This window comes from Gopherus flavomarginatus, chromosome 10 (genome assembly GCF_025201925.1).
Source record: "Gopherus flavomarginatus isolate rGopFla2 chromosome 10, rGopFla2.mat.asm, whole genome shotgun sequence".
NCBI lineage: Eukaryota > Metazoa > Chordata > Testudines > Testudinidae > Gopherus > Gopherus flavomarginatus.
This window is the reverse complement of record NC_066626.1, coordinates 67,869,679-68,013,857: the sequence shown is the minus strand read 5'-3', so window position 1 is coordinate 68,013,857 and position 144,179 is coordinate 67,869,679. Positions and strand designations below refer to the sequence as shown.

The following is a 144,179-nucleotide window of genomic DNA, read 5'->3' as shown; positions in this document are numbered from 1 at the left end:
GGGACCCGCCGGACAACACCAGCGGAGGACAGGTACCTAGAGAGGGGGAGACTGGAAGTGGCCTGGGGGTAGCCAACCCCAGTCTGGCTCCAGGGGACCCTGAACCAATGTCAGTGTGTTGCGGCCAGGATTCCCCACTGACTGCAGCGAGCCCTTGCCGCTGCTAGGGCCCCGGGCTGGGACACAGTGGAGTGGGAGGGCCTGCATCCCCCCTTCCACCCTTCCAAGGGTGGCAGACGTCCCCCTCTCCCTGGCCTGAGGAGGCCTTCTGTATAGACTTACAGTTTAAACTGCTGCTCAGCCCCTGCCTAAGAGTCTGAGCCTGAACTGCTTACTGCCCCGCCCTGCCCCAGGGCTGGGGCTATAGACTTTGTGTTTACTCAGCCTGCTGACAGGCCTGAGCTGGAACTGCTTACTGCCCTGCCCTGCCCCAGGGCTGGGCTTATAGACTTTGTGTGTACCCGACCCTGCTGAAGGGCTGGGATTCTGCCTTGTTTACAGACCCTCTATTCCCTCAGCCCCTGCTGAGGGGTTCGGCCTACATGGACTGCTGCCTGTAGGGAGGTGCCCTGGCTCCCCGCCGCGCCTGAGAGGGACGAGCCCCAGCACCGGACTCTTACACTGCCCTGTGATGGACATATATCCAAATCAGTAAGCCACCCCACTATGTGTGATATCAGAGACTCAGTACCAGATTACTGCATGTCAGGCTTGAAGTTCATTGGTAGAAATGTGTGGGAAAACTTGTACAGGACTGTTCCTGCTGATCTGGGGAAAGGGGTAAACAGTGAGGTGGCAAAGTTTGCAGAGGATACAAAATTACTCAGGGCAGTTAAGTCCAAAGCAGACTCCAAAGAGGTACAAAGCGGTCTTACAAAACTGGGCAACCAAATGGCAGATGAAATTCAGTGCTCATAAACGCGAATTAATACACATTGGAAAACATAATCCCAACTGTATATACAAACTGATAGGATTTAAATTAGTGATTACCATTCAAGAAACAAATGTTGGAGTAATTGTGGATAATTCTCTGAAAACATCTGCTCAATGTGCAGCAACAAAGCTGACAAAATGTTAGGAATCATTAGGACTGGAATAGATAATAAGACAGAAAATATCATATTGCCTCTATATAAATCAATGGCACCTCCACACCTTGAGTACTGCATTCAATTCTAGTTGCCTCATCTCAAAAAAGATATATTAGAATTGGAAAATGTACAGAGAAGGGAAACACAGATGATTAGGGATATGGAACAGCTTTCACATGAGGAGAGATTAAAAAGATTGGGAGTGTTCATCTTGGAAAGAGATTGGTTTGGAATTATATAATGCTATAGTGAATAAATCCTTTACATTTTAAATGGTGTCTTATGTACAACTTTAGAAACCACAGTTCTTCAGTTCAGAAAGATGATGTGTGTGCTTTTCGGGGCAGGGACCATATTTTTGGTGTGTGTGTGTGTGTGTGTGTGTATATAGGGTCTATGGGGATCTTTAATTGCTACTACTATTTCTATGGGACCAGATTGTGAACGCTTAGTCGCTTTAGTGAACTGTTACTTATATGAGTAGTCCCAGTGAAGCCAGTGTCACCAACAGGAGTCAGGGGCTTACCATCTGGCTCCTAATAATTAATAATAATATAGTAATAAATTCTTGCTATATTTAGTTTTTCTAATACTTGTAATGTGCTCAGATACTATGGTGATCTGTGGTATGAAATACAGATATGTTAGATTTTAAAATTAGATAATAATAGTATCAACTATTTAACTATTAATTATTACCCAACTATTCTGAGGAATTCATGCTTTGAATGATCCACCTCTCCATCCTTTAAAATTGCATATGCCTTTTATAATCTCTGTTGGTCAAGCCATTTCATTTGTTGTATATGCAGCTAAATATTAAAGGCGACATCATCCAACATTGCTCCATCACTGGTTGAGAACCCAGGCAGAAAGACAGATGAGACTTTCCTCTGTGACATTCCCATCTACGGATAGGTATGAATAGGTAGAACTAACCTTTTGTAATACCCACAATTTTCTGTAGTTCTAATTTTTATTGTGCCTGCTGCATGAAAGATGATAAGACTTATTCATAGAATTCACACTCCAGTGGTTTGATAAATATATAACAGGCTGAAAAGGTGTTTTTTGGTGCAGTGCCAGTTATTCATCAGGTCTCGGTTTTCCTTGCATTTGGTTCTGAGGGTTTTTATTATTATTATTATTAGACATTTTTGGCTGACTTCTTTGATCCTTTCCCTACCAATATTCACAAAGAAAAATAGTGCTTGGGACAAGTAAAACTAAACGTGGCATGACAAAAAATATGTTTATATACTTTTATATTATCTCTTATTCCCTATCTGACAAATGAGAAGGAGAGAATACTGTAAAGTGATATTCTATACCAAGCGCAATGCTTATCAGTTATTTTCCTTTGACCTTCTGCCTTAGAAAATTCATTCACTTGAGCTGTTCACATAGAGAACATTAGGGAAAAAAATAATGTTAGCACTAGTGAATATAATCTCTGCTGGAAAGCTGGGCAATTATTCAAAGGTCTAATCTCATCTCTTCTTTCATTTTTATATGGCAAGCCTACATTTAAAAGCACTAGATATACCATGCTACTGCCGTGCACTTTCAAGCCACAGTAAATAAATGAGGCTAAGTGCCACCAAGAGTGAAAGAGCTTATAATGAGAAGTGTGAGTCGACATGTGCCCCATTCATCATTCTGTTCAGTCCTATATTGGGGCTCTTTTTATCAGCAGTATTCGTAGCAATGTCATCACCTCTGGTATAAATCTTCTGTCAGTGTCTGTCGTCCTGATGCCCTATTAAACTCATGCTCTCACATAATCACTGAATGACCTTTGGATGTCTTTCATTAACCTCTGACCTGAACCCCGCTGGCAGCTTGTTGCCAGGTAAATCTGTAACATGACATTTGCTTATGTATCTACATTTATCCTTGCTTAATATTTAGGCCTTTCGCATTTTTGTTCTGAAGCTAAGATATAGCTGGGACTGCAGAGAATGGTGGGTGTTTTTCTCAAATCTAAAGCTTTGAAACAAAATATGTTCAGTTACAACATGACCTAAGTGTCCACTAATAGCTTTCTTGACATTTTCTACTGGTGGTTACTGAATCTTATTAATTCTATTAATTGTAAATTGAAGCAATTTAGTCTCACAAATATGCTCTTTTCTGACAAAAATTCATTTTCTTTCAAATATTTTTCTCTTGCTGCGTTCTGCTAATGAGACTCGGAACTGATTAATTAAAACTAAATTGTGCAGTTGTGACACAGCTCAGCCTAAATGTTCTGGCTTTGGAGAGCATGCCGTTTGCACAGTTCAGTGATTTTAAAGGAGAAAAGTTTTGATCTACTAAACTCAGCATGGACTTGGAACCAGGAACTCCTGAGTGCTCATCTTGACTCTTCCTTTTTTTTTCTTCTGCAAAGCCCTGGAAAGTTGTTTGCTTTTTCTAACAGACGTTTTGGAGCATGAGCTTTCGTGGGTGAATACCCACTTCTTCAGATGCATGTGGTGGAAATTTCCAGGGGCAGGTATATATATGCTAGCAAGCAAGCTAGAGATAATGAGGTCAGTTCAATCAGGGAGGATGAGGCCCTGTTCTAGCAGTTGAGGTGTGAAAACCAAGAGAGGAGAAACTGGTTCTGTAGTTGGCAAGCCATTCACAGTCTTTGTTCAATCCTGAGCTGATGGTGTCAAATTTGCAGATGAACTGAAGCTCAGCAGTTTCTCTTTGAAGTCTGGTCCTGAAGTTTTTTTGCTGCAGGATGGCCACCTTAAAGTCTGCAATAGTGTGGCCAGGGAGGTTGAAGTGCTCTCCTACAGGTTTTTGTATATTGCCATTCCTAATGTCTGATTTGTGTCCATTTATCCTTTTCCGTAGAGACTGTCCAGTTTGGCCGATGTACATAGCAGAGGGGCATTGCTGGCATATGATGGCGTATATTACATTGGTGGATGTGCAGGTAAATGAACCAGTGATGGTGTGGCTGATCTGGTTAGGTCCTGTGATGGTGTCGCTGGTGTAGATATGTGGGCAGAGTTGGCATCGAGGTTTGTTGCATGGATTGGTTCCTGAGCTAGAGTTATTATGGTGCGGTGTGCGGTTACTGGTGAGAATATGTTTCAGGTTGGCAGGTTGTCTGTGGGCAGGGACTGGCCTGCCACCCAAGGCCTGTGAAAGTGTGGGATCATTGTCCAGGATGGGTTGTAGATCCTTGATGATGCGTTGGAGGGGTTTTAGCTGGGGGCTGTATGTGATGGCCAGTGGAGTCCTGTTGGTTTCTTTCTTGGGTTTGTCTTGCAGTAGGAGGCTTCTGGGTACACGTCTGGCTCTGTTGATCTGTTTCCTTATTTCCTTGTGCGGGTATTGTAGTTTTGAGAATGCTTGGTGGAGATTTTGTAGGTGTTGGTCTCTGTCTGAGGGGTTAGAGCAGATGCGGTTGTACCTCAGTGCTTGGCTGTAGACAATGGATCGTGTGATGTGTCCGGGATGGAAGCTGGAGGCATGAAGGTAGGCATAGCGGTCGGTAGGTTTTCGATATAGGGTGGTGTTAATGTGACCATCACTTATTTGCACCGTGGTGTCAAGAAAATGGACCTCCTGTGTAGATTGTTCCAGGCTGAGGTTGATGGTGGGGTGGAAGCTGTTGAAATCGTGGTGGAATTTTTCCAGAGTCTCCTTCCCATGGGTCCAGATGATGAAGATGTCATCAATGTAGCGTAGGTAGAGAAGGGGCGTGAGTGGACAAGAGCTGAGGAAGCGTTGTTCCAGGTCGGCCATAAAGATATTGGCATATTGTGGGGCCATGCGGGTGCCCATAGCAGTGCCACTGATCTGGAGATATATATTGTCATCAAATTTGAAATAGTTGTGTGTAAGTATAAAGGCACAGAGCTCAGCAGCCAGTTGTGCTGTGGCATCATCAGGGATAGTGTTCCTTACAGCTTGTATTCCATCGGTGTGTGGGATGTTTGTGTAGAGAGCCTCTACATCCATGGTGGCTAGGATGGTGTTTTCTGGGAGGTGACCAATGCATTGTAGTTTCCTCAGGAAATCAGTGGTGTCACGGAGATAGCTGGGAGTGCTGGTGGCATAGGGTCTGAGTAGAGAGTCCACGTATCCAGACAGTCCTTCAGTGAGAGTGCCAATGCCCGAGATGATGGGGCGTCCAGGATTTCCGGGTTTGTGGATCTTGGGTAGTAGATAGAATAACCCTGGTCGGGGCTCTAGGGGTATGTTGATTTCTTCTGGTGTTAGTGTAGGGAGTGTCCTGAGTAGATGCTGTAGTTTCTTAGTGTATTCCTCAGTGGGATCTGAGGGAAGTGGCCTGTAGGATTTGGTATTGGAGAGTTGTCTGGCTGCCTCCTTTTGATAGTCAGACCTGTTCATGATGACAACGGCACCTCCTTTATCAGCCTCTTTGATGATAATGTCAGGGTGGTTTCTGAGGCTGTGGATGGCATTGCGTTCTGCACGACTTAGGTTGTGAGGCAAGCGATGTTGTTGTTCCACGATTTCTGCCTGTGCACACCGGTGGAAGCATTCAATGTATAGGTCCAGACTGTCATTTCGACCCTCAGGAGGAGTCCATGTGGAGTTCTTCTTCTTGTGCTGTTGGTGGGAGGGCACCTGTGCATCAGTGCACTGTTCAGTGTTGTCCTGGAAGTATTCTTTGAGTCGGAGACGGCGAAAGTAGGCTTCCAGATCGCCACAGAACTGTATCATGTTGGTGTGGGTGGCAGGGCAGAAAGAGAGTCCCCGAGATAGGACAGACTTTTCTTCTGGGCTGAGTGTGTAGTTGGATAGATTGACGATATTGCTGGGTGGGTTAGGGGTTCCACGGTTGTGGCCCCATGTGGCAGGTAGGAGTTTAGACAGCTTACAGTCCTTTTTCCTTTGTAGAGAGGTGAAATGAGTAATGTAGATCTCCTGTCTTATTCTAGTGAAGTCCGTTTGTATAGAAATTTGGTTATTAATGAGAGTATCCAGGTTGGAGAGCTCTTTTTTGATGTTTTCCTGTTTGCTGTATAGGATGCTGATCAGGTGGTTCCTCAGTTTCTTTGACAGAGTATGGCATAATCTCTCACTGTGGTCTGTGTAGTATGTAGATAGCAGTGGATTTTTTATTACCGACCTTGGCACAAAAAGCGGGAATGTGCTAATAAAGTTCGCGGATGACACGAAGCTGGGGAGTATTGCTAACACGGAGAAGGACTGGGATATCATACAGGAAGATCTGGACGACCTTGTAAACTGGAGTAATAGTAATAGAATGAAATTTAATAGTAAAAAGTGCAAGATCATGCACTTAAGGATTAATAATAAGAACTTTAGATATAGATTGGGGATGCATCAGTTGGAAGCAACAGAGGAGAAGGACCTTGGGGTATTGGTAGATCATAGGATGACTATGAGCCGCCAATGTGATATGGCCGTTAAAAAAGCTAATGCGGTTTTAGGATGCTTAGGCGAGGTATTTCCAGCAAAGATAAGGAGGTGTTAGTACCGTTATATAAGGCGCTGGTGAGACCCCACCTGGAATACTGTGTGCAGTTCTGGTCTCCCATGTTTAAGAAGGATTAATTCAAACTGGAACAGGTTCAGAGACGGGTTACTAGGATGATCCGAGGAATGGAAAACCTGTCATATGAAAGGAGACTCAAAGAGCTTGGCTTGTTTAGTCTAGCCAAAAGAAGGCTGAGGGGGATATGCTTGCTCTTTATAAATATATCAGAGGGATTAATATTAGGGAGGGAGAGGAATTATTTAAGTTTAGTACCAATGTAGACACAAGAACAAATGGGTATAAACTGGACACTAGGAAGTTTAGACTTGAAATTAGACGAAGGTTTCTAACCATTAGAGGAGTGAAGTTCTGGAACAGCCTTCCAAGGGGAGTAGTGGGAGCAAAAGACATATCTGGCTTTAAGATTAAGCTTGATAAGTTTATGGAAGGGATGGTATGATGGGAGAGCCTAATTTTGGCAATTGATCTTTGATTATCGCCAGATAAGTATGCCCAGTGGTTGGTGATGGGATGGGATCTGAGTTACTGCAGAGAATTCTTTCCTGAGTGCTGGCTGGTGAATCTTGCCCACATGCTCAGGGTTTAGCTGATACCCATATTTGGGGTCGGGAAGGAATTTTCCTCCAGGGCAGATTGGCAGAGGCCCTGAAGGTTTTTTGCCTTCCCCTGCAGTGTGGGGCATGGATCACTTGCTGGTGGATTCTCTGCAGCTTGAGGTCTTCAGACCACAATTTGAAGGCTTCAATAACTCAGGCATAGGTTAGGGGTTTGTTATAGAAGTGGATGGGTAGGGTTCTGTGGCCTGCTTTGTGCAGGGGGTCGGACTAGATGATCACATTGGTCCCTTCTGACCCTAGAATCTATGAATCTATGAACTGAGAGTGGTATTGGGGAACGTTTTTAGCTGCAGTGTTTTTGTGGGGATATGGAAGAGAGGGACTGCCTATTGTAGCAGAATCAATGGAAACAGAAGACATGGAGAATGGGGAAAGTGAGAGAAGTCATATGTGGGGAAAGGCAGTTTTGCTTGAGGGCCCATCCATAAGTCATTCTACTCCTGATATAATCTTTTGAAAGTCGATGGAACAAAAACAGGGCGCATAACTGGCCAAAGCAAATTCATTTAAAAATCGGATTGAATATTCTTAGAATGTCTTTTGTATTTTCTGCTGAGGATATAAGGCTGTGAATCATCCTTTGAGGAACAACAGCACAACAAAATAAGGAGACTACCAACACTATAAGGTTATAGTAATTTTCTCCCTCCCCCCACAGCTTTAAAAGGCATCTCTCACCATGAGAGCCTAGCAGGTTTCAATGGTTATAGTTATTTATTATTAATTAGTTTACTGCCAGCAATGTGCCCTGAACTATGTAAAAGCAGCAAAGAGTCCTTTGGCACCTTATAGACTAACAGACATATTGGAGCATGAGCTTTCGTGGGTGATGAATACCCACTTCATCGACATGCAGCAGACTAACAACAGCAAAAAGCCTAGTTCCCTAACAATCAGCTAAAGGAACAACTCTGTTAATGCTCTGTTATGTAAGAGCCTCTTAATGCTAACTGGCAAGAAAGTGAAGAGGGGTTAAAGGAATCTCCTGAGTCTGGCACGTATACTCTAGTTCACCAAATAATGGTCATGTTAGATCTCCAATGAAAGCTGGCATCACACTGGTCATCAATATCATTGTGAAATGTATGCATAGATACAGTGTAAGGAGTTATGTACATATTATTGAAAATATATACTTCAAGTCTGTGTCTGGGGGGTTCATGACCTGCAAAGGTAAATAAAAACAGGTTTTCTATCAGACGAGATGTTTATTCCTCTATCTGTTTACATGTAAATTGAATATTGTCTTGTTCACCGTGGGTCACCTATCACCAATCTGAAGTGAATGAAAATGAAGGATTATGAGGACTTCAAGAAAAAAAAATTACAGGAAGAGAAAAACTGGGGGAATCCTATCTGGCTGTACACGTCAAAGGTTTCAATGATCTAATTTGTATATCCCCATCTGAGATCTTATACAAGTACTCAGGTAGTTAACCTGAGTCAGCGCCCATACCTCCATGGCCACATTAGTTTTAGTGGGCTAGTTCATACACAGTTAGCCTATGTACACTTACCAGAGCTGAGAATTTCAGCTCCCAGCTGCAGTGTAGAGGTACCTGGAGTGGAGCAGAAAGGCCTTTTGGAAGAAGCATATTTTAAGGAGGAACTTGAAAGGTGGTGGATGCATGGCTCTGGGGAGGCCTGATCCCTTTGAGGTCAATGGAAAGACACCTATTGACTTTAATGGGCATTTGATCAAACTCTGGAGGACTGAACATGTCCCAGAGATCTGGGGTGACTGAGAAGAAGGCTTGGAGAGGAGAGCAGCAGAAAGACACAAAAGGATGGTTTGTAATGAGGTGCACAGTGAGCAGCTGAGGACATTAATGGGAATAAAGAATTCATATTTCCATACATGACTGTTAGTTTTCTGCAAATGTTTTTTGAAATGTAAAGAGTGATTTTCACCCTCCAAAATCATCTTGGAAATCCTCCTGTGTATAATCTTGCAAATGCTGGAGACAACCCACTGTCAACAAATGTTGTCAAATGGCCAAAGTGGCAGAGAAACATGCTGTCTCAAATTATTTTGGGGGCACCAACCGGAGGGCAAGCCAAAAACACTGCACCGACATTGTAGCTTTTCTAGGAGAGGTGTTGCCAGCCTCAGTAGGGAGAGCTGGATAATTTATAGGTTAACATTTTATGTGAATAGCATTTTTCTCATTTATAGTTAATTAGGTTAAGCATGCATTGGGAGCAAGGGAGGAAAGACTTTCAAAGACGATCTAAATGATTACTAATTTGAATAAAGCAAAAGAAAATTCTAAAAGATGTAGCTCTGTCATATATTAAATATGTGCTTGTGTCACAGGGCACATCACTCACCACTGGACTGGTGCCTCCTCCTGGTTACTCTGAGGATTAGCTCAAGCCAACACCCCGTTCATAGCTTGCACACCATCACTCCAGCTCTGCATCTGCCTGCTGCCTCAGGAACTGCCACACCCTGTTCATGACTCAGGCCTCAAACTGTGTCATCATCCGTGTTCCCCCCTTCTTGGGGGTTAGCATCTCAGTCCAATAATCTTGCCACTTCCCCAGTGGTGCATGGGACCTGGGCCTGCCCCCTACTCCAGGTCCCAACCCAGGGACCCTACAGTTAGCAACCTCTTGCTGCAACTCTTTAACTTCTCCCAATGCTGCTATATTTTCCTGGGCCAATTCTCTATGGCTCCAGCACCTTTTTCAAGGCATGCAACTACCCAATCCCAGCAGCCGGCCATAAACTCCGTCTTGCTTCCCCTGTCCCTGTGAACAATTTCTCTGTCTAAGGTGCCACAAGACTCTCAGCCTGCTAGAAACACAGTCTTCAAGCAACAGCTGATTCTGTGCTGCCTTGCAGCTTTTTTTATGTAAGCCTGCTGGGCCCTGATTGGCTGCTTCTTGCAGCCTCTCTCCTATTAGCTGTGTCCCATACAACCTCTCTAGGCCACTTCGAGGACTCACGTTGACTGCCCCCTGCTGAGGTTAACTCTTTTTACACTTGTGTGGGGCCCATGCCCCATCATACCCTGTGACAAGTGTATGTATCGATAGGAGTTTTAAAGGATCTTACATTAATTATAGCACGAACACAAAAAGATGTAGAGCATATTTACTGATTTAGCCTGTTTGTTCTTTTAACAAATAGCTATTAGACTTTATTAGACAGTGGAGAGTTTTTTCTCCATTTCTTAGGTTTATGTATTTTGCACATATTTCCAGTCCCAGGCATTGTAGCTCACACACAGGATTAGTTAAGGTGAATTGCAAAGCAAAGATGAACAATGAGTAAACCACTAACTTTTTTAATACCTTTTTTTTCTTTTCCCCTCTTTGAAATCCTCTTGACACTTCCTGGTTTGCTGAACATATTTCAGACTGATTCTGTTGCTCAGTCTACACGCAAAAGTTGCGCTGGTTTTACTCAACTCGGTTTAAAAAGCAATGTATTTAAACAAGAGCCTAGTCCTTTGTGGACGCTCTTATATCAGTTTATACCTGGCTTATAGCAGTTTAGTTTGTGTTGATAAATGTAAATCGATTTGCCTTAAATCAGTATAACTTGAGTGTGCAGTCAAGGCCTATGATATTAAAAATGCCATGGATGGCATGGGTTACAATGAGATGCTGGTATTTGTGATGGCATATTCTGGGATGTCTGCAGTCAGGTAGGAAGCACCAAGAAAACTTCAGAGAGGGAAGTGGGGGACTCTTTTTTTAAAAGCTAATTAAAACATATTTCTGTGCCAAATGTCCTCCAGAGCCTGATTTGTGGGGACACTCAAAACAGAAATCTAGTTTTTAATTCTATTTTCATTTTACTCTGCAATTCACCTTTAAGCCACAGCAAGAGCAGCAGCCTGAGGAACCTTGGTGCAGGCCTCCTTTCCCAGTATTTAAAGCTGAAATCACCCCATCTGGATCAGGTGGTACAGCCCCCAGAGCCGCTCAGGCATCCTGGGCCTTCTCCAACCCCAGATAACTAACTGTGAGTTGGAATCTGGGGAGGAGGCAAGTGGCTGGAATGCATGAGCTACTCACAATTGCCAGGAAAACTGAGGGCTGGGACTAGGGTTAAGGCACCTGGTGGGGGAAGGGGAGGAGTTTTACCTCATAGAATTTGTAGATTTATTAATTGCTAGTTTTCTCAATTTCATTCTGTTGTGTCCCCCTATCATCTTCCCCCCCAAATAAAGTTCTCTCTTTTTTTTTTTTTTTTTTCCACTGAGTGCTTGCAAGTGGGGAAGTATTGCCTATCAAGGTGGTGTATACAGTTCCCCAGGCTTCTTGCTGGGGGCTTGAGTCGGCATTAGTTAAATCTTTATAGAACCCCCTAGAAAATTGAACCCAGTCCTTTTTGCTGCCATCAGCACCTGGCAGAAGGGTTACGCGGAGGCAAGTAAGAATGATTGTCTCCATTTTACTGATGGGGACAATAAGGGACAGAGAGTTCCAATGATTTGCTCAATATCATACTATAGTCAGTGGCAGAGGTGAGAATAGAACAGATGTCTTCTGACTCATAGCCAGATCAAACTGCTTCCCTCGTAAATCAAATATCTCATAAACTAAGCCAAAGAGATATTTTCACCACAGTTGTTAAGGAGGAAAAAAGGTGGATACAAAGGAACCTGTTCACAGCAAGCTTGGATAAATATGTTGGGCTCTAGTAGCCTGAATGTAGGCCCAGAAGCCAAGACTTTCTGAATTCTATTTCTGGCTATTTTCCTAACTTCATTTATGGCCTTTGACAAATAATTTAATTTTCTATCTCAGCTTCCTTACCTGTAAAATAGGGATGATAATAATAGGGCTGAGAGGTTTAATTGTTTAATGTTTGACAAGAGCATTGACAAGGAAGGCTGCTATGTATTTAGTGAGGTAGAATGTGACACATTGTCTATCAGGAAGCTATAGCCTGCCCTTGCAGGGGGTGCCATTAGTAACACAACAGCACTTTTCTCTCTCTGCTATGGTCCTTGGGTGGTGTTTTAACCCATGCTACAGCCACTGTACTTGGAGAACTCACACTCCTAAAACTCTGATGCAGGTGGCATGCCAGAGGTGAGACTAGAGCCAGGAAGGGGGCAAGTGCATTACTACAGACATCCTCTGTACCACCAGCACCCATAGGGAAGCCAAAGGAGGCAGTCGTAACTAGGCAGTCCAGCTTAAGTTACACTGAGAGTCATTTCAGCTCCCAGAGCACCCTGGAACCAGGAAGGTGCAAAGTTCCTAGAAGGGGAACGTTGCTGCTGTGTAATCCTTCTCCTTTACCTGGCAACCCTTTACTGTGATGCAATCCTGAAGAGAACTAGACCAGTTCACAAGAGAGGGTGCCTCTACCATTGGATGCAAATGAGCTTTTCCCAAGCATCTGTCTGCAGGCTTGGGTCTCTTTCCCCCCTGCTGCAGCTTTGGGGTGGGGACAGAGGTTCACAGCAGTTTTTTGGGCTGGTGTGACAGAGAGGTGAACAGGCATGGCCGCCCTCATTGGTAAAAACAACAAGCTCTTGGCGTAGGAGGCAGTGGGGGTTGTACTCAGTCTCTCTCTCCTGCATCTCATCCCCATGGCTGAAGACTCAATTTCCAAGCTGTTGGATGGAACATCTCTCTTTGGGACACTCAGCCCAATTGGTTTCCCTGGCTGTCATTCAGCTGGGAAAAGTCCCCACGCCCTAGACTTGGACTTTGTCTCCTAACCACATCCCCAGCACCCTCAGTGCCATGGCAGCTGAAAGTGTGGGGGTGGAGTCTGCCCACAATGATTGGCACTACCAGGCTACCACAAAGGGCAGCTCCTCATAGTACCATTCCCCAAATGGATCTTGCAGGTCCAGTGGAATCCATGCCAATGGATGCACCCAGACTTGGCTCATGGTGATATTTTTCTGTGAAAATAGTGATTTCACTGTAGGAGGGTGCCAGCATATTAAAAAAGTAAGAGGGAAAGCATTTTTCATGGTGAACACTTGCTGTCAATATGGATAATGAGTTACTTGATGCTAGTTCCTTTCTTTCCTAGGACTAAATGGCCATGGATGTTTGTGAAAAGCAGATATTATTCAGCTATTTGTGAGCAGCTTGCAGACACTGGTAGTGCAGGGTCATTGCATCTCTAATTTTTTTTTCCTTTGCGCAGGTGGCCTAGCAGCATAGCAGCTGAGCCTCTTTTTTAAAAATTTAATTTTAATTGAATGCACTGCTAGAGATGCCTTAAATTGACTCTTTTTGTTTAAATTTCCTAGGAGAGTTTGCCCCAAGACCTCTATTCTAGTGATAACTTATTCTGGCCAATGGAGCCAGTGTATATTTATTGTATATCTCTTTGCTCCTTCTCTGGCTTCTGCTACTATGAGCTCTGCAGTTGCTCATGACTAGAAAATTACTCAAGTGTGAACTGTTTCACTGTCTGTCACTTTCCTCATTAGGCTAGTGAGAAAATGTATCTATGACTCTGTCACACAGTCCTCATTAGGTTAGCAGCATATTGGGCTCATTTCGTCTTTTAAAGAGGGCTGCAGGAAAATGGTTGTTTAGTTGATGCCCCTCAGTAATAATTGTAAATAGCAAAAGCAGGGCTCAACTTATTCCCCTCTGAAATAATTGGGATGTTTGCACTGTCTGACTCATAGAATTGTCACTGTTAGAGGTTTGCAGGAAGATGTATAATCTCATTTCTTATTCTGAGAGGATGTAGAGGCAGGAGCGGTGCCAGGGTTTTTGGCACCCTAGGCGGGGGTCCTTCCGCACTCCCAGTCTTTGGCGGCAATTCTGCGGCGGGGAGGGTCCTTCCGCGCTCCCTGTCTTTGGGGCACTTCGGCAGCGGGTCCCGGAGTGAGTGAAGGACCCGCCGCAGAATTGCCACCGCCGACCCAGAGCGCGGAAGGACCCCGCCCCCCGCCGCCGAATTGCCACCAATGGCGGCAAAATGCCACCCTCCGAAATCCTGGCGCCCTAGGCAACTGCCTAGGTCACCTAAATGGAAGCGCCGGCCCTGTGTAGAGGTAGATGCTTGAGGTAATAAGTATTAACTGTGCAACGGGGTGGCAGATACAGGACCGGGGCAGTACCATATTTGGTATCTGCTTCTCCTTCTTGCTTATACCAGAATAAATCTGGAGTAACTCCACTGAAGTCAATGCATTTTCACCTGTGTTAGACTGATATGAGTGAGATGAGAATCAGACCTAGTGGGCATAGGTCTAGTGGAGCCAGGAACTGCTGAGTTCTAAGCACCTGTTTCACTTTGGGACAGATTCAGCCAAAAAGGTGCAGTCACATATAATGTACAACTCTCTGCATCAATTGTGTCCCAGAGGGAATTCTCCCCAAGAGAGGGCTGGATGGAAATGGTACTGCTGCCAAACATCCCACTGGATTTATGCTGGGAGATGTGGTGTGATGAATTAGCACATGCCTTCTCTCTGACTAATGTTCCTTACATATGTTGGCTCCCTGGTCCTTCTTCAAAATAAAGGTAAGCTTTCACTTTCCACATTGGGGAAACCTGAGCTGAAATGGCCCCAATGACTCCTATGTGCTTTCGAAAGGCATTTAACTATTGCTGTGTCTGAATTTCCTTATTTAAAAGGAGCAATGCTAAGGACTTGTTTACAATGGAGCATTTTAGCCTTCAGAGTAGCTACACCAATTTATCTCTATCTATGCAGACCCCTACGGCGGACATGCTGCACTGGTGTCAACTGTGACTTGTACCACTTAAGATGTACATGTTGGACTGGTGTACCATCTCTATGCTGTGTGTTTGCACTGAGGCAATTACACCAGTGGCTAAAAACACCAGTACAAAGAAGACCTATCTTACCAAATTCCTGGCTATTGTTAGGATTAATAAGTGAAGGTTTTGTAAAGCGCTTTGAATATAAAGAGTGCTAAACTGCCATTAGAAAACTTGTTTAGCAGGGACACTGTTTTTGTGATTTCCTTTTGATGGTCTATGTAGGATTTCTCACATTTTCTCATTTTTTATTCATGGGGACAAAGAACTGTAATCTAGATTGCACAATGCCACATGCAGGCTTGACACATTGAATCTTGGTAGAAACATGTAGGGTAATTTCTAGGTGTAACATCAGACTTGCAGTGTTTATGATCCATTTTCGTTCTACCATATAAACTTTCTTTCATTGGCATTTGTGTAGAGCATGGTGACGCATTGTGGCTGATTAGGTTCATAGCAGATATGTATCCCCCATTTTATCAAAATCTTATGGCCTCTTTCCTTATTTAAAGTTGATATTAGACTCAACATTAAATTGGTTATCAAGTGCTTGACTTGTTCTGCATATATTCTAATACTTTATACATATGATTCTTCTAATTATCTGCAGATTCAGAGGCAGTTAGCCCTGAAATTGCAAGAAAGTTAGAAGATCCTATTTCCTTCTTAGTTTGAGTTTAACTCTGTGTTTTGAAGGCCAAGGTAAATAGAATAGTGGGATCAGATGGCTCAGGGTACTATTATTGGGAAATAGAATATTTACCTCCTAGACTCATGGGTCAAAGATCCGATTGGTAAGTGGTTGCTTTGTATTGGTGGTCCAGCTGAAATGAGTTTCAGTGCAGATCAGAGGGAATGGATATCCACATTACAAGAAACACCACCATTTGAAGAAGTGGTGATCTCAGCAGAAGCCATTTCCTGAATAGATAGAGAATGCAAACTACCTTCTTAACTAGAGTGTTCCTTTATGTCCCAGATGGGGTATGTTGGTGAATATGGAAGCTTGCATTGCCACTGCCTGCTCTGTACCTGTAATATACATAGCTGAGGTGGCTTGTCTCCTTCAGCTTTCACCAGCACTAAATTCACTGAAGACTGGTCTATGAACCCACACTGGTGAGTTGATTCTCACAAAAGTAGTCCTATTGCTGGTTCAGGTTCAGAATTGCTTGAAATCAAACTTTAGTTGTTACTTTTCCTGTAGGTATAATTCTGCTTCAGACAACCAAACTTTCGAGGAAAATAATTCACTTATAACAGCATTATTTCCCCCTCCCCCCGCCTCCCCTCTTTCTAAATTATTCTTTCTTAATGCCTAGGTACAGGAAATTGAGTTTTCTTCATTCTGACTGCTAGTAAGGGGATTCTGAGAGTCTCTATGAGCAATAAGCATGAAAAGAGCCTGAAAAGAGTCCAGGGGGTGACAGCATTAACACAAAACAAAAAGTACAAATCTTCAAAATGCTTGGAAGGTTACATGCTTTAAATTATTCATTAAACAATGCATTATAACCATCTTCCCAAAAGTACACAGTTGTTGTTTAAAAAAAGACCGAATCACTTTTCCTTAAAGGCTTATACAAGTTAATTTTGATCATTTTCATGTAATTAAAAGCAACCTTGACATATGATGGAAGATCAAAGAATGTTTTCTGTCTCACAGAATGATGCCTCTTGAGCTAATTTTTCTGTAAAGCAACATTCTCACAAAGAGATATAGGTTTCCCGGTCATAATTACCTTTGGACTCTACATATGGACCATTCAAAGGACTGTGGACAGTACCAATCCCTTGTTATTTTTATTTTTATTACAGCCAGGAGAAGCCGACAATAGATTATTTGGCTTGTTAGCATGCATAAGCAATCAAAAGCCTTCTGCAATCAGAAAAGTAAATAAGTAACTATACAGCATGAAGACAGTATGCATAAAATGTCTTGAACGGGGGTCCCACTAATATTATATGACCTGCTTTATAGAACCATATCTTTAGCAGACTAAGTGGTTAATTGTTATTGATTAGCTCTGCCCACTGTTCCAATATCAGACATTATTGAAATAATCACCATATCCTTCATTAAACATGCATCTGTTTTCATGGGAATGCATTTTTAAATAAGAAGCGTTATTTGAATATTATTGGTTTCACTGGTTGTTCAGGCACTTAGTACTGTGGTTGCCCAATCTGTCATAGTTAATCAACTCTCATCTCTTAACACTGGCTGCAGTTATCAATGAGGTGAGGATTAATATTCTGGGCGAAACAGATGATAAATCATTTGTATATAATTAGTGTACAGCAAGGTTACAGCTGACATGAATTTTTATCTTAATTATGAGAGAAATTTGTTCCATTAATTTAATTTAGTTTGCATGAGTGGCTAGACACCTAACAAAGTTAATCTTACACCTGTCATTACAACATTAAGGAGAGTCTCATTTTCAAGCTGTAGACACAGATATTCTAAGTATATAAGGATAATATTGCTCATTCTGATTCAAAAGTAGATGATTGTAGACAGAAGATGTAGAGGCTACTCTTTTTAAAGTCATCCCAAAGGATTTATGTGAGAATATAGAGGAGATTCAAATCATGTTGCCAGTGTATTCAATATTACTTCTATTATTCCTTCTAAGCTAGGTACAAACACTTACATGCAAGAGGAGAAGGGCTTTTTGTTTTTAAATTACCTATAAATAAATAAACTGGAGGATATCTGACATTGTGAAATACCATTTGTATGACATGATATGTAAACTGATAATTGTATTAAAGGCAATGGATGAAGAAATATGTACTGCTTAGGTTCTAACCTTGATGTTTATCTGGAAAAGAGTAATTTATAACTTGATCCACTGGTAAATGGCAATTATGCAGGCATTCCTGAGGTTTCAGCACACTAAATAAACCTAAATCCTGTACTAATTATCCAAGCAACTATTAAGTCTGATAAATCATACATGATTGATAGATAAGCTGGGGCTGTTTGGGTAGCAGGATATGGTGTTAGTTATTTTGCTAATAATTAACCAAGAATATAAATGAAAAAAGCCTAGTTGTGGCATCCTTTCTAAAAATGTTTATGTTTATAGATTTGTTGATTATAGTTATTTTGTCCTGGCTATATGACTTTTTGCAAAAAAGAATACCCTATACCTTGTTTTTTTTTTTATACTAATGAAATGAGACTGAATACAGTAGATGCTCCAATGTAACTGAAAATGGCATTCTGCACCAGCACAAGTACAAAATACATATTTGTAATACAAGCCACAATCTCCTTCACATTTGCAGTATAAAAATAACCCTTGAACAGAAACATTAATTGAACAGTAACTCAGATTAATGTTTTGTAATATTAGTTCACAATTACTACTCTCAGATAGGGTCAAGAAGTATATAGTTGGATATTCACAAAGAAATGACTGATTTAAAAACAAAGAGCGCTAATGGAATTCAATAGTGCTTTTCAGTCATTCTACTTGGCATCTCTATTACCTGAAATGATTCAAAGTCCATTATGGGAGCTTCCATGCTAATAGAATGTCTATCTTCTGTAATACAGACACATCAGGGCACTAACTGAGAATCTGTCACAATGAATTTCATCTAGATTTCACTTCATCTCTTCATGGACTGTAAAATTTGCTCTTGTACAATGCCTAAATTTACTGTGGGTAATTGAGAGAGATCTATAGATGCAGCACTCGGTATAAAGCAGTTTTCCAAAGATCTATTGTAAATTGTGTAGATTTGGTTCAGTTGGGAAAAGATTATGAAGTGCTGAACATCAGTCTTCGTTAATTAAATGTTTTGGTGAGCTCTGAAAATATTTTGAATGGATCCTGGTGGATAGAAAGTGAAAATGTATCTTTCATAGCTGAGAAGGCAATACAGAGAGTTTTTTGAATTTAAGAAACCTTAAAGGGACCAACAAATGAGTTTGAACACAGGCTTCATTACCTTTTGTAAGACTTATGGATCATATCAAGCAGACATATGATTTCTTTTATCTGTCTTGCGTTTACATAGTGCAATGTGGGATATCACCCACAAAATCTGGCCTCCTGTAGTTCTTCGGAAAATCTTTCATCAAAATCGCAGGTAACTCAATTTTGCTTCTGCAGTTGAGCTTAATATCCCTAACTAAAGATGCTGCTATTAAGTTATGTGCATGGATTGTTGATAAAGAATTAAAATAATATTTAATGCATGGCTCATTTTTCCCAATGAATACTTAATACACTGCTCATAAAGTATATATACTGAGCATTTTCAAACCATTTTTTAAAATTTTACTTGTTCCCATCAAAAACTAAACCAAATTATTGGCTGCCCTTAACAATCATAGTCTTTAATATTTGTTAGCCAATTAGAATTGTGATATATTCTATAGCTTTTTTCCTAAGCCACAAACTGAATAATAGCATCATGCTTCAGTGCAAGTGAAGTGATCTCAGCCTTTACATTAGGAGAAAATCAGAATGGTATGACTGCAGTTCATTACTGAAATAGGTAACTGATGAACTGAAAAGACAAAGGGCATTGTTAAATGAAATGTCATTATTAGAGCTGCTCATGTTTAACAAATGTACTGCAAGTTAATTCAGTGGTGTTTTCTACAAAGTTCTCTGCAGAATGTTCACCATTCATTATTTTTACATTCTTTACATGCCCAACATAGTTTTTAGTTTAAGGAAAGTGTCAACTAAATCCTAACTAAAGAGCGACTAAACCAAAGCAAGGAATGTGAAATCTAGTCAAACACAAGGTTTAACTCCTGCACTTATGTTACTTTCACTCCATAGGCCCCAAAACATGTGTCCGGTTTTTTACTGTATTTATTTAAGGATTCAATAAACAGAAATGTTTTCAGGCCCAGTCCCATCTGAATGAAATGAAAATGTTACCACTGACTTTAATGGGATCAGGATCCAGCCTTTACGCTGCAGTTCAACAATCCATCCCTGTTCAGCAAAGCACTTAAGGGGCTTAACCTTAAGCAAGTACTTAAGTGCTTTGCTAAACTGGGGCCTTAATGTCTAAGTATAAACTTTTACCTTATATTTGGAAGTGTACAAATGTGATATTTTGATATTCAATAAAAATTCTATCACTGTCAGCATCTGTGGGAAACTGTTTGCATTGCTCTGGAGGTGATAAAAATAATTTATGGACCTCAATATTTTTCGCAATAAGGAATGAACTCAGCTTTTGGCAATCTCAGGTAGTTAGTGAAGCTTTTCTACTACATTTATGGATTTATTTGAGCTACATATTCTTTGACCTGGATTTTAGATTTATTGGCAGATACAAAAGTCACAGTAAATAACCTAAAATGCAATTGATGCTCTGCACATTTTGTGCATGGACTGATTGACAGATTAAGAAGAGCCGCTCCTTCACAAATGATTGAAACTGGATGTGCTGCTTGTTATAAATATGTCTAGCAGCATGTCATGCACATTTTTAAAGCAAAATTCTAATATTACAGCAAGATTAAAAGCATATTCAAAACATGATGTGTATAGATACGAACTTGAAAAGAAAATATGTAGTTATGCATGCTACGATAAGGGCAATCAAATCTTGAGAGTGATGCTGAAGCTTTTGCAAGCAGTCCCATTGGCCTGGGACTTCACTCAGGAGTAATGCTACAGAATCCACCCCTCAGACTTCAGGGAATAAACTGATTCACAGATGGGTCAAGAAGGAATTTTTCTGTCCACTCTAGGAATTTACACTATTTTCATCACCATAATATCGGAGGCCCTGATCATAGCCCATTGAAGTTAATGGGAGTCTTTTCATTGACTTCAATGGGCTTTTGAAAGAGGTCCTCAGTGCCCGATCTCCAGAGTATCTGAGTCTCTCTGCTGCAGTACTGCATAATTAGCTAGGTGCATTGAGGGGTAGGATAGTGTTCACTTTCCTCTTAATTATTAAGTACTGGACATGAACATATACAGGATGCTGAACTTGATGGGCCAGTGTTCTGATCTAAAATGGTGCTTTATACATATGACTATGCTGAAAGCCTGCTTGATTGCATTAGTGTGTTAGTTACAAATTGCGGGCAGGGGACTGTGCACTCTGTGGAGCAAAGCAAGTTCAATATAACACGGTTTCACTTATAACACAGTAAGATTTTTTGGCTCCCAAGGACAGCGTTATGTCAAGGTAGAGGTGTGTGTGTGTGTATGTGTGTATATGTGTGTATATATAAATTGTACCAATTTGTAACTAACATGCTAAGAAAATCAAGCAGGCTTTCAGCATAGTGATCAATCAAACAAACTACATTAAAGGGAAGACAATCTGACTTTCAGTTTTCCCTTCACCCTGTTCTTCTTCTCAGGGAAGGAATATCAAAGGTGAAGATAAATTTCTGTGTTGACATCTTGATCCTTTTCCCCCTTTGGAAGTTAAAAAAAAAAACCTCATCAGGTGTGAGATGAAGTTAAAGTGTCAGTTTGGATTTTAAAAGATTAAGAATAATATTGTTGCGCTTGTTGTTTGAAATCAACTTGTTAGTACCACTCTCATGCAGCTTTTTTGGCTTTACCTCCATTCTTATCTGGCATTTTAAAATAGTTTTAAAGCATCCCAGGCCAATAAACTTATATTTTTAAATACTCTGATAGTGCACATTATTTGAAAAAATGAATTGAAAATGCACTGACTTGAAATTGAGTTTCAGCCTCACATGGTCAGATATGGGTTTAAAATGGAAATATTGACAGACCATTAACAGCATCCCAGTCAGAAATGTTCTGACATTTCATTAGCAGCATAATATGACTTTGACTTTCCATTAAGCAATACCTGCTGATACTAAAACATGCCTAGTTCATCCCAGTGATGATCAATACACCGGACACACACTTTTTACTTTATGAATATGCATCAAGATCTGTTCAGAGTAGGCAGCAGTCCAATTTAGAAGGAGAAATAAATTTGCTTTTTATTTTCATCCATTTGCTTAACTGTGGCGCCATCTGTTGTTGACACAGAGAAATGATTCTGCAGAATCTTAGAAAAAGCCATGGCATACATACACAAGATATTACTAAATTATTTTGAAGCTTCCCATATTTAAAGTCGTTGTAAGAGATGGGATGGAATCTCTCTCTCCATAGGCATTTGTCCCAAGGTGCACTGTGCAACTGCAACCATTATTAGATATTTTTAAAATAGCTCCAGAGACATTAAGAAATTGGTCCAGCTCCCATTGAAATCAGTGGTAAAACGCCCACTGATTTCAATGGCAGCAAGACTGGGCCCTTAATAAAGACTACTGCCTTATTACATGCAGTCCTGTGCATGTTAACTCCTAACCCAATCACATCCTCACCAATCCACCAGTGATGCTAACCTTAATAACCCCATTGTTCCCTTCACGCACTCCTATCTCTCACATAGTTCCCCTATAGATGGAATGCCCTCCCCAAGCCTGTTGGCTGAACCACTTCTCTTGCTTCTTTCAAATCCCTCCTAAAACCCCTCTTCTTCCATCTCACTTAGGAGCACTGAAAGGGAAGAGGAAGAGTTGGAAGTGGGAGGAGAAGGAATGTAACTGGAGTTTAAGGAAATTATCAGGAATCATGAAGATGTGCACACACCTTGTAGAGTAGCCATGTGATCTTATGTCTCTAATCCTTGTGCTTTCTCTCCTCTTCCCTGACATGGCCCTGATTCAGGAAATAATTTAAACATCTGTGTAAGTCCGTTTTTATTTAGGACACCACTTGAGCCCATGCTTAACTTTAAGCATGTTTTTATATTCCAGTGAAATCAAGGAGATTTACTCAGGTGCTTCAATTTATGCACATACTAAAATATTGTTCTGAAATCATATCCTTAGTTCATTTGTTCATGGTCCTTGCTTGCTGACTTTGACTGTATGTTATGTGGGGCTTGGTCTGCTCCAAATTGCTGATAGTGTCACTGAGACTATGTGTCTACTGTTTTTATTTTATTTATTTATTTATTTTGAGGCATCCAAGTAAATTTCATTGTCTTGAAAAATAAAAAATATATTATTATTTCCATTGCCTCAAACAAGTAGAAGGATATGCAGTATGGACAACAGCTTAGGTTAAATGAGAAACCTTGCTGCATCTAAACAGAAATTCAAACAATCTGATTTGCAACCAAGAATATGAAAGAGGCTCTAAAGGTTAAAAGTATCCTGTCACCTTCAGATGCCATTAGAGACAGGAAAGAGGCTATAAAAGTGACCCTGCTTCATGTGTACATTCACCAGTCTCATCTGATATGTTTATATATTCTTTGACCATATTAAGGGCCTGATCCAAAACCCACTGAAGTCAATAGAACTGTTTCCACTGAGTTCAATAGGCTTTGGATCACACCCAAAGAACTATTGTTGATGTGCTAGCTGAAATAATGCTATAAGACTAACCAAGTTTCAAGCTTGGGGGATTAATCTGCAAGGTACTGAAGGTTTCCCACCCCCTCTCCCTTAAATGATAGCATTACACAATTATTTACAGTCCTTATGGACATTTTAGTCTTCCTCTGAAGCACCAGGTGTGGGATGCTACCAGAAGCAAGTTACTAGACTAAATGATCCAAACTGAACTCATGTGGTAACTCCTATTGTCTGTTTAGTTTACTGAGAAATTTTAGATTCTGAAAAGATTAATAGTCAATAACGTTGCAAAAAAAGCAAGATATACTCTATCCTGCCTCATGCACCAGCAACAAAATTACCAGCTCATTCCTGATATCAGAATCTGTATCACCATTGATGGTAAGTAATGAGCTATGAGGTGGAAAGAACATAGCTTGATTTTCAGATACTATGTGAGCCACAGTGCTGGTAGGAAAAATTGTTTTGCCTTGTAAATGGTGAAAATTTTATATGGAAGTCAGCAAAGACATCTAACGTCATATATCCTAGTAGAGTGACCTTTTAAGAGCAAGCAGCCATTTATGGGAAATTAAAACATGATTTTGGTTCCTCCTTTGCCCTAAGTTATGTTCTGATTGGCTAGCTTCAAGAGGTTTATTAGAGATCATACTCCTGTTTGGATCCCCTAAAAACACCTTTACACCATGATACAGGTAATTTACAGAACCAAATACATATCTTAGATATGTTAAATGAGAAAGGTTTGCCCTAGAGGTGCGAGCATAAGTCTTTTCCGTTTCTCTCCCCGTCCCATCCCCGCCTTCTTATTTTCTAATTTGGTTTACAATTTAGAATTGTAGTTCCAGTTCCACTTCCTCCAGGACATTGGGCAAGTCAGTTAATTTCTTCTTTGCCCAGAGTTTCTTGTGAGTGCATGTCTAGAAATCCACCTCTTCTGGGGTATCTGCCCAGCATTTATGCAGGCAGTCTACACAGCAGTGACCAGTCTGGTACCTGACCCCAGAAGTTCTGCCTCTGCTGACAAGTTTATGGGTAGCCCCAAAGCTTCTTCTTCCCTTCCTGACATAACAGTCTTTATCCCTACCTACTTATGCCTGTACTGGCCTCTTCATTTTGGAGCCTTCTAGTCCTCTTCATTTGCCCCACTGCTGTAGGCAGATGCTATCTTTCTCTCTTGTACATGGCACAGGCCTCTTCTCACTGAACAACTGAGATCTTTGACTTCTTACTCTCGGTATAGCTGCATCAGTTTTCCCCCACTACACATACCTCCATGCCTTCTCAGGCTTCCTTCTGGCTTTTAGGTTTGCTCTTCTCCCTCACTTCCCATACATCTCGTAAAATGGTTCCTGGGCCAGATTCTCAGCCCTCCTGACACACCCACTGGCAGCATCAGGTACAGCCTGCTCTGTCTTGCTTCCCAAATGCAAAGCCAGTGTAGATGGCCCTGCCCAGGCATTCTCTTACCAGTCCTGGGAGAAGCACATCAGGAAAAGGACATACCTGTGAGAATATATGCACTGTTTCTTTAAACTTGTAGCAGGAAGGGGTCAGAGCAAGGTTGTAGCCAGAATCTCTACAGAGGAGCAGAGAGAGAGCAAGAGTATCTTTAAACTTGATAGAGTAGTAAGGAGGACAAAAGCATATTTATCTCACGGTGAAAGGTATAACCTGCAAATTAACTAGCATAACTCACTATATTTTCCTCACTAGAAGAAAATACTGGATTCTAGCTAGTTCTACTCCATGCTGACTGTGCCAAGCTGACAATTTATATAATACCATTGGAGGACATTATTTCCTTGCCTATCCTCTGGCTTCCCAAACCCACCAGAATCCTTCAAAATGAAAAGGAGTGAAATTCTGCTAAGCATCCTTGCAGGCAGCAGAAGTTGATATGGATGGCATTTTCCTTTATGGACAATCTGATGAAGAAAAGCAACATATGTATATGGTAGCTGTCAAGCTGTCTGGAGTAGCTCGAGAGATTGAGTACCTCAGGGCAGACTATTACAAACCAGGGTACAAACCCCAAAGTGGTTTTGAGTTCTATAATTAGATTTCACCAACCCAACGTGAAGTGTGAACTCTTTAGGTACTATACCAGCCTTAACATGGAGTCACAGACAGTCCCCTTGGATATTCCGGTTTATCTTGCCACCTAGACAAGCTTGCCTTTGAGACAGATGGTCCCTTACACCAAAAATCACAACATTCAGGTTACTCCTCATCCCAAAGGACCAGTCACTTACCCTAGGTCAGTTCCACCTTAGATCCTACATCAGAGACATAGCTTGTAGCCAGTGCTACAATGAATTAACTGAAGATTTAGTAACTAAGAAAAAGAAATAGTTATTTACAGGGTTAAAGCAGGCAAACATTTACACACAAATGAGTCACAGTCTAAGGTTCCAAAAGGTAATAGAAGCTTCTGTAATAAGCAAGCTCTATATGTCCTTTAGGGCTAATCCAGGCTTAGCACTAGGGACCTTTTGTTCATGCTTAGGGCTTGGCTACACTGGAGAGTTGCAGCGCTGGTGGTGGGTTTACAGTGCTGCAACTTACTCACCATCCACACATGCAAGGCACGTACAGCGCTGCATCTCCCTGGCTGCAGCGCTGGCTGTACTCCTGCTCTGCCTGGGGTATAACAATTGCAGCGCTGGTGATGCAGCACTGCTCCTCAGTGTGGCCACCAAAAGCGCTGTAATTAGCCTCCAGAGGTATTCGGAGGTATCCCAGAATGCCTGTTCAGCCACTCCCAACAGCACTGCAAATGCTGCAAATGTGGCCACACTGCAGTGCTGGTAGCTGTCAGTGTGGCCACACTGCAGCGCTTTCCCTACACAGCTGTACGAAGACAGCTGTAACTCCCAGCACTGTACAGCTGCAAGTGTAGCCGTACCCTTAGTAATCCTTGCCTCTCGGAGTCCAAGCAGCATAAAGATGCAGGTTCTTTCATAGTTCAAGCTGATAGGATGAGTCCCCTTAAATGTCTCCTCTTCACGGATGTGGACAGTGCTTAAATTGTAATGAAAGAAGTGCTGGGGCTTAGCCCTGGCAAGCCCTGGCACAAATTAAGCATGATGCAACCCCTATCCCACATACCCCATTCACCCCAACCTGCTTCTCTCATCCCGCACACACACCCATCACAGTCTGTCCCCTATGGGCCCCCCAAACTACACCTCATTACAAACACCCACCGCAAATATACCCCCCCGCCCTGCATGTTTGTCCTGGAGCGATGGTACTTTGATTTCCAAATGGGGCAGGGGTCATAGGAGAGCAGCACTGGCCCTCCAACTATCCCCATTCTCATGGTTCTCTCAATGTGGGCGTATTATTTTTCCACCCCATCCATCACTCCTATACAATGGGGCTGTGGTTCTCATTACCTGAACCTAGATTGCCCTGCTCTCGGCCTGGATCGGGGCACCTGCCCAGCTGGAATCCCCTGGAAGGGGAAGAGCACCCTGCACCTCACATAAGGGAGTCCAGGGTCGGGCCCAGCTCTCACCTCCTCCTGGTAAGGGTCCCCTGTAGGGGGGTTCGGGAGGGAGGGAACCGGTAGAGCAGCATCCTGCTACTAGGGGCTGCAGCAGCTAGGATCGTAGGCACCATGGGGTCAGTGCACTCTGGCTGGAGTGCAAAACCTCCTCCTGGCCTCATGCATCTTGTGCACCCCCACTCCAACTTCTCTGGGTGCCTGCTCTGCCTCCGCTGGTGGGGCCCTGCCAACATTGGCAGGGCCGCCTCCAGGAGTTTCCCTGCTGCCCAGCTCCCCCTGCCCTGCACTGTGCCCCAGCTGCATGGTCACTTCAACAGTTAGTTCCTGACACCTCGCCTTTTTCCTTTCTGCCAGCCCTGGGGAATCTCTGCCTCTCCTGGGCCTCCCAGGGGGCAGTGGTCTCCTTGCAGGAGCCTCAGCCCTAGGAAGCTTGAAGGAGGTGCTGGTGGAAGCGCTGCTGGGGACTGGCATCTGCAGTCCCAAAAGAATCGCTGCCCAGGACATGGGAGCTCAGCTTACGCCAATTTAGCTGCACCTGCACCTGCGAAGCATTAGGCTGGCTCAACGTGCTGCTGGTCTTGTGCTGGGGTGCACGCAACATGGCAGTGCTGGAGCCTGTTGGCAATGTAGCTGCTGCTCCAACACAGAAAGTGTGCTCTGTGGCCAACATGAGCCTCCTGCTACCCGTGCCAGGACCAGTAACTGCTGGCGCGAGCCTAGAGATGCCATGGCTCAGCCCCAGCAAGCCCTGGAACAAATTAAGCATTTCCAGGTGCTGCTGAGCCCAAAGATGCTGGGACTCAGCCCTGGAAAGCCTCAGGTCAAGGGGCAGCCCTCTGACCCTTTGGGGCGGCACTCTGGCCCTTTTTTTTTTATTTCGGCAGCGGCACTTCAGCCTTTTTTGTTTTTTTTCACTTGGGGCAGCAAAAACTCTGGAGCCGGCCCTGCCCCAGGTACAAATTAAGCCCTGAACATGAGGGGAGCAATCAACAAAGTCTTTTGTCCTCTGATGTTATGCAATAGTTTGTCTGGTTCTACGGACCTTCTTTTGTTAGGTGGGAGACAACTCCTGTGGTAAACTAGTATTTCACATTTAGTAATGCTTCTCTCCTGACTGTGGGGGTTTACAGTTTCAGAGCAAACACCTAAATATTACCTTAGAACATGGGATATAGATATTATAAGTGAGTTGATCTCTTGAGGCTTGTGCAAAAAGGGCAATGATCAGGACATGCTGCAGTGCAGAATGAAGTTAAAGGAGCTGAGGCAGGCATACCATAAGGCGAGGGAGGCAACTGTCACTCCCACCAACCACAAAGCTCCTGGGTAAAGGAAACATCCAGCATCTCTGACTGGCTCACTATTTAAGCCAGAAGGAGGCATGGGAAATTGTATGAGCAACTACGTGAATCCTTGTCTGGTTGCTACATCGGACCCTGTTTCTTGACTGACTCCTGAGCCTGTCTTGTTCCCAATCCTTGTTTCTACATCCCACTCCAGATCTGAAGCTTGGCTTGATTCCTCACTCTGATTCTGACCAATAGGCCTGATCACCACTGCTCTGACCATTAGGTTAGCCCACCTACTTCACAGTCTATGACACCTTAATCTCTTTCCTTTCAGAGTCCTCCAGGTACTCAGGTCCCTCAGGCTGGTGCTCTCTGAATCCCCAAGGCAGGTCTCCAGAAGAGCTTCCCCAACTGCTTCCCTCAGGAATCCTATCAAGAGCTTGCCCTCAGCTGCTCCTCTCTTGCCTCCAGCAGCCCTCTAGTGCAGATTCTGAAAGGAAACTCTCTACTTCTCTCTCTTTCCTAGTTCCTCTTCCCTGACTTATAAAGTCCTCTTCCCTGACTTTTCTTTCAACCAGTCAGCAGTAGCCAATTAGACACTGGTGCCTTCCCTTTCAGCCAGTTGGGTAGCAAACAATCACTTACAGCTGCCTTCCCTTTTACTGTAAGACAGGGACAGAACCACATCAGAGTATTTCTCCTTCCAGCTGAGGGATGGTTGTTCCAAGCTTCAGAGAGCCACCCAGCTCAAATCCCTGGATGGGCCAGCACCTGCAATGCAATGTGCCTGGGTGGGTTGTCACCAACAGGGATCGAACCAGGACCTCTGGATCAAAAACTACGAGCCTTTTACACTAGCTCTTAGGTTACAGGCATTTGATAAGCCAGTTGTGGCTTTTTGCCACCAAAGGAAGTGTGGGAGATAAGCTGGGGATGGAAAGATACATCTCCTCTCTCCCTCCATTTTGGACAAAGATAGAGGTGACCTCAAATTTGGAGGTTGGAGTAGATGGTTGAACTCTTGTCTGTTCCATCTTTCCCCCTGCAGCCTTCCCCACTACCTATCGCTACATTAAACAATAATAAGCAAACATATTGCTTGGCTATTTGTGCTAAAATAATCAGCAGTGAAATAGTTGATGATATTTTAATTGACGTCACTTGGCCTCTCATTTATTGCCCACTGAGAAGAAGAAGAGCAGTTCACACCTCTTTCAGCGCAATGGTTTTATATTTTCTGTAGACTCAGACATCACGACACAGTCTTAGACTAGGTGACAATCATGTGGAGTATTGACTTATTTTATTAAATTAAAATTTACATTCTGGACCAATATCACGTGGTAACGTTAAAAAAACCCTAGAAATTATGGGGCAATTTTTATGCATGTTTGGTCACATTATACATGGAGCTCTGGTTAACATCCAGATAAGGAACTTTCTCTGTCCACCTATTCCTAATTTGTACCCGATTTTTGGCTGGATTTACTGAGGTCAAAAGACTTGACAAAGCTTTCAAAGTGAGCCAATTACTCCCCACAAATGAGAACCCATGATCATTGTGAAAAGCATTCCTTTGCATGAACCAAAATTCCACGAAATATTTTCTTAACTAATAAGAATAGTTAGATAACTCTTCCATTGATTCTCAATTAAACTCAAGTTAGTTTGGTGTTGAACATTAATGGAATGGGCTGTAGTGTCATAGTGAAACAAGAACCTTTTCAGGAAAGTAATGTAGTTTATTTGTCATCGATACTCAGGTTCAATTCATGCTGAAATTAACTGACTATGATTTGCAAATAATTGTCAGTTCAGCATCTGTCCTTATTTCCAAAGTCTGAATAGACAGAGTGATGAAAGTTAATTTGTTTTTCTTAGTAATTGCTTCTGGGGAATATGAGAATCTTTGCAAAGAACATTATGTTAAGCTTTTCAAAAATCAAAGGAAAGGCTTGGATCACAGACAGAAAATTCTTGATATGTCCAATATAATAAAACCTGGACTTCATTTCATGGAGACCATAAAATCTGTTCCATTGTCTCCAAAAAAATGGTCTACAACAGTTCAGAGAACATTTGAATCAAAATGATAAGAAGCATTGTCCAGGATTTCCCCAGTGATTACAGGGAAGGGATGAGGTAAAGCCAACCTCAATTTAGATATTTTAGGGCTGTCAATTAATCTCAGTTAACTCACGCGATTAACTCAAAAAATTAATTGTGTTTAATTGCACTGTTAAACAATAGAATAACAACTGAAATGTATTAAATATTTTTGGGTGTTTTCTACATTTTCAAATATATTGATTTCAATTTCAACACAAAATACGAAATATACAGTGCTCACTTTATATTTATTTTGATTACAAATATTTGCACTGTAAAAAACAAAAGAAATAGTATTTTTCATTCCACCTCATACAAGTACTGTAATGCAATCTCTTTATCATGAACGTTGAACTTATAAATGTAGAAGTATGTATAAAAATATAACTGCATTCAAAAATAAAACAGTGTAAAACTTTAGAGCCTACAGGTCCATTCAATCCTAATTCAGCCAATCGCTCAGACAAACAAGATTGGTTAAAATTTGCAAGAGATAATGTTGCCCACTCCTTGTTTACAATGGCACCTGAAAGAGAGAACAGGCGTTCGCATGGCACTTTTGTAGCCAGCATTGCAAGGTATTTCATGTCAGATATGCTAAACATTTGCATGCCCATTCATTCTTCGGCATGAACAAAAATTCCACAATGCTCCTTCATTGAGAAGCCAACCTTCAAGGCCCTAGGTGCTCTGGAGGAGTGACACTGGTGTCAGAATATAGGACTGGAGTCAGACAAACAATATATAAATGTTAATATTATCTTCAAAGAAATTAAAACATGAGTGAGTGAAGGAAAGGATGAACCTAGGTACAGTCTGAACCTAGGTACAGTCTGAACCTAGGTACAGTCTGAACCCAGGTCTGTTATTTAAAAAGGTGAAAATATACATCTGAGCAGATACAACAATTTGGATCCGCATCTGATCCCCATCTGTATTCTTTACCATCTTTGCAACCCGGGGATCAGATGCAGATCCAAATGTTTGTATCTGCACAGGGCTCTAACAGTGAGATAGGGTGCTGGTGCGGATGTGGATACATAGAGAAGGTGGAGTGCATATCATGGGTCAGATACAAGTTAATTATCATGGATACTGTCAAGGCCGATTCCCCACTCTGGGACTTCGAATGCAGAAGGTGGGTGCCTGAAAGGACTCTAAAAATTAATACTGGCCACTCCAGGCTTGTATTAAACTCCTACGGTTACAGCTTTTTTCTCACCTTGGATTGGTAGATACTGCCACCACCCAAGTGCAAAACCCCTTTGAGAACCCATGAAGGAGCACTTGGAAATTCCTTCCTGTGGGATACCCTCAAGCCCTTTCACCTCACCTCCAAGGAAGAGCTGAGAAAGAAAAAAAAGGAAATCAGCTGTTGCTACCAGCTAATTAAATAACATGTGCACAAACCTCTTAAGACATAAAAATCCCATTCTGTTCTTAAAAAAGGTAAATTTTATTAATTAAAAAAAGAAGAAAATACATCTGGGAATTTAGGCTTTTGCTAGATTAAAAAAAACAACCACAAGGATTAAACATCAAGAATAGCTCTCAGGGGTCCAGCTTAAAGGTTATAAGCACAGAGGAGTCCACAAGCCATAAAGAAATAAAAAGAGAGAAACCTAATCATGCCTTCCTAGAGATTTCCTGATCTACTTACATAACTGGGGTTTCAAATGAGTAGTTTATAGGTATGATACCAATGAGCCCCAAACTTTTTTCAGCATAAAAGTATCAGAGGGGTAGCTGTATTAGTCTGTATTCACAAAAACAATGAGAGATGCACTTCTGAAGAAGTGGGGTTTTTTTACCCACGAAAGCTTATGCCCAAATAAATCTGTTAGTCTTTAAGGTGCCACTGGACTCCTGGTTGTTTTTACAGTATAATTGCAGCCCTGTCTGTCTCTCCCCAGAGAACAACCCCAGACAGACAAAAGGGGGATCTTGTTTCAATTTTAAAAAGTTCTAGCCTTCCCATTTGCTCTTTTGACCAGGTGCCCACTTACTTCCTTTTACCTCTGCATAGCAGTGAGACTTTTTAACCCTTTACTGGTAGAGCAATTAAAGAACAGCTACTAAGAGGGCCTTCATTTATCACAGATGAAGATCCACATTTTTGTATCCGCACAGAAGGACTCTATAGACTCACAGATTCATAGACTCTAGGACTGGAAGGGACCTCGAGAGGTCATCGAGTCCAGTCCCCTGCCCTCATGGCAGGACCAAATACTGTCTAGACCATCCCTGATAGACATTTATCTAACCTACTCTTAAATATCTCCAGAGATGGAGATTCCACAACCTCCCTAGGCAATTTATTCCAGTGTTTAACTACCCTGACAGTTAGGAACTTTTTACTAATGTCCAACCTAAATCTCCTTGCTGCAGTTTAAGCCCATTGCTTCTTGTTCTATCATTAGAGGCTAAAGTGAACAAGTTTTCTCCCTCCTCCTGATGACATCCTTTTAGATACCTGAAAACTGCTATCATGTCCCCTCTCAGTCTTCTCTTTTCCAAACTAAATAAACCCAATTCTTTCAGCCTTCCTTCATAGGTCATGTTCTCAAGACCTTTAATCATTCTTGATGCTCTTCTCTGGACCCTCTCCCAATTTCTCCACATCTTTCTTGAAATGCGGTGCCCAGAACTGGACACAATACTCCAGCTGAAGCCTAACCAGCGCAGAGTAAAGCGGAAGAATGACTTCTCATGTCTTGTTTACAACACACCTGCTAATGCATCCCAGAATAACTGTTTTTTTTGCAACAGTATCACACTGTTGACTCATATTTAGCTTGTGGTCCACTATGACCCCTAGATCTCTTTCTGCCATACTCCTTCCTAGACAGTCTGTTCCCATTCTGTATATGTGAAACTGATTGTTCCTTCCTAAGTGGAGCACTTTGCATTTGTCTTTACTGAACTTCATCCGGTGTACCTCAGACCATTTCTCCATTTTGTCCAGATCATTTTGAATTTTGACCCTGTCCTCCAAAGCAGTTGCAATCCCTCCCAGTTTGGTATCGTCTGCAAACTTAATAAACGTACTTTCTATGCTAACATCTAGGTCATTGATGAAGATATTGAATAGATCCGGTCCCAAAACAGACCCCTGCGGAACCCCACTTGTTATACCTTTCCAGCAGGATTGGGAGCCATTAATAACTACTCCCTGAGTACGGTTATCCAGCCAGTTATACACCCACCTTATAGTAGCCCCATCTAAATTGTATTTGCCTAGTTTATTGATAAGGATATCACGCGAGACCGTATCAAATGCCTCACTAAAGTCTAGGTATACCACATCCACCACTTCTCCCTTATCCACAAGACTCGTTATCCTATCAAAGAACGCTATCAGATTGGTTTGACATGATTTGTTCTTTACAAATCCATGCTGGCTCTTCCCTATCACCTTATGAATAAGTGTTTGCAGGATCAGACTCTAAGGCTCTTATTCAGCATAGCACTCAAAAGTAAATTTAAGCACGAGTAGCCCCATCCCTTTTTAAAAAATCACCTAAACCTGTGTTAACTTCAGTGGGTTTGAAGCATGTGCTTAAGTGCTTTGTTGAATAGAATTGGACTTAAACAAGTACTTTGCTGCATCTGGACCAGAAGTCCCAACCTGCAATGAATCTAATAGTGTTTCCGTGGCTGCATGGGGCCACCAGGGGCTTTTCTTGAGGCCACAGCCTCCTGAGTGGTGTTACTGCACAGGGAGGGGGTGCAGCAGTGGCCCCTCCTCCTCCCTGTTGCTCCTGGATGCACTGCCTTGGTGTTGGTTGCTGGAGCCACCAGCAGGGGTTGGGCCCTGCCTGCCTGCCTCTGGGGACACCTTAGGCACAACATTGGAGGAGCAGGGAGCCAGTGAGTTCCCCACTTTCCCAAGGGCGATGAGGCTCAGGCTTTAGGCTGCAGCTCTGAGGTGGCAGGGTGGCTGACTCCGGCAGTGGGGCGTTGGGCTCCAGCACCACGTTCCAGCTGTTAAGGCTGGGCCCTAGGCTCCAGCCATGCAGCTTCAGACTCCAGTCTTGGGTCCCATCCTCCTGCCCAGGGGCACCAGGATCTGGCCACCTGCTGCCTCCCCCAACACCCTATCCAGCTGCTTAATTTGTCCCCAGGTTTGCTGAGGCTGAGTAAGTCTGCTGTGAAAAGTGATAGTTGTACATTTATTAACATCACTTTTCACAACAGACTTACTAGCTAGCAATAAATACATGGACGTGCATATTTATTTTTCTTAAAGCTAATCAAGAAGTATTTTAAGGAAATGTGTGAGAGCAGCCACTAGCAAGAGTTGGTGGCCGCACTCTGAGGCCACCAAATAATTTGTCCTGAGAACCCTTGATCTACCAGGTGCAGTGGGTTTGCTAGCATGGCGCTTACATTTGGGGGAGACAATTAGGGGCATGCTTTTAAACTCCCACTGATAGTTTAGCAACTAACAAGCCTACAGTACTCGCAAGGAATACTACTGCATAGCACTAGCAGCAACGGCGAGACACCCATAGGGGATCCAGGAAACTTTCGCAATAGAGAGAAAAAAATCGGGATAAGTAGTTGCGTTTACAAAAGACGCATTTGGCAGGGCTTACGCACGTGCCCACAAACGCTTTTAAACCGCCTCGCAACCCCCCGCGAAACGCAGAGCGGAGGGAAATCCCGGATTCCCTGGATGCTGGGGGCTAACGCACGCAAAGAGGCTGTGGACAAATGCCCTGGCCTGGCAGGGAGGCTGCCCCGGCCCTCCCTCTGCCTGCTGCCAGCGGACACCTGCAGCCCCACCGCCAAGGGCAGACCTCGAACCAGCTACCCCAGCCCCGGCGCTCTGCGTTCCAAGAGGTCACGTGACCCGCCTGTCACTCTTCAACGCCCGCCCCCTTTCGCAGCGAATGGCGCGGCTCGAATGTGCTTACGCGCACGGAGGGCGGGGGCGCAGGCGCAGGGACATAGCGGAGCCGGGCGCGCGTCGGGGGTGACGCCCCCATGGCCGTTGGTGGGCGGGGGCAGCGCGGGTGACAGCGGCGGCCGCGCGGCGCAGGCAGGCTGGAGAGCGGGGGCGATGGGCGCCCCCAAGGGACACGGGTACCAGGCTCCGCAGGAGGTACGGCCCCGCCTGGGGACACCGAGCTGCCCCGTGCGCTGACTCCCTCCGTCCCTGCCCCAGCGCCCCGGGCCGTCCCCGTGCCTTGCCCCCCGGGGTACAGCGGGACCCCTGGCCCAGCCCCCGCCTTGCGCCCGGCTGCGGGGCCGGGTCCTTACGGGCGACAGGCGCAGGGCACCGCCCCCCGCTGTGTGCTGCTCGCCCCTCCGAGGGCGGCTTCTGCCTCTCCCGTATCCCGGGGGCTGCCAGGCCTGGCGGCTCCCCCGGCTGAAGGGTCTGAGCCCGGCGTGGCCTGCCCGGTGACGGGCCTTGGGCTTTGGCATCAGGCCCAGATCCTGGGGCGTTCGGGGTGAGGGGCTCGGCTCCCTGGGGGAAGGGGGCTGCCCGGGCCAGGGGGTTGCGGTTGTCGCCCTGGCTGCAGCCCCCTGCTCATCTCAGCAGTGTTGTACGTGTGAGTGGTGGGTCCCTTCCCAGTGTGAACGCTCCCACATCAACGTCAGATACGAGGAGACTCCCAGATTGTGAAAAGGTTGGACCCTCACGTTTCTACGAACGTAAACAGCGAAGACAGTTTGGGCTGGGGGTTGTCTTACTTTATTAATCCTGCAAAGGCAGCAACTTCCCAGCCTTGCTTCCTTTTTCCTGCATTGACTTTGGGGTTAAAAGAGACAGGCTGTTTCTAGCCGATTGAGCATTCGGCCTGGAGCCCGGAACTTGTGAATTTTATTCCTAGCTCTACAGCTGACTCTTCTTCAAGGGTTTGGAGTGTCATGGAAATTCTCCTTTCCCCACATTTCCTACCTGTAAAATGGGGGTAACAACACTTATTACACAGGAGTGTTGTGTGAATTAATTAGTTGATGTTTGCACAATACTTTAGCAATAGTAAGAAAAAAAGCTTCGTATAGGTGCTCAATATTAGGGCTGCTGAAAATGATTTGTTTGGTTTAAAGGAAACAGTTGAATCCCACAACAATTTCTCTTACTATCTTCATACAACGTTTGTGAAAACATTGCATTTAAGATGTAGTATTGTATAAGCCCTACAGAGTTGACAGAAAACTGCAGAATCACAAGTATGTTACCTGTGCTGTGGCAGTTGGTGCCCAGATTGTTTGGATTTACTTGAAGAACACTTGGGACAGGGAGATCTAATGAGAAGGAACTGACATGGATTCAATTTGAATGCAACAGCTGAATTGTTTATTTACCAGAGGGAGAAAACACCACATTTAGAGAAGAGATGCAGACTGATTGAAATAGAAGGGCAAGAGTGATTGGTCAATAATGCATAGGTTTTCTCAAACAGGACAAAACATTTCATGTTAAAGCCACCTAGAAACAAATACTTGCCTGATGTTTTTCCATGTGTGCAATTGTTGTAATTGCCATAAAGATGTTATCAGATTGCAAATGGAAGGGAAGTGTGTGAGGAAAATCTCTATTAACATACATCTGGTCTATATTAAGGAAAAATTGGGAAAATTAATTTTGAGTCGTAATATTGGGTTGTTGGAGGAGTAGAGTGAATACACTGTTTTAAAATTAAGGTTAATTTTATGTTTGTTAGATTGAAACCAGAGAAGATGAAGAACAAAACATCAAATTGACTGAAATTTTGGAGTTGCTGGTGGCAGCTGGGTATTTCAGGGCAAGAATCAAAGGGTTATCACCCTTTGACAAGGTGAGATTATAATCCAGGATGATTAATTAGATACAGTTTACTGTATTTACTAAATATGGTTTTCAAATGCCGCTTAATAGTTCCAGATAGAAAGGAGGAGGGGAGATGAGCAGTAAATAAAGTTATTTTTATTATTTATATAGTGCCTCTAATGTAGTGAAGATATGCACAAAACTGTGTCCCTGTCTCGGGGAACTAAGGCACCCATTCTGCAGTTACTCTTATGAGTGGTCCTCTTGATTTTTCAATGGGACTATTCACATGCATAAAGCTAAGCACATACATATCTATTTGCAGAATCAGGACCTAAAATTCTGAAGTGGGTGTTTGGGGAATTTAGCTGGAACTAGTTTCATGGCTAAACAAACAAGGACCTAAATTTGTTGAATATGAAAACTTGTTTGCATTGTGGCATGGTCATTCTAAAAGCTACTAGTCATACTGAAAATGAGGAGTAGTAGGGGCAAGTTGAAAGAAGGTTAAGGAAGTTATTAGGTGTGGAATTTCATGGAAGAATGGAACAACTTACCTAGTGAAGCTGTTTTTGGACTGTTGCTGGAAATCTTTTGGGAGGGGTTGGGTAATTCTGTGGAAAGGCAGTTACAGGGACCTTCATTCTCAAATACAGGAAGTAAGTCATGCTGTACAGAGTATATGCTTAGAGGGGTACCTTTGTTGGTTTAACATTTGACTTGATGATAAATCCCTGAACCTTGTTTTGAAAATACATCCCTTGTAGCTATGGCAGAGCCTCTTTCATTTCTTTCAATAGTTTGCTTGTACATAGAATAGTCGTGCTGTCCTATAAAATTTTTGCTTGTTAAAACTGCAAGCTATTATATTTATAGAGCCATAGGCAGTCACAGCACTTTACAAGCACAAATATAAGTATGCCTAAGGAAGACTATCTAAGGCCCTGATTCTGTAACTGGATCTGTGGAAATGAACACTTCAGTGGTACTCACACACATCCAGTTGTGGAACTGGTGCCTTGTATCCTGATCCTGCTATGGCATTATTTACATAAAGTATTTGTAGTGAAACTCTGAAGGCTGTTATGGTATAGAATTATAGGACTTTCGTTAATTGTTTGATTAACAAATATTGTTATAATAAAAATACCTCCCCTTCTACGACTGTCTCACTAGATAGTCAAGTATGAGAAACAAACTAGACACTAATATACAAGGATTATTTTATAACTATGCTGAGTGTTTTATATTGGAAAGGCAGTGTGGTGTAGTGGAAAGGGTACTGGACTGAAAGTCAGGAAACTTGGGTTCTATTTAGATTCTGCCACAGACCTGCTGTGAGAGCTTGGGTAAGTCACTTCACCCCTCTGTGCCTGTTACCTCTTCTGTTATTTGTCTGTTGTGTATTTAGGTTTTGCAAATATGTACACATGGTTAACTGAGTGAGTAGACCCTTTGAAATCAATGAGACTGCTCTGGTGTTTTGAATTGAGCATGTTAATAAATATTTGAAGGGTTGGGGCCTAAGATAGAGACCTCTTAAGGTCAGGGGCTTTCCGTCACTGTTTGTATAATGCCTAACATTTTGTGGGGGGTTTGTGTGCTACTTCTAATGCAAATAATAACTGTGGAAAAACTTCGATTAGGTAAATGAGAACACATGTTCCAATAGTTGTTTATTGAGTTTGTATAGCTCACGATCTGTAAAACAGTCACTTCATCACTTTTTAAAAATCTTTATTCCATTCTTCATGTTTGACGGTGTACTTGGATTTTCATCTACTTGCATGTCAGAGAACTCAGTGTCTCCAGAAGACTAGGAAATCAAGTTTAAAAAAAAAAAAAAAGAAACATCACAAATGGTGGCCCTCTATTTCTCTTCTCTTCACTTATATTTTGATGAGATATTAGATGGCATTTTAATCATGCTGTATTGGAGGTGGGGAAGGAGACTAAAAATGTGAACCATATTGGTTGGGTTTAAATCATATTTGTTTCAAAATTTCCCGTCGAACATATTTTTGTTCATTTTTAGGTAGTTGGTGGCATGACCTGGTGCATCACTACTTGCAGCTTTGACATTGATGTTGATCTATTGTTTCAGGAAAACTCTACAATTGGTCAGAAAATGTAAGTTGATGAGGTGGGAACTATGGTTTGGCTTTTCATATTGTAAAAAATGTGATACAAATCACCATCATGTTTATACATGTGAAACCTGTACAGGGGATCAGTTTTACTGAGAAATTTTCTGTTTTGGCCTGGAGCAGCGAACCGCGGCCAGTGGGAGCCGCAATGGGCCAAACCTGCAGACGCAGCAGGTAAACAACCTGGCCCGGCTGGCCAGGGGCTTTCCCATAACAGGTGGCAAACCGGCTTTGAGAACCACTGTTGTAGACCACAATTAAATTTGCCTGGCACTGTCCTTCCTTAGTTACTTCCTGCAAGTTGCATTAAAAGCCCATTTTTCCACTTCAGATAAGTGAAATATAGTTTCAGCTACTATATCTGCATCTGTGTTCCCCTCTTGATTTTCAGTGATGTTTACAATCATGTTATTTTTGAAAAGTTCTATTTTTCTCCTCTGTTGCTTTGAGAGACATCCACATCACCAGAGGAAATGAGCTGTACGCAAAGTACTCTAAATGCACAAAGAAACAGAAAACAGAGATGAATGTATTTTTATCTCTTATAAAAATCTTAGGTGTTAGTTTTAATCGTAGCAGGACAAAAAAATCAGTTTGTCCTTAAAAAAAGAGTCACCCTTGATACTGTTACTTTAATGAGAACATTTTCGTTGGTTTTTTTGTTTGTTTGTTAATACAGGGAAATTTGAATTTAAACATTCCCATGGATTATTTGGAACTCAAAAAATAAAGGACAGTGTTAGTCTACAAGAATCAAAGTGGAACTTTATAGTCTCTTTTAATTGTTCTAGCTGAAGAAAATGCAAAATGTAAACAGTGAGAAAATAGCAGAAATTGTTATAACGGAATACTATTTGGATGTTTAATAATCTAAGTGTTAGTAGTATAAATAAGGATATTTTGTTTTTTAAAATATATAACTGTTAGTGTCTCAATGTTTCCATGCAGCTCTCAAGGTGGTGATAATAGAGATTATTTAGCAAATATTCTGTTGATGTTGTCAGTGCACATTTTGCTAGCTCTTATTAGACAATGTTCTAATAATAAAAATATTGGGTCAGCTATTATAAATGTAATCAAAAGAAGTATGGAAGCATAAATTATGTTTGTTACATGATTTCTTGTCCCTTTGGGACAAAAATATTTTAAACGGATTGCATGTACTCTTGGTTGTACAAAGAAAGAACACTATTGCATCTCATTAACACATTGACATAGTGGAAATTACATCACAAGGTGAGTCATCTATAAGATGAATTACAAAATTCGCATTCAGCTATTTCTCTTCTAATCAACATTGGCTCTTCAGGCACTATCCCCAGTTTCTGGATCTTTTCTCTTTTCCATCCCACTCTCTCCTATCCTTCTGGGCAATTTTCCTTCAAAACATCAGCAGCTCTTTAGGATGATAGTCTCTGCCATTGATGTCAGTATCTGGACACCTTTTTTTTTTTTTTTTTTCTTCTTTTTTTTTTCTCCTTTGTGGAAAATATCACATCAGTGACTCTTAAGTTGTTGTTTATAAAGATTGACTTCCTGAGTATGAGCACCAATTCGTTGTATGTCAGCTTAATTCTTTGTGGTCAGGAAAGAATGCTTTACTCTGAAATCCGTGACAGAACTGTTAATTCATTGGTGCAAGATTGAACCCCAGTAGAGTTACCCCCTGTTAAGCTACCTTTCACTTTAATAGCACTTTTATGAGCTGCAGAAAGACACTTTTTTTCCTCAGCAAACTGGATTATATATACTCCATCTGATTGGACTTTATACATGTAAGCAGCATTCTTGGTAGCTATTTCACTTTTACAATATTCTAGCTATTTCATGTAAAAGCAGCAAAGAATCCTGTGGCACCGTATAGACTATGTTAGTCTATAAGATGCCACAGGATTCTTTGCTGCTTTTACAGATCCAGACTAACACGGCTACCCCTCTGATACTTAGCTATTTCATGGTTTTTGTAGGAGAGGGTGCTTAATTAGTAACAACAGCAGAGATCCACTCAGTTTTAAATTCCAGATTTTCATCCTGAAATTGAACTTTCTTTGATTAAAATATATAATGTTTTAAAATTACTCTCTATCTTTGAGCAGTTAAATGCATGTGCATGGTAACAGAAACATATGTATAAAATAGATCATGCATGCATTGCATCTGATCAGCCTAAGATACTTTAAATTTGTTGTTGAGTAATGTAAATTAAGAAACAAGCAATAGGCTTATTAATTTTAAAAAATACGACTTCACAACTGTGTTCATAAAACAAGAGCTTTTTTTCCAGATTGTATTATCCAGTTTCAGCCAATAGAGGGCCCTTTCAAACTACTCCGTAATTTGGAAATCAGTATCCTAGGACCGACATGGCTACAACAACATTGCATATTTTGGAAAGGTCATTCTTTAAAATTTAAACAATATTATTGTATACACTTTGATATTTTTCTTTTAAAATAGTGCCTTAACAGAGAAAATTGTGTCTGTCTTACCAAAAATGAAGTGCCCCCATCGTTTGGAGCCGCATCAGATCCAGGGACTGGATTTCATTCACATATTCCCTGTTGTACAGGTAATAGCTTTGTTGTGCATCACACTTTTTTTAAAGAAAGCAAAAGCCTTAAAACTTAATCTAGGACTTTTAATTCCAGTGTGACTGCTGAACTTTATATCTTCTGCAAGTTTGATCTGCTTTGAAATGAAATATCAGGTTAAAAACTTTTTAAGGGTAAATATTTTAAAACACTGGGATGTCTTTATATAAAATGGAATTCTGAAGCACACTCTGACCCACATAAAAAACAAAACTGTCTGGATTACCTACAACATTGGGCTGGATTCTGCATGCAGTAATGCCTGCGAGTTGGAAGAAATCTTGCTTTGGGATCTGCTGGTGTGAGGTGTTTTTTTTTTTTTGAGCCCATGTAGGGTCCTGGTTCACTAAGATATTCTATATGTCTATTACACTTTGCAGGGAGTAAGTTACAAGGAAAGTGGCTCAAAACACAGGGTATAAAAGAGATTAAAAGACACTCAGGTTTTTTTTTTGAGTGGTGGGTATCAGAGGAGTGTAAAGAGAAAGAAAGGAAAGAATTAAAAATGGAGGGATGGGAAGAGTCAGCTTGCTTCTACTCAGAAATTCTTTAAAGATGAACAGCAAGGGAAAAAGCTAAAACATTCCAGTCACTAGCTTGATGCTTTCTGGTTAAACTGTCCCGCATCGTTTTCTTAGGTTTTATTGTGTATTTTGCTTTTTGGACGGAGATTGAGTGAAATCTAAATCTTTGGATTAAAATCAGTCAATCCAGGCAAAATTCCAATGAATATTCCTAGTAATTGTGACTTCCTTGGCTCTTTCGAAATCAACTTTGACAATTGGTTTTTCAACTTGGGTGGGAGAGGCAATGGGAATTTGATGTGGAACTCAGCATTTTTCAGTAATTGTCACTGATTTGGAAAATCCATGAGAATAAATTTACAGAATTTAAAAAGTTCTTAATAAAATAGGAGACATGAATATATGGGACAAACCATATGTGAATATATCTAGTTCTGAAATGCATTGTTCTAGAACAATGCAACTTAGAATGTGCTCGGTGACTCAAAAAAACCTAGAAAGAGACAGTCCTTGCCTAAAGGAACTTACAAACTAAGACTCTGGTTCTGCATTGTGATTTATCTGGTGGACTACTGCACCTACACAGAGACCTGTTAAAGTCAATGACCCATGTGGTTCACAGTGTAGGATTAGGACACTCACTCTGTCCCTACTCCTTCAGTCATGCTTGTCTGTAGGGAGTGCATGTGACTGCTATTAGCAAATATTTCCAACAGCCAGAAATGGGACACTGGATGGGGAAGGCTCTGTGTTACTACAGAGAATTCTTTCTCAGGTGGGTCTTGCCCACATATCAGAGTCTATCTGATCACCATATTTGGGGTTGGGAAGGAGTTTTCTCCCAGATCAGATTTGCAGAGATGGGGAGAGTGGGGGTGTTCTACCTTCCTGTGTAGTGTAGGGAACAGGTCACTTGCTGGTTTGAGCTAGAGTAAATGGAGAATTTTCTGTAGCTTGAAGTCTTTGAATCAGTATTTGAGGACTTCAGTGACTCAGACAGAGGTTATGGACCTATTACAGGAGTGGGTGACTGAGGTTCTGTGGCCTGCGATGTGCAGGAGGTCAGACTAGATGATCATGATGGTCCCTTCTAGCCTTTAAGTCTGACTCTGTGATGTATGGGAAGGCCTGGGTTACAGACACAGTATGTATGCTACTTAGTTTATGACCTCTTTTTTTTGGTTCTGTTGGTACGTACAAAAATAGGGAAGATGAAGATAATAAAATAGCTAGTGTTATAGAGCTATTTATGGAGTAAATCACTGAGGTGTGTCACATCCATAAAAACTTTGGGTTTTGAAATATTTGTTTTTTTTTTTCTTTTTTTGCATACAAAATACTTAGAAATAAGTTGTTGCATAATAGTATCAATGTCCTCTTTAGTGGCTGGTGAAACGTGCAATAGAAACTAGAGAAGAAATGGGAGACTATATCCGCTCCTACTCCATATCCCAGTTTCAGAAAACTCGTAGTCTACCAGAGGTAAGACCTAGCTTAAATCTTTTTGTTTTCTCTCAAAATATGTCTATACATACATGGGGCTGTCTCCTCAGTTGCTGTAAATCTGTGTAACTGCATTGGAGTTGATAATACTGTGCTGATTTAGCTGAGGATCTGGCCATGATTTTTTTTTTAGTCTATAACTGGATGGGTCTAACTATAAGGATTACTGTTAGAAAAGCAAGTAAACACCAGAATCCTAATTGAAGGTCCATCTGCATATATCGGGGAAATGAATTCTTGCTGACCTCAAATAGTTCATAAGTATGATATTATCAGCCTTTGCTTAGAGCAGGCCTGCACAACTCGTAAAGCCACATTACTCCAAATAAAATAGCTGAGGGCCAACCCCCCCCCTCAACAGAAACACCCCCCCCCCAGCACCTCCCGGCCCACGGAAACACCCCACCCCAGTGTCGCCCAGCCCTGCAGAAACAAACTCTCCTTTCCCAGCCCTGCCCCACCAAAACAGCTGTGGGCCAAATGGGAAGGTTGGGGGTGGGGAGGTGATACTTTATTTTAAATCAGCCAGGGGCTCCGAGCTGAAGAGGTGGCTGGGAGAACCTCAGGGGCAAATTAAAGGGCCCGGCCGGGGGAACCGGGAGTTTTGCGGGGCTGGGGTAGGGATTTAAAGGGCCCAGAGCTCCTGCCGCTGAGGGGAGCCTGAGCCCTTTAAATCCTGGCCCCAGCCCGGCTGCCAGAGCCGCGGCCGGGATTCAAAGGGCTCTGGGATGCCCGCAGAGTGTGGTGTTTCCCCCCACAGGCCGCACAGTGAGCCTCTGCGGGCTGCATGCAGCCCGCAGGCCATATGTTGTGCAGGCCTGGCTTAGACCCCCTGTTTCAGCTCAGAAAGTGACAATAACAAATTGTTAACAGTTGCAACAGCTGTGGGCAAAGTATCTCTGATAACACTAGTCATATTAGCCTGAAGGTTGAGATATGTAATATGTCCTTTTCTGAACAAATCCATTGGGACTAGTTCTCTGTAGGTACATTAGTTATCTTCACAATGGCTTATAGAAATGAAATATCTAAGGAGTTTACAGTTGTGTAGCAGACTACTTTTGCTTAAACTGTGTGGAGCAGAATTCTAGTGTGATGGGCTGATTTGCTGTGCAATCCTTTTTAATTTTTTTTATTTTCCCCTTGAGGTTGTGAAACTACATCTCTGAATATGTAACTGAAAACATTATACCCTCTTGCCCATCTTCCCCCATTCTTCAGCTGAAATTGTGGTATTCAATTGCATTGTCTTTAAGGAAGTATGAGTTTACAAACATCTAGGTTCATCTTTCACTTGCTCATTGTAATTGATTGTCTGAGGTTACTGTTTGTGTTGTCTTTCCATGGACCATTTGTGCTAGGAATACTATGGACATCTAGAGTTAGACCTCTTTTTCCATTTTGGGGAGGTGCAGTTGCTATTTCAGGTTTGGTTTGGTTAACCAGTGAGATTGCTGATGCAGACTGGTGTATGTCTGATATTTTCAAATGCCACTAAGGGAGTTAGGTGCACAGATCCCCTTGATGATCATTCAGAGTTGGACTCCTAAACCCCATAGGTCCCTTTGATAATGCTGGATGAGTGGTACCAAAAGAGAGATTTAAAAATCTCAAATGTCTAAACTATAATAATACAGCTTTTTTAGGAAGTGGATCTATTTTGAATACAGAATTGTGAGAGGAAGGATGGCCCAGTGGCTAGGGTGATAGGCCGCAACTGGGGGCACCTGGTTTCAATTCCCCACTCTGTAACAGATACAGACTTCCTATGTGACGCTGGGCAAGTCATTGAGCCTCTCTCTGCCTCAGTATCCTCATTAAAATGGAAATAATAATGCTAACAATCGTCCTACCCAAACTGAAATCTAAGTAACCATTACAGTAACTGCTCGCTTAACATCCTCCTGCTTAACATTGTTTCAAAGTTACGTTGCTGCTCAATTAGAGAACATGCTCGTGCAATGCTCCCTTATAATGTCATTTGGCTGCCTGCTCTGTCCACTGCTTGTAAGATTCTGTAGAAGAGCAGTGATTTTACAAGGGAACATTGCACAAGTTCCTCTTCTCCACCTCCTCCCCCTCCCTCACAGTGCTTCCGCCACTGCCAAACAGCTGTTTGGCGGCGCTTAGGACTTTGGTGGGGGAAAAGGAGCGTGGATGCAGCTGCCTCGGAGAGGAGGTGGAGGGAGGGTGGGAAGAGGTGGGCCTAGAGTGGAGCGGGGACAGGAAGAGGTGGGCCTGGAGCATCCCCTGGCAAAGTCAGTGCCTGTTCTTCTCTGGGGAAGCTGCTACTGTGAAGGTGCTTCCTAGCATCCTTGCCTGCAGCGGGCTGTGCCTGTGTGGGGTAAGCCAGGGGCACTTCCAAACCACAGTACAGTGCAGTACTGTACAGTGCATAATACCTTTTGTCTGCCCCCCCAATTGTCTTGAAACATAATCCCCCGCATTGACATAATTTTATGGGAAAACTGTATTCGTTTAACATCGTTTCCCTTAAAGTTGCATTTTTCAGGAACATAACTACAATATTAAGTGAGGAGTTACTGTACACTGAGACACTTATTTTCCTCTGCAATAAGTCCATTTTAATTTGCTTTGCGATTTCACCAAGGATCCTCAGTCTTGAGTACGGCACTATTGTACAGTGCTGTACAAACAGAGAACAGACAGACTGTTGATGCAGTTGTAGAGTTAAGTGTGCTTAACTGAATAATTGAACAGCTCATTTAGGAACCAGTTGACAAATCTGCTTGCTAAATGCATTAGTAGTGTTGAGGCTTAAGCTCAATTTTCTTGGTTTTTAATTGTGTCAATTAATTGTCTTGCAGGATGATGAGTTTATGCAAAGGAAAGAGAAGGCTATCAAAACAGTTACCAATATCTTTGTAAGTACAATATATTGAGCTTTTATGATCAAACTTCAAAACCTAGATGTTTAAAGACCTTTTTGTAAGTAATAAAATGTGATATTTAATTTTAATTAGTGCAACTGCTACTGAGTGTTCTCATGAGGAGGTCCCAATTAGGTGCTGCATGTCAATCCCTTTCTCAGAAAGGGTCATAGATGCCACCACTTCCCATTACAAACCTTTAGGTGTATTATGCACCGCCGGCATAGAGCTCGTCAGTTGCCATTGCAGGGAGTGTCTCTTTCCATGCCATCAAACAAAAGTCACAAGATGGTGCATACATCATTAAAACTCTAGGAGACTAAAACATTCATTTGAAACTGTCAGAAACAGGAATAATTTACCCTTAAAATTTATTAAAATGGAAACAAGGCCTGGAAATTAAATGTATTTAAATCTCAAAACTTGTTTTCATTGTAACTACTTGCTATAACTAATAACCAAAATATGAGCGCTCCTTGCTAGTTATGCCTACTTGGCAATGTTTTTTTCTCAAGGCATTCAAACTCTGGAGAGTTAGTCTTTTATTTTTCTCCTTCTTTAAACATATAGCTTCTAACCCTTCAAATGTCAAAACTGAAAAAGAAGCTGCTGCTGTCAGAAACCATGTTATTGCAAATAATGTTATGAATCAGATAATGCCACCAAGGGTTAGTATATCATGTGTACTTTAACTGTCATTCTGTCTTACCTGAATTAAAATGTCTAGATAGCAGGTAGACATCTCTGTGCTCTTGTTTAGAGATACAAATTGTTCAGCAATCTGACTATCCATTTACTTTCAACATCAGCAATTTGCTTCACTTGTCCTTGATGCTCTCTGTACATTCAAAGGCCAAACTTTGAAAAGTGACTAGTGATTTTGGTGGCCTCAATTTTGGGGTATTCAAATAAACCCTGCAGAGAGGCCTGATCTTCAGAAAATGGTAAGTACCTGCCCTCTGGGGGGGGGAAAATATTCCCAATTAATGTGGGTGAAGCTGGGTACCCAGAAATTTATGCCCCCCAAAATGACAGTCAGCCTTGAAATTCTTGTCTGTCGATTTTAAGGCCACTGTGAACATCTGGTTGACTGCCTAAATAAAACAGACCAAAGAACTTCACACAGTAATTCCTGCTGCATTGATGGGAATTATTCTTCCATGCTTCATAAGTCAACGTTTTTGAGGAAAATAAGACTGAGGTTAAACTAGAGCATATATTTTAGGGAGCGATCCAATCTAGATTAAGAGTCTTAGAGTGACGGTCAGTGTATCACTTCCCTTGACAGTCTGTTCCATCTTTAATTACCCTCCCTGTTAAAAATGTTAATTACATTCTGCTGTAATTGACCCCCTCATCTTTCTTTGAACTACTGGCTGTTATGATGACCCTTTGAGTAACTCCACTCCAATAGTCCATATTTCATGTGAAGCTGGAAATTAACTATCTTCCCATTCTAGGTTTGCCCTTTTCCATTCGCATACTCTGATAACATTGCTTCTGTTGCATAAGGAATGCAATCCTGTTGTTTATCAGCCGCATCATGTAAATTAAAGAGGTGCTGTCATGCTGAGAGGCAAACTCCTAATGTGTCACACATCACTTACCCCTCTAAATCCATTGAACTTTCACCTGTTTTTCAAAGTTGTTCTAAGTTAAAAATACTTATTAGAAGATTTTGTCCAATCTCAGCCATAGTTTGCTCTTGTTTATGATTTCATTGAAGACTGCTGGATGTATGATTTTGGTCACCAGTACAAAGAAGTGGTGATCTTAAAAAAACAAAATAAACAAAAAAAAACGGATTGATGCTGATGAAGCAGCTGGGTTTTAGTGGTTACATTGCCTGCTGTTCAGTCTCCTCAGAGAAGCTTCCTGCTTTTATATATGCCCATCAGCAACAGAGGCACAGCTGCATGGGCATAGTCCAGGCCATGAATACCTATGTTCAGGTGAAATAACAGCCAGACATCATCCCTTATACTTTTTCTCCCTTCTGGTCATCCTAATTTATCACAGAAGATCAACAGAACACCCCTCATGAGGTTGATATTGAGGTTCCCACTCATACTACCTTGATTTCATTGTCATACATCTACATAGTACATCAGGTTCAGGATCCTCCATCCCAACAAATTCCATTCCTTTCCCCCTCCACATTCGGACTGAAGACTAGACTCTTGCCTGAACTGAAATCCCAGCAACTGGGATTGCAGAATGAGTTTTTTGCCCCAAAACTTGGAATGTCCTCAGTGGTCATAGGATACCTTGATGTGATGGCAGCAACTGTGGTGGTGATGCACACTTTGTCCCACTTCTCCTTCTCAGTCTGCAGAATTCACAGGCAGGATGGAACTTGACCATGCGTCTCTGTTTTTTGTAGATTTCAGGGAATGTTGATTTGTGGAAAGAGGCAAATCCAAGTCATCCCCCCCCCTTTCTCCTGAGGCTGGGTATTCCTAATATATAGGCTTGGAAGGAATAGATTTTTTATTTTCAAATGTCAATAAACGTTGACTTCACCCAATACACACACACACACGAAAAAATATTTCCATCAATGATGATAGAAACAAATAGACAAAGTAAGAAAAATGCTACTTTAGAACTTAATAGTTTGATTTAAGGATTTTTTTTTTGTGGTTTTTGACATGATGCTAAAACACAACCGTCAACAGTTGTAAAGCTTTAACTTTTGACTCTCAATATGTACTATCATTCCATAATTATTGTTTGACCTCACATCATATCCTGCAACTCTGAAAATTTAAATCAATAAAAATCTTAAAGCATAAAAATAAACATTGATATCCATCAAAATTATTAAAAAGAACAAAAATCAAATTCTGCCAAGCCTTATTTATGTAGATAAAATTCAATTGTTAGATCTTGTATTGGTTCTCCACTTTCTCACACTAACTTGAATAAGTTGGAAGACTTTAATTTCTTCTTATCTAAAAATATTCAAGAACAGGAGGAGGAAGGGGTCTTAGTCAACCATGTATTATAATTGCTGAAACATTTATTAAAAAAAATATAGTCGGACAAATGTTTTTTATGTAGATGGCCTGTATTACTTTCCCCCCTCCCCCCCATTTTTGTTCCAGGATGAATCTTCCTACAGATATCATGGACACATGTTAAGGAAGCTTATGATCTTGTTAATAGCTTTAGAAAAGACCCAAATGAAGTGCTGAAGCTGCTCAACTTGAGCATCTTCTCAAAAGGAAGATATGGCTTGCCTTGTTTGTTTGGTTTGTTTTTGTTTTTGTTTTTTCTCCCCTCTTTTTTTTTTCTCTCCTGCTCCCAGCCTCCACCAATACCGTTTACCCAGTATAAATACATCAGACCACCTCTGGTACCTGTCCTGCACTTGTTGACTGCCCATCAGCGTTTTCTGACTTTCTTAGCTTGCCCAAGGTTTATGCCACCCAACTGGTGGTCAGATTGCACACAGAAAGTTTAATTCTCTTACTGGGAATGTTGAAATCAGTCTTGGCTCAAACATAGGTGGACTTTGGATTTCAAACTAGTCTCTAAGGAAAAAACCTGCATGTTTCCATAGGCTTTACCTTGGATGCAATATGGCTTCTTACTAGTAGAACATAAGACAATACTGGTTTATAGGAGTTGTGGGTCCATAATGCTGAATACCTAGCAGAAATCCTTCGGAGGAAAGAAATCACCAGTTTACTTTGGCATTAGAATTTATAATGCTGTATCTCTGCGTAGGGAGAACTTCAAACAAAAAAACCTTGGTGATATTTAACAAAACCTCAGATCACCAGGTAAGAGCCATTAAGAATATATTCTATGCATTTGACTCTCAGCTCCATATTTATCTTTAAATTTGCATAATTTTTAATCAGAGTAGACCAAGGTGAGCTGCAGCTAGAAGAAAAAATTAGACTTCAGATTATCCTAAAGTAAACACTTCTTTGTTTAATCTTAAAATAATGTAGCATATATCAGTCATCTCATAATTATCTGAACTATTATTTCAATTCCTTGTATAACATGAGCTAGAAAATCTACCTGCTCCTGAGACTCTGATTTACATAGTAGCTGATCTGAAGCCCTTGGGCTCATTTTATATCTTGGTTTTCTGTTGCTCTTATCATTGTGTAGTATTCAAGTGCATTGCAGAAATTTTATTAGGACTAGGTATACAGTGCTGTTTTCCTCTAGGATTTCCAGTCATGCCTTTTCCTCTGCTTCTTGCCACCTGTGACAGTGATGCTGAAAGGCCCCTTTATCTTTACAGGTCTGTGTTCTTTTTTCTGTTGTCAAACTGACCATGTCTGACATAGATGGTTCAAAGAGCTCTCCTCTTTTTCACCTGCTCTGTGTAGGACTCTTCCAACGCATTGTTAGACTTAGTTTTTTAAAGTCCTTGTCTGAGAGTCAAGGCAGTTATGATCCTATTGAAGTAATTGCTGCTTTTGGACACCTAAAGAACCACAGTGTAGAGAAATGCCTTCTTCCAAATTTCGAAGCCCCATAATCTCTGAGACAAAGTAGGCTGATCCATGCTTTAGTCATTCTCAGACTCGACTCCTGCAATATGCTTACCTGTGGCTGACTGTATAGGCCACATGGAGCTACAGTGGGCCACTCTGCCCCTTAAATGGAATGAACTTAGATGGAGAGAGTACATCATACTGGTACTTCAGTCTGCACTGACTACCTCTACAGTTCCAGACCCAGCCTGAGATGCTGCTCTTGATTCCCAAATCCCTTCACTTGGACCCATCTCAGTGACCGCCTCTCCTACTGCCCTCCATGGCAGCTGTGATTTAACAAGGTCACTGCATCTGCCCTTCCCCTCCCTGTTCTCCAGGGTGAAATTTCTGGGTATCATGGGCAGAGAGCTCTCAGTGGAAAGTCCTAGAGTGTGGAACTCCTTACCACCAGAGAGCAGGAAGACCTCAAGTCTTCATGAGCTTGGAAAGTATCGGCAGAGATGTGTTTGTAGTTGGAGGTGGGTGATATTGGAAGAAGGGGAGGCTTTGAAGAGCTCAAGGGCCCTTTGCAGTAGAACTTGTAGTTATTTTGTATATGTAGATGCTATGACTATAGTGTGTCTGTGTGTATTTCTAACTCACAGATATGTGAAAAGAACTGTCAGGTGAAAAAGGGTTTCGTGCTGGCGCGGGTGTAGTGAGAGGTTTCATGGGCCATAGATACTTTTTGTACTGATGGTGTGTGATGTGCTGAGGTTGCTATGGTAAGTTCTTGAGAATTAAATAGGAGAATGTTGATTTTTAGCATTCTTATTAGTAAGGAAGTTAGCTCTAGACTATGCACAATAGCTGTTCTTTGAACCTCCGTATCTGCTTTGTTTAAACCAGGGGATAAAGTGTTTAAAACACACACTACTATTATCGTCCTGTCGACACATTTGTCCTTCCTTCTCTTCCATATGTAAAATACTGTTGTTTTGAGATTAGACCCTGACTGTGTTTTTATTATGTATATTTTTCCTGTGACGTATAGCTGTAAAGTGGATTTCTGAGTTATAACCTCTCATCTTGAGATCTAAATATTGACATTTCAATGCTTTTTGGCACTAAAACAAGGACATTTGGCTGCATTAACTAATACCCAAGTAATTTTTGCAGTCTCTTAATGTTAAAGCAGGAGACATAGTGGCTAGGTGGGTGGCAGGGGAATTGGAATACAGTTGCATTGGGAGATGGCTAATTTACATTTTTACTTCAGCTCTTTTTTTTTAAGATATGTGTGTGTGTATATATGTAAGCCAGTTAAAAATCGTAAAGAACAATATTATACTTCTGCATTTGGACAACTGGCATGAATTTAAATGGCTTCTATGGCACTTGCATTGATACCCAGTAGCTTCAATAAAAAAAAAGTGTTTCCTGCTGTAAAGCTGCCAAAACTCATCAAAACACATAAAAACGCCAGGGGAAAAGAGGAGACTGATGTATTTTCATGATACTTAGTGAGCAAAGCTAGAGAGCAGATTCTGGGAACGCCAGTCTTCTTCGTCAGTGTATCTGTAAAAGGGTAAAAACTGTTTTGACAGTGTGTCTAGAGAAGTGTAAAGCAGCTCGGATGCTCCTGCTCTGTACTGATAGATGATTTTTGTTTGTTCTTTTGTTTAATAGGTCTGGAGTTTTGTTCTCTTAATCAGAGTGGATTTGATTGATTTCGATCATGATTAAAATCACTAGTCAGGAAGATTCTCTATTTCAGGGGTCAGCTACCTATGGCATGCATGCCAAAGACTGCACATGAGCCTTTTTTTGTTATGGCACGCTGCTGCCTGCAGGAGTCCAGCAGGCAGCAGCGTGCCATTAAAAATCCTGCCCCGGCTCTCTTCTCTGCCCTCCGCTCCCCCTGCTTCCCCCCTGCCCCCATGGGGGCACGGGGCAGAAGCTTGGTCCTGCCAGCTCCCCTACCTCTTCCCATAGTATGCTGGGTTCCTGCCCCTCTACCTCTCTGGCAGGCAGGGAGAGAGGGATGGATGATCAGCTGATGGCCCTTGCGAGGGAGGGGGTCGGGAAGGAGCAGAGTCAGCATGCTCGCTGCTCCCTGCGAAGACAGAGAAGAAGCAGGGGCAGGGCCTTGGGGAAGGGGGATGGTGGAATAGGGGCATCTTCCCTCCAGTCCCCTTCCCTGACCCACCCCCCAGCCCTCTTCCCTCAGCCCCCCAGCCCTGCACACACCCCAGGCCCTGCCCTGAACCCTGTACCCCCCTCATACACACCCAGCCCTCTGCTTGAGTCCTTCATGACCCCAGCCCTGACTCTGGCACCCCCGCACATACCTGCCCCCACCTTCCCTGACACCTGCAACCCCCTCACATGCCCCCAGTCCCCCCCACCCTGAGCACCAAACGGGATTACCTGCACCCCACGCCTACATTCCCAGCTGCACCTCTTGCACCAAATGAGAGCTGCCCAGGTAAGTGCCCCACACCCAAACCTCCTGCCCCAACCCTGAGCCCCCTCCCTCATTCTAGCTCCTGGCCAGACCCTTCACCCGCAGCCCTGTGCTCGGTGCACTCCCACCCTCAGCTCAGTGCAGAGAGAGGAAGAGAATGGGCCAGAACCAGGGAGAAGGTAGGTACCCACTGTATGTGGACAAGGCCAGGACCCCAGACCGGTAGGGGGCTGAGTGGGTCCGGCAGCTGGGATCCAGGCTGGCAGGAGCCGGCAGATGGAACACCTGAGCGGCAGTGGGCTGCCAGTCTGGGGTTTGGGCTGCCGGACCCTTGCCCGCTGGGGTCCCGGCTGCAGGCCCCGCTCAGCCCGTTGCTGGCCTAGGTGAGCAGAATCCCAGACCAGCAGTGTAAGATCAATGTTTTAATTTAATTTTAAATGAAGCTTCTTAAAGATTTTGAAAACCTTGTTTATTTTACAATACAACAATAGTTTAATTATATAATATATAGACTTAGAGAGACCTTCTAAAAAACCTTAAAATACATTACTGGCGCGCCAAACCTTAAATTAAAGTGAATAAATGAAGACTCAGCACACTACTTCTGAAAGGTTGCCGACCCCTGCTCTATTTAATCGTGGATCTCTACATAAAAGGGCATTCTTGGTTGTTATAACCTTAACACACACTGTTCACAACTCAGAGATGGATATAGATTTCCTTTTTAGAAGGTACACACTATACATTTTTAAAGTGATTTATTTTGAAAACTTTTCAGATTAGTTTTACATCTATATCAGAAAATGAATGACTGGTTATTTCATTTACCAAAGATAATTGAAGTAGATATTTATGAAGTCATTAGGAGGTGAACTATTTCCAGTTCAACAAGTTAATCCATTAATATTTGGAGGATTTTCTTGCCATGCTGTATTAGGAGGAGAACATCACCAGACAGACATTTAAATTGTTTTATTTAACTAAAACAACAACATTGCGTATTCTGGTTTTTTTTCCTTCAACAGCAAACATATAATATTTTAACAAAACAAGCATATGAATTTTGAATGTAGTTAAACATTCAAGTTTAAAATCAGGTTTGCTTTTATTAAAATTGTTTTTATCTAAAATAGTGAAATGAAATTAAAAATAAATCAATTGTCGGCCAGGTCAACATGAGAAACTTAAAATATTGGCTTCTGCAGTTAACAGTCATCTTCACCTTCATTTTCCTATTTGTTCATAATCTAGAAAAGAAAAATAAGCTTTCCTTCTTTTTTCAGATCCCAAACAATTTCTCGATTTGGAATGAATTAGTCCAAAGGAAGAAAATATTTTTTCTACACCAACAGAAGCAGCTCCTGCTGTTTAAAAGTGAGATTATCACTTCAACAGTCTCTGAATACAAGTGCTTAAGTGATTTCTACCAGTTCACTGGTGTGACTTTTTTTTTAAAACATCATCAGCAAACATATATTTCTTGAATGGTTCACCCTTAGCTCTGAAGTTTTATTATAGTTGGCATTATGGAAGGATGATTGCTAGATGTCCATGTCATAGACAATGCCTTTTCTTAAGCAGTTAAAGTTTGACCCTGATACAGAGTATTGAGAATATTTGCAAGAAAACGAGCTGGAGACTGTGCTTGTCCCGTTTGTTTTTTTTAAATGCTTGTAATTTAACTCTGTCACTGCAAGATTTCTCTTTTAAAGATCTTACTCAGTTCCTTCCATATTTCAGCAGTGTCAGCAATAAAACAGCTATTTCCCTGCATTTTGTTCAAGGCTCCAGAAATAGGCTTCAGGGTAACTCAGCATGTGTTCGTTTCTTTTAAGCCCAATGTTGAGAACTTTGGCTGTGACAGTGCCATCTATTTTTTCACAATATTGTTCACAAACTGCCATCATATTAGGCCAGTTCTTGATATAGTGCTCAAAACAGTCCACTACAGAGTTCCATCACACATCTTGTGGAAGAGTTAGCTTGGTTCCTCCCACTTTTTTCAGAGCAGCTGCTGCAAAGTGGTTGTTACGGAAGAATTTTGCAATTTCAACAACATTAGCCTTTATTTCTGGAACACTGATGTCGTTGGCTAGGAGGTGTATCAAATGAGCTTTCCAACCACATGTTATTAGCCTGGAACTCTCTTCTCATCTTGAATACATTTGCAGCATTGTCTGTGACCAAGCTGCATATTAGACATTTGAATTTTTTTTCAGTTATAGCTTTTACTACTACTTCTTGAAAGTATTCTGCTGTGTGTGCATTTCCTGATGTATCAATTGTTTCTGTAGGAAGACATTCCCTTCTGTTGTCACACAAGTATATAAAATAGGATCATCGTGGACATTGCTCCACCCATCAAGACTCAGGTTAACAATTTCTCCCTCTAGACCTTTTGCACACTGCTCAGTTTCTCTTTCATACACTTTATCCAGCAATTTGCCTGCGACATCTACTCTGTTGGGGGACTGTGTCCTGGTCTTAATGACTGAACCATGTTAATGAAGTGTGGGTTCTCAATCATACGGAAAGGAGAGTTTGTTGCATAAACAAACCAGGCAATTTTTAATCAATTACCTCATTTTGTAATATGCTGGTTCTTATCTATGATTGTTTCTGGATGATGGAGATTTTTTTCTTTTTGCTACAGTGATATACTGTGGCTATGTGACATACATGATGTGACTGAAACCCTATCATTGTAAGATAATGCCAAAACTATAGAAAACGATGGTGATCTTGAAGGTGGATAGACTTCAGAATCTTCCATGTTGAGGATGGATTCTCCTAAACAAAATAAGTCAATGCAGTTATTTAATTATTACCATACTGCTCATTTAGTATTACTCATTGCATTCACTGATACTGAGTACTACTTTAAAGGTGAAGTTGTAAAAGGAAGATCTGCCTATTTCAGCTATTTATTTTTTATCACAGCTGCATCTAAAATGATAGTACCATAGAGTAACAGCTATATTTTTTTAATCAAACATGAGAATTCAAGAATAATCCAGACGGAAGACAGGCAGTCCTTAAGAAAGAAGTATGAAATAAAAAAGTTAACCAACCTGAAAATCCTGCATGTTCCTTTCATCTTCAATGCAACTTCTTCCTGAGAAGGAACAATTTTCATGATGTTTCATTCGGGCAACCAGGCCTTGCGTTTTTGTTGCACTGTTTGCATTTTGCACGCATGCCTGCCTTACCCACAGGTAGAGAAACTTAATTAAAATTATTCCCAAACTGGGTCTCTTACGACCTGCTGCCATTGTAGGTTTTGCCTCCTAATGAGAGAATGGTATGATAGATCTCAAATCAATGAAGGCTACACTCAGAAAGCCCTCAAGACTTCTGGAATATGCCTGTCCCTCCCTTCTCGCATTTATCTCCATACTAGTTCTACTTGTCCAGATCTGTTCATTGAACGTTTTGGAACTTTTCACTTTTAGAGAGAGGTAAGGGATTGACTCTGTTTACACAAATTTGCAGAGGGACAGTAGGGTTGAGGTCTGTTATTTTTCACCTCTATATATTTATTTCAAAACATTTTTGCTATTAACAAGCATGTTGTCTCTGGAGAGAGACATCCGCAATTTGAAAACTGCAAAACTAAGCATCCCTGATGGTATGTTCTAGACTGAGCACTGAGTCATATTGGGTAGATAGAAAGATTCACCTAAATAGTCTATACTGAAGCCCCTGGAACCCCATAAAATTAGGTCTCTAATCCCTGAACTATTGGAACTCATTTACAAGACCTTTCTTAAACATTATGTGATTATATTGTCTCATACTATAGAATTAAACTGTATAATCCCTATTCCATGATGAGTTTTAATTGTTACATTATAGCTCAAAGATTTTTTCCTCAAAGCATTTTATAAAAATAATCAGATTTAAATAAAAAAATTCCAATAAAAATGATTTTTATTTTATCCACCCTGCTCTTAATATGAAGTAATGCAGAAGTTGCTAGGTGTTAAATTTGGTGTGGTTTCTTCCTTTAAAGCCATACTTTTGATCTTAGCAGATGCAGAAATGCTTTACAAGTTGAAAAAAGCATCTATATTTGCTCTACACAGGGCTCCCATTATCCCTTACTGAAATGCAGCCTTCTGTGGTGTGAAAAGCAGTAGTCGTTGAACAGAGCACAAGTGATGTATGTAAAACAACCATTTAGGACAGCATGTCATGAAGAGTGCTGTATCCAATTGAAACTGCATAGGGGAGGCAAAACAGAGCTGCCAGAAATGAAATTGGCCAGGGCACTGGGTTACCTTCCCTGTATTAATAAAAAGAGACATGGGTTCTTTAGTGATTGCAAATGTTCCAGGGCTTTGGTTTTATGTCTGACCTGACATATTTGGAAAGTATGGATATTACTTCTAGATCTTGTAAATATGATGGCAAGACTGTGAATAATGTATTAGGATTAAGGACTGAATCATAGCACTACATTGTATTTTTAAAAAGGAATTTTGTTACCTCACCTAATTCTGAAAGATTTTTCAGAGGGTTTGATTTTGTGTGTGTGTGTGTGTGTGTGTGTGAGTTTCTCATAAACAGTGCCATTGTAATAAAAGGCTGAAGCTAAGACAGTTTGGCTTGCAAAGTACTGCTTGAGGTTTCCCCATTTTGGAGACTAAATGCAATTCATGGTATCAGGTTAGATTTGAGTGCATTTGAAACCAAGGTTAGTTTGTAGCAGCTGAAGGGGGTGCAGTCTACTCTTGTAGGAGGTAACTTTTTTATAATGGAGATTCTGCAAACTTCCATTTGCACCTCTGCAGTTCCTGTTGGTTCCTGTGAAAATCTCCACATTTCAGAAACCAAGGTTAGGTGAGCTCGGCTTCAGCTGCATTTCCTTGCATAGAACCAACTCTGAAAAGACACTCTTCTAGGCAACCAGAACAATTAAACTGAGCTCTTTGCGGCAGGCTGATTTTTTTTTCTTATGTTGAAAGTGTCAAGGTCTGCTCCTCTATCTCTAGAAGATTAAGGGCCTGGCTACACTTGCAGATTTAGAGCACTTTGAGTTAAACCAGCCTTCGTAGAGCGCAGTAGGGAAAGCGCTACAATCTGTTTACACTGACAGCTGCAAGCGCACTGGTGTGGCTACGTTAGCAGCTCTTGCAAAGGCCACAGAGAGCAGTGCATTGTGGTAGCCATCCCAGCATGCAAGTGGCTGCAATGTGCTTTTCAAATGGGGGGCATGGAGTGGAGTGTGTTGTGTGTGTATGTGGGGAGAAAGAGTTGGTTTTAGGGGGGCTTAGAGCATGTCAGCATGCTGTCTTGTAAATTCAGACAGCAACAGACCCCCTCATCCCCCCCCAGCCCTTTTTTTCTCTCTCTCTCTCTCTCTCTCTCTCAGCATTCCACAGTAATGGTTACTTTGCCTTGGAGTAGATAAGCATGCCGGCTGTCAGAAATGCATCTTTCAAAGGGCATGTCCACATTCCTGCAGTGATTACAAAACAATGGCAAGAGTGGCCAGTTGACTTAAGGGGATTATGGCTGATCAGAGCACAGTAATGCAGCACCTCATCCACACTGGTGCCACGGCACTTCAGCAGAGGTGCAGCAAACATTATTCCACTTGCCAAGGTGGAGTACCAGCAGCGCTGTTGCTGCGGAGTCAGAGTGCTCAACGTGCCTTGCCATTGTGAATGGGTAGTGAGCTAGGGTGCCTGTGGCTCCTCTATTGTGCTATAACTCACAAGTGTAGCCAAGCCTTAAGAAAGGAGGGAATGCTGCTTAGTTTGATTTAGTTTGCTAATACCCTGTTTTGGTCATAGTGCCTTCAAACTATTGTAACAGCACAAGTATACAGTTTTGCAGTTGCAAATTATCCTGAATGTATATTACTTTATTTATTTACATTGCACTTCTCAAGCAGTAATGTATGCATGGTATTTTATGTCCTTCCAGTTCATAAATTGTAAACTGTTTGGGTTAAGGGATGTGGGACTGTAATACGCCAAAATGTGGCCTTGTGACTGTGTATTAAAGAACTGTTTAAAGGGGGTTGATAGCAGTAATGTATAGCTTCTGTCATTGTTTTTCACTTACTGGGACAAACTTTTCTCTCTGTTACACAGGAGTAAATTTGGAATAGGTCCATTGGCTTTGAGTTATGCTGGATTTACACTGGTGTAACTGAGCCAGAATCTGGCCCCCTGTGTTCTCTTATACCACAAGCCACTTTATAATCTGGGTGGGGAGTGGGAACTCCCTGTTTTCTTCTGGTTTGTTCTTTGGGTCTGTTTTTGCAATGTGTTTCTTTAGAACTCAGTTTACAGAACACAATCAGGTTTTCATTGTGCATCTGCTCTTGTCCCAATAGTTGTGTATGATCTTAGGTGACTTGGATTGGGCCAGTTGTGCATTGTGCAGCCTCAAACAAGTCTGCCTCTGTATTTGAATGCCAGATCCTCTTCTGCTGTTACAGCAACAGGCAAGAAATGAACAGTGGTTCCTCATTTTCCCTCCCACACGCTTACTCTCTCTCCTAGGCAGTATGATCACTCCAGGATTAATCATTTTACCAGGCTTCAGCTGACCTGAAACAGTTTTGTTTTAGACAGTAGCAGTCTTAAAGGGACCCTGTCAAATAGTTTGAGCCCAAAACTAGACTTGCTTGAAAACTCTCTCCAGAGGGCAATAGCATTTAGTTTCTAACATGCCCATTAGTCTGTCAGGAAACTTTGTGCTTGTAACAACTGTGTTTATACATTATACTGATATTCTTTGATGGGGAAAGCCCTCTGCTAGGAGGACACTTGGATCAAATTAGTTAACAAACCCTAATCTCATTACTGTGCTGCTTCCATTGATGACAGATGATGTAAATAGTGTGTTGGCTTGTGCTTAAGGGAAAAAGGTGAGGGAAATTTAGCATTGGGCATAAGGAGAAGGGCAGAAAAGTAGCAGGCATAGAGACGTTTAAGTCAAATTCAGATGGACGCAAATGAGTGTTGCTTTGTCAGTGGAAGTCTGAAGTGGCACCTACTTACACAACATTAGGCCAGTTTTCAAGATTCTATGGCCCCAGTCCAGCAAACTTTAAGAACATGAGTGCCGTCTGCAGGACTGGAACTAAGAGTAGAACAAATAATGAGAAGTAAAGAAATGAAGTTACAGCTTTAAAAAAATTAATAAAAACTCCTGTGCTAATTTGACGCGCAAGTAAGAAATTTGAGGTTATAGTTGCTGTGTTAACTGGATCCGTTTACACATTTGTAGTATTTTGTAGTGCACTGTTAAATTTTATAACTCAATATATATGAAATTCATTATTGCTGTAAGACCCATTTTTAATCTTTTTTTAGAATAATGAGCTCTGCACCTTTATACTTGAAAAAATCACCTACACTACATTTTTAATCATCTCCTTTTAAACACACAACTTCGGCATTTCTACACTTCTTTTCAGACACAAGGATTTGATTGAGACTTCTGGGCCAAATTCTTCTTAGTTGTACTATTGGAATTCCACGGATGATAAAGAGTTTGCACCAGTGAAACTGGGAAGAGAATATAAGTATTAAGTACATGTCGCATATGGAGGTCTTTTAACGTAAGCTATTTGGGAATATGTACAGAAGTGTACCAGGCATGTACAGAAACAATGCCTGGTACGCTTCTCAATACACCTCTACTTCGATATAATGCTGTCCTTTTGAGCCAAAAAATCTTGCCGTGTTATAGGTGAAGCTGTGTTATATTGAACTTGCTTTGATCCACCGGAGTGTGCAGCCCCGCCCTCCCCCCCCCCGAGCATTGCTTTACTGCATTATATCCAAATTTGTTTTATATCGGGTGGCGTTATATCAAGGTAGCGGTGTATCTGAAAAACACCATTTTATTATACTGAACTCAGAGGTCTAAGTGGAATTTTACCAAATTAGTCAAAAAACTCTCTTCAGCTAAGAGCAGTCATTGAAAAACTAATCCCAAAGGTAAGTTTTTCAACAAGTTATCAGTGCCTGAAAGTAGCTTTATAGAAGAAGATGCTTCCTTAACTGAAACTAGTGTTTCTACTGTGGAATTATAACCCTTTAAAAATGTACTTTATAACTCCTGAGTTGCTTGCCTCATACATCAGTATGTTCCTTACTGCATAAATTACCATCCTGTGCTTTCTTCACAACATTTCTTCTATAGAATGGCTTCTAAAGGTTGCCTATGAAATTATTTCTTTTAAAATTGGATTTGCCTTTTTTGATCCTTTATGATGTATAAATGCTTGAAAGGTAGTTTTTACCCTCTCCTCTCTTTAAAAAACAAATTAAAAAATCAGATTTTTTTAAACCTTGGAAATATCAGCTCTTATCCTTTTTTTTTTTTTTTTTTTTTTTTTAAGATGTGTATTTAATCTTTAACAGAAACTTACTGTGCAAACTGTCAGTTGGTGATTAAATTACTGTTAACAAACAGCATTGCTACTGGATAGCCTGCTCCTCTAAGGGCCAGAGGCCTGGGTCCAGCTGAGAATAAGACAAGTGTTTCCTGTAAAGAGTTGCAGGAAGGGGGTGGGGGTGCGGTGGAAGGGAGGTTGCAAAGGGACAGTTTCCTGTAGTGGTCACTGGAGAAAGGAGACCCCAAGTGAGAAGCCTGTAAGTTGTGGCTGGATAGAGAGACCCTATTGGAAGTTTTTTTTTCTTTTGTGAGTTTATTGGTCGTTTTGGACAGTAAGCAAAGCCTGGAGGCAAGGGCTAAAGACTGATTTAGGCATGATTGATAATTCTTGAGGCCAGTGAGGAATGTTGGCAGCTTACAAGCATCTTAAGCAAACTGGTTTAAAAACCTTTTCTCTATCAGTTGTTGGTTTTTTTTCATCATCCTGCTGCTTAAGACATTTAATTGGTTCTCCAGTTATCATAGGCTGAGTCTGCAGTATTGCCTTGTTTATATTGGAAACTGTCCTGCTTCCAGCCATTAGTGGCCAAGTATGTAGCTACCTCTTGACATAGACAAGGAGAGCCAGAAAAGCGAAGCTTACAGTAGTAATTCCCACCAGAGCAAACTGTAGTTTTCCTGGTCTATGCTAAGCTATTTAGGTAGTTGAAATGGAGGTGCATTCCCAGTGTAGATAAGGCTAAAGAAAACTGGGACCTGTAATTTTCCATCTTTGCAACTTCAGAGGTTGAGGGTCTGTCACTCTTGGGTTTTTTCCCCCTCCTGCTCAAAGTATCATTAAAGAACACAACAGTAAAAAAATAAAAAATACCTGTGCTCTGTCTTCACTCGCCTCCACTGTTACTGCCATCAGTATTGCTGGTAGGCGTCTTATGGAGACAAGGCCATGGAATCTTGCAGGTCAGACAGCTTGAGTTTCTAATGCAGAAAATGAGCAGAATAACTTTTCTTGCAGGGAAGAGAGCCTCCCAAACCTTCATTCTACATGATTAAGTAGTGGGGGGGAAAAGTCACCTTTGCAGGTCATCCTTATGTCCTTGCACTGGAATTTGTGGGAAGAGATCGTATCCTCTAAAAGAGGATCAAATAAATGTAGTCACTATTACTAATTCTTAATATTCCCTTTGCCAGCCTTCAGTCCTGGCCATAACCATAAATTTCATTTAATATTCCCCTGGAGTACAGCGGGTAGATCTTTAGTCCATAGTTTTAATAATTAATCCAGATGACCGAATAATCTTTTCAATGGAACTAGAGCTGCTACTGATGAAAGATGAATGTGCTGTGAAATTGAGATTCTTAGTAAGTAGTTTTACGTTCATCTACACAATTATCTGATGCTTAGACTAATATTTATGGTGTATTTGTGCATGCTATAATTGCTATGATGAATTCCAGTCCTTAGCATAGGTCGAGACAGGGAGACACCTGATAGTAAAAGCTCTCAAAGTCCAGATCCAGTGGCTGGAAGGAGAAGTTAGACAAATTCAGACTAGAAATAAGGTGTAGATAAAAGTGAGAGTAATTGGCAACTTACTAACAGACTTGGTTGGTTCTTGCTCACTTGAAGTCTAGAAATTCTGATTTATAAAAAGATATGTTTTACTTTATCAGGAAGTTATGGGCTTGATGCAAGAGTTACTGGGTGAAAATCTTGGTCTGTGTTACACAGGAGGTCAGACAAGAAAATCACTATTGTCTCTTCTGGCTTTTTAAAATCTTTGAAGCCATCATCCCACATGATAAAATACCACATCCACTAGTTTTCCTGATACTGGCTAAGTATGGAAAAATACTAGGCTTGCTTTTCCCTGTGTTTAACCTTTAGTTGCATTACCAGCCTCAAGCATTCAAACATCATGAATTGGGCCCCTCCAGAACATGAGATTTTTTTTAAAATGTCACGAATTTTAAGCCAATGGGGTAGGGTATTACCTTTCTGGTCTTGGAGCCTTTAAGGTTCATGTTTTCAAGCTTCTCTGCAACCATGAGGGCTAGGGCTAAAAATGTGCATTTTTGAGAGAGAGAGCTGACTCGCACATAGTCACCTGACTCTGAATGCTGGGGCTTTAAGAAAAACACCAAACATTACAAACCTGGCAGTAAAATCAGAAGAGTTGACAACACATCTTTTGATCTGTTTTTCCAGTATTTTCACTGCCCGTAGTACTTGTGGAACTTCATTTTTAATGTTTTATAGAGATTTATAAATCACTTTTTAAAAACTACTGTTACGTGAGACATTCTGCAACTGGATTTGCCTCTCCCTGCAGCAAACAAATGACAAAAATAGCCCCATTAAAAGTGCTTCATATCCTGGTTCCAGTAGTTCTTTTGTCACTTCTCTGAAGTACTCTTAGGTCTTTGTTATACATAAAAGTTATACTGCTTCATTATACGAATATAGTTTTAGTATAGTCCCACAGTGCAGTATATTTGTGCTTATACCGGTATAACTGTTCCCACACAGGAAGGAGAATAAGCTATTCTGATATAATGCGTCTTCGTATTGGTATAACTACATCCACAGTAGGGGTTGTACAGGTATAACTATATCATTTAAAAAAATCACCCCACCCAATAGTTACATTGCTACAAAGCTTTATAGACGTGGCCTCAGTGATCCTGCATGGTGCAGTAGAACCTCAGTTACGAACACCTTGGGAATGGAGGTTGTTTGTAACTCTGAACAAAAGGTTATGTTTCTTTCAAAAGGTTACAACTGAACATTGACTTAATACAGCTTTGAAACTTTACCGTGCAGAAGAAAAATGCTGCTTTTAACCATATGAATTTATATGAAACAAGGACAGTTTCCTTACCTTGTTAAATCTTTTTTTAAACTTTCCCTTTATTTGTTTTAGTAGTTTAACACAGTGCTGTACTGTACAGTATTTGCTTTTATTGGTCTCTTCTGCTGATGATTGCGTACCTCAGGTTCTAAATGAGAGATGTGGTTGACTGGTCAGTTAATAACTCTGTAACTCTGAGATTCTACTGTATTTAGTGCACTTCTCTCCAACTAGTATTTAATTGTATCAAACATTCTTTAACTTAGCTACAATATGGTATTGATTAATTCTGGTTGATAGAATGCTGGGAATTTTTTTCCTGCATGCTTTTTTTCTTAAAATAGAATCTGTTTCCCCCTCCTATGTGACTGGCTAAAGGAGCAATAATTAAGTAGATAGTAATTAAATTTAATTATCCAGTTAAGACATAATTCCCGGTCACTGAAGCTGTCTGTTTAATTATAGGTTTTTTTCATTTAAACAGGCATCTGTTTTGGTTTTGGCCATCTTTTCAAATGTCCTTAAAATGGCAAATTGAACAAATTATGCCTTTTGTGAAATATTCATGTGTAATATTAGAAAAAAGAAAGAAGAGGGAGAAAGAAAAGAGGTGCTCTAGGAAGCCTTTTAGGTCTAACTTGGTCAGGGTGTACAAACCTAATTGCAGAAACAGAATTCAAAGCTACATTGCATGGATGGAGGAGGTGGGCTGTTGAACGTGAGATTGCTCATTATCCATTTAGAAAATAAAACCATTTATTTAGGAGAAGTTCTTGACAATCTCTGAATTCGTTTACTATCTTGCAGGAGGTTTATAAACCCCAGAGAAAATACAAACGTCAAGCTGGAGCAGAAGAGCTGCTGGATGAGGAGTCTAAGGTTCACGCCACACTTTTGGAATATGGCAGGTTAGTGGGTCTCATCAGTCTTAACTGTTCACTTATCTTGATGTGGTTCAAATGCTTTATATTGTATAAGCCTAGCAACCTAGGTTTTTTTTTCGTTTGGAACTCTTTTATTTTCATGCCGACTGCTCAGGTTTAAAGAGATGTTTGGTTTCACATTTTTAAGTTTACTTTTTGGGGCAAGGGCTGTCTTGTTGATATGTACAATGCCTAACACAGTGGAGATTCATTCCCTGAGTGAGGTCTGTTAGCACCACTACCATATAAATAATGATAGTTTATTGTACATGGTTGATCTCTGCATGTAAAAAGAATGGTCTAGATTCCTGACGCTTCTGACTGGGTTGAGACTTTCAGCTGTGATCTTTAACCAGTGTTGGCTTTCAGGAAGTGATTTCTGGAAGTCTGAAAGAAAGGGGATTGAAGTGCGGTGGGGTTATTGTTTGTTTTGAAATGGTGAGGATGTGGTTAGTACCTCAGGAGACTGAATCGTGGCTATAGCACTGATGCTGCCTGTGCTATGCAAACAAACTTCCAGATGAAGAGACACAAAGCTAACTGAAAATAAATATTTGCCAATATCTGTTGCCTTTTTGAAATTTTTCCAGTTTCTTATGAGATAAATTGGAGGTGGAGTAGGGGGAGAAACGTGTTCAGTATTTGGGAAGAAGGAACTGGGGTTACTAATACTTTTGTTTCCAACTTCTATTTCTAATATTTTCTTAGCTTAATAATACTTAAGCCTCCCTTACTAGTTGACTTTTCCACTGTGATCTCTTTCTAAGTTCTTCAGCTAGTATTGAGTTTTATATCTTTCTTCCTTCCTTGTATCTTTTTTCATCCCTTCTCCCCTACCTTAGATTTACTGACTCTTTACTGTGAGTATTTTCCTTTTTGTTCCTTTTGACTTTTATTTTAAGGCAGCAACGGTGCTCTGAGTTGGAGCATGCTTTGTAAACGTTTCCTCTCATTCTGTGTATTTCACAATGGCAGCATGGACTAACTAATAACATTTTCTTTCCTGCTCATTGACAATAAGAGTGGAATAAAAACTGCAGTATGTTCTTAACACAACTTTTGAGGTATATTTGGAATGCGAATATGAGAAGACTCTCCTTTCACTCAGCACACATGCTTGCACCTTTGAATGCTATACATAAGCTAACCAAAGAACATTATTTTTCAGTGGATTTCAATATAGATATAAGGAGGTTGGCGTGGAAAAATAAGTATTTGCCGTTTAGTGTAAGTAATTCTAATGGGATCTCTGGATCTGTTCAGAGCACTACTCTACTCTAACATCACAATCTCTCTGGTGCTTCAAGAAATAAGAAGATGCCTGTTGTGTACAGGAACTCCTCACTTAAAGTCATGCTGCTTAACTCTTTGTTTCAAGGTTAAGTTGCTGATCAATTAGGGAACATGATTGTTTAAAGTTGTGAAATGCTTCCTTCTAATGTGTCAAGTATCAGAGGGGTAGCCGTGTTAGTCTGGATCTGTAAAAGCAGCAGAGAGTCCTGTGGCACCTTGTAGACTAACAGATGTTTTGGAGCATGAGCTTTCTTGGGTGAATACCTACTTCATTGGATGCATGTAGTGGAAATTTCCAAGGACAGGTGTGTGTGTGTGTGTGTGTGTGTGTGTGTATATATGCAAGCAAGAAGCAGGCTAGAGACGTCTGTTAGTCTATAAGGTGCCACAGGACTCTTTGCTGCTTCCTTCTAACGTCCTTTAGCAGCTGCCTGTTTTGTCCACTGCTTGCAGGAAGAGCAGCCTGTTGCAGCTAGCTGGTGGGTGGTTGGAACCAGGGTGGACCAACAGCCCCCCATCAGCTCCCCACTCCCTAAGTTCCCTGTGCAGCAGCTGTCCCTCCCACCACTATGTGCTGCTCCTGCCCTTTGCCTTGGAGCTGCTCCCATAGACGCTTGCTGTACAGGGGAAAGGGGGAGGCTAATGTCAAGGTGTCTCTTCCTGCACCCTGCTTACCCCATCTTCCATAGAGCAGGGGGAACAGACCATGGATGGAGGGAGGTTCTAGGCAGTAGCTGCCATCTCTGGTCTCGGCAAACTGATTAACAAGGCAGTGTACTTAAGCCTGAAGTCAGCTTCTTAAAGGGGAAATGCCCATTATCTCTCTCACACAGGGTGTCTCTCTCTGTCTGCCCTCCCTCCTTTCCTGCTGCCTTGTATAGTGTTAACCCTTGAGGGCTCAGTCAATTGCTAGTTCATTTAGCAGTAAGGCATTCCCTGGGAAATATCCCACCCTCTGACTCCTCCACCTCAACGAAGCTTCGCAATCATCATCACTATGTTCCAGTATTTAATAGTTTGTTTAAAACTTACACTGTGCGTGTGTGTATATATATAGTCTTTTGTCTGGTGGGAAAAAATTCTCTGGTGCCTAACCCCTTCATTAATTCTTATGGGGAAGTTGGATTCGCTTAACATAGTTTCACTTAGTTGCATTTTTCAGGAACATAACTACAACGTTAAGTGAGGAGTTCCTGTATATAGTAGCTAATAATTCTGTAACAAATCTAACATTTACAAAAACTGTGCACCATAATCTTGAAATGACACAGCTGCACATTTGTGACTGAAAATGAGTAAATGTTCCTTAGCTACTGTGTTGAGAAATCTTGCAATATGTTTTGAAACAACAAGTCAGTGGGAGTTTGTCCAAAGGCTGCAGAATTTTGCTGATTTCTAATTGAAATATTCCCATGAAGCTACCATTTTAAAAAATACCTTCTTTAATGAATAAAATTGCTGGCTTCTCCCTGAAGTTTTTGTTCATTTGGAAAACTTCGTATTTTAAAAGGGCAATTTTTTTTATTTAGTTTTTGGGTGGAATTAATTATTAGTTTTTAATTACTTTTGACTTGTAGCCACTTCATTCATAATGAATTTTGTTTTTACTTTTCTAAAGAAAAATGTTACAGTTGGGAGTGGTTCTATTGCATTCCATTAAACATCTGTCTCTGCTACACTCCAATTTACTATTGGAAAATATTCTTTGCAATGATCTAAGCTAGACTTCTTTTTAATGAAATACTAGTTTCTGCACCAGTTGGTGGCACTCTGCTGGGAATGATTTTGACTTGTGTGCTAGTAGATTGTTCCTCTCCTCTCCCACCCCTCCCCCCCTGCTGTTAGGACTGCCCATTTAAATCCTGAGATAGTTCTGGTTTAGATCAGCAGATTTGACTCCAGCAGGCAAGAGTAAAAAAATTTGAGGAACATAAAATTCTGGGTAGTGGCCTTCCTTTTTCAAATTAAAGGAAGGTTTTGGTGTTCTTCCAAGCCCACTACATTTAAGAATCTGAGTGGACAGTTTGAAAGATGGAGTAAACCAAGGAAACTTTAATCTTGTGGATCAGTAATGATTTTGGCTTAAATGTTGCAGAACATTTGGAAGCATGATCAGGATACACCTAAAGAAAGAGGAACCAAACTGATGGAAAGAACAGAAAGCTGCAGCACAAGGAGGTTTAAACTAGGACTTTAGATAAAAGGGCAAGTACTGAGAGAGCAAATAAAAATAGAGATGGACAGGTGTTGAAGGATAAAAAGGTCTTGTAGTGGAAATGAGGTTTTTGTTAGATTCAGTCGTGAATTAATGAGAACTCATGAAACGATGTGCTTAAAATACAAGGTTTGTTAAAAAAGCTCATGTACACGTTCACTGAGCTTCAGTAGGAAATTAAAGGAGACTAGAGGCATGAAGTTTGCAGGGTAGTGGGCATGACTGGAAATTTGTTAGACTGATCATTTGAGCTGATATTAGCCCCCTTAATTATTACAGTATGTATAGCATGCTGTTAGGAACTGAGGAAATTTAGGCTGATTTATAAAAAATGAAGGGAACTTGGAGAAAACTAGGAATATTGCAGAGTTGTAATGGATTAAGTATGGATATCTTGCATAACACATAACAGGAATATGTTATGAGACTCCTGACTGGAGAGAACCATTTTTGATATGGCACAATAAGCAACAAATGAGGACATGTGATATGTATAGAATTATGATTACAGAGAAGATCTGAAATTCTGGCATAAACTGCGTTGCATTTGATCAGAGAAGAAAGTTTGTGTGATCATAAGTCTGCATTGAATCTGCCAGCCAAAAGTGGTGGTAGTCAGAGAGAGGAGAAAGATTAAATATATAGTAAAAGTTGTTGAGGAAAATAGAAAGCAGAAATCAGAGTTTAATAGACTAAGGATGATTCCAAAACTTAAGTGCTAGTGAAGGGACAAACATTATAAAGTTTAGCTGGTATTATTAGGTATAATGTAGGATGATGTAAAGTAAAATAAAATAAACAGCCGTACTTAAGGAATGAGACACATTCTACAAAGTGGTAACCTTAAATGTTGTAACTGCCATAATAGTATTGGAATGGACCATTGATCCCATTCCAACAAATACATATCAGACATAGTACAGTAATTGGATCAGGCTATTGCATACAATACCCGAGTCCAAACTAATTCGGGTGTAAATTCTAGTTCCCACCAGCATCTTGCACACTAAGTGGCCCATGGACCCTGCTGAAGCACATTAAGGGTATGTCTACACTACGGGATTATTCCAATTTTACAGAAACTGGTTTTTTAAAACAGATTGTATAAAGTCAAGTGCACGCGGCCACAGTAAGCACATTAATTCGGCGGTGTGTGTCCTTGTACCGATGCTACTGTCGATTTTCCGGAGCGTTGCACTGTAGGTAGCTATCCTATAGTTCCCACAGTCTCCCCCGCCCCTTGGAATTCTGGGTTGAGATCCCAGTGCCTGATGGGGCAAAAAACATTGTCGCAGGTGGTTCTGGGTACAGCCTCACCCCTCCCTCCGTGAAAGCAGCAGACAACCATTTCACGCCTTTTTTCCTGGGTGAACTGTGCAAATGCCATAGCACAGCAAGCATGTATCCTGCTTAGCTCAAGACCCCAATTGTGGATGTTGTAGACTGCACGAGAATGTGCGAAGTGTTTATGCTGAACCAGGACCTGCAAAACCAGGCGAGGAGGCGGCAGCTACGGCAGCGCGGCGACGAGAGCGATGAGGACATGGACACAGAATTATCTCAAACCGCGGGCCCCTGCGCTTTGGAGATCCTGCTGGTAATGGGGCAGGTTCTAGCCATTGAATACCGATTTGGGGCCCGGGAAACAAGCACAGACTTGTGGGACCGCGTAGTTTTGCAGGTTTGGGACGATTCCCAGTGACTGCTAAACTTTTGCATGTGTAAGGGCACTTTCATGGAACTTTGACTTGCTTTCCCCTGCCCTGAAACACCAGAATACCAAGATGAGAGCAGCCCTCACAGTTGAGAAGCGAGTGGCAATAGCCCTCTGGAAGTTTGCAACGCCAGACAGCTACCGGTCAGTCGGGAATCAGTTTGGAGTGGGCAAATCTGTGGGGGCTGCTGTGATGCAAGTAGGCAAAGCTATCATTAAGCTGCAGCTACGAAAGTTAGTGACTCTGGGAAATGTGCAGGTCATAGTGGATGGCTTTGCTGCAGTGGGATTCCCTAACTGTGGTGGGGCGATAGATGGAACCCATATCCCTATCTTGGCACCGGAGCACCAGGGCACCCAGTACGTAAACCACAGGGGGTACTTTTCAATGGTGCTGCAAGCACTGGTGGACCTTAAGGGACGTTTCACCAACATCCGCGTGGGATGGCCGGGAAGGGTTCATGATGCTTGCGTCTTCAGGAACACTACTCAGTTTAAACGGCTCCAGCAAGGGAGTTACTTCCCAGACCAGAAAATAACAGTTGGGGATGTTGAAATGCCTGTCGTTATCCTGGGTGACCCAGCCTACCCCATTCATGCCATGGCTCATGAAGCCATACACAGGTAGCCTGGACAGTAGTCAGGAGTTGTTAAACTACAAGCTGAGCAAGTGCAGAATGGTGGTAGAATGTGCATTTGGCCGTTTAAAGGCGCTCTGGCGCACATTACTGACTCACTCTGACCTCAGCCAAATCAATGTCCCCATTGTTGTTGCTGCGTGCTGTGTGCTCCACAATTTGTGTGAGAGTAAGGGGAAGACCTTTATGGTGGGGTGGGAGGCTGAGGCAAATCACTGGCCGCTGATTATGCACAGCCAGACACCTGGGCGATTAGAAGAGCACACCACGAAGCGGTGTGCATCAGAGAAGCTTTGAAAACGAGTTTCATCACGGGCCAGGGTACAGTCTGACTGCTGGGTTTGTTTCCCCTTGATGAACCCCGCCCCTTGATTGACTCATTCCCTGTAAGCAACTCACCTTCCCGCTTCGATTACAGCTTGCTTTCTAAGGAAATAAAGTCACTATCATTTAAAAATCATGTATTCTTTTGACTGATTCATTATAAAAAGAGGGAGAGAACTGACAAGGTAGCCCAGGTGTGGTTTGGGAGGAGAATAGGATGGAAGGAAAAGGCCACTAAAAAAACTTCAAAGTAATGACAGCCTTTTGGTTGGACTGTCCACGGGGGTGGAGTGGGCGGGTGCACGAAGCCTTCCCCCACGCATTCTTACACGTCTGGGTGAGGAGGATATGGAACATGGTGAGGGTGGTTACACAGGGTCTGCAGCGGCACTCTGTAATCCTGCTGCTGTTCCTGAAGGTCCACCAGACATCGGAGGATGTCAGTTTGATCACGCAGCAGCCCCAGCATTGCATCCCGCCACCTCTGATCTTCCTGCCGCCACCTCTCATCTCGAGCGTCCCTCCTGTCCTCACGTTGGTCCCTCCTGTCCTCACGTTCACTGGCATCTTTCCTGCATTTGATATCACGTCCTTCCACTTGTTCACATGAGCACTTTCATTGCGGGTCACTTCCATGATTTCCGAGAACATTTCGTCTCGCGTCTTTTTTTTTTCTGCTGCCTTATCTGAGATAGCTTTTGGGATGGAGTAGGGAGGCTTGAAAAATTTGCAGCTGCATGAGAGAGGGGAAAAAAGGGAGAAAAGTATTTAAAAAGATACATTTTACAGAACAATGCTTATACTCTTTCACAGTGAACAACACTATTCACTTTACATAGCACATGTGATTTCACTACAAGGTCACATTTTGCATCTTAATATTGAGTGCCTGCGGCTCTGGTGTTAGAGATCTCACAGACGCAGGTCTGGGCAGCAGAATTCAGTTTGCATGCATCCATGGTTAGCCATTGTCTTTCAGCTTCTGCAGCCTTCATATACACAGTGCCCTCCTTTCCCAAATACCAAGCAAATCCCATTCAGTGCTGCTTCTTTCCTGTTAACATGCAGCAGCAGAAACCACGCCCCCATCCAATTCTCTGGGATGATTGCTTTACCCTTCCCCCCCACTGCATGGCTGGTATCATGAAAGATCACTGCTCGCCAAACGCGAAAAAGCTCAGTGCCAATCCCCCTCCTCCTCCCACTGCTTGGCTACCTGCAAGGAAGGATTTCTTTTAAGCAACAGGCAAACAGCTCAGTAGGAATGGCCATGTCTGTCCCTTTAATTAAATTCCTGAATTTCAACCAGGTTACCATGAACAACATCACTCTCCTGAGGATAACACAACGAGATAAAGAACGGATGTTGCTTGAATGCTAGCAATCACCGGGACCATACACAGCTAGGCTTTGTCATGCAGTGATACCAGATTACTTGCTACTTGCATGCCGTGGTCAACTGTCCTACCATGGAGGACGGAATAAGGCTGCCCTGCCCAGAAAACTTCTGCTAAGGCTTTTGGAGTACCTCCAGGAGAGCTTCATGGAGATGTCCCTGGAGGATTTCTGCTCCATCCCCAGACATGTTAACAGACTTTTCCAATAACTGTACTGGCCGCAAATGCATCCAAAGCCCTCAGGGCAAGTTAATCATTAAATGCTTGCTTTTAAACCATGTTTTATATTTACAAAGTTACACTCAGCAGAGGTCGCTTCCATGGCTTCATTGTGTGGGATAGTGGCTTGGGAGGGCCGGGAGGGTAATTCCATCTGGGTGAGAAAAAGCTCCTGGCTGTTGGGGAGAACGGAGTGCTGTGTGCTCTCTGCAAGCTCGTCCTCCTCTTCCTCCTACTCATCTTCCCCATCCGCAGAATCCTCAGGCATGGGTGAGATTACTAACCCCACCTCGGAATCCACGGATGGGTGGGGAACTGGTGGCGGACCCCCCTAGAATTGCATGCAGCTCAGCGTAGAAGCGGCATGTTTTCGGCCCTGCCCCGGACCTTCCATTTGTTTCTTTGGTTTTCTGGTAGACTTGTCTGAGCTCCTTAACTTTCACACGGCACTGTACTGAGTCCCTGCTGTGGTCTCTCTGCATCATGGCCTTGGAAATTTTTTCAAATGTTTTTTCATTTCATCTTTTGGAACAGAGTTCTATTAGCATGGAATCCTCTCCCCATATAGCGATCAGATCCAGTACCTCACACGTGGTCCATGCTGGAGCTCTCTTTCGATTCTCAGGAGACTGCATTGTTACCTGTGCTGATGAGCTCTGCGTGGTCACCCGTACTGGTGAGCTCTCCACGCTGGCCAAACAGGAAATGAAATTCAAAAGTTCGCGGGGCTTTTCCTGTCTACCTGGCCAGTGCATCAGAGTTCAGATGACTTTCCAGAGTTGTCACAATGGTGCACTGTGGGATACCGCCCGGAGGCCATTACCGTCGATTTGCGGCTACACTAACCCTCATCCGACATGGCAATACTGATTTCAGCGCTACTCCTCTCGTCTGGGAGGAGTACAGAAACCGGTTTAAAGAGCCCTTTATATTGATATAAAGGGCCTCTGTGTGGATGGGTGCAGGGTTAAATTGGTTTAACGCTGCTAAATTTGATATAAATTCGATGTAGTATAGACCAGGCCTAAAAGTTCCTTTGTACATGTTAATATAATCCTGTTTGAAACAAGACTACATTTATCATGTGCACTAGCCCTAAGACTCCTTCACCGCAGACACACTAATTATATAAAGCCCATTTAGCCTTCTACTCCATTCCTTCCAAATGCCTGGAGAAACAGATGGGCATTACTATATACAGTTATGGCGTGTGGCGTAATATGGCTATATCTGCTGCCATATTCTCAGTTGTCTCTTCTTCTGCTAGTCTTTCTATGTTTAAAGCTCATAGGTTGGCCAAAACCCTAATCTGAAGCCCAGAAATCTGAGTTCTGTGGGCTTTGGTTCAGGGCTTATATCACCACCTCTTATTTACATATCACAAAATAATTTGGGGGCAAAGGTTCTAATATATCAGTTTGTAGTACAGTTGATGCTATGAGGCATGGTATATGCATAAGTTTTGTACCAGTGTAACTGTACCTGTTAGGATTGTGATTTATATAGTTATTTATTTATTGCTGAAATAGTTATACTGGTATAACCCCTGGTGTGGATGCAATTATATAGAGGACTTTTATAGCTAATTCCCCTTCCCATATGGGAACAGCTATGCCAGTATAAAGCACCTTTAAACTGATATCACTGCGTCCAGAAGAGGAGGATTGTACTGCTTTAGCTATACCATCACAGTTAGTGGTACAAATTTCTAGTGTAGATAAGGTTCTTAAGGCTTGGAGTTGTGTTGGCATAATCAAAGGCTGAATTTGACCCTGAAAATACAAAGGTTGAAGGAGATAAGTGGGCAGTTAGTGGGGAAACAACCGTGATATCACTGAGAGCCTTTGTTTAAATTTTTACTACTTTTATTCACAAGATGTTAGAAACTCTTTCTACAGCAAACACCACTTTAAACAGTCTTATCTCCAAATAATTTTTCTAGGAATATCAAGCTTGTCCTTCCGTGTGTGTGTGTGTGTGTGTGTGTGTATATATATATATATATATATGTATGTATGTATGTGTATATGTATATATGTGTGTGTGTATGTATGTGTATATGTATATGTGTGTGTGTGTGTGTGTGTGTGTATATATATATATATATATTACATTTTTTTTGTGTGTGTATGTGTCTTTGTAATGCTGAGTTTGGTTACTCTCATTTCTGACCTAATAACATTTGGTTACTTGTGAAAAGTTGTGCATAATAACAAAATACACTGTTTAAAACTGTGGCTTAGCAGGGGATAAGTGTTTTTTTTTTTTCTTTGAGGAAAAAATTAAACCAAAAGCCCACTTGTGTGTATGTATTGTGACAAAGTTCCTCCTCTACCTTGGTAGGTCCTGTGCTTTATTGGTGGATTTGCTCGCCTCACAGATTCATACTGTGGGTCAGGAAACAGCCCAGAGACCTTCCCTCTGGTAGAAGCCACAGTCCAGGTCAATTCTTCCTGTGTTTGATCAGGAGTTGGAAGGTTTGGGGGGAACCCAGGCCTGCCTTCTACTCAGGGTTCCAGCCCAGGGCCCTGTGGACTGCAGCTGTCTAGAGTGCCTCCTGGAACAGCTGCGTGACAGCTACAACTCCCTGGGCTACTTCCCCATGGCCTCCTCCCAGCACCTTCTTTATCCTCACCACCGGGCCTTCCTCCTGATGTCTGATAATGCTTGTAATTCTCAGTCCTCCAGCAGTATGCCTACCCACTCTGTTCTTCGCACGCACTTCCTCTCCTCTGGCTTGACTGGAGTGAACCCTTTTATAGCATCAGAGGGGTCTTAATTAGGGTCAGGTGCTTAACAGCCTCACCTGACTCTTAGCAGGTTAATTGGAGTCGGATATTCTCATTAGCCTGGAGCAGCCCCTGCTCTGGTCACTCAGGGAACAGAAAACTGCTTCTCTAGTGGCCAATATATCTCCCTTCTACTACTCTGCTGTTCTTAACTGGCCAGGGTCTATCACAGTATTTAGTGCTGTAAGGACTTAAGGCCTTGATATAGGAAAAAAAATTGCGATTCAGAGACGCGTTTAAGCATTGCACGAGTCTCATTCATTGACTTTAGTGGAACTTAAGTGCTTTCCTGAATCAGGCATATATAAATAATTGCTAAGATTTACTTTCCTCCACCAATGCTTAAGCCTTCCCAAAGTAAGAGCATGTTGCTCACCAGACATGAGCACTATAGAATGTTGATTGCAGCTCTGTGGAATTACAGTACAGAAAGATTGGTGGGGAAACGAAAATTTAAATTGAAAATATGCCATAAAGTCTATTTTATTGGGGCATTCAGTAACAAACCCAAAACTGGCTTTTTTATTGTGTTACAGAATTTACCTCTTAGTGCATTTCTTAGGTACAGAAAAAGTGTATTTCTGAAATTGAGAATGTTGGTTGTTCCAGCAACACATTTCTTTGACTTTTTTCATGTGTATTTTAGGAGGTATGGATTTAGCAGACAAGCAGGCAAAATGGAGAAGGTAAGGGGTAATATTGATTACTGATATAAATTAAGAAACAGTGTGGTCAAGGAGGAAGGAATCGTATTTTTTCCTCTAAAGAAACCTCAGTTCTGGAAAATCTTGAAGAAAGGCTAGGAAGTCAGCAGGCTTGTGTGTGTGGTTGCTTTTTTTTTAAAAATTGCTAAATGAAACTAAAGCTCTGCAGCCCATGAAAGATATAATTGATTTCTGCCTCTTTTTTTTCTGCCTCTTTTTTTAAATTATCTCCCAACATTGAAAATACCCCTTAAAAGGTCATGTCAGGCTGCTTTCACAATCTGTTTGACACAAATCCAGTAACAGATTGCTAAGTCATTTGATCAGATAAAAATGTTTTCAAGCAATGATTATGCAAAGGGTAGTATGCTGTGATACAAATGTATTATGCTATGCCATGAACAAAACATTGTAGGATTGTCCCTTATTATAGCTAATGTGACCATAATTTGTGTTTGTTTTCAATGAAATAATGCTCTTACTAGTACTGTGCATATACAATTTTTAGGGCTGTCAATTTAATTGCAGTTCACTGACACAAGTAATTAAAAAATTAATTATGATTAGTCAGTTTTAATCACATTGTTAGACAATGGAGTACCAATTGAAATTTAATTTAATATTTTTGGACGTTTTTCTACATTTTCAAATATATTGACTTCAATTACAACACAGAATACGAAGTGTAGAGTGCTCACTTTATTATTATTTATATTACAAATATTTGCACTGTAAAAATGATAAATGAAATAGTACTTTTCAGTTCACCTCATACAAGTACTGTAGTATGATTTCTTTATTGTGAAGGTACAATTTGCAAAATGTAGAATATTTTTTTTGTTACATAACTGCACTCAAAAACAAAACAATGCAAAACTTTAGAGCCTACAAGTCTACTCAATCTTGTTCAGCCAATTGCTAAAACAAACAAGTCTGTTTAGATTTATGGGAGATAATGCTGCTGCTTTTTATTTACAATGTCACCTGAAAGTGAGACCAGGCGTCTGCATGGGACTTTTGTAGCCAGCATTGCAAGGTATTTATGTGCCAGATATGCTAAACATTCATATGCCTCTTCAAGCTTCAGCCACCATTCCAGAGGACATGCTTTTATGCTGATGACACTCGTTTTTAAAAAAAAAAAAAAAAGTGTTAGTTGAATTTGTGACTGAACTCTTTGGGGGAGAATTATGTCTCTGGCTGTGTTTTATCTGCATTCTACCATGTATTTCATGTTTTAATAGTCTCAGATGATGACTCAGCACATGTCACTCATTTTAAGAACACATTCGCTGCAGATTTGACAAAATGCAAAGAGGATACCAATGTGAGATTTCTAAAGATTGCTACAGCACTTGACCCAAGGTTTAAGAATCTGAAGTGCCTTCCAAAACCAGAAGGGACAAGGTGTGGAGCATGTCTTAAAAGAGCAACATTCTGATGCAGAAACTGCAAAACCTGAACCACTAAAAAAGAAAATCAGCATTCTGCTGGTGGCATCTGACTCACATGATGAAAATGAACATGCTTCTGTCTTCACTGTCTTTGGATAGTTATCGAGCAGAACCCGTCATCAGCATGGACGCATGCCCTCTGGAATGGTGGTTGAAACATGAAGTAACATATGAATCTTTAGTGCATCTGGCATGTAAATATCCTGCGACACTAGCTACAACAGTGCCATGTGAGCCCCTGTTCTCACATTCAGGAGACATTGTAAACAAGAAGTGGGCAGCATTATCTGCAAATATAAACAAACTTGTTTGAGCAATTGGCTGAACAAGAAGTAGGAAAATATTGGAAAATACAGAAAACATACACAAATATTTATGGATTATTGCTTAACAGTGCGATTAATCATGAATACTCTTTTAAATCGCTTGACAGCCCTAAAATTGTATAATTTAATACACCCATAGAAATAGAACATGCTGCAGCACAATATTACTTTGTTTCAATAACAAGATGTCCTTGCTAATATAGATAATGCATCAAATTGTGAGCATATCCTGTTGCAGGTTGGTAGGAAAGCATAATATGGTTAGCGGTGGGGTATGTGAAGAACCAGCAGCACACCAATGTTTAACTTGTAAATTTAATATTCAGGTAATATAAAATAAGATATTTCTAACTCTGTGGCTGTGAGTGATAAAATAAACCCATCTGCAACTGACTGAGGTGCAGTCCATAAAATATGACCAAGTCCCTTCACAAAGTCCTATTGGCTTTGTTAGCCAATATGTCAGAGTGTCACCATTTGTCATCTGAATTAAGCCACTACAAGAGAGAGGACTTAAATGTTTGAGTAGAGTGATGACGTGGTGTCAAGAAATACAGTATAAATCTCTGGGGAATGCTACTTACCTTTCACAGAATTAATTCTTCTGAAAGTGGACAGTCCTCACATAGGTTTATATCCTTTATATTTAAAATGTGTTTTCAGGTGCACAGATTTTTAAACCACTCCTTTGACCTAGATTTAGACTTTATGTATACTAAAATACACTTGTAAAAAATGCTACTTTCTGATATTTGACCTACTATACCATACACAGAGATGCGGGGGGGAGGGGACTAAATAGCCATCAGTTTTACAGAGGCTGGATTCCCATTAAACTCAAAGTGAGTTGCATTTGCTCGGCCAGGGCCTGAACTTGGACACTAGGCAGTATAGAACAATATATTTCAGTTATTTAAATATAACAGCTGAATTACAGTTTCCTCCTTGTTTTACTTTCATAACCCTTTGATTGCTTGTATTATCTTATCATGTAGCTATGTGGTGTATTTATTTTCCTTAAGGCTGAAGACAAGAAAAAGGTACTACCTACAGGACTTGCAGCAGCAGGAAAGGCTGATGCCTATGATGATGACGACCTTCAAGCTGCTGAAGAGGTGTGCTATATATATATACACACACACACACACACACACACACACACACACACACACACACACACACACACACACACACACACACACACACACACACACACACACACACACACACACACACACACACACACACACACACACACAGGGCTTAGATATTAATAGCTTGAGGACAATGTAAAAAGCACAGCATGTTCTCTTCCCTCCCTGCAAAGAGGAAGAGTTCAATAGCTTAGCAGAGCAATGAGTTCCTTTCAGATAGGGAAATATGGGATAATAAACAGATGCACAAAAAGTAAATGTTCACTTAGGATTTTCCATGTAAAAACCTGGCCAACATTTTGTTTTGCAACCATGGAGTCATTCATACTTAGGACCTGATCCTGTTAATGCTGTTTTGGGAAAGGAGTAGCTCAGTGGCCTCATCTCCCATTGACCATGATGGGAGCTGAGTGTCGTAGGCGCCACATGAACTGAGTCCTTACTGTAATCGGAACTTTCTGGGTGGAGTAATTTTAGCAACTGCTACATTTTCTCTTCTGTTAGAAGCATTCAAATAGAATGCAAATTGGATTGATTGGCTGATGAGAATGCTCATAGAACAGAAGTATACTAAGTATTTAAAGGCCTCTAATGCTAACTGTTTTGTTCACATGTTATCTCTTATCTTGCAATGATACCTTTTTCTCATTAGCTTCGCATTAAAACACTGATGACTGGAATGGCAGCAATGGCATCAGAAGAGGTAAGCAATACTTAAAGCAAAGCAGCAATTTCAACATTTATGTGCATTGATATATCTTAGCCATCAGAATTCAAACCAAATTTATCAGCAGAGAGAATCCCATTGACTTTTTTGGGATTTGGGGTTGGGCCCAAAGTGCATTGAGACTTTGATAGTCAGATAAAAGGACTGTTGTGTCATTACAGAGATTAAAATAGAGTGCTCCAATCCCAGAAGTCTGTGTTTTTGTTGTATAATAAATCAGTTCAACACGGTTAACACCACTTAAATTACTTGTGCCCCTGAATTTCCTCTCTCTATCTGCCACTGGCTTTGAAAGCTGTCATTGTTCCTGAAATATGGTTAACAGTTGTATGTCTGCATGAGGTACTGAAATTATATATTAAAAATAGATGCAGGGAAAGATGATTGAGCGTGAGACAGTACTTTTCATAAGACTTCTGACTTGAAATCCTTCACCCTAAAATAATGATTGTGGCCTTTGCATAATCCTAGTGCTGCTTATTAAGTGGTTTCTGCATAAATAAACATACTATAATGCAACTGTCCTTGAAATGGCATTTAAACATATGACGCCTTTGTGTAACCTAGACTTTCTCACATTTTTACTTATAGAGCTACGGTAGGGATCTGATGGGATATTTCTCTTACTGGAAAAAATACTGTGTGCATTTCATTGCATTCAACACATCACATCTGGGATTTGATAGCTTTGATATAACATCTAAATGTTGCTTGTTTGCATTATTATCCTTTCCCTGCAATTGCGTAGTGATTCCGGCTGTATCAGTAAACACAGTAAACATTGTCTGTACTATTTTGAAAATCTTGATACCTTTCACATTTTCTGATTTACCAAATGGACAAATTCATTTGATAAATGGTAGACATGACAGATTTGCCTTGTGATCAGATGTCTCCTTGAATTCTTCATTTTAGGAGAGAGATTTGGCTTCCCTAAACACTTGATTTAGGATTAACACTATTTCACACACCTAAGTGGCAATAATTTGGCTCAAAAGTTGGTGATCCAAATTAATTCCTGTTACAGAATGCTATTTTATGCACAATGCAAAAATATGTATTGCCCAAGAGCTAAAGCACTTTGACAGTCTGCAAAGGTGACTTCAAATTTAGTTGAATTATTGGCGCTGTGAAGGAAGCCTCAGTAGTTACATTTCTTCCTGGAGGGCATATAAGAAGCTTCATTTGTTTGTTGAGTTCTGGGGAAGATGAAATTCATTACATGCATCATTCTTTTATAAACAAATTTGATTACATTTAAAATAGTATTGTATTTATATAGTTCTGGGGGAGGTGCTTTACAAACAAACCTACAATTTATTACTAGATTGTCCCAAAGTTTCAATAAATGCTTCTTGGTTTAATTGCAGGGCAGGTTAACAGCTAGCACAGTAGGTCAGATTGTTGGACTCCAATCTGATGAGATCAAACAGATAGTGTCGGAGTATGCTGAAAAGGTATGTTTCTTTTCTGGTTACATTTTATCAAATCATATTTGATCATTTAGGCCCTGGTAAGACGATTAGTTTGCAGTGGCTTCTATAAAGCAGCGTTTCTGACAGTGTTAAGTAGTGAAGACACGATTCAGGAAAATATCCCTAAGCAGGAAAGTGTTTAAGGTGCTTAGGTCGTGTTGGAACTTGGAAGTCAATACGAATTGTGTGCTTAATAGCTTCCTGAATAGGGATGAGCTTAAGCATGTGCTTAAGTTCTTTGCTGAGTTGGGGCCTGAATCCGCACCCTATTCTGTGACTGAGAACAGCCATGGAACAAAGGCCCTGATCCTGCTGATACCTGCTTACCTGATTGGCTTTAAGCACACACATAGTCCCCGGGGCTTCAGTGGGACTGCTTATGTGAATAAAGATAAGCACAAGCATAAGTGTTTGTGGAACTGGGACATTACTCTCATTGGGACCCCATTACCAGTCATATGACTGGATGCTGATTTAGTAACTAGCATTGTCAAAACCAAATCCTCGCTGCTTCATTAATCAAGGCAATTAGTTTTGTTTGTTAGCTCAATTTATTGTATTCTACTGGGATTGTTTTTTACAGTACTGTGAAAAGAAAATCTGGCTCTTTGAGCAATTAATACGTATAATACATCACTGCCAGATATGAGTTATAGGTCGTTCTTATGTCCAATAGTCGTCTCATATTTCTTCCTTTTTGTTGACACTTATGAGGTATGGAGCTTTCCCACTTATGAGATAAACCCTATAACTCAACAGAGGCTATGGCAAATTCCCTGCCTTTCTCTGTTATAAAGGAATGGAAGAACAGAAGCTATAGGGTCATATTTCAATGTTACATTTCTTCTGTTCTGAAAGAAGGCAGCAGGACCTTGACTATTACAGTAGAACAATGATTAATAATCTAGAAAATAAGAACTGATACATTTTGGTCTGACTTGAATCACATGTAAAATTGAATTTACTAGATATTACATAACAGGATCCTTCCTCATGTGCATGTAATAGAAGAGGAAGCTGAGGGTATTATCAAACACAGCTCATTGAAGCATTAACAACTTCCCAATTTCCAGAAACCTCTATTTAAATCCCAAATTAAAGGGTAATTGGCAGTGACATCCCTGCCCTTGATGGAGTTGCTGTTCTTCCACCAGCTTTGTTAATCTTGATCATTCTTGCCAGGTGTGACGTGTCCAAAAGCCCAGAAGGAGATTCTCAGAACTGGTTTTTGCCTTTTGCATGTACTATGTTGTGTCAAGATAGGTGTTTAAATAATAATTTCAAAAGGTGGTTGCATCTACAAGGCCTCCCTCTACCATTCTTAACTTTGAATTCCTCCCACTGTTTCAAAGAATACAGGTCGTGTACTCTCAATGTAGTTGCTGCACATTCCCAGTGAAGTTAGACTTATAAGTTTGTTTGCCATGCAGGGTTTCCTCCTTTCATTGCTATAAGATGGTGTTTTTCTTTAAAAAAAAAAAGACTGGATTCTGCAGTCCTGCACCTCTCCTGAAAGAGTGGGTTTATCACCTCTCCTGAAAGAGTGGGTTTATCACAAGGTTGGGGGAGCCTCCTTTTTTAAAATCTTGACAGAATGTTGCTATGAAGCTTATGTTTTTCCACCGCCTTTTTAAAGGGCTGTTTGTACCAAATTAGGTTTGCTCTTACTAAGGTGTGAGAGATTCCTCTAATGTGGGTATGCCAGATGGTGCTCACTTCAATACACATAAATATTGTTTGCATTAGGAAAGCTTCTTTGCTGTTTCTTAACCAGGAAGGAAATTTTTACAAGTGACAGAACTAAAAGAATTGGATGTGTGTAGTGTCAAAAATACCTCCTTTTAAAAAAATACGTAAAGGATTGTTCTTATCAGTGCCAGCACTGACAGCTGTCTGCAAAGTGATTACATGGTGAGAGAGTTAAGTCAGAATATTGGTCAAGGCTTGTGTGGGTAAAAATGTGTCCATGTCTACACTCTCCTATTAGAAGCTAACGTGTGCCATATAAATTCAGTTGGAATATCATAAAATAAGCATATTAATAGTTCAGTGTGATTAATAACTGCATCACTGACAGACTGTATGTGTGTTTTGGTTTTGTTTGGTATTTTTTAATACTGGAACCTGAAATGTATGAAGGCAAGAAGAAATGCAATGTACTAGCATTGCCTTCCTGTGTATGAAAAACTTGAAGATAAAATTATCGCAGATTATATTGAACTGTAGTGAAAGTGCAAAACACACCAGCACTACTGTTAGAGTTCTTCTGATTGAACCTGTCTTGAATGCTTCACTTGATTTAGTTTATTACGAATGGGTTATTTGTAAGGCTGTGTTTTTAGTCACAGGTATTTTTCGTGTAAAGTCATGGACAGGTCACAGGCAGTCAACAAAAATTCATGGCCTGTGACCTGTCCATGACTTGTACTAAACCTTGGAGATGGGGGCGGCCTGGTGGAGTGCTGGGGAGGTTATCTGGGGGAGGGCGCGCCGCAGATGCTGGGGGGGGCAGGCGGCGGTGTGCAACATGGGACTCCCGCTGGTGCTAGGGGGTGATTGGCGGGGCTGGCAGGCTCCCTACCTGGCTCCATGTCTCGCTGGAAGCAGCAACATCCGTCAGCTCCTAGGCGAACGTACTGCCACGCATCTCTGCATCATGCCTTGTCCCTCAAGGATCAGTAATAGAATTAGGGCTGTCAATCACTAAAAATTAATCGCGATTACTCGTGCAATTAAAAAAATTAATCTCAATTGCACTGTTAAATAATAGAATACCATTTATTTAAATATTTTGAGTGTTTTCTACGTTTTCAAATATCTTGATTTCAATTACAACATATAATACAAAGTTTACAGTAGTTCACTTTATATTTATTTTTTATTACAAGTACTTGCACTGGAAAGAAACAAAAGAGATCGTATTTTTAATTCGCCTAATACAAGTACCATAGTGCAATCACTTTATCATGAAAGTTGAACTTTCAAATGTAGAATTATGTACAAAAAATAACTGCACTCAAAATCAAAACAATGTAAAATTTAAGAGCCCAGAAGTCCACCCAGTCCTATTTCCTGTTCAGCTAATAGCTCAGACAAACAAGTTTGTTTACATTTGCAGGAGATAATGCTGCCTGCTTCTTGTTTACATTGTCACCTGAAAGTGAGAACAGGCATTCACATGGCACTATTGTAGCTGGCGTTGCAAGATATTTACATGCTAGATGCCCTAAAGATTTATATGTCCCTTCATGCATCAGCCATCATTTCAGAAGACATGTGTCCATGCTGATGACGGGTTCTACTTGATAACGGTCCAAGGCAGCGCAGACCGACGCATGTTCATTTTCATCATCTGAGTTAGATGCCACCAGCAGAAGGCTGATTTTTCTTTTTTGATGGTTCAGGTTTTGTAGTTTCTGCATTGGAGTGTTGCTCTTTTAAGACTTTGAAGCATGTTCCACACCTCATCCCTCTCAGATTTTGGAAGGCACTTCAGATTCCTAAACCTTGGGTCGAGTTCTGTAGTTACCTGTAGAAATCTTATATTGGTACTTTCTTTGCTTTTTGTCGAATCTGCAGCGAAAGTGTTCTTAAAATGAACAACATGTGCTGAGTCATCATCTGAGACTGCTGTAACATGACATACATGGCAGAATGTGAGTAAAACAGAGCCAGAGACATACAATTCTCCCTCAAGGAGTTCAGTCACAAATTTAATTAACGCTTTCTTTTTCCTTTTTTAAACGAGCGTTATCAGCATGGAAGCATGTTCTCTGGAATGGTGGCCGAAGCATGAAGGGGCATATGAATGTTTAGAATATCTGGCATGTTAACACCTTGCAATGCTGGCCACAAAAGTCCCATGCAGACGTCTGTTTTCACTTTCTAGTGACACTGTAAATAAGAAGTGAGGTAATATTTTATTTCCAGTAAATGTAAACAAACTTGTTTGTCTTCTGATTGGCTGAACAAGAAGTAGGACTGAGTGGACTTGTAGGCTCTAAAGTTTTGCATTGTTCTGTTTTTGAGTGCAGTTACAAAATGTAGATTTTTTTGTTATGTAAGCTGCATTTTAATGATAGAGATTGCACTACAGTACTTATGAGGTGAATTGAAAACTACTATTTCTTTATCCCATTTTTACAGTGCAAATATTTGTAATAAAAATATAAAGTGAGCGGTGTACACTTTGTATTCTGTGTTGTAGTTAAAATAAATATATTTGAAAATGTGGAAAAATATTTTATAAACAGAATACTAATCGAAATTTAACAGTGCAATTAACTGTAATTAATCATAATTAACTTTTTTAAGTTAATCGCGGGAGTTAACTACGATTAATCGACAGCCCTAAATAGAATACAAAGCTTTCCACTTGTAGTGCATTGGTTTCTGTTGATTGTGAACAAAAATTGATTTGTTGATTATTTGTATGATCCAAAGAGTGTGTTAAGTGCTGATTTGAAGATGACCTATGTGTTGTGAAGAGGTTACGATTTAAACATCAATTCAAAGTGGTCATTCAACAGTCTGCATGTAATGAGTTGTATGTAGGTCTCAGGTTAACTCCAAAAGGAAACTGGTCACAAACATACATCTCAGCCTGTGATTTTTGTCCCTTTTGAGTCAAGGTGGAAACATGAAATGTTTGGGGAGGAGTGAGGCTATCATGTTGGAAGGAATCTTTCATTGCCACTAGCTATGCTGCGACTAATTGTGGACAAATAGATTTCTGTCTACAGAGCAGTCGATCTGGTACTTTTTATCAACATTAAATTCATGCAGAGTCCTAACAAAACCAACAAATTACATTTTAAAACCCTCCTAGCTTCTTGCACTTGTGTATTCAAATAGCAAATAAAAAGAAGTCTTATGTCAAACCCTTTGCCCTTTATAGTCCTGAAGAGATAATGAAGACGTCCTGAGAAAATGAAATCAAAGGGAACCCTCCACTGAAAATGCATCTATATGGATGTTTAGTCCCAAAGGATGGATTTTATTTATGCCAAAGAACAAAGTTCTGTTCCTGAAGCCTTAGTAACCTAGTAACATCTCAGTCTTTAAACTTCTCTGTGCAGACCAGGTTTATATTTGACAAACCTATTCTCTAATTCCTGGTACCTTGTTTTCAAGAACGTTAGATAGGACTTGTAAGTGCTCAGCAGCTCTCAGAATCAGTACCATTTGTGTGGACAAAAAATGGAATTATGCTAACTACTTTCTTAACCACAGCCACTACTCCTGTACAACAAAAGCTCGTAAGGGAAAAGAACTTTTCAGCTCTTAACCTTCATGAGAAGCTCTAATGAGGATGCACTTACTGTGAGTACTTGGTCAGATTGTACCTCTGGCTGTTCCTCCTCTTGGGAGAAAATAAATTACGGCCCTTGTCAAGTTGCAGCCAAGTATAAGGCTTTAAATAAAACAGACTTTCTTGGCTCTGATGCTGTCCAGTAGATGCAAATATATGACAGACTTCTAGAACTCCCTTCCCCTGAGGTCAGTGTTTATACCAGATTGCAGCTAGGTGGACATGACCACTATCTGCTATCCAAAGCCATTAACTGAGCTCTCACTGCCTTTCACGATCTTAGGTCATCGTGCATCGTAAATGATGGTCAATGAATGAAAAGGGAATAGTAGATTGTGGCAATGACGACCAAAGTCCCTATCTGAATCCAGTCATCAGCAGAAGGAATTTGCAAGTTCTTGTGCTGGAGTAGTTGGAGATTCTAAAGTCATTGTAGCCCTCATTCACCAAAGCTTCCACAGACTTGCAGAACTTTCATGGTAGTGAGCCCGTTAATCAGACCCAACTGCCTTTTTCTGGATAAGCTGAGACAAACTAAAAACAGCACAGTCACTTGTGAAAGCCTAGAAATGAGATAAACCTTTGCTCTAAAAGTCACTGAATTCAAGCTCTCTGGGACCCATGCGTGGGAGGAAATTTAAAGAGCTGTGGTCCTTGCTTGAACACCCTACCTGACAAACTATGGTGGCACCTCACAGAGCACCACTTCCTAGCATGATTTCTGACTCAAATTTCCCCACCTCATGAAACCAGGAGTTAAACTATTTTTTCCAGCTCAATGGACACAGTACCAGAGAAGAGGAGATAATAGTACTGCAATCAGCTAAAGCTGAGCTGGATGGGTCACTCTCTCACCTGCAGGCTCTGAAAGTGAGGTCTGCTCAATGGTCTGCGGGGAGATGTTGGATGCGATGGGTACTGAGTTGCTGCGGAGAATTCCTTCTTGGGTGCTGGCTGGTGACTCTTGCCCACATGCTCAGGGTTTAGCTGATCGCCATATTTGGGGTCGGGAAGGAATTTTCCTCCAGGGCGGATTGGCAGGTGCCCTGGAGGTTTTTCGCCTTCCCCTGCAGCGTGGGGCACGGGTCGCTTGCCGGTGGTTTCCCTGCAGCTTGAGGTCTTCAAACCATTTTTGAGGATTTCAATAACTCGGTCCTGGGATAGGGGTTGTTATAAAATTGGATGGGTGGGGTTCTGTGGCCTGCCTTGAGCAGGAGGTCAGACTAGATGATCAGATTGGTCCCTTCTGACCTATGAGTCTATGAAAGCTGTGGTGGCAATCTGTTACCATTTACAACTGAAACCATTACCCCTCTGATTAGTGAAAAATGGTTGGTAATAATTAGGGCCACTCCTTTGAGAGAGACCTTCTTATGGGCAGTATAAACTATTTATAGGCTTGGCAGAATTAGATTTAATATCAATGTTCATTTTTAAGCATTTTAATAGATTTTATTTATTTAAATTTTCTCAGTTATAAGAAATTGAGGGGTGTGACAAACAATAGTTGACAGATATTGAGATTCAAAAAGTTAGCATTATAACCTTTAAAACACCAATTGTCAACAAATGCCAAAATTTTCAAAGTAAATATCCATAAATCAGATGTTTCAAGCAGCGTTTTTCTTACTCTATCTGTAAATTTAAGTTATTGATGGAAGTATGTGTGTGTGTGAAATCAGTGTATCATGACATTTACCAATTAAAAATGTAATCTTTCCAAGCCTGTCTACTATCTATCCTAAAGGACATACAACTTCCTGAGCACAGAATGGATCAATCACCTGATGTAAACAATCTTTTCAGTTGCTCCTTCCTAAACTACAGTTGCTATAAAAGAGACAGTGCGCCAATGGTAGTGTACTTTACTACCTTACTATGTGTTAATCTCCTTACAGTGTGGGGCTGCAACCTAGGTAATGCATGGGGGTGGTGTTCCTCCTCCTGATGCCTGATTTCCTATGGTCTAGGGACAAAGATTCATATATTCATTTGATTAAGGGTGGAAGGGATTATTACATCATCTTTCATCTAGTTATTTTTCCTGTATTGAACCCAGTAACCAGTGCTTGCTTGACTAAAGCATATTTTCCAGAAAGGCAGCCAGTTGTGATTTGAAGATTTCAGTAAGTGGAGAATCCACCACTTCTCTTGGTAGTTTGTTTCAAATGTCCTTTGAACGCACTTAGTTATGAAATGCTGCTGGCTGATCACTTACAGGATTTTGTAGGAGAAGAGTCCTGCTAAAGGGATTTAATTCTTGCTTTTCAGATCCCTGCTCCTTCAGTTATAGGACATGCTGCTACTGGAGATCAGATTGAGCTACAGCCACCTTTAGTGCATGATGCAAAACTTTTCTGAAGGCTTTCTTCTCGCTACTAAGAGAAACAGTGACCTAAGCTACATGTTCTCTGGCAAACAAGGACCTGAGATTGCATCCATTCATATTAGCAACTGTAAAACTGAGAGAAACTAAGAGCTTGGTTTCTCCTGCAAGGGACTTGTTACCTAGATGTGTGCTTTTCAGGCTAGGGGAGGCAGCATGGCAACAGTGCTCATGCTCTTGGTAAGCCTCATCTGGGATAAAGAACTCCTGAGGGCTGTGGCAGCCAACTTAAGTTAGAGCAGCTCTGAGGCTTACAAGTAGTTGTCAACAAGGACAAAATGATCATGAATGCTGGTAGTGGGATATGCTTTTTTGGTGGGTAATCATGCTATTTTGTGTTTCCCATTTATAAACAAACGGGCTAATGAATGAGTATATATCAGCCCCCCAAAATGGATAGGTAAAAATAGCGAAAACTGTATGACCCTTTCATAAGCAGACCCTATATTTCAGGGGTTGGAAAACTTTGGCTCCCGGCCCGTCAGGGTAAGCCGCTGGCGGGTTGGGACGTTTTGTTTACCTGGAGCGTTCACAGGCATGGAGCTCCTCAGCTCCCAGTGGCTGCAGTTTGCCTTTCCCAGACAATGGGAGCTGCCTGAAGTGGCACCACTTCCCACGGCTCCCATTGGCTGGGAACGGCGAACCACTTCCACAGGAAGCTGAGGGGCTCTGTGCTTGTGAATGCTCCAGGTAAACAAAATGACAATGTATTAGATATTCATTTCAATGATTCCATAGAGTTTAAAATCATCAAATTTTGGTATAGATCAGTTTATAAATTGACCCCTGCTCTTTGATGCGTCTTTTTTGGTGTGTAAAAAAAAAAAAAAAAAGTTTTCGGCTTATGAATGAGTATATACAGTAATTCTCCCTCCCCATAACTCAGAGTTGCTATATATCTGATTTTAACGTCATCTGTAAGGACTGAACTTGGGCAGCTCTGGATATGAAAACATCAGCCTCTGCTACTTAAGCTGAAGTACCAGGATGAAATCCTGGTTTCACGAAAGTCTGAGAGTTGTATTATTGACTTCGGAGAGTGCAGGATTTCACCCTAGCTGCCATAGTTGGGAGTCAGTAGCTGACTCATATCTCTGTGTGGTCTCTCCTCTAGAGGAGACAGTGACACTATGGTAGCCTGAGTTACACAATCATGCCCAATATATTTTTCCTTGAAGTTGACAGGACTTTGTTTAATCTTTTTGTATAAATCAAGAGAAAAATTTATTAAGGATGTTAACTCCTAGTATTAGTTGTGGGCCAGTTAAGCTGAATGAAACATAAGCAGTCACAGGTGAACGTTGACCAGTTTCCCCAATTTATTTTCTTTCAGGACCTTAGAGCTTTAACCCCAGTGCACTCTTCCTTTGTGTTCTTTTTATAGCTTTGTTTTATACATCAAAACTGAACATTGAGAACAGCTTCCTTTTAAATCCATTACAACAGTCTGTGTGAAACCAAAATAAGCTGTCAGGCCTATAGTGTTCTGAGTACAGGTAGCACCAGTTGAAACTATCAGAGAGGTAGCTGTGTTAGTCTGGATTTGTAAAAGCAGCAGAGAGTTCTCTGGCACCTTATAGACTAACAGACGTATTGGAGCATGAGCTGCATCCGACAAAGTGGGTATTCACCCACGAAAGCTCATGCTCCCATACATCTCTTAGTCTATAAGGTGCCACAGGACTCTTTGACAGTTGAAACTGTGATTGTTTTATCATGCACACCCAGTATTTCCATAGTTGCATCAAAAAAAGACTGAAGCTTGGACATCATGAATTTTACAGAAAGATAGATCAAAATCTTTTCTAAGTATAGAGATACATTTTGAGTACTAGACTGAAATGTAAGGAGAACTGCATAATCCTTAATACCTGGGGCACAGTTTGCAAACTGATGGCTGATTCACCAGTGTATCCTCATTGATTTTTTTTTTTTCAGTGTAGTTATACTGGTGTAAAACTAGAGTTGCACAGTGGTGAATCAGGCTCATTGTGTTGAGATCTCTGTTGTCTCCTGATACTGATGCTGCTGTTTCCGGAGTCAATACTTGGCTGAAATTTAGAGCAGCGTGAGGGCTGCTCTTTCCTACCTCGTTTACTAGCAGCTTCAAAGTACTGAAACAGCAGCTGTGGTTATCACAACAAAGGTTGGCAAACTATAAGTCAAACAAAGGCACCATTTATAGAACTGTATGCTGCATTGATTCTCTTTGGATTCATCCTCCAAAAGTGTGTGCATAGTGGCCATTAATACTGAGGTGTTAGTGTGCACCAGTCCCAGGGAAGATAGATGCCATTCACTGCCTGAGTTTCCTCTCCATAGAAATATGTTCCAGAAAGTCTGATCTCTGCAGCGCATTCATTTTCCAGAGCTTTAAGAGCAAGATCCATTGTGCATATATTTTAATAAGACAGAATTGCATATTTTATACCACTCAGGGATTTATTTTCTTCTGATAGAAACATTCAGCTTATTTTCATAATTATACGTATTTTAGCAAACCATTATTTTCCACCCACATGGGGCATATCCGGAGTGTTCTCCAACTATTGGTTATAAGAACAAAGATACCTAACTGCTGCTAAGCCTGAATCTTCTACAGAGAAGCAGGGTGTGAATTCTTTGCTTTTTTCCTCCCTAAGAAACTGCTCAGTCTAATGATTCAATTCTATTTCTTCTACCCTTGGAGAGTTTACAGTAGTAATATAGCTGTGTGAAAGAGCAAGTACCTCATTATGAAGGAGAGGACTCATTGCCTCCATTTCTATCCTCTTTTCCACACAATCCTTTTTCTTTAAAAAAGGGGAGACGGGTTCATAAAATCTATAAGTAGCAGATTTTTTTTCCGTGGGATTCAGGTTTCAAGTTACAATGGATTCTTGATCATTATTTACTTACTGTATTTTACAAACATATGTTATAAATGTATATTGAACAGGAATAAGCCATAAATTCAAACAGCTGAGTTGAGGAACTCAATTCATCTGTTTCTTTTGAAGTCTTAAAACTGGGAATTGATGTGACTGATGCTAAAGGCATATTTTTCCTTAGTTCTTAGATGAAAAATGTTTTATTAAGTCAGTCTTTGTAGACAAAGCTTATACAGTTTGATTGTAAATATCTTATTCAGAACCATTGTTCATTTTTGGTAATTGAACAAACAGATTATAGGTTTGTTTTTTTATATTAGGCTTTCACCATCACAAGATGTAACAAAATCTGAGTTATACACAAGTTTTATGTAAAACTGTGATAAACATGCCGGTTATAAAGCTGTTGACCAAGTCAAATAATGTCTGTTTGTTTCCTAATTCTAATACCTAGTTAGATGAAACCACAGCAAACTTTATAGCTTCAAATTAGTTTTCACAGACATAGTTACCGAAACTTGTTTTTATTTTCACACAAAAAATGCAGTCCTAATCAGTGAGACCCCCTATTGAGTAGAATGAAACTTTTATTTATATTTATATTATATAAATTTGTACTGATCATTTGTCAGAAGGGCATGTCCAGCTAAGACACAAAGATTACAGATGACCAGGGCGTCAAGCAAGTGCTGTCAGAGCAGGAAAGTTGGATTTCTGGTAAATTGTGGGAGAAGCAGCAATGACACTTGGTGAAATCCTATGCAAGGGGAAAAGGTGGCAAGACTGAGAAGATGGTAGAGGTGCACTATGACTCTTTGGGTTCAACTCAGACTGGTAAAGGGGTTGTTACCACCTGCCCTGCAGTTCTGGGTGCCTTTGATGCCATGTTGCTACGGCATGCAGCCCTGACACCAACAACCAGCATACAAGCATGTACAGAAACTCCCGACTTAACGTCCTCTCGCTTAACGTTGTTTCGATCTCGCATCCCTTCTCAGTTACAGAACATGCTCCATTTAAAGTTGTGCAATGCTTTGCTATAACATTGTTTTGGCTGCCTGCTTTGTCCACCGCTGGCAGCCCCCCGTCAGGTCCTCTGTGCCCCTCCCCAAGCGCCTCCCATCTGCTGGCAGACCCTGTGGATTAGCCTTCTCCCCTCACCTCTTGCTGGCTTGCGGTGTTCAGGAGGGTGGGGGAGAGGAGCGAGGACTAGGCGTGCAGGCTCCCCCTGCCTTCTGAACACTGCAAACCAGCTGATTGCCACGGGCAGGAGGCAGAGGAGGAAGGGGGGAGCCTGCACACTGAGTCCTTGCTCCTCCTGCTCCCTGAATTTTGCAAGCCAGCTGATTGCCGCAGGCAGGAGGAAGGGAGTGTGGAGTAATGGGGGAAGAAGAGGCAAGTTAAGGGTAAGGGCTTGCGGGAAGGGGTGGCGTGAGCAGGCCGAGGGTTGAGCCCCCCGCCCCTGGTGCTTGCGGAGTAGGAAAAGCTGCCGCTGCTTCTGTGCAATGTGCTTCTTCTAGCCTACAGCACCTTCAGCCTCCTTGTCTGCCTGAATGATTGTCTCCAGTGCCAGTGGGCCATGCCTCTGTGGGGTAAGGTGAGGGCACATTCCAACTATAGTACTGTACTGTGTGGCAAAAAAAATTTCCCTGGAACCTAACACGTCTCCCCTCCCCACCCCAATTTACATTCATTCTTATGGGGAAATTGGATTCGCTTAACATCATTCCACTTAAAGTTACATTTTTCAGGAACATAACTAAAATCTTCAGTGAGAAGTTTACTGTAGATCACACCCTGACTTCCACTGCCCCGTTACTTTTTGCAGAGTGACCCCCAACAACTCCCCAATCCTAAATTTCCTTTAGATAGACGGTATGCTGTAGCCTGTTAATTTAAGTGAGGTTAACAGTAACTCTGATTTCAGTCACAGCCCAGAAATGGTTTATAGTAAAAGTAAAACAAGCTTATTTAACAAAAGGAGAGAGGATTAAGTGATACCAACTATAAAGGGAAAAGATAGAAAGGGTTATAAGCAAACAAAAGTAAAAATATCCTTCCAAAACTAGAACTTATTTTCAGCAAGTTAGTCTTTTGCCAAAGCAGGTTCTCTAAATGTAGTTCCCAGAGTCTTCAATCCCCATGGTTAAAGGATCCAACTTTCTGTGACTTCTTGATTTTCTATTTTTAAAGAGCTCTGGCCCCTTTAATTCCTCAAGTGATGGATAACTAAAATGTCTTTTTGCAGCCCCCTACCCCCCATGTCACCCTGTAGTTCATTGTCTCTGTTAGAAGAGGCAGGAAGTCTTCCTGCTGTTTTTCCCTTCCAGGGGACTTCCCATCCCTTTTCTGACTTGTGTGCAAATGGGATTTCTATTACTTTGATTCGTAATGGTTAATTTACATTGGAGACAGGTGGGTAGCTTCTGTTTTTGTCTGGTTAGTCAGAGACTTTAAAGCATAATCCAGTGAGTATCCATAATTTCTCATATAGCATTAATGCATACATTTCACAAGGCTATTAATCACCAGTGTCTCTCAGGCTTTCATAAGACCTTACTCGATACACTTTTATAATACAGTAATATTGTATTCAATCACTTGATTCAGCTGCTTATCATATGAGATTCAGACCCCCCTATTTATAATTAAGAATTATTGCCCTAATTTCCTTAAGCAGAAGGAAGTTCTTTCAGATTTCTTTAATGACGCAAAACTCCTACAAGAGTAAATTTGGGAGGCAAATGTTCTCTTATCCTGCTTTCTGTGGACTCTGTACTAGCACTGCATCTAGTACCCTGAGACCCTAATCCCTGCTGCAGTTTCTGGTGGCTGTGGGTTTACAAATGATAGCAGATTTTTGGCTTGTGGTCAAAAAATTAGGTATTGCCATACTTATTGTCCATGAGAGTTTGCAACTTAAGTGCACAGAGCCCATAGAAAGTAGGGTGAGAGAAAAACATTTGTGTTCCACATTTAGTCTTATTGGAGTTTTGTCGCATTAAAGAATTCTGAACAAAGTTCCTTCTGATTAAATAAATTAGGACAATAATTCTTTCCCTAGCAGTATAGATCTGCTCTTTACCTCAGGAAAATCATATGGTTTTTAAATATAGTTGATATTTTTAGTACACTTCTACTTCGATATAACGCTGTCCTTGGGAGCCAAAAAATCTTACAGCATTATAGGTGAAACCATGTTTATATCGAACTTGCTGTGATCCACCAGAGTGCGCAGCCTCGCACCCCCCCTCCAGAGCACTGCTTTACCGTGTTATATCCAAATTCGTGTTATATCGGGTCGCGTTATATCTTGGTAGAGGTGTATCTATGGAGAATGCTTAGGATTTTTCAATTATTCCTCTGCAGGTTCTGGTTTGCATTTCAATTCAATAGTGATATTTTAAAAAAATTGTTTTGTTAGTCATTAACTGTGTGACATCTGCACTTCTTATCGCAGTCCTCGGATCTTAGGCTCCAGCTCAGTCAAGCGACCCCATTAAATTCAATATATTGATATAGAAGAAGTCATTGGGGCTTATGAATGTGCTTAAATGCTTTGCTGAGTTGAGGTCTTAATCACGATGCTTGAACTATTCATTGCATTTCATGGATCATAATACTCTTCCAAAGTTTAATCTACTATTTGTTGATGAACTTTTCCTCATGCATTACTTGTCTATTTGTCTTTCTTTCTGCATAGAAATTAAACCGGTATTTTGGAATGCAGTACATTTACAGTTGGCAAGGGAATGTTATTGGCCAAACTGAGAAAAGTGTCATGTTGAACTGTACTCATCTTTTGTTGTTTCACAGCATTTTCTCATGTAGAAGAAATGTACGATATGTGGCTTTAAGTATGAGTTGTTAGAATGAGATGCCTGAGATTAACCTCTTCTTTCAAAAGAGACAGAAATATATCAAATCACAAAACTGCTTTTCTATGTAAATTATGTAGAAATATGGCCTTTAGAAAAGAAAAAAAAGGCAGGGGGGAAGGAAACTTCCATCTCTGCTTTGTCTAAATTAAGCTGTTAACAGAGACTTGTCTGTGATCTGTTAAGGGCAGATTTCAGAAGCAAGTAGATAACAAAAGGAGTATGGAGTTCTCCCAATAATATTTTACCATATATATAGATATAGATATAATATTTCAGTAGCTACCAAAATAAGGTGGTTATTGGGAATGGTCTATGATAAAGTCCACGTACCTTTGACAGACTTCATAAATTAGCACCTGAATGAGTGGACAGTGGGGTTTTTTTTGCTGATGAAATGTCAAAAGTTAATTGGAATGAGAAGGGAGCCTGAAGTAGATGAAGCAATTAAAAATCTTTGTTGTTATGAAATAGATAAGGGGAGATTTTCAAAGGCACCAATGGTCATTAGATGCATAACACTCAGTGAGGTGCCTAATTGCCATTTTTTGCCTTTGAAAAACTCCCCTTGATCTATTGATATACTCTCCCATAATAAATAATACTGCTGGTAAAGAATTTTTCAGTCAATCTATCTTAGTCTATAGGCAGCAGGAATCTGGATCCAAGTTGCTATAGTCTTTATCTCTGTAGAAGACTATTGGAAATACAGTCTCAATTGAGTAAATAACCACGGCTCTAGATTCACAGGAATGGCTGTGAGAAGAAAATTAACTGATCGAGGATGTGGTTTCAATATAGGGATAAGCCTGAACCAGTATTCCAAATCAGAACATCCTAAAGCTTGTCTGTTCATCTTCAGGATCAAACACTGAGGCTTTGGGACCATATCTGCTTCAAAATAGGGTGCATAAAGCAAGACTACATTGGGAAACTATCCCATTCCTAACAGTGAGAGCTGTTTGAAAATTGTTCCCATTTTTTTCCCTGCATCTTTTTTACAGACTTTTGTTTCAGCCACACCACCCTTGAACTGCTGTTAAGAACAGTTGTACTGCTGTAACAGGCTCGTCCCTTTACAGTATACTGCAAATGTTAATACAGCTTAACAGAAGAGATGTTGTTTTAGCTCATTACTATAGAATACTGTAGTGTTTTAGAAGGGCTTTTCAAGAAGACTTAATCCACTTTCTTCCAACTCTTAAAATATGTGCACATCCCTGCATCTATTATATAATTCATCTGTACAGTTGCCTGCTGACCTCAGTGGAAGCCACATGCAATGATGAAGCCAGCATAGTGGGAGTAAATTACCCCGCATCTGCTTGCTGTGGGGTTCTTACACTTTCCTATGAGGTAGCTGGTGTTGGTTACTCTTAGAGACAGAATACTGGACTAGATGGACCATAATTCCTATCCACTGTGTCTGTTCCTGTGTTCCTATGTCCCTGTAAAGCAAATACTGGCTATGTGCAATTCAACCCTCTATGTTTTGTTGACTACTTTTATTTATTTTCAGCAATCTGAGCTTTCTTCTGAGGAGCGTCCAGAAAGACTCGGAGCTGCCCAGCAGCACCAAAGGAAAGTGGCATCACTAAGCAAGCAAATTTCGCAGAAAACCAAACTTTTGGAAGAGGTAGGTTTGTGTGAGTAACAAACAAAAAGCGTCGGTAAATGTATTTGACCACAGTGCTTTTGCCATTCAGCAGATATTTGAAAACTACACTCTGTACCAGTAACGTGTGTAATGCTGAACATTAGTTTAAGTAACTTTTAATGTCTGTCTTGCACATTTTTTACTAAGACAATTATGTGACTATTATGCTAAAGAATAGGATACTCTTGTGAATGTGATGCTGCGTACAAAAGTTCCTTTCATATCTAAATTGCAAACCTCTAAAAGAAATACTTTCCAGTTCTTTTTTTCTCCGCCTCCGCTGTTGGAGTGTGATGTTTGAAATGGTGACAAACCAGTATGTTCACGTAGTAGTTGTAATGGTCATTCAGAGATGCTTGGTGAATGCTCAGCTTCTCGTGTGTCTACTTTTCCCAGTCCACATCTGTACACTCATGTAAGGGTCATCCACAGTCTGGCTCAGTAAAATCTCATGGTTGCTTGTTGTTCATCTTGAAGACCCTTGTGTAGGGAATTCAGCATTTTTTTTATGGGTAAATCTATGGTAAAGTTATCAATGGAGCATAGTTTTTTGAACGTAGCTCAGTTATCTGAATCTGACATTAAACAAACACAAGGTTAGGACTAAGTTATGGAATGAAACCCATACATGTGTATATGTATGCATTGACAATTTGAAGTATTAATTACATTTATCTTAAATTAAATTTACATTTTTCCTGCTTCCTACTATCCCCTTCCCAACCAAAAAAAAGTTAGATTTAAGCTTTTTGGCTAACTTACAAATTTTTGTAAAGAAAGTTGGGTTATTTTACTTAAACTTTAATATGACAGCTAATTAAAAATGCTAGTAAACGTTAGATTTGATCTCATAATGGAACTGGATTAATTACTTTTTCTGTCAAAGCTAATGCAATTCCACATCTTTGTTGCCTTCTGGCCTACCCTATCTGTCATAAACTGTTAGCACTTTAATAGATATCCCAGTTTATTTAAAACTAGCACTGTATCTCCACTATAAAAGTCCTATCATTTATTTTCATCATACTTTCTGGATATTCTTATGCTATTCTAACATTTAATGGATCAAGTGTGTCTGTGATATGTGGGTTTTGTCTGTCTTTTTGTGTGTATAATTCATATTGTAGCATGAAAAAGCCATTAATTTTGTCTGTACTTTGTTCTCAAAGTAGGGAAAACCAAACAGATGAAATGCTTTTAAAGCGTGTAGCAAAATGTGAGTGTTATATCAATAATAAGTAGTGTGAATATAGTATTACTAACCTCCAAGGCTCAAAATTCAAAAGTAAGGCCCAAAAAATCATGAGATCTTAACCAAAAAAAAAATTGCCATCAGGATACACTCACTTCGAGTTTTTCTTCTCCAAAAATATGAGCTAGAAACTTCCTCTTTTTTACTTTATTTTTTTTTAGAAAGAAAACTCAGATTCTCATGCAATCTCTTGATCCCAGATGGAGCTTTAAGTAATACACCAAAAATCATGACTGCTATCAACAGTGTGTATGTAATGCATATTCTTCAGTGTGCCTTACAAACAACCAATCCTCATGGATCAAGTAAATAAATACCCTGGGTCTCCAGAATGAGGTCAAGGCAGAAGGACGTGAGGCAGACAGGCGTTTTTGTACTCAGGCATGGAGGGAATGTGTCCTCCAGTGTTAGAACTCAATGGATCCTTGCTGCCAGTCATGTGCTAAAGCTATTTGATTGTGCCACAGTGTGTTGAACATACATGAACATATCAGCTTGTGGTACACTTGCTTCCACTGACCCACATGCATGCAAAATGAAGAGTGAGATAAGGAGAGCTGCAGTTTCAAAGGCAGAGAGAGATCAGAACACCAGGCCCCTTGCCCTAACCTGTGGATTAGGGGAGAGGATCATCTCAAGCTGATTTTTGTGGAGGCAAGGGGAAAGGATGAGTCATGTGCTCCAGCATAAGTTGAAGTGGTCTTGGGACTTCTCTAACCTACTTCTGCTGACACTGGCCCAAGACGCTGTGTGACTGCTGGAGCACACTATGCTCTAGCCCTGCTGCTTCTCTGCCCTCTCTCTTCTAGGTATAGCTGAGCAGAGGGGAAGCTGCCACAGGTGCTGGATCTGTGCCAGCTGTGCACACCCTATGCTAAGGGAATTCTCAGCTGGATAGATTTGGTAGCTTTTCAGCCACTGTGCTGTGCCAGTGGCACATGGACTGGAAAGCAGGAGAGTCTGGCCCTGTATTTTTCTTCTCCCTCCTCCTGCCCTTTAAAAAAATTTAATTAACAAAAAAAAAATATATGTTTGTGTTAAATGTGTGTCTGTCACTTGTTCCTGTGCCAGTAAGCATAAGTACAGTATTCAGAAGAATCCTACTGGAACAGATGGTCCATTTCTTCCACAGTACTAAATGCTTGTGAGCATTGGACCAGTAGTACAAAAATAGTTCCTTCATCTGGTGTATATTAAATGTGTTGACTTTTCTCTCTTTACTTTCGTTTCTGAACCGTTCCCCTGGTTGTGTGAAAGTCCTACACAAACAACAACAGGGAAGAGGAAAAACCATTTTAAAAAATATGAAAATGTGCTTGTGAAACAAGTAATGCCACTTTGCAGAACTTTATCTCCCTAATGTTACGCTTTTGCATAGTATTGAGTAATACTATTGACTCTCTAGTTTGTAAGAGAGTTTCCTTTATAAGCCCAAATATAGTCCCTTCTTTAACTTTACAGTAAAACTCCTTTTCTTAATTTTTTTGTTACCTATGGCCAGAGGAGAATTTTTTTTTTTTCTTTGGGAGGTTTGAGTGGGAAGAGGGTTTAAAGTTAATTGGTTGCAGTGTTTTTGAGAGATGGTTTTTAGGTTTCAAGTTTTTGAAGTCTTAGATCCCAATACTGCAGTAAGCCTGGTTCATAGATCAAAAACTGCTTAGTTTAAAAAATATGTAAATTTTGTTTTATATGTTAATCCTTAGTGAGAACTGGCAAACATGATTAAAGGTTAAATTCTAATTTTTGGAGTTTTTGGAACTCTTAATTCTAAATCCTCAGGAACACCATGAAAGACTTCGCTAATGTGCGGGGAGGGATAGCTCTGTGGTTTGAGCATTGGTCTGCTAAACCCAGGGTTGTGAATTCAATCCTTGAGTGGGCCATTTAGGGATTTTGGGATTGGTCCTGCTTTGAGCAAGGGGTTGGACTAGATGATCTCCTGAGGTCCCTTCCAATCCTAATAATCTATGATTCTATTATAAATTCTATATGAAGTCTTGCAACAAATAGATCACATAGTTGTGGATCTACACACTCCATTAACTCAACTTGTAATTTTTGCATTATTTGTCCTCCCATCTTCTGACCCCAATTCCATTTCTGCTGTCATTATTTGTAGTGTTTTGTGTAAACAGAAATTTTATGTAACAGTTTTTTTTTGTTTTGTTTTTTAAAGGTATTTGAGCACCTAACTCCCATTGAAATCAGTGGGACTTAGGCATCTGAATTCCTCTAAAAAACTGGGTCTAAAGTCAAGGGCCTTATTATTATTTACCTGTAAAGTACTATGTCTCTGTTTCATATGTTATCAGAGGAGCCTGTAAATTCTGTGTGACAAGGTGAAATAGTCAGTTTTCCTTGCTGCTGTCATCTTAGACTTTTTGTCATATGTTTACTGTTAACAATGACATAATAGGTTGATGCATATTAAGAAAATACCCTGTTGCTGCTAAAATCTTCTTTACTTCTGACTGTTACTTGAAAAAAATCCGTGACAATGATCAGAACAATAATGTACAGCACAGTGTCTCCCAAATGTACCAGATTGTCTGGAAGAGTAGAGGTATCTTGTTAACATGGCCCTCGTTCCAGTCTAGCTGTGAAATATAAGGTAACTGGTCTAGATTATGGTTAAAACCTCTTTGGAGTTCCACAGCACAAAGATTCCATCTCGCAAGTCACCAGTCCATTGACAATTGTTTGTTCTAAGGCTAATGCCTCTGGAGAGTTCATCAGTAAACGTCTGACATGTTTGTTGGAATTTTTCAGCCAAAATTCATGTAATGGAATGTACACTAAGAATCTGACAGGGAAAGACTGTGATTCTGACAGCTTTCCTATTGTGTAGAAGACAACCATTGAGAACCTCCAATGTAACAAATAATTCAATAACTCAAATATTGCCATTGTCCATTACAGGTGTAATTAGTGTGAATGTGGAATCAAACTCTTCTTTTTCTTTGATAATAGTTGCAAGCTAAATGTGCTGACCTGCAAGCAGGCTGTAGTGAAGCAAAGAAGACATTAACTGAGGTAATCTTTTTCTTCGTCTTCTGTAAAATGTAACATTTCTTCGGTTTCCCTCTTCAGGGAACATATCATGCATATAGAAGGATGAAAAGAACAAATTAAGAATGTGTGCATTTGTGATAGTAGTGGTAATATCAAACTATAACACTGCTTTTCTCATCCTTTGTTTTATGAAGTTAACATGTAATATTAGACGCAAGTTGTATTTCTTTGAAACTGGTGTTGGCCAGCTAGATCCCTACTTTTTTATTGCTCCATAGACAAAATATACATGAAAGGTGGGATTTTGAAAAGCTTCCAGCATTGGCCTAACTGTTCCCACTGAGAAATATTTTGAAAATCAAATGAGTCCTAATAGTATAAAGGGGATTTTTTTTTCCTGATCATATTTGGGACACTGAGGAGAGTACTTCTGGTGGAGTGTGAAGTGGGACCAGGATATAGGCAGAATGTACAGAAACTACTGGAGTTGTGGCTGATGAAACTAACTCATCTCATTCTATTGAAACTGTGGGTGTAGCTAATTTGCTGATGCCAGTCTATTGGTTCTCTCCATGATTTTGGGGAGATAAAACAGTGGATGGTCATAAATTCAGGTGAGATTGTAATCTCTCAGTTCCATCAAAAATAAATACGTTATTTTTTTAAAAATTAATTTTTCTGGGCTGGCTGCCTCTCTGGATTAGTAATAGAATATACAGATTCTTCCATCTCTTGGTCATCATTTTCAATTTTAGCCCAGTTTGGTCAAGACTAAAGATTATTTCCATCTGATAGCTGTTTGATATCTAATTTGACATGCATTCCAAATAAATGGGTAGCCACATCCCCATCCCCAATGGCTAACTCAGTAGTAAAACTAATAATTAAATGGGTAAAGTAATTAACTGTTATCATAGAGATGATTCTTCCCCAGCTGCTTTGAAGCATATTGGTGGAGAGGAAAACTGGTATTTTTGCGGGGTGGTTTTGCAACCAGTGCACTGGATTTGGAATACTTAGATTTGATAGAACTGCTAATACAGGACCATGCTGGCTCAGCTAGGCACTTAATCCAATGCTGTTTAGTCTAAATACTAGAGCTGGTCAGAACATTTTTCAATGAAATTTCATTTTGTCAAAATATACTGTTATGTTGAATCCAGAACGTTTTGATGAAGTTTTCATTGGGGTGGATTTCTTGATTCAGGGGCTCTCTGGTAACCTGAGGCTTTCATCTCTTGACAGCCTACATTCAAAAGGCTTTGGTTTCATTCCCATGTGGAACAAAAACAAATTCTAAAACCTGCCGCAAAATGGTGGTGGTGTCATCCTCTCGACAGCTCTGTAAATAGCATGCAGTTTACTGGGCATAGGTGTTTTGGATAGGATCCCTAAAACAGAGGTCTTGTCTGTTCGTTAAAGATTCCATAGTATGTTCTGTATGATAAATGGCTGGCCCCGTGGCACTGACCGTCCTCCCCGTCATATGTAGGCTAATTGGCTTTCACCCTTGGGATTACTGCTTTTCAGTGCTTTTTCATATAAATAGAAAGAGATATAGATACTATATGAAATATTGTGCCCTTTCGGGACAGAAGATGCTATGCATATATAAGTACTCCTAATCTCATCTGTAGGGACTCCTCCCTCCATGACAGTCAGTGAGTATGTCTGCACTCCACACTAAGCCCAGGTCTGTGGGACTCTGAATCCAAGCCCGTGCTTGAGCATACTGAATTGTACACTTAGGTTTACAGTTGGTGGACCAAGGTGTCTCAGACATGCTGATATGTTCATGCTGCACTACGCAGACCTTCTGATTTGGGTATGCAGCTTGTGCTACATCCACTTTGCAAAGTAATAGTGTTTGGTCCTGAATCTCAGTAGGACTTGGGCTTTGACCCACCTTAGTAGCAGGGTCCTAAAACCTGGTCCTGAGTATTACTGACCTGAGTCTGGGTGATTTCTGTGTGGACATAAAGTGGGGCTCAGGCTCAAAGCTGAGTTAGAACCCAGGCGTCATGTGCAGGGTATACATACCCATTTGACATCTTCTGTGAAAGTTAGATTCACTAATAGGGAGAAGAAAGAGAACTGTTGTCAATAAATCTCTGTAGAAGGTCATTAAATCAGAAGAACAAAAGCAGCAAAGTACAGGATGAGCTATCTGATTTTTAAGATTGACATGCAGTGCTGCTTTAGAAATGGTCACTATTTAACATTTGGCATTTGGCTCTGTAGTTTTGGTTTCATAATCTGGTATATGTTTGCAGTACTATAGAGAGCCTATTCATTTTGTATATAAATCCATACATATCAACATCAGGTTACCAAGGAAATGAACAGAAATGTAATTGCAACACCATATTAAATGTAGGGAACAAAGAGAAATAGTCTGTGATGCCATGGAAACACAGTAAAAATGTGATTAGATGTTAACTGTAAAGTTTTTTTTTAATGTCTTTCCTGAACGTTTCTACACGTAGTTAATTCTGACTTTAAAGTATGGTTACGTTTAAAATGTTAGGAAACTTAGTTTTATTTTGAAGTCTTGGAGCATTGTAGTGACCTAATTGAAGGTCATGATGTCAGAGTAATGAGGTTTTCTATACCACCTGTGACTGTAGTATCAAAGCTAATGGGGTTCATTTCAGTAGAAGAGATTACAGTTTTAGCTAAGGGTTTTGAATATGTAACCAGAAACAGGTTATTGAACTAGGTATGTCACTTGTGTGATTTGATATGTAAGTTTGTGTTCCTTCCTTTTTGCCACTTGTGGAGTACAGAATCTCTAAGTGCACTTGTGTCCTTTTGTTTAACGGTTTGCGTATTTTCAAGACTTCCTAGAATTCAGCTCTTGCTACAATCATTGGTGGTATGCTGCGTCTTTAGGCACTACTGGAATACTACTAATATCCTCATTCTCAGGTTTGAGGGACTCTGGAATATTCACCCTCCCTTAGAGAGCCAGTAGTGATCAACACCTCCCAGCACCTATAGAACCTCAATGAGTGGAAATGGACAGAACTCAATAAGAGGTATTTGTCACTTTCAGACATGGGTCTGGTGCCAACAGTGCAGCCATTAGCATCTGAATCTGAGAAATTATATTCTCAGAGAAAGCCTGAACACTTGCTGTAGCAGAAGATAATTCCACTGTCTATCCATAAAACTGCATCTTGGAATCTTAGGAGTTGTTTACTTTTAACAAAAGCTTTGTGGTTCACTTTTAAGGTTCGTCTCTACTCAAGCTGTTCTTTGAAACTGCGCCACATTTCGTGCATGAATCCCTGCCAGTGCCATGGAGAATCCATCCCTAGTACATCGTCTTTATAGGTTTCCTTGATCTTGAGGCTTTCACCACCTTAGCAGGGACAAAATGATCTTTCTTTATAGTTTGTAAGCCTATTTATGTTGCTAAAACATATAGTGATAAAGATAACATAAGCATAATCTTTTTCCTCTTCAGTTTCTGTTCCCAGGAGAAATAGAACTGTACTGTAAAATTACACAATAGGGGGGAATATGTCCATAAACCATGCATGTAAAATTCATATTAACAGCAGAAAATTTTTAATATTTAACATCCAGTCCATTTGTCTCTCTCATCACTGTACAAGAATGTAGCATATTTACAACTAGATTGTTGTCTTGAAGTACAACTCTTCACACGCACAAGGGGTAGCAAATAAACTGCACCACTCACAAGTAGCCCTGGGAGGTGCTGTGAGTCAGAGAGACCTCTCTAAGGCCTTCTCTAGGTTAGATATTAAAGCTGGCATGTGTACATTGTTGTTAGTTAGTCCATTCTAATTAATACCTTCCAATGCTCTAGTCCAGACCAAGTTGTTGTGCTTCAGCCTGTGCTCAGCTTGGTTGAGCTAAAGCCTTGCCTACTTTCTGAGCTTTAAGCTGATCAGTGTAGTTTGTACCAGTGATCATACATCCCCCTCCTTTCTCTTTGCTACCTGGGGATAGTAGTTTACTGCTGGCCTCTGCTAGCAGCGAAGTACAACTCTCCCACATTGGTTCAACTTCTTGGACCAATAAGAACAGGAAGTGTAGCAAAGACACCCCCCCATTCCTCTGCTCCTCCCTGTCCACACACTGTAAGGAGGGAGTAAGCACATTATTAGCTCTGCTTAGGCCTATGTCCCTGCACTGGAGGTCCAGGCAGCCCATATAGGTATGTAAGGCAGATTCTGGTTCCCCTGTGTAGATATATAGTCTGAGTCACAGTTTTATGCTTAGATGGTGGGCTACGAAAGTTCATTGGAAGAAGAAAGAGCACAGAAGTCTTGAATTAGTCAGTTAGAATATTTCTTTTCTATAACCCCAATCTGATTTTAATTTTAGATAAGTTTTTTTTTTAAACATGATCTGTTGACCTTTCACATTTTGTTCCAAGGCAAGGTTTTTATGACTGACTCATACAGACCTGAAAAAAATGAAATATGACAGTTCTGCTCGTATATAGATAGGTTCCTGAATTAAGAGAGACAGGAGCATTTGGTATAGTCTTGTGCAATGTAGAATTCATTTGTCCATCTTGCTGTGGAACAGAGATTCTACATATTGATTTGGGAGGGCAAGGTAGAGGGCAAGTGCAGTGGTCAGTAAATTCATCATGTTTGCAGTACTCATACCTGGTAAGGGAATTCTGCTAACCTTGGAAAGAAATCTTACTTGTTAATGATGGCTAAGAAATAAAGCCAAAGATTCTAGAAAATTCTCTAAAGCTTTTATTTGGAGAAAGCTCATCTCCTTGGCTTCATTGTGTGGGAAGGCAGAGAAACATGAATCATTCTAGTGTGCAAATGTATTTACACGTTTTATTAATTGCATCCCTTAGGTTAAGAGTTACAGTGATAAATTGGACAAGGAGCTGGCAGCCTTAGAAACGGTGGAATCCCAAGCAGATTCAAGGTATATTTTCTTCATTTATGTGACTTATGATCATTGGAAACTGCTGGCTTTGGCAATGTAGCATTCAGTGCTTATTTCTTATTCAGCCTAAATGTATAATTAACATATAGCTGTGAGGAGTCTGTTTTTAGCTTAGCGGACAGCAGTGTGATGGGACCCTCGGGGTGCAGCCTGGTACTGTGGGACCGCTGTGCCCCCTTATCTCTCTCCAGCTTGGGCCATCTCTCACAGTGCCATGCTAGTGACCAGCACCAAACCACTTCAGGTGCTGTTAGCACTCAGCACAACCGCATGTGGAGGCCTACACCCAGCTAGATTGCATGAATGCTCCCAGAGGCTCTCGTGAATCCCACAGAGAAAGGCGTCAGAGCCAAATCCACCCAGCACTGTACCTCAGGAATATACCATTTTGCACTGCTCAAGATGAGCAGTGCAAATTTAGTCATCTGTTCACCACTTCCATCAATGGAAAGTGGATATACATTAGCTTTTGCAAACCTGAGCAGATTTTCCACACACTTCAGGCAAACTCACTGGTAAAGGTGAATAGTTAAACAGATTTATTGACTACAAAAAGATAGATTTAAGTGATTATAAAAAGTCAGAGTTAGTTACCAAAAGAAAATAAAAGATAAGCGCACAGTCTCAGCTCTCAACCCCCTTAGACTGAGCATCTAAATTAAGCAGTTTTTTCACACCACTGGATATTGCGGTCCTTAATATACAAGTTTGTCCCTTTAAACCTAGGCCAGCCTCCTCTGTTGGAGTCTTCAGTCTTCTTCTGAATGTCTTGGTTGCTTGCAGCATAGGTGGGGGTAGGAGAAAGGCTAAGCATGGGGTCCCTGTGTTCTGTTTTATACTCTGTCCCATGTGCTTGGGGAACACAAGTCCAAGCATATCTGGTGGGCACTGCTGAATCTCCAGGCAAAGTTGAGCAATTCCCCTGGTGTGGGCTCGCCTCATGCAGCTGAGTCATTGAATTGTAATTCCCTTGCTGGACAGTAGCTGTTGATGGGTTGTACTTTGGTTACTTTCCTTGCTGTTGCCACTAGGGAGCTGATATCTGGCTGATTCCCCAACTTACAGCATATTTTAATGACAACCATACCACATGATTCGTAACTTCATATGCATTAATGATATAGAGGAATTTAGAGTGCCACAAGAGGGGGGAGAAGATTTTCTTTTCCAAGGCATAAATAGAAGTTAAGACTCCAGCTCCAATAGAAAGTTAGTAGAAGTAAGAAACTCCTATTTGAGCCTTTAAAATTTCACCCAACATGACCATAATCAGCAATTAAAAATGAAACTCTTCCTTTATTGGAGAAGTTTAGATATGTACTGCAACCAGAGGGGCCCAAGGCCGATTTGACAAGAGGATAAAGCCCTCTATCCATTTCCCCCCCTACTTAAAGCCCATGTCTTGAAAAAACTACACTATGTATCAGATGGGAGACCCTCCCAGAATTTTTTATAGGTAACAGAGAACTGGAAGGAAGCATCATGAAAGCATTATAATCTGTGCAGTACCAAATCTTAATTATTTTCCATGGCACCATAATGATATTTGTTTGTGTTTTTTAGTTTTTAGCTCAGTAGTAGGAAAACTTGTTTAAAATAACCTTGTTCTAATAACTTAATTTTCCTTGTGTGTAAATTGAGAAACTGAAAGAATTAAAGTAGTTTGCTGTGTCTTCTAATTTAGCATATTGCAGAACCTACGAGCACTGGTGGCTATGAACGAAAATCTCAAAAGTCAAGAGCAAGAGTTCAGAGCTCATTGTAGAGTAAGTGTGTCTCTCTGCTTCTCTATCTTGCTACATGAAGATTGATCAAAATTGGTAAATGGAATTGTCCACCTCCACCTGCCCTGTACTAGGTTTGTTTGTTGACATTTACTGGTAATGTCAGATCCATTTTGAATAATGCCAACCCAGTCCATACAGAATTGTGGAGAATCACCTAGATCTGTCACCTAATGTATCTCTGAAACTAGGCTAGACAACCCTGCAGGTCCAGTTCTGGATTAGCCAGAAGTGCTCGCCATTGGTCTTTAGACACCCTTTGCAAGGACACAAAATCAACCACCTATTCATTTGTATCTAAACTGTGGCATCCCTCAAGGTTCTGTCTTGTGTTACATGTCATTCAGCTTGCATAGTACGGAAGAGGCCCCTTAGAAGGATCATTTCTAAATGTAGGTAATAGTGTCATCAGTACGTTGATGCACAGTTACGTGTCGTCTTACTCCATGAACCATGCTACAAATAACACTACTGAAAAGCCTACTCAGTGTTGGGCCTAGCTACACGAGATACCCATCTATCTTATTCACTGAAACAGCTTGGTCTCCTCTTGGACAGCACAGCTAACAGTGCCCAGGACCTACCTCTTGGTCAAGGGCCACTGGCTTTGGAAAACCCACTAGAAGAGAGAAGCCCAAGATCAAGCCTTCCTACTTTCAGAGTATGTTTCAATTTCAGTGCATAATTAATGTGTTTTCTGCTCGGTTCGCTGCTATGGTGATGCACACCCTGGAAATACGATAAAGATCAGAGAGAGAATTGTTTTCCTTCTCTAGTTCCTATTTCAACAACAGCTAAAGAGATTTTGTTTAAACATAACGAAAAAGAAGAAATGTCATCCCTCAGCAGAGACTAAGCATGGAACATTTTAGCCCCAAAGATGAATCATTTGAAAAGTTATGAAAACAGAAGGTTATAATGGAAATAATTTTGTAGCCTTTAACTTGTCTTGGGTGCAGTTGTGCTGGTTGTGTCTACATATGGCAGACCAGTGTCAGAATGCTGGTATTTTAACATTCCTACATTTCTCCAGTCCTGCTTTCCATATTATGTGTTGCTTAAGATGCATCCAAAGTAACTATATATTCCACAAGAAAGAAATATGGCTATTTCTACTTGAAAAACAAGGCATGCAGTTTAACATAATGAAGAACATTTGCCTCCTTTTCCCCTTAGCGCAGAGTGCTATGTAATGTTCCCAGTACATGTACATCATGGAGTACTATCTAATGCAGAAGTTATTAAAATACAGATTTGGGCTTTTTTCCCTTGAAGGTAACTATAATATTTTTGTTGCTTTTAAAGGAAGAGATGGCCCGCCTACAGCAAAACATTGAGAGTTTGAAAGCCGAAGCAGAGGAAAATGGGGAAGAAAAGGTAAACAGCAAATGTCAAAAGGCTAACTTATCATTAGTATTTAAAAATATTCATTGGGTAATTTTCTTCCTTTTTACACCTGTGTTGTATTAAAAAAAAAAATCTACCACCAATTGGAATTTGAGACATACAGCCACCAACCATGCATAACAAATTGACTATCATGCAGGTTACTAGGGTTCAGGAATAGCCTCAGCACTCTTGATCTGCTAACTAGCAAACATTGAAAGAAAATAGATAGATAGATATTGAGGTACCTAGTGTCCCCAATCAAACTAGCTGCTGTACACACATAATGAAGAAAGATAGTCCCACCACAAGGAGCAAATCTAAGTAAAAAAAATAATAAACAAGTGTACACAACAAACAGTGGAGCATGAAATTATAGTGAAACACTTATTAGTTTAACCAGCAACAGTCACCGTGAAACTTTGCTACCATGCATCTTTGCTAGGGTGACGAGACAGCAAATGTGAAAAATCGGGATGGGGGTGTGGGGTAATAGGAGCCCACAAGAAAAAGACCCAAAAATGGGACTGTCCTAAAAAATTGGGACATCTGGTCACCCTAATCTTTACTAATAGGAGGGCAGGGAGTTATAGTGGAAAAAAGTGGAGGCTCGGGTTTAGTTATTTTGTATACCTTGAGATGACTAGAGTGGCCTTTATACGCTTCTTCCAGAATCGAGTGGGTGGCAGCTCACATAACTTTATCCTCCACCTCCAGAACACAACATGCATGGAGAGGAATTGAGACTTTAGACTTCTAGGTTAAAGTTCCACATGAAAGATCTGATTTGGAAATCCACAAAAGCAGGGAAATGCAGAACAAATACCAGCCTTCACCAAATTTCTCTCTGTAATGTCGCTTATTCAATGAAATTAAAGTAAATGGTTTAAGGAGATGAGAACAGAATGATCTTAAATGGCTGGTGCGTGTGCTGTACCTCAATATTGCAGAAGATATTAAAAATTAACAGAAAAGAAATGCTTTATAACTAGTCATTTAGGATTCGAAACAGTTTAAGAACAAAAAACTTCCCCTGTCTACCCCACCCAAAGCCTGAACAAACCCTTGTGTGTGGTTTGCAGCAACTGGTGCTGTGAGAGCACTAGAGTGGAGTGAGACGAGGGAGGGAGAATAAAGAGGATCTTATGCATGGATAATATAGGGCTAACATGGCATGGGGGAATCTTGTACAGGCCCTGTGCCAGTGGGTGAATTGCACCTAGATATGATTGATTGATGTAGCTATCATTGTTACGATTATTGGTGTCATGGTCACTATTTATTGTGGTGATGGTGGTGATCACTGCTTAAGTGCCTACTTGTGCACTTGGTACCGTACAGGCCCTAGATAGTCCCTGGCCTACAAAGCCGAAAGATGAACAGAAACCTAAGGACAACACAATGGGAGAATCAAAGGAAGATGGTGATAACTTGGAGCCCCCATCCTGTATAGAATAATGCATGTGCTTCACTTAACACAGATGAGTAGTCTCATAGAAGTCCTTGATCACAAATGTATTGATGTCAATGGACTTATTCCAGTTTTACACTTGTAGTAACTGAGAATATAATCTGATTTACAACTTTTATGTTTTAATTGCATGTTACTGTACTTAGCAATTGTCTCTTTGGAGGTGGTGTTCTCAGTGAAAAGGCTACTTAGCAATCTCAAATCTCTCTCTCTCTCTCTCTCTCTCTCAGGCCTAAAAGCTAGTAAAATATGCAGTTATTGATGTAGTGTAAATGACATTCAGAACTTAAATTTTTTCATTCAGCTTCATTGACCCGCTCTCCTTAAAATAATATAAAAATGTTGGCAATATTTTGGATATCCTTAAAGGTGAACAAAATAAAGAATTCAATCTGTGTTTTTTATAATTGCTGACCAAAAGCCTCTCTTTTTTAAGACAATGCTTAAATTCTGTTGGTTTGCCTGTTAATCAGAGATTATCTTTGGTTTCTCAAATTTTAGGAACCTAATAAGATTATAGACCAGCAATACAAAACTGAAAAAGATAAGCTTCAAAAGATCAGACTATTACTGGTGAGTACAAAGTGATTTTCTGTTTGTTTTTGGCAAACTTACTAGAGCAGAATTTTTGAAGTTTTCTTAGCTAAGCACTTAAATGTATTTCTGTAAATTTCTTCAACATTTGTAAGTGTAAGCAAGTACCTTTTATAATTGGTGTAATGAAATAAATTTTGAGGCTTAACAAAACTTACTGGATATATTAACTCTCCTTTGTGCAGGTATTTTTTATTAGCTTATTTAGCAGGTTATTTCTGAATCTTGCTATCTTTTATCCATTTAAAATGATCCATTTTTTTTCTCTCTACCTTTCACTCAGGCCCGAAGAAATAGAGAGATAGCTATTTTACAACGCAAGATTGATGAGGTACCCAGCAGAGCGGAGTTAACTCAGTATCAGAAGAGATTTATCGAACTTTATGGTCAGGGTACGTATATCAAAGAGAAATGTACTCCTGAAGGCTAACCAGTGAAAGGAGCATAATCACATTATAGGCTTATGGTGCATGACAACAGCACCTGCTAATTCTGTTCTATTTAAGGGTCATTGGACATTCACATTGTATACCCCTCCTTTTCAAGGTTTTAAAAACTGGCTATAAAAATTCCCTTGAGGCTGAAACTTGATGCACATGATCTCTGGAGTAATTGTTCTTTTGTTTGCAGTAGGTTCAGACTCTTGCATCAATGATTAGAAAGCCCTTAATCCACCGTTTACAGGGAAAGTGTCTACATCTAACTCATGTTTCATTAATCACAGTTAACATTGGTTTACCATTTTTGTATGACCTGTGTGTGTTTTCTTTATAAGTATGTGGTTCTGACAAACGTCAAGAAATCTGTAGTTAAGGCTGGCTCTCTTAAACACCTCATGTCCCATTTATTGCTGCAGGTTAGAGGAGTTAAAACAGAAAATTGTCAGGTTTTACAAATGTGCTGCAATATCTGGGCAGAAGAGGAGTGTGAACCTTGTCTCTCAATTTCTTCCCTACCAAGCTTTAATTCAGATATTATGGCCCAAATTTTTAGAAGTACGTGTGCCCCCAGATAATAAAATTAGGCATGCAAATTGACCATTCTGTTCATATGCATCTAAATGTATTCCTGTAATCATGATGTCAGGAAAGGAGGAATGCATACTATGCATCTGTTGGTATATATATACTATATGTACTTTGTGTGTGTGTGTGTTGTATATACAGCTGTGAACAGTGCATAGTCAGACGTATACACAGAGTAGATGTTACACACATACAAACTATTTTAAAAGAACATTAAAGTTTCTTTGTCAAGAACCCAAAAATTAGGAAATGCCGCAATTAAGGTTGCCCGTGCAATTTTAATTGGTTCGCTTGTGCATATGCAGTGTAATAGTCTTTAATTACGTGATCACATACTCTTGTTTGTTTGTTTTTTTTTTTTGTTTGCACAGCAACCCAGCCTCATTCAGTGCACAGAATGGAAAAGGCTCATTTAGTTAGCAGCTATTCAATATTTTGTTTTCGCTTCATTGTTCAGTGTGTGGCCCCAGGACCTATTTGCTGCACACTATTCAAATCCTGCTCTATAGACAGAGACTATTAATTTCCTTATGGGATTTTCAAGGGTGCTCATCTTTGTGGTATCTGAGAGCTTGACAAATATTCATGAATTTATTTTCACAACAACCCTGTGAAATGAGAAGGTATTATCCCTGTTTTACGGATGGGTGCTGAGGCACAGAGATATTAGAGTCAGAAGTATCCACTAATTTTGGGTGCACAATTTGAGACCCCCAAAATCTGAATTGTCAGAATGCATGTCATTCTATAGTACAAAATATGTTCAAATCTGGGCTGGAGCATGATCATTGTGGATGGAATCTTTGGGGAATTAAGCTGTGAAGTTCACTAAATGGTCAGAGGGTTCTCTTCATGCACAGTATGAGTGCATACAGGGAATTAGTGTGGAATAGATAGTGTGTCTTAAATTCACATCCTAACTTACTGCACATTAACTTCCCCATGTAGACAAGTTCTTTGTCTTCTTAAAACAGCTAATCAGGCTGAATGCTGTACCCCTTCAGCACTAGCATTAATTCCAACTCCTCCCAATCCTTTTTTGAGAATATTATAAAAAAGGCTGTTCAGTTCTGCACTCTGATTTTCATGAAATCCCATGATACAACAGTATTTGGGTTGTTAGTGCTGTAGGGGAATACTGAAATGCAGAAAGACCGTTGCACTGAGGATTTAAAAATTTCATGAAAACATTTGTGTTAATACGAGGTTATGTAAACAATAATAAATCCCTCTAAACATATTGGAGGGGGCAGTGCCTCCTATGCTCTTTCATTGCTCTGTTTTTCTTTTGCTTTTAGTGTCAGCAACTCACAAAGAAACCAAGCAGTTCTTTACTCTCTATAATACATTGGATGATAAGAAGATATATTTGGAAAAAGAGGTAAGAATGTGTTTTTAAATGTTTAGCCCATGATAGGAAAATAGGATACTGCTGAGTTTCTGTGTAATAGACACTGGACTAGGCCTTATCTATGCAAGGTACAGGTAATTATTGCAAAAGGTCAGAACTGAGAAGAAATTGACTTGGGTCTAAAACTCTGTTTACAGAATGTTTGTGGAAATCTTTGGTTTAATTCTGTTAGGAAAATTTCTGCTTATGTATTTTGTGTGCATATGTGTGTATTGTTTTTAATAGAAGGGCCAACACCAGAAACAGATATCTGAATTTTTCAATTTAGGCTCAAAAGGTGAATAAAATTAGTATTCTGACACGCACCACTTACATTTTGGCCTCACAAAATTGGATTAACCTGAGAGTTAGCTATCCAGGGTCTGCATTAGTTTAGGGACCAGTGCTACAGCCAGTGACTTCAGTTACCAAAGTAAATTGACATCAGTGGCAACAAGGTCAGGTTCTTAGGGTCTGATTCTGTTCCCCTTGAATTCAGTGACAGAACCTTCATTGACTTCAAGGGGGCAGGACCAAGCCCTTACTTACCATGAAAACAGGCTCTTCTTTGAAGAGTTCTTCTGCTCCTGCCTATTTCACCTCCTTCCCCCATCCAGAAGTTAAAGCCAAATTCCTCTCTAGGGTACCACACAATTGAAGTCAGTGGACTTACACCAACAATGAATTTTACCCTTCTGTGATGTTATGGATAGACTAGACTTCAGTGAGGACTGGAGGAATAAGCAGGAGCAGCAAATACATTTCTGATAAAGATTTTGACTCCACATGACTGTTTTTTCATAATAAAGGATTTACTGGCATTTCAGAGTTTGTAAAATATCAGCAATGCTTTACTGGTTACTTTTAAGTAACAGAAGATGCTTTGGTGTAATGAATCCAACATCAGTAAATAGAACAACATCTTAATCAGTAAAGATTGTTTTAACAGTTCACATGGGTTTTTGTAAACAGTTCTAATGATGTTATGGTCAGATGAAAATATACATTTCTTTCCTCAGTAAAATACATGATAGCACAATAAGAATTGCATTAGCTGGTAAAAGTAGAGTCTGACTGCATGCTTCTCATTGTATTTTAATAAAACAAGAACAGAACATTGTTTAAACACCTTTACAAAGGCAGCCATTAATTGCTTTGAGTACTAGATGGTACCTATACAGTACCATTAAGTGAGCACAGTCTCTGCCCTCTAAGAGTAGGGGGGCATAGACAGCTGCAATCTAAAAATCCATCATCTTTTTCCTGAATAGTAGATTCTGACAAATATACTAGATATGAGTATTTGAATCAGGTGAGAGAATCAGGGAATTCAGTTTCCCTTTGAGGAAACAGTTGATTCTGGCAGGCTTTTGCTATGAAAACCATCTGAATAAAAAGTCAAGAACTCAGATATATGTGTATGTGTATATTATGCATGTAACATGTTCCAAAATGCAAGACCTGTTTTGTCCTTTCACAGTTCCTTTTAGTTAGTGTACAGTGACCTAAGACCTGCCCATGACAGCCCTGGAAAGTTACTCAGTAGGAAAGAATGAGTTATCAGTTAGTAATGGACAAGTGTCTAAAGGTCTGGAAGTTTTGGTTTCTGATAAGCATCCAAAGTTCAGAAGTGAAATCATCATTCTGTTGAAGTCAGTAGCAAAACTCATTGACTTCAGTAGGGCCAGGATTTTGCTATATGCAAAATTCATCAAGCCTTATCAACACTTCCTTGAACTGGCAATCTTGCAAGACCTGGGTCCATGGCTACACTGGTGCTTTACAGTGCTGCAACTTTCTCCCTCAGGGGTATGAAAAAACACTCCCCTGAGCGCTGCAAGATACAGTGTTGTAAAGCGCCAGTGTAAACAGTGCCGCAGCGCTGGGAGCGCGGCTCCCAGTGCTGCAAGCTAAACCCCATGAGGATGTGGAGTACGTGCAGCGCTGAGAGAGCTCTCTCCTATACTCACACTTCAAAGCGCTAAGTTTCGAGTGTAGCCATACCCTGGGCTTTACACAGATTTACTGAAGTTCTTTGTTTCAGTCAGTGTGGGGAAAGCCACCAAAACAACCTTCTGATGGTGCTACAATGAATTAAGACTCTCTACACATTTACCTTTGTTTAAGAGATAGCTGCTGTACTGCAGCTATGCCCTGCCCATGGCACTATGAAGAGTGTTCTGTTGTAATGCAAATATTGTAGCTTAGATTCTGACATTGGAATAACTTCTGTGAAGTTCCAGTTCAGCAGAGCACATAAGAAAGTAGCCTAAATACTGTGCTGAATCAAGTAATACAGCTGAGAATGTTTGTTTGTTTTGTTTGTTTGTTTGTTTTGTTTTCTTTTTTTAATTAGGCCAATGATAATCAAAATAGGACATCCTGCTGTTTTCTAACTTACCTGTATTGATAATTAGGACATGATCTAGGAATGTCATTTTATGGAAGATATCTACAGTGCCTTTATCATTAAATATTTTTCTGTTCTTCTCAAATGTATTCAACATGTCATTTATATCAGATCAGCAAGACAAAATTATCACTGTAGCATAGATGTAGCTTACCTCTTGGTCTGATAAAATTGTCATTAATGTTTTGTCTTCCTCAAAAGCTTTTAAAAATTATCTCCTGGTGAGATCTGATGCTGAATTTTACTAGACAAAGAATTGAGTCAGCTGTAATATATTCAGGTTTACAATTAAATCTGTTTATATATTACATGTGGACTTTATCAGCAAAACATCTGAAGATAGATCCCATGATATGAGAATTCTGAGACTAAATCTCTCACAGTTAGCACTAATCTGTGTAAAGGGGGTCGGGGGAGAGAGGGAAATAATATTACACCAATAATGCTGGGCTATAAATATTTATCTAATAAATTCTAGAAAGATATTACCAGATGCCTTGCTTTATCTGTTTGCATTATATCCATTTTATTTGCCAGAATGATTATTGTGTTGTGCACTATTGCAAATGAACAGTCAATTTGCAGATCACATATTCTTTATTTTGCATGGCACATTAAGTAGCAACTATGGAACTCATGATATTGCTTTAATGTCTTCTGTGAATTAGCCTTTACTACAGATTTTTATAACATTTACTGAGGGTACAGGCGTACAAACTAATCTCTTTTCACTGATTGCTTCTGAAATAGAAATGAACTTATTAAAGACAGAGGTGACAGATTTTAGACCAGAAGTGCTTGATTGTTAAATAATATCTATCAAGTGTCTTTTCTTTTGTAAATATATTGAAAAGAAACCTGGAGTAGTTTTGCCCAAAGTAACTCAATACTTAAGTACAAACTGTGAGAAGAGTTTTACTTTTACCTAACTGTATACTTATGAATGCAATTTAAAAAGGCAGCCATAACATACATCAAAGGTTTCCAGTGGATTATGCTAATCTCAAGAGATGTCTGAGTGGTTTTTGATGTCAAGAATGTACGATATGGTTTCAGTTTTCTTATTGATTTAACTGTAGAAAAAAAGCTTCAGTGAACAAATATTTTGTATTAGTATCATATAAACTCATGGGTGGCCAACCTGAGCCTGAGAAGGATCCAGAATTTACCAATGTACATTGCCAAAGAGCAGCCCCGCCATCCGCGCTCTCCCTCCCTCCCCCCCATGCCTCCTGCTACCACAATCAGCTGTTTCACAGTGCAGGAGGCTCTGGCGGGGAAAGGGGGAAGAGTGATGGCACGGCAGGCCCGGGAGAAGGGGCCTAGGGCAGAGCCGGGGTTGAGCAGTGAGCACCCTGACATATTGAAAAGTTTGCACCTGTAGCTCTAGCCCCAGAGTCGGCACCTATGCAAGGAGCCACATATTGATTTCCAAAGAGCCGCATGCGGCTCTGGAGCCACAGGTTGGCCACCCCTGATATAAACCAAATGTTCCTTTACCCTTTTGGGTCTTGGTTTTCTTAAGGTTCTTTGGGAGGTATTTCTTATTACAAAAAATAAAACAAAAAACCTTGAAGTATTCTGTATATAGAGTGATTTCAAAATAGTCATGAATAACTCATTGCTAGGGGTGGAATTGTGACATCAAAGGTATCTATGCTCATACACTTGATTTTTACGAAATTTGCAAAGCATTACTTTTTAAAATGATGTGACTGTTGAAACCCACTTTCAAATTGTCACATTGTAGATATGAAATGTAACCCTATAGCTCTCTGACATGGTCACAAAATAGTGCTTTTTCACTTGTTAGATATTTTGCAGGATACATTAATGTAAGGTATGGAATAGCATCACCCATCCTTAAGGATGTCCTGTTCGTTAGTATTCACAGAAATAAGCAAAGGTTGACTTTTTAGCTTTTTTCCAAAGTTGGATAGAATATACTATTTTAGTTATTGTATCCGACAGGGAGAAAATGTACACAATGAAAATGAAGTAGAATTGGGTGGGAAGTGGCATTTTTCTCCTGTTCTACACTGGGAGAAAAGTTAGATATTTTGAAGTTTTTGAACAAAAAAATGAGACGCACAGAATCTTTTTCTCAATAGCCTGGTTATTAAGGCATTCATGTGGGAAATTTGAACGGGCATCTCCCACATACCAGGTGATTGCCCTAACCACCAGGCTATTTGCTATTTTAGGGTGGTCTCTTGGTCTGGTTTTGACCAGAAATTCTGTCTTGGACCTGAGAAACCTTTCCCAACAAAAGTTTAGTTGAAACTGGCATATTCTTGCAGAAAGTTGTTGGTTTTGTGTTTTGGTGTTTTTGTTGTTTGTCAGAAAACATCCTGACATAACCTTAGTCCCAGATTTGGACCTTAGCGTCCAAGATATGGGGGTTAGCATGAAAACCTCCAAGCTTAGTTACCAGCTTGGACCTGGTACTTGCTGCCACCACCCAAAAAATTAGAGTGTTTTGGGGCACTCTGGTCCCCCTGAAAAACCTTCCCTGGGGACCCCAAGACCCAAATCCCTTGAGTCTCACAACAAAGGGAAATAATCCTTTTTCCCTTCCCCCCTCCAGGTGCTCCTGGAGAGATACACAGACACAAGCTCTGTGAACCCAAACAGAGTGAATCTCCCTCTCTGTTCCCAATCCTGGAAACAAAAAGTACTTTCCTATTCCCCCCAGAGGGAATGCAAAATCAGGCTAGCGATCCAACACACAAATCTCCCCTTGATTTCTTCCTCCCACCAATTCCCTGGTGAGTACAGACTCAATTTCCCTGAAGTAAAGAAAAACTCCAACAGGTCTTAAAAGAAAGCTTTATATAAAAAGAAAGAAAAATAAGTACAAATGTTCTCTCTGTATTAAGATGATACAACACAGGGTCAATTGCTTAAAAGAATATTGAATAAACAGCCTTATTCCAAAAGAATACAAATCAAAACACTCCAGCACTTATATTCATGCAAATACCAAAGAAAAGAAACCATATAACTTACTAGCTGATCTCTTTGTCCTTACACTTAGAAACAGAAGACTAGAAGGTAGAACTACTTCTCCAAAGCTCAGAGAAAGCAGGCAGACGGAAAACAAAGACAAAAGACTCAGACACTCAATTCCCTCCACCCAAAGTTGAAAAAATCCGGTTTCCTGATTGGTCCTCTGGTCAGGTGCTTCAGGTGAAAGAGACATTAACCCTTAGCTATCTGTTTATGACACGCCCCCCAAATTGCAGACAGTGGGGAAGCTCACTGGCGGCGATTTCCTTCTAGAACTTGAAAATAAACAGATTAATACAACACATGCACCTTTACATATACTACTAAGTATATAACTAACAGACTTCTACATTTTAAGAACACTTTTTAACTACTGAATTTCGGGAAACTCTCACGGGAGAGTGCATCAGCTACTTTGTTAGAAGCTCTTGTGATGTGTTGAATTTCAAAATCAAAATCTTGGAGAGCTAAACTCCAACGAAGAAGTTTCTTGTTGTTCCCCTTGGCAGTATGAAGCCACTTTAGTGCAGCATGGTCAGTTTGTAGTTGGAACCGCCGTCCCCAAACATATGGGCGTAGCTTTTCCAGGGCATATACAATGGCATAGCATTCCTTTTCACTGACTGACCAGTGACTTTCCCTCTCAGACAGTTTCTTGCTGAGAAACACGACAGGATGGAAGTTGTGATCTGTTGCTTCCTGCATGAGCACTGCTCCTATACCATGCTCAGATGCATCCGTGGTTACTAGGAATGGCTTGTCAAAGTCCGGGGCCCTGAGCACAGGGTCCGACATGAGCGTTGCCTTAAGTTGGGTAAAGGCCTTTTGACACTCATCAGTCCACTTAACTGCATTTGGCTGGGTCTTTTTGGTCAGGTCGGTCAGTGGGGCAGCGATTTGGCTGTAGTGTGGTACAAATCGCCTGTAGTATCCGGCCAAGCCTAAGAAGGATTGGACCTGCTTCTTGGACCGTGGGACAGGCCACTTTTGGATAGCATCTACCTTGGCCTGTAGGGGGTTTATGGTTCCTCGACCCACCTGGTGCCCCAGGTAAGTCACTCTGTTTTGGCCTATTTGACACTTTTTGGCCTTAACAGTTAGTCCTGCCTGCCTGATGCGCTCAAAGACCTTTTCCAGGTGTAGTAGGTGTTCGGGCCAGGAGTCTGAAAAAATGGCCACATCATCGAGGTAGGCAACTGCAAATTCTCCCAGTCCAGCTAGTAGACCATCTACCAGCCTCTGGAAGGTGGCGGGTGCATTTCGAAGGCCGAAAGGAAGGACATTGAATTCATACACCCCCGCATGGGTGACGAATGCTGACCTCTCCTTGGCAGGTTCATCTAGCGGTACTTGCCAGTACCCCTTGGTTAAGTCTATTGTAGAGATGAACTGGGCACGTCCCAGCTTTTCCAATAGCTCATCGGTGCGTGGCATTGGATAGTTGTCCGGACGAGTTACCGCATTTAGCTTACGGTAGTCCACGCAAAAGCGTATTTCCCCATCTGGTTTGGGTACCAGAACCACTGGAGATGCCCACGCACTGGTAGATGAGCGGATTATACCCATCTGTAGCATGTTCTGGATCTCCCGTTCTATAGCAGCTTGGGCATGAGGAGACACTCGGTAGGGTGGGGTTCTGATTGGGTGAGCATTACCTGTATCAATGGAGTGGTATGCCCGTTCAGTCCGTCCTGGGGTGGCTGAGAACAATGGGGCGAAGCTAGTGCACAGCTCCTTGATTTGTTGCCGCTGCAGACGTTCCAGGGTGGTTGAGAGGTTCACCTCTTCCACGCCACCGTCTTTTTTCCCGTCGTAGTAGACACCGTCAGGCCACTCAGCATCATCTCCCTGGACTGTAAACTGACAAACCTGTAAGTCTCTGGAATAGAAAGGCTTGAGAGAATTAACATGGTACACTTTAGGCTTTAGTGAGGAATTGGGAAATGCTATGAGGTAGTTTACAGCTCCCAGGCGCTCTTGGACCGTGAATGGCCCTTCCCATGATGCTTCCATCTTATGGGTCTGTTGCGCCTTCAAGACCATAACCTGGTCTCCTACCTTGAAGGAACGTTCTCTGGCATGTCTGTCATACCAGGCCTTTTGCTCTTCTTGAGCATCCTTTAGGTTCTCTCTAGCAAGGGCTAAAGAGTGTCGGAGGGTGCTTTGTAGGTTGCTTACAAAGTCCAGAATGTTAGTTCCTGGAGAAGGCGTAAACCCCTCCCATTGCTGCTTCACCAACTGTAATGGCCCCTTAACCTCGTGACCATACACAAGTTCAAATGGTGAAAACCCTAAACTGGGATGTGGTACAGCCCTGTAGGCAAACAGCAACTGCTGCAACACTAGGTCCCAATTATTGGAGAATTCGTTGATGAATTTTCGTATCATGGCCCCCAAAGTTCCATTGAACCTTTCAACCAGGCCATTGGTTTGATGGTGGTACGGGGTGGCAACCAAGTGATTCACCCCATGAGTTTCCCACAGTTTTTGCATGGTCCCTGCCAGGAAATTAGACCCTGAATCTGTAAGGATGTCAGAGGGCCAACCTACCCTGGCAAAGATGTCTGTTAGGGCCAGGCACACAGTGTTAGCCCTAGTGTTGCCTAGAGCGACTGCTTCTGGCCATCGTGTAGCAAAGTCCACTAAAGTCAGTACGTACTGCTTTCCTCTGGGCGTCTTTTTTGGGAAAGGGCCCAGAATATCCACAGCTACTCGCTGAAATGGGACCTCAATTATGGGGAGTGGCTGGAGAGGGGCCTTGACCTGGTCTTGAGGCTTTCCCACTCTTTGGCATACCTCACAAGACCGGACATACTTGGCAACGTCCTTGCCCATCCCCTCCCAGTGGAAGGACTTCCCCAACCGGTCCTTGGTTCTGTTCACCCCAGCATGGCCACTGGGATGATCATGGGCTAAGCTTAAGAGCTTCCCCCGGTACTTAGTTGGAACCACCAACTGTTTTTGCGGCTGCCATTCTTCCCGGTGTCCACCAGAAAGAATTTCCTTGTATAAAAGTCCTTGGTCTATAACAAACCGGGATCGATTAGAAGAGCTGAGAGGCGGTGGGGTGCTCCGTGCCGCCGCCCAAGCTTTCTGAAGGCTGTCATCCGCTTCCTGCTCAGTCTGGAACTGTTCCCTTGAGTCTGGGGTCACCAGTTCTTCCTCAGACTGTGGACTTGGGCTTGGTCCCTCTGGAAGCGATGTAGGTGATGGGGTTGTTTCCGTTGCTGGTGAACCGCTCTCCGCTGGTGCACCTGAGGGTATTTCAGGCTCTGGCTGAGCCTTTTGGGTATGGCTGTCTGTCGCTTCTGCCAGTTTTGGCTCGCTGGCGCCCTCTGGCGTTGAGTTTGAAGATGTAGTTGCACTTGCTGGTGCTGGTTGCTGTTCCAGTTCCGGGCCTGGGACTGGAGATGCTGTGGCTGTTTCAGTGGTAGGCATGGAATCCGGGTCCACTACCTCCGTCTGGGTCTCTGGTAACACAGACGGGGCCTCTGTGGACGGCTCAGGAACAGGAATGGGTCTGGAAGTTTGCCTGGTTTGGCTACGTGTAACCATTCCCACTCTCTTGGCCCGCCTCACCTGGTTGGCCAAGTCTTCCCCCAGTAGCATGGGGATAGGATAATTGTCATAGACTGCAAAAGTCCACATTCCTGACCAGCCTTTGTACTGGACAGGCAGTTGAGCTGTAGGCAAGTCTACAGCTTGTGACATGAAGGGGTAAATTGTAACTTTGGCCTTTGGGTTGATGAATTTGGGGTCAACGAAGGATTGGTGGATAGCTGACACTTGTGCCCCCGTGTCTCTCCACGCAGTAACCTTCTTTCCGCCCACTCTCAAATTTTCCCTTCGCTCCAAGGGTATTTGAGAGGCATCCGGGCCTGGGGATCTTTGGTGTGATGGTGGTGTAATGAATTGCACTCGCATGGTGTTCTTGGGACACTTGGCCTTGATATGTCCCAGTTCATTACACTTAAAGCATCTTCCATCTGATGGGTCACTGGGCCGAGGTGAGTTACTGGAGACTGGTGAGGTTGAAGGGTAGGGTATCTGTGGCTTTACTTGGGTGGTATGTGGGGTCTTTGGCTGTCCTCGGTTGTAGGGTTTATGGTCTGTGTGCCCCCTGGGGTAATCGTTCCCCTTGACAGTAGCTTTCTTGCTTTCTGCCAGTTCCATCCATTTGGCTCCAATCTCCCCCGCCTCAGCGATATTCTTGGGTTTTCCATCTTGTATGTACCGTGTGATGTCTTCAGGAACACCATCCAAGAACTGTTCCATTTGTATGAGGAGGTTTAGTTCTTCCAAGGTTTGAATGTTGTTTCCTGTTATCCAGGCCTCATAGTTTTTTGCAATGTAGTAGGCGTGTTTGGGAAATGACACCTCGGGTTTCCACTTTTGGGTTCTGAAGCGCCGACGGGCATGATCTGGGGTTATCCCCATCCTGTATCTGGCCTTGGTTAGAAAAAGTTTATAGTCATTCATTTGGTGCTTAGGCATTTCAGCTGCCACCTCTGCTAAAGGTCCACTGAGCTGTGACCTCAATTCTACCATGTACTGGTCTTCGGGGATGTTGTACCCAAGACAGGCTCTTTCAAAATTTTCCAAGAAGGCCTCGGTGTCATCACCTGCCTTGTAGGTGGGAAATTTCCTGTGCTGTGGAGCAATATTTGGCGCCGGGTTGTTAGGGTTGGCTGGCACAGGCAGCCCAGCTTTTGCCATCTCCAGTTCATGTTTTCTCTGTTTTTCCTTCTCTTCATTCTCTTTTTGTTGTTTTTCCATTTCTTTTTGTTGTTTTTCCATTTCTTTTTGGTGTTTTTCCATGTCTCGGCGGTGGGCCGCCTCCTCTTCTTCTTGCTTCCTTCTGTGGGCCAACTCATCTTCTGCTTGTTTCCTTCGGTAGGCCATCTCTTCTTCTTCTAGTTTTCTTTTGTGTGCTGCCTCTTTGGCTGCCTCTTTGGCTGCCTGTTCTCTTTGGTAGGCTGCCTCTTTGATCTGTTCTTCTCTTTCTTTCATCTCCATCTCTTTTTGTTTTATTTCCAGTTGTCGCCTGTGTTCAGCTTCTTTGATTTGTTCTTCGGCCTCAATTTTTGCCTTAGAAGTCATGATTCCTGTTTTCTTGTGTTGGGGTGCCCTCCGGTGTTTATCTTCTGAACTGCAGGTTCTCTGTTGCCTCCTGAAGTCTGCCTAGCAACAGTGCCTTTAGCTAATTTTCCTTTTCTCTCTCTAGCTAATGTTCAATGAAGGGAAACCAGAAAAATCACTTTATTTGCATGCCTATAAGTGCTGGTACTTGCCTCCTAATGGGAGGGCAATTGCATGACAAAAGACCCTTAACATGCAAGCCACAAACTGCGAGAGAGAGCAGAAAAAAAAAATTCTCTCTGGTTCCCTTTTAAAACCAACTGTTTCTCTCTGCTAAAAAGCCCTTAGCAGAGAAAAGAAAAATATAATATTCCTACTGGCTTCTGGATTCTGTCTATATCCCACCGCTGCCACCATGACATAACCTTAGTCCCAGATTTGGACCTTAGCGTCCAAGATATGGGGGTTAGCATGAAAACCTCCAAGCTTAGTTACCAGCTTGGACCTGGTACTTGCTGCCACCACCCAAAAAATTAGAGTGTTTTGGGGCACTCTGGTCCCCCTGAAAAACCTTCCCTGGGGACCCCAAGACCCAAATCCCTTGAGTCTCACAACAAAGGGAAATAATCCTTTTTCCCTTCCCCCCTCCAGGTGCTCCTGGAGAGATACACAGACACAAGCTCTGTGAACCCAAACAGAGTGAATCTCCCTCTCTGTTCCCAATCCTGGAAACAAAAAGTACTTTCCTATTCCCCCCAGAGGGAATGCAAAATCAGGCTAGCGATCCAACACACAAATCTCCCCTTGATTTCTTCCTCCCACCAATTCCCTGGTGAGTACAGACTCAATTTCCCTGAAGTAAAGAAAAACTCCAACAGGTCTTAAAAGAAAGCTTTATATAAAAAGAAAGAAAAATAAGTACAAATGTTCTCTCTGTATTAAGATGATACAACACAGGGTCAATTGCTTAAAAGAATATTGAATAAACAGCCTTATTCCAAAAGAATACAAATCAAAACACTCCAGCACTTATATTCATGCAAATACCAAAGAAAAGAAACCATATAACTTACTAGCTGATCTCTTTGTCCTTACACTTAGAAACAGAAGACTAGAAGGTAGAACTACTTCTCCAAAGCTCAGAGAAAGCAGGCAGACGGAAAACAAAGACAAAAGACTCAGACACTCAATTCCCTCCACCCAAAGTTGAAAAAATCCGGTTTCCTGATTGGTCCTCTGGTCAGGTGCTTCAGGTGAAAGAGACATTAACCCTTAGCTATCTGTTTATGACACATCCGTGGGTCAAAACAAAAATTTTGTCAAAAATTTTCTGACCTCTAGTAGTAATCTTAACCTCTAAGTAGTAAGAAGTGGATTTCTGCATGCTTATAATACTCTTTTGAAATCATTGATTTAACTCTGTTAGGGTTGGGGCTTGATTCTGCCAACTCTAACATGCAGTGTGCTTATCGTATTCCCACTGGGAATACGCACATTAGTAAACACTAAGTATAGTATTTGCAGTATTGGATTCTTGCAGTATAGATTGCACATTTTCAAACATCCGTCGTCAAAAGGCAAAATTGTACCTTGGAAAACCTCACTTCTTCTCCACTGGAGACTAATATGAATGAACTATTCAAAGCTATGATAAAGCATCCCATCAACAATTTCTCTGATTTTTTTCTTTTTCTCTAAATGTGTTGGAGAGAATACTAAGATTCCCAAGCAAGTCTCAATTTTCATTTTGTATAAAAGAGTCGTTCCATATGCTGTTAGGTACAAGCTTGCAAAGAGCCTTTAAATGTGTATTAATAAATCAAGTAATTATGGAGGAAGTTTTCAAAGGCACAAATTACAAGTGCCTAACTCTGATTGAAAGTTAATGTGTCTATAGTGTCATTTGTGCCAACCAGTTGCCTGGTTTGCATGTCCAAGTGAAGTTTTTTCCACAAAGAAATGAATTTTTAACAGATCTTTCGAATTCAGTTTTTTTCATTCAGGCCCTTTGGAAATGTGTGGGTCTGCTCTGAAAACTGCATTGTGGAATCCCATATTTAATAGTTTACCTGTCGAATGTGCCTAGTTTACTACTAAAGATGTTTGTTCCACTTCAAGGCCTGCAAACACGGTTTGGCGTCCATGAGTCAAGCAGAGTCCTTTCATGTATCCCATTATTTTCAGTAATATAAGTTCTGCAGGCCACATGGTGCCCCTTACTACACCTGTTCACCTTAATCGTGTTATACATTCAGCCCTCATTGACATTTGTACAACCCTCAAGTGGTTTGGTTTGCGAAATCTGCCTATATAGCAGAATTTTCACTAGTGTCGTTATATCCATATAGTTAAGCTGTAACATAGGTGTGCGGCATTTATGATGTAAGCTCTGCTTTACATTGGTGTAGCTTCTCCACCAATGCAGATTTTTCTAAATATATCAGGCCCTTCACCCTGCACTAGTTAACAGGAGTGAAAAGCAGTAAAACTGTTTTTGTTGCTAAGGTAAACTGATTGTAACTCTCTCAGTACATGCAGACAGCCTCATGCAATGCTCTGCAAAAACAAGATGGCATTTTTATGCAGTTGACTTTCTTCTGAGCTGAATCACATTTTAAAGTAACTGAAAATCTATGTTGGTGTTGGAGAGAAGGATGCATATTTTCAACTATGTGTTTTTGTCTTCACCAGGTTAACTTGCTGAACTCAATTCATGATAATTTCCAGCAGTAAGTAACTTAAGTCATTAGCTCTTGGTGTCTACTCATACATCTATAGTTGGTTGGAAAAATTGGGGTGGAAATTGTTCAAAAATGCTTGCAAAACTTTGATTCTTATTTAAACTTTCTGAAATGTAATGGCCAGTTCTGAGTAAGATCCAGTACATGTTTTGTAATTTTTGATAGCCACATGCATTAGCTTGGCACAAATGAAGTAATATAATTACTTAAAAACACATGTGGAATGTACATGTTAATACTTTGCTCTTGGTATTGTATTATGTTAAATTATGCTAAAACTGCTCAGATAACACTTTTTTTTCATACTTCTAACTTACCGGCATTTTTAAAAACCTTGTTTAACATATTTGTCAAGTTAAGCTTGTGTTATATGAAAATAACTACAGACGCCACACGTTTCTTAACTATAACTTAAGCATATGTTTGTTATAGCCTAGAGTTGCTATGATAAACCTCTTTTTTAAAAAAAAAAAAAAAAAAAAAAAAAAAAGGGGGGTGATGGTTGGATCACAGAAGTCTAGGAGTGAAATCTTGGCCATTGACTTCAATGTGGCTAGGGTTTTACCCTTGGCCTTTACAGCCTGTTGAGCAATGCTCCAATGTGAATTTTTGCAAATGTACTTCTATCGTTGTCCAGTATAGTGAAAAATGGGAAAGAAACTAGGGTGTTAAATAGTTTTGAACTATTATTTCTGTTATTAAATAGCTTGATATTTTAGTGCATGACATATATTTTGCTCATCATAATGAAATCATGACTTTTTAAATTTTCCTATGAATTTGTGCCCTTTGCTTTTGTTATCCTGATAAAGTCGTGTATCGACTCTGACAATTTTCTTGCCATGACAAGCAACCACCCCAATTATAACAGAAACATTTTTAACTTGTTAATTGTAACAAGCAAACTAAATATATTGATGGTTGTGACAAGTCCTCTGCCCGCCCCTCTTCCTGGGGCCCACTGGTTGCCCCAGTAAAGCTCAGAGAGGCTTCTAGTTATGCAGCACCTGTGGCTTTATTTACACAGCGTTCTCCCACCACCAGTGTTATGCTACATACAGAGCTTGCAGGCCTGATAATCTCTTCTCCTAACCAGAGTCTGCCCTCAGTCTGGAGACTGACCTTCCCCTGACCATTTCCCCCTTCTTCTGGCTGTCAGCCAGCCTTTATAGCCTTTGAATCCTTAGGTCGGCAGGTGCAGCCAATTCTAAAGGCCAGGCACCAGGCTTCTCCCCAGCCCCAATCTATTTCCCCTGATTGGGGCTGGCTGAGCAGGGGCTAATTAGGTGCCTTTGCACCAGCACCCTGCTACAATGGTTCACTTGAGCAGTTTATACTTAGATAACCACTTTATCTTTAAAATTACCACAGTTTTATAGTTAGGCATGGAATAGTATAGCAGTGTTTGTACTTTACACCAAAATAATTATTGAATCAAAAATGTAAATTATAACCATTAAAACAAAACTCTGCTTAAAGTTCTTATTGACATGCCAGTCCTCTAATCCATTCCTGCTTTTCACATAAGCTGCTCTTTTTAAACGCTTATTTTGAAACCATGCTTTTGGTCCATCAATAGCTCTTATCACTGCACAAAACACTAGCAAAGGGAACAATCCTGCACAAGGCAGGGAGATGAATTGGGTGATCTAATAGAGTTGGTGATATATCCCAGTGGACTTGTGACAGTTTACACCAGCTGATCATCTGTCCCTCTGTCTTTTATCTTGGATTGTCTGAATCTGCTTTTTATCTCTTTACACTCTGCAGAAAGAAAAGCTGTAGTTTTAAGCCCAAATAGTCATACTGCGTAGGTCTATTTTGAAAGTTCTACATTCAGGATAGATAAAAATTGTAGAGGAAATCCTTTTTTGGTCCAACTCCCTCGCCGCTCAATCAGTATCCATTTTTCTTCCAGAGCAATGGCCTCTTCTGGTGCTCGTGAGCAGTTTCTGCGGCAGATGGAACAGATTGTAGAAGGAATTAAACAGAATCGAATGAAGGTTAGACTGTTCCTTCTTGTTTTCTTTGGCAGAAGCTTGGAATTATTTCAGACAAGTCTGGATGGTTAAAAATAAATTGGTGTGATGAGATGTAAACTAATTAAACACCTGACAAGTCTCATCATTTCTATTTTGTACTATTCCCTAATAAGAGCCTGTAACTAAAATTTTAGTGAATAGACCAGAACTGTCTTTATACCAGCACGTCTCTCACTCCAGACAGGTTGCAGCATTTGAGTTAGATTCTGGTATTACAATATAGATCAGTCATCGGGACTCATAGCCTGATTCAGCACCACTGAAGTGGGGAGTTCGGCGTTTGGTGTCCATGAGAGTGGGGTCTGGTGCTCAGTGGAGTGCTCTCATGCACATTTCTCCAGTCCCTTTAAGGTTGTTCTTCAGTGGCAGCAGTATCAAAGCTGAAACTGAAGAGATCATAGGCAGTCTTGTGCACTGGAGGATGGTCCTGAGTACCTTTTGAAGTTGCGTGTTCCTTTGTAAATGTAATGTAAATATTGCAATTTGGATGTCTGTTTTTTATTTTACTTTCTTTGCTTTATTCCTTTCACCTAAAAAAGTATTATTGATTTTCCCCGAATAATGTTTTAACACTTGTGAGTCTTAGCTTAGCTAATGACCATGTCAACCAGTCCTAGTGGATGAACCCACTGAGATTCCCTATTCTTAAGAACTAAGAATCATGTGTGACATTAGGATTTCTTTAATTATATTCTTTCTTTCATTTGAAATCTCAAGCATGACAGAGTATCAGGGAAGACACTAGACCAGAAGTCACACATTGAGAGTTACCGACTCTCCATGCTGTTTCTTTATTATTCGGATAAATAGCCACACAAGGACTTCCAGAAATTAATATGATGAAACCTATGTATAGAGAACATGGATACAGTGGAATTCAGTTTAGCATGAAGTTCTTCTGTAAAAATGGAGAATGTATTATTAGCCACTCTCCTGGAGAAGAGAGATGTTTCAGTACTTGAAAATTTGCAGTGAATTGTCTCTAATTGTTTGGGCAGTGGTTTTTGAATAGAATGGACAAATTCTGCCTGACATAAAGGGTAATGAAGTTGATTATTTGCTTTGGTCAATTTTTTCATTAGCAAGCCCATTGAGATTCTTTGATCTTGAGGCACTTATTAAGATTATGGAAATATTTCAGAGCAGCTTATTTTTTACTCATGAAGATAGCTGTAATTATGCCTGTTTGTTCTGGAAGGCTGACAACCTCTTTAATGACACTTAATTGCTGCAGCAACAACCCCAGCAAACTCTAAAAATGTCAACAGTTGTTCAGAGTTGTTCTTCCTCCTCCCCCTCTGCTACTCCACAATTTGTTTAATTGGTGACAGCTGAGAAAATCAAAGGGATTTTGTGGGGGAGTGAGGGAAGAGGAGCCTTACTGATATCTCTTGTACTCCTTCCTTCATCTATTATGAATTGACCCCTTGCCTCTAAGACCAGGCAAGCTCTCACTGCTCTCCTGTTTGATTCCACTTAAGAAAACAAAAGTTCAACCATTTACTTATCCAGAAAAAAAGATGACTATCATTGGTTGTTGACAATACAGCATCTGCAACTGCTATGTGAGAGAAGGCTGTGAGGTCTCAGTCCTGCTGCACTGAAGACAGAGGTTGGGTTGCCATTGAAGCCATTGAAAATTGGGAAACTGCCTGTTTCTGCTTTTGCATCTTAAGTCTTTCATTGTGGCTCGTAGTATCACTGTTGTGGGAGGAACTGGCATGGCTGGGATCTTTAAGATGGTTGTGAACTAAATTTTCTTTTCTGCCCCAGTGTGTAGATTCCTAGAGAGCATAGCGTGGGTCTGGAATCCTTTAGAGTGTGAAGTGATGCATCAGTCTTAAGAGTCCTGGTATTGAATAGCAGGGACTGCTGTCTTCGCAATCATAAGATCCCTAGAAAAGCAAAATTCCTGTGGTACCATCATTGTGATCGGTACCATCAGAGGTTGTCAGTGGTGTTTTGTCAGTACCGACCATCTTTTATGGGACATGTGGTCTGAAGTTGCTTTGAGGCGGTCGGTGCTGAGGACTTCTCCGTCAGTACCAGTACCACTGCTCTCATCTTTGGCAGCAGTGCTGCTGCTGCTTCAGATTCTGTGCCCTTCAGGTCTTTAGGCCCTGAGGTGGAACTTGTTGTCTTAATACAGTATTTTGGAGCTGCTGGTGCCGAGGTGACCAGTTGCGCCAGGGATCTCCTCTGGCTCGTCAAGAGGTCAGTTTGAGGGCTTGCAGCTCTCTTTTTGGAGGCTTTGTGAGGGGAGTCGGCTCACCGCTCTCCATCCCTGGAGCCTTCAATTTGTAGGGAGGATCTCCACCAGGGAGAGGATTCAGGACCAGAGTCGGATGCTGGTTTAAAAGCACCCTCTATGAGGAGGAGTTTCACCTTTAACTCCTGGTTCATTCAGGATCTAACCTTCAATTGCTGGCAGAAGGTGCACTTCTGCGGGATGTGAGCCGCTCTGAGGCACCAGATGCAGTGAGAGTGTCTGTTTGTAACTGGATTCATGTAGGGCTAGCAATCTAGAAACCATTTTTGCTGGGTGGTACTTATTCTGCATATTTTAAAAAGCATGAAAGAATTAGCAGCAACAGGTGCATCTCATCCATCCTCTGCAAAGGGGATTATATCTTTAGAACAGTGTTTTTTGCTTTAGGATGTTAGTGTGCACTCAAGAGCAGCATTGGGTCTTTGGCTCATGACTCCATTACAGATTGTCATGCTGAATGGCCTCCTCTAGTATAAAATAACTGTGTAGGTGTTCCGAGAATTATCAAGCCTGTAGGTCTATAACTAACAAACATCTCTTTGAACAAGAATTAATTCAGACTAAAGCGGTTCAGAGATAGCAAAACACTGGTATAAAATACTCATATTCTTCGCCTCTTGGTTTTTATATTGATCCCTCACCTAGTAGAAGCTTCTTACCTTACTCCTTTGAACAGGCAGATTAGCTGCATGTGGAAGGGTGTTCACACACTCTGTCTCTTCATATGGAAGGGTGTGTTCTCTCTCTCTCTCTCTCTCTCTCTCTCCCCCCCCCCCCCCAGTTTCAGCAGATTTTCCTGCCCCTGAACTTTTTCACCACTTCATCCACAGTTAGTCTTTCCCAAGAGACTGAACTTAGACTTTCCCCACCTTTACCTTGAAATAAAAGGTTCTTAACTTAAATGTGTTGGGCATGATTCTTGCTGACACCAAAGCCACTTTAGTGTCAGATACAGGTGCAAAAATGGGTATAAATACAATCTTATTCCTATTTTAAGGAGTCTTTACATTGCCAAGTGCAGTTTTAAAGGGGCCTTAATGTAAATGAAAATCTCACCTATTTCTTTGTTGATCACCAAAAATATGCGTGCTATACAGACCATGCATTAGTACATATTTGTTAATGAGTATTTGTATGTAATGCCTTAGGGTTATCATCATGAGACCCTACAGGTACAGTCCCTCCCTGAAGGGTCAAGTTTAGATTTGACATGACCAGCCACAAGGAGAGGTATTAGGCAAAGGTGGGATGATGGAGGTTTAACTATGTCCATATTGTATTCGTTTCTCATTGTTTTCATTAATAAATGAAATGAAATAAATACAATTTTAAAATAATTTTACATTAAGTGTTTAAGGTTTGATGAGGGGAGTGCAAGTCCTTGCTGGCAAGATTGAGGAAGGTTATAAGGGATTTGAGCAGGAGAGGGATAGACATAGTCAGTGGAGCAGGGTTTTTCACTTGACTGAATATTCTTTGCCCTTCTCTTTGCTAAGAGATGTACTTCAGAAGACAAGCAGCAGACTGCTCCATTGTGCTAAAGGCAGGAGGAGTGTTTTTTGTTTTCCTCAGTAGCACTCCCAACAGAGCCTGTCTGCTCTTGTTTATGTACACCAAGTGCCAAGCCACTAGCACTGATCCTCTTCACTCTGCCTTAGGTGCTGGAAACTCAGAGTGCAGCTTTTCAATACGAACTACCCGTGTGTGTGTTAGCGTCTCTCCTCAGGGAGCATCCTGGTTCTTTGTTTGGAATAACAGTAGCAGAAATTGCAGGTGCTTCCCAAACAGCTCACATTAACGTTTTATAGCAATAGAAAGTGCCTCTGTGATGACTTTCTCTCTAAATGGGGATTCTCCATTTATAGGCCCAGTTCTCCACTGCCTGGAATCTTGTGTGATCCCTTACCTCTGTGCAAACTGCTACCAAATCAGAATGACAGCACTGCACACCCTCTCTGAACAGGAGTATATGACAACATAAGGCAGTGGAGAATCAGCCCCAGTGTCTCCCACAGGAACAGACAAGATAGAAATAATATATACAGGGTATATCTGGAACATGAAGAATGTTATATTTTTAAGTGCGGGTTCATCTTTTACTTACAGCACGCCATCTGGAGTCATTGGCTGGAGACAAAAAGCATCAAGTAATAAAATACTTGCATTAAAAATGTCAGCGTACTTTTTGTTCCTGACCCTTAAATTGAGAGTAATCTGGCAAATTTAGTAGAAAAATTCAACTGTGATTTTTCCAAATTTAATAGAGGATGGAGACAGCCACCTTGGATGCCGAATCAAGCCTTCGCTACTGCATCAATGACTTTTCTTGTAAAAGCAGCAAAGAATCCCGTGGCACCTTATAGACTAACAGACGTATTGGAGCCTGAGCTTTCGTGGCCCACGAAAGCTCAGGCTCCAATACGTCTGTTAGTCTATAAGGTGCCACGGGATTCTTTGCTGCTTTTACAAGAAAAGTCATTGATGCAGTAGCGAAGGTTTGATTTGGCATCCAAGGTGGCTGTCTCCATCCTCTAACAGACCCAAACTAACACGGCTACCCCTCTGATTTTTGTTGTAAAAATATTTTGGGTGTTCTTATCACCTGTAATTTTAATTTCAATAAAATTTTGCGCCATATTTGAATGCTAGTCGGTAAAAAAGGTCCTGATCTCACAAAGACACACATGCATGCTCAACATGTCCACTGTAAGTAATTCCATTGACTTAGAGTAAGTCTTTGCAAGATCTAGGCCTAAATATTTGTTGCATTGAAGGAATCAGCGGAGTCCATTATGTGTCTTTTGTGAAACATCTTTCTCTAATGTCTACGTGGAAATGTATTTGATGTTTCTGGTCCTTGTACAGTACATGGTCTTTCATTCTTTGTGCACATTAAAAACAGATAGAAAAGAAGAAACAAGAAAACAAAATGCGAAGAGACCAGTTAAATGATGAATACCTGGAACTGCTAGAGAAACAGAGGCTTTACTTTAAAACGGTGAAAGAATTTAAAGAGGTAAGAGCATTTTTTGTTTGTATTGGGTAGAGAGAATTTGAGCCAGTAAAACAACTAGTGGGTTTAAGAATAATCTTAAAAGCCATCCTGCTCAAAGACGGTCACTTTGAGATGGATCACAAATATTCCAGTTGTTAACAGACAAATGTCTAGATGTGTTGGCTTGCCAAGAAGTACTTTCACGTCAATAACTTTCACAAGCCTCCTTTGGGTTTTCTATCTCTTGAGTCAAATCAAAGGAGAGGTTAAGCTCTCAGGAAACCCCCAGTCATCTTTCCAATTCACTTCATATTATTGTAGAGAACTGGTCTTTATTACTGGAACTCCTGCAGTAGAGGTGGACCTAAAGATCTTTCATTGGCCTATAAATTGTGATTTTTTTAAAGTTTTATTATTTAGCTCATTAAAATCTCATTGAGAAGAACCCTGGTACAGGGATGCAAATTGGTTTCCAATTTTAATTAGTTTATTAGAACAGGCCTGATTTGCTTGTAAGTTAAAGGCAACCTTCCTGGGTAGTTGGAGGTAGTGAGATTTTCAAAAGCACTCGTTGGCCTAATCTGCTCCCCTTGAAGTCAATGGTGTCTTTGCCATTGACTTCAATGGGAGCAGAATTAGGACAACTCACTTTTTTTTGAAAATCCCATGAAGAAGAGTTAAGTTTTAATGGTCTCCTTTTTTTTTTTAGACGTGCATGTCCATAGTGGCTCAGTTAAAGGTTTTGGTTTTTAACATACCGTAACAATACCTGTTAAAATAATGATGATTGCTTCACTATTTATCTTGTCTTTCTCCATAGAAAAAGATACTTTTTATCCATCTATTATTGTATCATTCTATGTGTAGATTGTTCTCTCATTGTTCTATGCGTTGATTGTAAATTTTTTGGGTGCTTATCCTGGATGATATGCTGGAAAGACTTGTCAGATACACGGGAATGGATGCTGGGCGGTATGGCAAGTTTGAGGAAGTAGATTAGTGAGTCTTCCATGTAGCGCGGACAGTGGACTAAGGTATCGGTTTGCTCCAGCACTTAACCCTTTTGTAAAATGGGTATACTATTTAGCTAGTCCACTGAGCTGTTGTACTTTGAGATCCTTGCATGGAAGCTACTGTAACCAGTGAATGTAATTTTCTCTATAACGGAATTAACGTAGAAATTGTAATGTATGAAAACTGAAGGTGAGGCAATTCAGCATGTAAATTTGCTTTCTCTTGCATGTCATAATTTATGATTTCTCAGTTTACATAACGTTTTGGCAGTGGGACATGCCATGATCATCTGTACCAGATATGTTCAGTGTTTCATAGTTGACAAAGATAGGGCATCCTGACCTTCTAAATGTTCTTGGACTTGGGGATTTCTTTCATACTTGATTATCTATAATACAGAGGATGGGTTGGAGTGTATTTCAAATACTAAGCAATTCTTTAACAGTTCAGGTAACTGTACAAAGCATTTTAATTATGGGCTGTTTATCAAAGCTTTTGAATAGATTGCAGTTGTCTAATGGAATCTTTTTTGGAAACCCATGAAAGGGACTATAATTAGTGCAGCATGGAGGTGATGAAGATGTACGCAAGGAGCTGTCTTTGTATGAAGGGCACAAGTTTGGTCTGTGTTTCCTGGTGGCAGTTGTTAAATTAATAGAATAGGAATATTGTTAACATATAGCCTTTTGTGGCATGAGAATCTGTCTTTTGAAGAAGAGGGGAAGAGTAGTAGGTTTTTGTAGAGGTTCTTAAATTGTGCGATACTGTCTGCACTGTGTATATTTTTTCATTAGTAAAATAATAGAGGAAATGCACAGTCTTGTCATCTAAACACTGCAAAAGTACAGTTAATATTTCATTAATTTAGCTTTCCCAGTGCTTCTGTTAATTATTGTCTCTGAGAGCGAATGCCAAAATAGCACTGCTGTGCAAAAGATCTTTGGAGTTTGCATGTTAGAAAAGGCTGCTTTCTCTAATCTATTGTAGTTTGCTGGGTTATTTCCCCTGCCTTGTATCATATATCTCTGGGAGACTGACAGGCTGCTTAGCCACTTTATGACTATGGTAGGAGTTCCCATCCTCTCTAGCAAGTAAGCTTCCATGGAGAGTGAAAAAATCCCTCCTTACCAGTTGTCTTCTGAGGGAATTTCCACACCATGGCATGTCTCTTGTTTTATCTCTTGGAAGATGATAGTAACCTTATTGGGAACAGAAAACAAGTTCCTAATTCTTGACCTTGCTGTAGTGGTTCTCTGAAAATAGACTGTGCAAAATGGCATTGCAGGATTCCAGATCAGGTATCAATGACCTTCATTTCAAATTAGTTCAGTTTATAAGGAAAAAAGATGAATTTCATAACTACCAGCAACATAAACTCAATTTGGGACTGACCATAAAGCTAGATTCTTTCTGCCTTGTGCATCAGCGCCTGTAATAATGGTCCTGCCATTGGAACCAAGTTAACAATTCCGTTGATTTCATGAGTCAAAAAAACTCCAGCTCACTCTGCGTTGCCGGCAGGCACGAAAACTAGTAAAAACATTTTTGTCACTAACGTAAAAAGGCTTAAATCACTAGTTAGATGTCACTGTCACTTAGACATGTCATAACCATACATTGGGCTCCATCCTGACCCATGTTATCACCTTTTTGTGTCACTAAAGGAGCACGAAAGAGCCATAAAGTTGCCCCAAAGAGACAAATGGAAATTCCTTTTACATTCCTCCTTGTCAGCTCTCACAGCAGAAGGCTTTGTCTTGATGATGTGAATATAGGTACCATAACTATTATAGTTAACATTTAAAAATCTATTTACTTTTATCAACAGGAGTGCCGTAAGAATGAAATGCTGCTATCCAAGCTGAAAGCCAGTTCTTCCTGAGGAACTCCTCTAGCCAGTGAATTTTATAATTGATTGTTCGGTCCATAAATTGAATACTTTCTGTGGTAACATTGATAACTGCAATGCCTAGATACATGTATATTGCTATGTCTTTATTTTTCAATCTGTATTCCGTTCTGCATTACGTTGTCCAGTGGCTGTTTATTCCTGATCACCTCCATTACACAGTAAAGAGTAATGCAGTACAGTAAATTAGGAATGTTGTCTAATTTTTATTTATTTGTTTTTCACAATGAGGAAGATAGGATTATTTTGTACTTTGGATTTAATACTGCACTAGTTCTAACTTCAGGACAATATATATATGTATTGTAATTTTGTAACATACTTGAAAAAATAAATCCAGACACCATGAAGAGAGTGTAGTAAATAAGCAGTGATTTGATAAATTTAGCCAAAAGTGAAACAGAGAATTTGTTTTCACCTTTTTTCACCTGCTAAGAAGACAGATTTTACTTCAGTTTTACATTTTAGCCACAGATAAGATTTCAGACAATAAGAAATGTGAATCCTGGTGGTTAAGACTCAAGCAAATGGAATCTTAACTTGCATAATTCTCTAGTGTAAGATTATAGACTTCTATATTTTTATTACAGCAAGTGTAGCTGTTGTATACCACTTTCTTTGAAACTTCAGTATTTATGTAGAGGGGGATTGCTATTAACTAACTAGTTCCAGACAAATTAGATTTTAATCACGGATCTTCAGGTATCACTGGTTGGGTTGAAAAATCCATCTGTCAACACACGTTCTCTGTCAGCTGCAATTTGGAAAGATTAAGCCCCAGATCTTCTGCTGGTGTAAACTGGTGTAGCTCCTTTGCAGTCAGTGAAGCTCTAATGTACATCAGAAGGATTTGGCCCTGAAAACTTCAAAAACTTGTTGAACCCCCTTGTGAATTTTTATAGAACATCTGTATACAGTATTTTATAGTTCGGACAACTTGTACACAACAGCAAGTTGTTTGGATTAGACTTGCTAATGTACAACATGTCCTCTTTGCTAAAAAACCCAGGTTCTTCATTGTGTTCAGTAACATGGGCAACAGTGCTATTAAATTACTGTCTATGGCAGGTGAATGTGAAATAAAAATGTTTGGAACCCAGTGATCTGCAGCTGTTATATTTATGAGTCTCTTCTTTAGAAGCCTTAATAGATTTTCAATTAAGAATGCATAATGGCATTCACTGACTTGTATAAATGTTTATCCTTAATATCTCGCATACTGATGGGTATATATTATTCCAGTGTGCCTCTTCTGCACATTAACCACCTGAGCTGCCACCTTTGTGTTGTGAGTTTTTTTTCCTCTCTATGGAATTCGTAAAAACAATAAAACTCCGCAGTATGTGTAAGAAAGGCCTATATCAGGGTAGATTACCTTTCATGATCATCAGTGTGGGATGCAGAATTGTGCATCTGTGTCACTGGAAGGAATATTTATAAAGGCATCACCATAGAAGGCCTGATCCAACTCCCAATGAGGTCACTAGCAGGATTTGACCTTGGAATCAAAGGCCACTGCACTGCATTTAAAGTGAGAAATCTGTGTAATGTGGGGTGAGAAGTGGAAGCTTATGTGTAGCAAGGTCATGGAAATTCTGTCTGGTAAATTGTTTTAAGCTCTTTCAAACCATAGGATACTGTGTTCAATACCATATATTGGCCCATCAACAGGCTCCTGGATGGGTTTATCAGTCCATCTTGAAAATGTATACACAGTAAATTAGTGTCTTCTACATTATTCTTAATGGCATAAGAATCTTAACAGATTAACATTAAAAATCTGATCAATCAGAAAGCTCAGCAGCAAAACCAGTTTTCAGACACACAGATATGTAAAATCTGTTAACTTCCAAAATCATGAGCCTTTTTTAAAAAATAAAAAAGTAAAAAATGGAATCCATTATTCTGGCAAGAACCTCTTTTTGGAGAACATATAAGCATATTGGAAAAGACTCTGATCTAGCAATGTAAAGGTGTAGTAAAGTGGTCACGATAAGGTTAACTGGGTTACCCTGAGTATTATGGAATGAAGCCATGCTCCATCCTTCTTTTTTTGTAAGTGGGAGTTCCCATCTCCCTCACCCCAACACACACATGCTTTCTGTGTGATCCAGTTGAACAAAGCATCAAGTTCCCAGGCTGTAGACCTTTGAGTAAAGTGTTTTTTGTTGAACTGAACAGTCCCTTTGCAAAAAGAGCCCTTCAAGAGAGCAGAAACAGACCCTTGGGAATAACCCCTATGTTGAGCAGCTTTCTCTAAAATAGAGATGCTAGAGCCGGAATACACTAGCCCTGCTCTCAGCCCCTGATGCTGGAGGGTAGGGAAGGGAGGTGTGGTTCCAACTATTCTTTGCTTCCATAGCCAGTGGGCAAAGTAGAGCATTTGTTAGAGAAATCCGAAAGTTTCTCTGATACAGGAAGCCATGATGGATCCATAAAGGGACCAGAACAGAGCACTTGAAAACACTTTTGGTTGACAGCCTTGGTTTCTTTTTGCACTCAGCATGGGACAGACTAATAAGGGTCAGGCCACCACTGTGTGCTCACTTGCTGGCTCTGAAGGAACACACTTCTAAATGCTGTGCTGCCATAACGAGGATGCAAACATGTAACCTAAGGCCTTGATCCTGCAAACTCTTACACCCTGGAGCTAGGATTGTGACTGAAGATGCTTTGGTATTATGCAGTGTTATGTAATTGAAAAGAATGTTTTTAAACAGCCACATTATTTTCACCTTCCTTGAAAGCAACAGCTCATTTGCCAAACTGAAGGGCAATGTCAGTAAAGAAATAGTCTAAGTGGGTTCTTCAAACAAGGAAGAGTTATAAATAAATGTTGACAGTTTCCTTTGAAACAATGAATTTCAATTTAGACCTTGCCTGTGCTAGAAATTAAAATGTTAAAATCACTTTACACAATGATGTATTACTATTCCATCAGTGGAATAAGGAAAAGTAAATCTAGGCAGTAGGCTGGGTACTGGGTACTTCAGTGTTGTGTGTGCAATGATTTGGGGAGTACTTGAAATTTTGTTACCTTAGCCTAAATTCCCATGACACCAATCTGTAATTGCAGAGGCACACACCGAATATAAAATGCAAACATGCAATGAGAAGAATGAACTGTTTCAGTGCATGCCAGGATGAGCATGGTCATAGTAATATCCTGCAAAGGGCTAAGTGCCCCTTGCTCCCCCTGATTCACTAGAAATTGAGAGCTGATCCTCATCTTTCTGGAATGGGCACACAATCCAGTTGAAAAACTGCCTTCAGTAGCTGCAGGATCAGGCCCATAATTATTACATCAGGAGGGAATAACCAATTCAGTAAGTGCATACACCTGTGACTAAATTTCACCAGCGCAGTGGGGAGGCCAGGTGCAGGTTTACATACTCCACCTACTGTCTAGTGGTGGAATTGCAGTGGTAAAGTATCAGATGTACATTCCCGTTTGTCTAGGTGAATTAAAGACATTTTTGTCCCAATCTAATCTCAAGTTACTGTTTTTATTATTGATATACCATAGTGTGTGTCCTTTACTCATGTAAGAGAAATCCTCTTTGGAGTGTCGGGGCAAGATAGTGGACTAAACAGCAGCAGTTCTGTGGTGTTTCTGGGAACCAGGGTTGAGGAAGATAACTGGAAAGTCAGACAACGTACAAAGGACAACCAAACTGACAGGAGTGGTGAGAGTAAGGGAGGTAAATTATATTGTAGGCTTTAAAAGAGAAGATCTGGGGAGATGTGATCAGTCTATAAATACCTCAGAGGTTACAAAAGAAATAAAGGGATGAAATATTTTTAGTCTCTGGAAACTGTAGGAAAAGGAGAAATGGTTTGAAGCTAAGGAAGGCAGAGTTTGATTAGATCTTAAAGAAAAGATCTGAACCGAAAGATCAATTGAACAGTCAAGCAGACTCCCAAGGGAAATGGACCCATTACTTCAAAACTCAAACTCAGATTAGATAAGACTGTTGCAAGCTACAAGCCGCAGTTCTACAAAATGCAAGTCTGAATTAGATCTTCCAAGTGGTTAATCAGGATGAGTAAAATCTGCCCCGATGTGGAGGTAGATTCTCGCATCTGCTGAGCTCCTAGACCTTTCTCTGGGCATTGTTAAAGGCAGGATGCTGGGCTAAATGGACCTTGGACCAGTATGCCAATTTCCCTATATTTGAGAATTGTAATGAACACACTGAATGAGAATCAATTTCTACTTTGTAAAATATTTCCTATCTAAACTTTGGGCATCATCATCAGCAAAAGTCAATTAAAAATTCCATTCTCAAAAGTGTGTGTGTGTGTGTGTGTGTGTGTGTGTGTGTGTGAGAGAGAGAATCTTAAATTAGCTGCTGGAGATTGTGGAGCCAATTTCTTAACTCTTTGCCCCATCATTCATGCTGAAGATGAATTCAACAGTTTAAAAAAATAAAAACCTGCCTCGGGATTGTGAAGTAAGACTCCTAGCAAATCTATTGTACACTAGTAGATTCCTCTAGGGGTTTAATTCACAATTCAGTAAACCTCATTAGTTTGGCCCACTAATATATGCGTTGCTGTAGAATAACAGTTTGCCTGATTTGTCTTATAAGAGGCTTATTCAAAGTGATACGAGCTATGAAAGTGAAATCTTGGAAGAGTGTTGCTGTTTTGATAATGTACTAAAAATACTGTAATGATAAATAATTATAACGTGTAATAAACATGTCATAAAACCAAATTTTATATTTCCAAGATCACTGCTTTTGTAATTTATATTCAGGTAAAGGAGAAAATCCCTGGAAATATTCATTTTTAGGAGGGGGTTTGTGAGACTTAACATTTTAGTAAAAGGGGTTCATGGGTTGTTAGTTTGAGAGCCACTGCTTTAGAGTAGCTGTTTTAACCTCTTTAGATATACATGCTGTGAGCTGTGCTGCTAAACATTCTTTAATCCATCCTGGAGCTCAGGGTAACAGCACAGTAGTAATTTTTAAGATGTGAATTTTATGCAATGCTTGAAGTAGACGAGAGGGGAAACAACTGCATGCTTTACTTCCCTTTTCTTTCAATTGAATAAAGATGCAAATGTGAGTAACTAATAACTGGAACAGATCAAGAGATGGAGTAAATTAGCCACCGGTTGGAATTTTTAAATCAAGACTAGAGGGCTCCCTAATGATACTCTAGTTCTATCATGTTATGGGCTCAATGCTTGAATTACTGGGTGAAACTCTGTAGCCTGTATTCTGCAGGAAGTCAACTGAAGATGAGGGCTTTAAAAATCTATAAAACTGATGGTGAGAAGCAGGGCTACATCATATATAACATACATGTTAACATAAGCCCCATATAGCACGTCCTCTTTGCTCTCAGCTCAGATTCTTTTGGATGGCTGATTTAATAAATGAATTAAAAAGTCTTAAGTGTCTGTTCAAGTCCAGACATGTGGTGGTGTCCTCCTAAACACAGGCACATAAAGCAAGTACCAGACTTTTTTTATAATAGAGCTTTTTTTAAATGGCAGCACAGCACTAAGACGATCCCTCTGTCTATAGTACGTGATTCTGATCTCACTTGCAACTGTCCAAAGCAAAAGGAACTACGCTGAGTTATACACCAATGTAAA

The 144,179-nt window shown here is 40.8% G+C and overlaps 1 protein-coding gene across 2 annotated transcripts; it reads left to right on the top strand.

The window, feature by feature from the left end:
- The first annotated feature begins 35,252 nt into the window (after window positions 1–35,252).
- CCDC93 (coiled-coil domain containing 93) lies at window positions 35,253–139,674 on the top strand. 2 transcript variants are annotated; one of them, XM_050916020.1, is made up of 24 exons: window positions 35,253–35,354; window positions 36,925–37,038; window positions 39,046–39,140; window positions 41,615–41,726; window positions 43,656–43,754; window positions 46,604–46,660; window positions 65,596–65,696; window positions 66,554–66,571; window positions 76,947–76,986; window positions 79,807–79,899; window positions 80,591–80,641; window positions 82,036–82,122; window positions 98,105–98,221; window positions 102,465–102,527; window positions 107,359–107,432; window positions 109,138–109,219; window positions 110,543–110,614; window positions 112,596–112,667; window positions 112,972–113,080; window positions 115,012–115,094; window positions 128,293–128,330; window positions 130,261–130,345; window positions 135,556–135,669; window positions 138,491–139,674. In XM_050916020.1, exons 1-24 carry the CDS (start codon window positions 35,313–35,315, stop codon window positions 138,542–138,544), a joined length of 1,872 nt encoding a protein of 623 aa, XP_050771977.1. In that variant the 5' UTR covers window positions 35,253–35,312; the 3' UTR covers window positions 138,545–139,674. The 2 variants fall into 2 exon arrangements, with proteins under 2 accessions (XP_050771977.1, XP_050771978.1); XM_050916021.1 differs by lacking the exon at window positions 66,554–66,571.
- The last annotated feature ends 4,505 nt before the right edge of the window (window positions 139,675–144,179 follow it).

Coding starts and splice junctions, on each gene's coding strand:
- CCDC93 (XM_050916020.1), top strand. CDS start 35,313: ATGGGCGCCCCCAAGGGACACGGGTACCAGGCTCCGCAGGAG. Junction 102,528..107,358: donor CAAAGAAGACATTAACTGAG/GTAATCTTTTTC, acceptor TGCATCCCTTAG/GTTAAGAGTTACAGTGATAA. Junction 128,331..130,260: donor ATTCATGATAATTTCCAGCA/GTAAGTAACTTA, acceptor TTTTTCTTCCAG/AGCAATGGCCTCTTCTGGTG.